General features: G+C 43.8%; 3 protein-coding genes across 8 annotated transcripts in view; 2 read left to right on the top strand and 1 right to left on the bottom strand.

Annotated features, from left to right (window-relative positions):
- Window positions 1–4,443, bottom strand: part of LOC127056622 (ras-like protein family member 11A-like) — a 17,173-nt gene extending 12,730 nt beyond the window's left edge. The window contains exons 1-2 of one of the 2 annotated variants that reach the window (XM_050964706.1): window positions 3,985–4,443; window positions 2,518–2,574 (exon numbers count right to left, since the gene is read on the bottom strand). In XM_050964706.1, coding sequence (XP_050820663.1) covers window positions 2,518–2,574; window positions 3,985–4,129 — 202 coding nt within the window. In that variant the 5' untranslated portion in view covers window positions 4,130–4,443. The remainder of the gene's footprint in view (window positions 1–2,517; window positions 2,575–3,984) is intronic. The other variant, XM_050964707.1, reaches the window with a different exon arrangement.
- A 5,544-nt stretch (window positions 4,444–9,987) lies between these two features.
- On the top strand, window positions 9,988–64,538 carry LOC127056610 (ubiquitin carboxyl-terminal hydrolase 12-like). Of its 3 annotated transcripts, XM_050964685.1 has the most exons (10): window positions 9,988–10,116; window positions 40,052–40,132; window positions 46,379–46,592; window positions 47,717–47,943; window positions 49,297–49,373; window positions 50,311–50,394; window positions 52,670–52,867; window positions 55,698–55,776; window positions 59,076–59,140; window positions 62,137–62,234. In XM_050964685.1, exons 1-9 carry the CDS (start codon window positions 10,069–10,071, stop codon window positions 59,091–59,093), a joined length of 1,026 nt encoding a protein of 341 aa, XP_050820642.1. In that variant the 5' UTR covers window positions 9,988–10,068; the 3' UTR covers window positions 59,094–59,140; window positions 62,137–62,234. The 3 variants fall into 3 exon arrangements, with proteins under 3 accessions (XP_050820642.1, XP_050820640.1, XP_050820641.1); XM_050964683.1 differs by lacking the exon at window positions 59,076–59,140 and having other exon boundaries at window positions 62,137–64,538; XM_050964684.1 differs by lacking the exons at window positions 40,052–40,132; window positions 59,076–59,140 and having other exon boundaries at window positions 62,137–64,538.
- Window positions 64,539–80,596: 16,058 nt separating this feature from the next.
- LOC127056613 (G-protein coupled receptor 12-like) lies at window positions 80,597–143,515 on the top strand. 3 transcript variants are annotated; one of them, XM_050964688.1, is made up of 6 exons: window positions 80,597–80,767; window positions 83,864–83,955; window positions 95,004–95,289; window positions 97,219–97,346; window positions 135,648–135,861; window positions 137,109–143,515. In XM_050964688.1, the coding sequence occupies exon 6, from the start codon at window positions 137,111–137,113 to the stop codon at window positions 138,191–138,193; it is 1,083 nt and encodes a 360-aa protein (XP_050820645.1). In that variant the 5' UTR covers window positions 80,597–80,767; window positions 83,864–83,955; window positions 95,004–95,289; window positions 97,219–97,346; window positions 135,648–135,861; window positions 137,109–137,110; the 3' UTR covers window positions 138,194–143,515. The 3 variants fall into 3 exon arrangements, 2 of the variants coding, with proteins under 2 accessions (XP_050820645.1, XP_050820646.1); XR_007775857.1 differs by lacking the exons at window positions 80,597–80,767; window positions 135,648–135,861; window positions 137,109–143,515 and adding an exon at window positions 99,000–99,801 and having other exon boundaries at window positions 83,869–83,955; XM_050964689.1 differs by lacking the exons at window positions 80,597–80,767; window positions 83,864–83,955; window positions 95,004–95,289; window positions 97,219–97,346 and having other exon boundaries at window positions 135,616–135,861.
- The last annotated feature ends 664 nt before the right edge of the window (window positions 143,516–144,179 follow it).

Raw genomic sequence — 144,179 nt, 5'->3', positions numbered from 1 at the left:
CTCTCTTTCAAGATCCTGGGCAGTTTTACCAGTGACCCGAAAAGGGGAGCATCTTATAGGGGGGTGTGACCCCGTCTCCACCCGGTGGACAGTCAAATTAGTGCGTCCAGGCTGGTTGGAAAACAGCTGTCGGTACAGATGCAGCACCCCTCTGATCTCAGCGTGCTGGCCCGGGGTCAGTTGCTCAGAGAGGGGAATCGCCTCCAGGGGGGAACCAGCTTTTGTCCCAGGGAATAGATCCACTAAGGGGTCATCTCCCTGCCCCTCCCAATGTCCACACACGGCCAACACCACATTCCCCCTGTCATAGTATGGTTTCATCATGTTCACATGGTACACCCGACGGTGATGTGCCCGGTTTGACAGCTCCACCACATAGTTTACCTCATTCAGTTGCTTGATAACCTTGAAGGGCCCTTCCCAGGCGGCCTGGAGTTTGTTTCTCCTCACGGGGATAAGAACCATCACCTGATCCCCGGTGGCGAAGGCACGGGCTCGTGCTGTGCGGTCATACCAGACCTTCTGCCTCCTCTGGGCTCGGGCCAGATTCTCCCTGGCCAGGCCCATGAGCTCGGCCAGTCTTTCCCGGAAGGTCAGGACATACTCCACCACTGACTCTCCCTCGGGAGAGGCCTTCCCCTCCCATTCGTCCCTCATCAGGTCTAGGGGCCCCCTCACCCGCCTTCCATACAACAGTTCGAAAGGTGAAAACCCGGTAGATTCCTGGGGTACCTCCCTGTACGCAAACAGCAGGTGAGGTAAGTACTTGTCCCAATCTTGCGGATGCTGGTTCATAAATGTTTTTAGCATCATCTTCAGCGTCCCGTTGAACCTTTCTACCAGCCCGTTGGACTGGGGGTGATACGCTGAGGCCCAATTGTGCTGGACCCCACATTTCTGCCATAAGGACCGGAGCAGGGCCGACATGAAGTTGGACCCCTGGTCCGTTAAGACCTCCTTGGGGAACCCCACCCGGCTGAAAATTGTCAGCAGCGCATCTGCCACTGTGTCTGCTTCGATAGAGGACAAGGCCACCGCCTCGGGGTAGCGAAAGCTCATGCTCCAAAACGTCTGTTAGTCTATAAGGTGCCACAGGATTCTTTGCTGCTTATGCAGTTCTTAGCCATCTATCTGGCAGCAATCCATTGTGAAACTTAGAAGTCTAGCTTGATTGACAGTGTCTTGCAGGAAAGGTGGAGGAAGAAAGAGAAGCAGTACGGAGACCGAACTGTCAAAGTTTACTTAGGGTCAGTACAAGCTTCCAGACCATCACTCACCAGACAGGCAGAGTAGATCAAAGGCTTCTGGTTCTACTATCCCTATTTCTGACTCTTCCTTCTCAACTCAATATGTATCTCCCAAAGCAAAACAGTTACAAAATCATTGATTTTAATCCAGCCAAGCTTGATCGTTGACCCATAGCTGTTAAGTGGCCTACATGTGAGATGAGTTAGCTGGTCTCAGTACGGTTCCTAGTACACAGGTATCCACTTTACAGACCCTGCCAATACAATGGGTGTCCTGGTTGGCAGAGAGGGTGTGGAGTAAATGAGTCACAGCATCATACCCTCTGAGACAGGGGTGGCCAACCTGAGCCTGACAAGGAGCCAGAATTTACCAATGTATATTTCCAAAGAGCCACAGTAACGTGTCAGCAGCCCCCATATCAGCACCCCTTCTCCGTTCCCAGAGCCTCCCAGCCCCGCTGATCAGCGCCTCCCCCTCCCTCCCCACACCTCCCAATCAACTGTTTCACGGCATGCAGGAGGCTCTGGGGGGGGGGGGGAGTCGAGGGCATGGCAGGCTATGGGGAGGGGGCATGACAGGGTGGAATGGGGGCTGGGCCTGTTACAGAGCCAGGGGTTCAGCAGTGAGCACCCCTCAGCACATTGGAAAGTTGACACCTGTAGCTCCAGCCCCGGAGTTGATGCCTATACAAGGAGCCACATATTAACTTCTGAAGAGCCGCATGTGCCTTCGGAGCCACAGGTTGGCCACCCCTGCTCCCAGATGTTCCCTGTGGGTCAGGATTGGACAAAATAGCAGGGCAAAGTAGGGAAAGCTTCTGTTACCATTGTACCTGTCCTGAGTACAGAGGACTTCAGTCTAGCATTCTACATCAGCACTAAAGTCACTGAAAAAAGCAAACACATAGGACAAAATTTTGGGCTGATTCTTACACTCTAGTGAAATCCCATTGACTGCACTGGGGTTGCACAGGCAGGGTAGCATTTAGTCTCTATTGTTCAGCTGATATATGAAACATTCCTTGATTCTGCATTTTACTGTAGGTATGTCCCCAAGCCAATCTTTCCCTCTGATCCTTTTCCATCAGGGTGGAAATAATACTGACTAAAAGGATGGTAAATAATGAGCCTTTGATTTATTGTTTTCATAACCTGAGGCAATTAACTGGAAATATGCACCTTATGGACATCCAACTGCTTCTCTTTCTTGTAATACACAGTGGCTGGAAATGGAATCTATCTATAATGCCGCACTAGGAAGTAGACTTACCAGTATTGGCCTCATAGTCTCCAATAAATCTTTTAGTGAGAAAGCGCACAACCAGGGCTGCAAAACAAGGAAAAAATATGGGCCTTTAATCTGAGTCAATATCAGCCTTTGCAGAATGCATGTAATGTCTTACTGGCTGAGTTGGTGTAGCATCACGCTAAACATTGTTCACATATTACTCTGGGCATATGGCTCCATTTTTTGCCCGCGTAGGAAATGATTTGGGGCCAGAGCATGATACCATCACTCTGGGTTGCCAGCACCCTGTCCCTTGAGTTGTCCCATTGATTTTAATGGGGCTACTCATGGAGTAATGTGAATGTCAATGAAGCTATGACAATCTATCCTTTGGGCTTAAAATAATTTGATGAACTAAAACAAAGCAAATTCTTACAATACTACGATGGTTCACAGTGCCAAGTTGAAGACCTGGTCTATGGATATCAGAGGTCAGGCTGGATGATCTAGTGGTCCCTTCTGGCCTCAAATCTGTGAATCTCTTCATTTTATCCACTGGACAAACTGCACATGCTGTGCAAGTGATCAGTCTGCAGCAAGTGGGGACTTTTGCTCATCTTAATTTCTGATGGTTTAAAAGATCCTAGGGCTAGAAAGCTTGGAAAACATTTTGCTGTCTCTTGATCTCTTTCTGAGAAGAACTGTGGTATTTTTTTCACAGTAACAGCAACATTTCTATAGTGCCTTTCATCCCAAATCAGCTGGCAAAATTAATCAACTGACAAACAACGAAGGATCTGATTCTGCAAGCCCTATCTGCATGCAGCATTCCCACAGACTCCATTTTAAAAGATTATTACACCCACCACTGACATGCAGCCCCATCTAGTCAGCTGTTTAACTATGCAGATATGCCACTATCTTCAATGAGCTACTTTAAATTTCTATAAATGGTGACTGCTTAAATTTTACTAAGTGGAAGTGGGACCTCAGATATAGTAAAAGTTTGTTCCTATTAAAATTTGCTTATTTGAGAAATCACAGCCCACACATACAAAAACTAAACACTCAATTTCTCTCTCTTTCTTGCCTCTCACCCCAAATCATAGAAAAATATGTGGAAAATAATACTTTTTTCATCCACAGATCTCAAAGTGCTACACACCAGGAAGGCAAATATCATTAGTCTCATTTTTCAGATGGGGAAAATGAGACACAGTGAAGTGACTTGTACCAGATCATACAGTAGGTCAGTGGTAATGCTAAGAATTGAATGCAGGGCTCTGGACACCTACCCGATGCTCTATCCACTTGACAATGCCACCTCACATTTGAACTACATATATCGGATGTTCTGATCCATCTCACAGAAAATTCCGAGCATTTTTAAAGCGGTAATTAAACAGATACAACAGCTATGGTCTGGACTATATACAGACTTGATTCAATTTGACCATAAAATGTAAATACAGTTACATTGTAAATACAATCAAAGCCCTGTGGACTTACCTGTCTTGCCAACGTTACTGCCGCCAAGTACAACAAGCTTGATGATTTTGTTGGGCACACAGTCTAAGACAGGATTCTCGGGTATGGGAAGCAAGAGAAAGTTAGTAGAAAACTGTGACATAGTATTCTGAGAGATGAGACGCATGCCAGAACTGAGATCTGATCAGCTCTACTGGGAGTAGGGGGAGAAAAAGGGGAAAATAACTTCTTTGCTTCTTTTCTAGGCTGTAAATCCTTGGATAGATAAGTCCTCTCATTTCATTTAAGTAGCTTTTTAAAGAAGTATCAGAGCAACTGGCCTCTTCTTTCCGACGATTCTGCTCAGACAGCAACTTTGCAAAGCAGAGGGAAACTTTCTGATCAACTCCAGTGAAAACTGACTCCTGCATTCCTCGGCCAATCAGAAGTCAAAACGTGACATTCCACTAGACAGGGCATAAAGTCTGTGCCTCCTATGAACCATGCTCACTCTATTGCTTTATCTTTTCTTGCTGCCTGTTCTACATGCTGTACCTTGGCTCTGAGCTGAAAACACATCCTCCTATTTTTTTAATCGTCATGGTGGTTGATTTAGCAAGATATGGCCACCCTGAACCGTCCTGGTGAAATTGTAGTTTGAATAATTCTGTTCTGCCTATCTAAATTCCCTTTGTAGTTTCAACTGGACCCAGTATTCTCTGCTGTCCATTCTGATCTGTTGTGTACAGATGATGCACTTGGCTCCCTTAAGAGAGCTTGAGCTGATGGACATTCCTCTGCATTATAATGAGGATTTAATCAAATTTAGATTGTATTTTGCAGCCTCTCAGGAAGCAAAACCTTTGGGTGTTTGTAAGTTATTAGATGACACAAATATTGTCAATACTTTTCATTATCGTTCAAGAACAGAATCATTTGTTGATAGTTGCTTTGTTTTTTTTAATTGTCAGCGGTGTAACAATGTCATGAGTCTGTACTTACACTGTGTGGGTATGCGTGTCAGCATTGTGTTAGGTCACAACTATCCTTTTGGAAATTTTAACGTGAATTTAGTGATGGTGATGGACTGTCAACCCTAGAGTCAAAAAAGGCCTACATGCATCCCTACTGTGTTGCTGTGCCGAGCCCAGGGAGTAATGGCGCACCGCGGGCTCCAGTGTATATTAGGGCAGCCTTAACGTGTTCCATTGCTACAAAGGTCTGTGGGTGGGTGATGAGCCATCCCAGATGTGGGAATACACTAGCCACTACCCTCTCCTATCCTAGCAACGCCTTTTGCATTGGAGCCTCCTGGAAGAGAAAAGAGAACAGAGCTGGCTATTCTGGGTCTGCTCCCTATATGCAGGGAATTCAGGGTCTTGCAGCATCTTTCAGTCACAGCATGGCCCTGAGTTCCCCCTAGAGTAGGTTTTAAGATCCAAGAGTATGATGGTGACAGAAAACTAATGTAGCAGAATGGAAAATCAGGCCTCGGGTCTCTAGACTCCCCACCCTATTCTGAGTGCACTACGGCCAGGTTGTCAAAAGAGCTCTGGTTCCCACTTTCAAAAGAGCTCAGCATTCTGAGTGCATATTGGAGGCTAAACTCTTGAAATCTGGTCTTGGTTCACAGTGGTCTAGGGAAATAGGCACAGGAGTCAAGTGACTTAGGAAGCTTCACTTTCTCCATTTGTAAAATGAGGGTGCTGCTAATTACTAAATAAAACTTGTATTGAATTGCTATGTGAGGGCCAAGTAGTATTGCTTCATAAACTATTATAGTCACTTCCAGAGGTGGGAATAGAACCCAGGAGAATCAGCTGATTTCCAGTCCTGTGAATAAGCACCAGACCATGTAGCTTTTGGGGTATGGGGCCTCTCGCCACAGTTTCCAGTTTCTAAGAGTGAGAATCTGAAAGCAAGTTCTCAAACATCCAAATGATGAAAAATATGGCACAAGAAATTTCATTTAAAAATTGTTCCAATTTCACAGACGTTTTCCAGGCCACATTTATTGGAGAGGGGGAGTGGAATTCTGATTTAATATATTGATCAAATAATAATTCAATTCTAAATGAGTTACTAAGCCAAAGTCTGAATATGTTAAAAAAAACTTGACTTGAGCAACTCTTGTGATCAACCGGTAAAGGTGTCTTCTTGTGTCTGTCTGTCATTGGAAGCTACTAATTAAAGGATTAAGGTGCCTTTTGTTGTCATTAGCTATTGAAAGCATATGTAGATGAGTAATATACAAATAAGGCAACGTATGCCAAACCACTAGGAGGCCAAAAGAGTGTCACCACAGGGAAACGGCCAAATAAGTTAGCAATGTAACAAGGGATGATGTATATAAGCAAAAATGCTGATAGAAGAACATATACCTATTTAGAAGTCCTAAAGGAAGGCACGACAACTGATTCCAGTACATAATAGCAGAAATATTGTGATAGAAATGCCAGCTACTCTGGCAAAAATGTTTCTTGTTCTCTTTCTCCATTTATCCTGCTCTCTCACTGAGGCAAATTTCATGGAAGGTTGTTTAAGATCAATATACAGCAAATCTGTCAAGGTATATTTATATACTTAAAACCAAATTTGTCACCTGTGTTACTATACCTCAACTATTCAGCTCAGAAACACAGAACTGTAAGAGACAGATCCTCTGTAGAGGAAAATTGGTGAAACAATCGACAATCTGGCCTGTGGTTATTTTTCATCATTAATACATCATTTCACTCAGATTGGATCCTCAAACAAGACCAGTCAATTTCTGTTTCTAATCAGTTTTGCTTTCAGATTCTTATGCACTATCACAGTACTCTCGAGTTTCTAACCATTGTAGTTTCCAAAACCATGCAGAACTCCTTCTCCAGAACTTTTTTTTGTTGAAAGTTTAAAAAGTATATCATGAAACATTTTTATTCTCAGTAAGTTTTGAAAACCAAACAACCTTCCGCAACTCATTTTTATAAAAATCTTAAATTTTAGAATCAAATTATTGAAACAGTTCTTTTAAATTATGTACTAAAAGCCTGAGGCTTCCTAATCTTCTCTTTATCCAATGTTATACATTGTCAAAATGGCATTTCACTGAGTGAAACCATATTGAAAGGAATCACACTATTTAGGATTGTATAATTCAGAATAAGAATTATTTTTCAAGAGGATCTTTATTATGTTTGTGTACAATGGGCTTACATTTTGCTAGGGTAACATGGTTTTAATTAAACTTTCCTCGCAAAAACAATGGCTTAAATTAAGGGGGGAAATGTTTGCAAAACTCTAAGTATAGTAAAATCCAAAACTTTTTTCAAAAGTTCTAGATGTTTCACAAAACACCCTTAGGGTGGTCCCATCCCAAGTTCTACATGTGTGCATGTTGTGGGGAGATTGTGTTATTTATTTCTGGACCAACTTTAATCGATATTTATTTACTAGTCTATGTTGCTTTTGGCTATGGCTTTAAATATGTGTTTTTACTTCTTTTATTTGGCACTCACACACATTCAGGCAGGGAGCATCCTAAAAAACATATTTTGCATTTCTAGCATGTCTTCTACATGAGGATGACAATGTGCTTTTAAAACTTTAATTAACCCTTGCAGATTTTACAGTGGGAGAGACAGATGAACAGAGAGATGAAGTGATCTGCTCAAGGTAACACAAATCAGTGGCCAGGCTTGGAGTCAGACTTGTCTCCTATTCTTGTATTTCAACTACAAGACTATTCTGCCTTCCCTGAAAATGTATTGATAACAACTGTTAATTTAGATAATGTATATCCTCAGTTGTAGCAAACAGTCTCTGGACTGGTACATTCAGATGAGCCATTTCTGGGAAAAGAAGCTAAATAAAAGAGAAAATATACTTGTAGCAGGCTCTAGCTGATGCTGTGACAAGACTCGCTGCTGGCAGTTTTTGTATAACTCCTCTGACTCCCAATACATTTTAAACAACAATAGATTGCTCTTTATAGCTTTGTTTGACTTTCTTTGTTCTTTGTAGCAGACCTGCAGCCCAAAGGCCAGTTCTCACACCATGCAGAGCTTCTGCACTAAACAAAAATGGCATTTGTGTGATCATTCTGCTCATTGTAGCTTAAAATTAGCATAATTGTGAAATGTACAAAAATATTCTTGCATTATATAAGAAAATGTAACAATAGAACAGTATCAAACAACTGTGTGAAACAACCCTTCCATTGTCTGGTCAGCCTTTCACTTTGACTCATGGGCAATATATTTTTTGTTTTTGATTCGGGGGAGGGGTAAAAGTAGGGTGTATGACCTAGCAGTTACATCAGGAGATGCTCTTTCAGAGGACTGTCCTTTTTATTCCGTGTTTTACATAGCATGTGGGAGTTCTGATTCTGATGGATGTCTCCAGGTGGTACCATACTAAAAATAAATATTTGTAAGGATTTTGTACTATTTTGGTGTGGGAAAGAGGGAACTAATTAAAAAAAATTTAGCTAAAGGTTCTGCTAATCTCATTATTTGTGGATTTCCGGTTCCTAGTTTAGTTGCTTCACTCTCTATGGGAATGTTTAAAATAGTACTTAGCCTTCTTTATGTCTGTTTTATTTTTTTAAATAACTGAATGCTCTCCCATGAGAGCAAGTACTAAATGACATGGAAAATGCAATCTGTTCGAGGGAAAATAGCTGCAAGCAAACAACCCAAACAGAGCTGAAGCCTGTGGGCCTCATAAAAAAGATTGTGCCTGGGAAGCTAAACTGTCCTCCTATCCGTAGAGGTGTTTCCATAAGGTCAGAGCTGAGACACAGGTAAGGAGTAGTCTGTATTATCACTGCCCATGCTGTACTTGTTCTGCAACTAGATACAGGGCTTTGGTATTATTAATCAGCACCTTTCAACCAGACTACACATGTAGCTAATAAAAAGTTATCAGATTATTTCTGAGTTTGATAAACCATTCTACATAAAACTTAACTGTCCAGATAAACTCAGGCAACCTTTCTATTAATCTGCATATTTATGTATTTTAAAACAAAAATAATAATTAGTTCCTGGTATGCAATGTGCCATCAGGCAAAGCTGTAATAGCATTCACTGATTTTTCCCATTGATGTACAATCACCATTGTGATCACTTGCAGAACTATGCACTAAAATAATCCATTTTGTGGTTCTGCTTAGATAAACATGCTGCAGAAGGGCATAAAATTACTTAATGCAAAACCACTGTCAAGCTTCTTTATCAAATCAAATCTATCGCTAAAATCCAATTTGTTGATGGTCTGGTCTCTTGTCCAGAATACAGAAAAAAAAATCCAAATAATTTCCATAAGGTCCTTGATGTCCCCTCTTAGTTTCATGATGAAATATGTCCACCCCATGAGGTGTGGATATGTAGGCCTCTCCTTACAATTATGCATAGCTGTAAACTCGCAGTCGCTTTCTACATTTGTTCAATGCACAGCTCAATAGGTTGATTCTGAAGGGGGCCTCTGGGCACTACACTAGAACAATAAATATTAACACTTCACTCTTCTTGAGTACTTTCTGCCCATGGATCTCAAAGTGCTTCACAAAGATTAATAATATCTCACATCACTTTCTTGTGAGGTAGGTATTTTTTACAGATGGGGAAACTGAGGCACAGCAGCGCTAAGTGACTCAGGCCACTAAAGAGCTGTAGCAGGGGCGCTTCCCACGTGGAAGGAAGGCGCTCTAACCGGTGGGTGCAGCCCGGACCTCAGCAGCAGGGCCAGGAGCAAAGCCGGGGTCTCCTGACTCCCGGCCCTGTGCCTTGGCCCCAGGCCGCTCCTGTGGCGGTTCCACTGCTGGCTCGGCGGGACCCCGGGGACAGGAGCACTGCAGGGAAGCGGTGGGCTGGTCCCACGCACCAAGCGAAAGGGTGACCGCCAGCGGGGGGAAGGTGGCCGGAAGAGACCTGAGGAAGGCGGAGCGGAGGGGGGCGGGCCTTCCTGGCAGGGCAGCGGGGGTACCCGGCGCCATTTCGCTGCCGCACCGGCAGCGCCCGGACTTCTTTGGCTGTTGCGCCACCTGCGGCTCTGGCTGCCGCTGTCAGTTGGGTGGCTGGGTCCCAACATGGCGTCGGCGGCCGCAGGGGCGGCTGCGGGGTCCGGGGCCGGGTCGGGCGGATGGAAATACTGATGACGGTCCGGAGACTCGCCTCCATCTGTACCATGGTGAGTGCGGGGCCGGGGCGGCGGCTGCCGGTGATGTGGGGGCCCCCGGAGTCACCGCTCCAGGGCTCCTCTCCCCAGGTGGCAGGAGACTCGTGTCTGCCAGGCCCCCCGGCCTGGGGCGGTGGGGTCCTTCCACCCATCGCCGCCACCTCCCTGGGGGGCTAAGAGATCCCTTCCCCAGGGCCCTTCCTTCTGGAGCCTCCACCTCTCAAAGGGCTGCCCTTCCCCCAGGGTCCCCGCCTGGAGGGGTGGGGCCCTTCCCCCCCGGAGCCGCCACCTCCCTGGGGCCTATGAGATCCCTTCCCTTCATCCCCAGGGCTACCGACTGGCTAATGAGGGCCCCTCCTCCTGGAGCCTCCACTTCTCTGACGTCCAGGAGATTCGCCTTCCCTCCCCTTTCCCAAAGGGTTGTCCTTTTCCCAGGGCCCCCCTTACTCTGGAGCCTCCAGTTCCCTGGGAGCCAAGAAACACCCCTCTCCCCCTTTCCCCAGTGCTCACTCCTGGAGAGTGTGCCTCGTCCTTTTCTCATGGGAGATCTGCCCTCCCACCCTCGCAGGGATCTGGACACCCCCACACATGCACTCTGCCTGGTATTAGGAACATTTCCCTTATCGCAGGAGCCAGGTGATCCCCTTTCTATCAGAGTAGATATCAAGAATTAAAACATTTTATTAAAATAATCCCCTTCTTCCCTCACCCCACAAAACTATACAGAGCGTTGTATGGTTACTATTATTTATTTAAGTTGTGAGTGCGCTCACAGTGTGCAAGGTGCTTTCTAACCACTCTAGGAGGTGCAGTTCCTGCCTTCAAGAGTGTGCATTTTAAAAAAAAAAACGTTTTATAATACAAAATACAGGGATGACGTGTTTATAAACACACCCTTACGAAACAAGGGGTGTGTAGCAGGAAATATGGAGAAGGAAAGCTTCTGTGGCATTACATGATGGCTGCAATGAAAAATACTTAGGACAGGAAAGGCTGTACAGGTCTTCTTTTTCCTGCCCAAAAAGATTTCTCCAAATATAGGCCCAGAATCATGCCGGTACAGCCCTGCTCCCATGAAGTCAGTGAAACTTGGTGCAGGAATGGAGCCAAATCTGAATAGTAGTTTGTTCCACAATTCAAGAAACATGCCTCCTTTAAATAACCAGTTTGTCATTCCTTTGAGTAGTTGCTTAGGACCTGATCCCATATGAACCTTTTAAAGTGTTTAAAAGTGAGGAGGGATGGACTAAGAGAACTGGAGAATGTCAAACTTCACACTTGCATTTGTAATCATTAGTCCCAAGAGGGAAGCTCCCATAAGCTAGTATAATTGTTTTAAATAAATTTGTAAACCTTCCCTCGGGTTCGTATGTTGAATAAGAGTAGCATGAGTTTCATATGTATTATTACTGTAGGATTCATCAGACTATATAGTAATTAAGGATTTTACATTTATGCAGCGCTTTTTACAAACTAAAACTAGCACATGAATCATGCACCAGTTAATTTACCACTAAAAACAGTTGCCTCTGCTGCAAAATATTGCACCTGTAACACAATAGCACACAATAACTGCAACATTTAAGAACTCTTCTTCATGCAGAAAAATCTTTTATCCAATTGAAATTGCAGCTGGAATTTGGATTGGCAGGATGTAGTTATATGAGTTGAAATTTGACCAGGCCATTCAAGCTCAATGATCTTGTTCTTCATATAGTTCCATGGGATCTTCATAACCACAAGTGGTCAGAGCCTCAATTTTACATTGCAGCCAAATGATAGTAAGTTTAGCTGCATAGTGATCCTGGTGTGTCAATTTAGTATTTTTTGAGGTGGTCTTCTGAAGTACTGACTAACCAATTTACTTAACTTGAGATCTGCCTGGATCATACTGTGTGGTACGGTTGCAGGTTTATAGTGCTAAGAGCCTGATTTAATGAAAAGTATAAATAAGTAATCTCTGCTACCAGGTTTTCTAGAAAAAACCTCCCAACTACAGGTTTTGAAAACTCCTCACAAGCCAATTTAAAAGTGCAATGTGCATGGATGCACTTATGTTTCCCCACTGTAAACACACCTGAAAATAAGGCCATGGGAAGTCGTTGGACAGTTGCTTTGATGCAGGGTTTGATGCAGAATTCCCTGCCCATCTTGCATGTGATTGACTCAGCCCCAGCTAGTACTCTGGACAAATTCCCCAGCTCAACAAGCTGAGCATCAGAGTAAGAGAATTAGGAGGGCAGATGTAAGGCTGAGTGTTTCCTGTGATCATGCAGCCAACTTCAAGTCATGCTTCCAATATTCAGTGGTTTGTTCGTGGTAACTACGGCCACAAGCATGCATTTTTGGATTGGTTCTATTCCTGTCCTGATTTTGCTTTTGGTTGGTGCAGTAGATGAGTGATTAGCAGATGCCCATGTTATATCAGTATTCATCTTGAAGTACAACTTTTCGTAAGAGTAGGTAATTAACCTTTGCGTCCTCAGCAAATTCCAGCTTTAGGGCGGTAGATTCTGCCTGTTTGAATGCTTGTTTTTGTTTGAGGCGAAGAAGTTATTTTTCACTTCTACAAAAAACTGTTGTGCAGTGCCATTGTTGCAGACTGCTTTTCTTCACCCCAGAGAGGACTGCTTGCTTAAAGATCCCGAATTTAAGCACAGCATAAAGTATTATGGCATTTTTCATGATAAACATTGGTACAGAAATGTAAAGTTATTTGATTTACCTTGGCTGAGTTTATTGTCTAGTTCACCAATAGTTTTATTTTCAGCTAATACAGAAACGTTAGTACAGTATGCCGGTTGCAGTGGTTTTATTTAATTCAAACCAATATACTGAAGTTTACACCTTTGATAATTAAGTTAATGTCTAGTAAATCCAAAATATTATAATCTCTTTTACCATAATGTGAAAATGACTCTGAATAAACTATTTAATTACCTAAACCAGGTATGTTTGGGAATGAATTTTTCTTTAGGATTATAATGATGTGACACATGTAAAAGTGTTTTACATCTTCAAAGTTGTGAGGTAATCCTCACAACACTTCTGTGGTGTTATCTGTGTTTTATAGAGTGGGACACTAAAGCATGAGGAAGTTATGACTTGCTCAAAGTCACACAAATGAGTCTGTGGTAGAACAGGATGCTTAGCTCCCAGATTGGAGCTCCTGACTTCCAGTCTCATTCTAATGGACAATACAACCTCTTTAAAATAAACAGATGATTAAAATTGATCATTTAAATTCTGTATCTGTACAGTTGAGTTTAAATCCTAACCAAACCACCATCCTTAAAGTGATCACAGACTTTTTGTAGTGTGGATCATATCTCAAGTGTCTCATGGACACCCTCCTTCCCCTGTGTGATCACCCTCCTTCCCATTCACAATTGCAGAACATCCTGTGGCAACTAGAGTAATTTCAAACATTAGAAACGGATGTAAGGAAAATATTTAATGTATTATAACAGCCTTTGATTGTGATTCATTAGCTGGAAACTAGAGCCAGCACCATGTGACTAGCTGTATCCCCACAAACCATTAGCAAGCTCTTGGTGGACTGTCAGTGGCCCATAGGTAAGGCTGTGTTTTAGTCTTGGGTATTTTTTAGGAAAAGTCATGGACAGGTTACAGGCAGTAAACAAAAATTCATGACTCGTGACCTGCCCATGACTTTTACTATATACTCCTAACTAAAAATTGGGCTGGGGGTGCTCTGGTGGGGGCACTGTGGGTGCTCTGGGGGGGTGGCCCAGGACCCCCACTGGTGCTGGGTGGGAGGCATGCAGTGGCATGCAGCTTGGGACCCCTGCTGGTGTGTGGAGGGGAGGGTTGACGGGGCTAGGAGGCTCCCTACCCAGCTCCGACTGGCATGTCCCTGCAGCTCCTAGCGGGAGGGGTGGACAGGGGGGCTTTGTGTGCTGCTCCCACCACAAGTGCTGGCTCCGTGGCTCCCATTGGCCAGGAACTGCAGCCATTGGGAGATGCACAGGCGGTGGTCGTGGGCAGCGCACAGAGCCCCCTGGCCCGTCCGCCTAGAAGCTGCAGTGGCATGCCAGTGGGAGCCGGGGGGGGGACGACTCCTCTCAGGTAAGTGCTGCTCTGCGCGCCAACCCCCTGCCCCAGCCCTGAGCCCCCTCCCACACACCTAAAATGCTGCTGCTCCTGCTGGCCCAGGAGCTGTCCACACCAGCCGCTGCAGAAATCCCAGACCTCCGTGACAGACACGCAGCCATACGCATAGGCCATAGCCAGAATCTATGCTGGGCCTGCTTGACTTTAACTCCGTTCCTACCAACAGATGTCTTTGTCACATATTCCATGAGGTTCATTTTTCTTTTTGTAAATGTCTGTGATGCTTATTAGGAGAATATATTGGAGAGGATATTGGTGACATTTCCTTACATCTCCTTATGCCCCTTGGACAAACACACGGATCTTGTGCTGAAGTTATTTAAAATCTCATACCTGAGCAAGTATGGTCCCAGTTGTCGCTGCATCTGACTCTAAAGTTATGTTAAATCAGATACTACAGCCTTCAAGGAAAGGAAATGAGATGATATAGGGCCTTCATTAGCCCTGGCAGAACAGCCAGTGTGTAAAGCTTCCTCCCTCTGCTAGTCATAAAACTGAGGCTTAACACAGAAACCTTTGAGTCAGAAGTCAGCTTGTTTTATTGCTTTATCTGTAGCTTTTGCACTGACAGGACTGCGACAGAACACTTGTATAGCAATGAGTGATGAAGCAGGGATCTGATCTTTTCCTATCTCAGATTCCTGTGATGTGTCTTAACAAGGAGTTAACAGCAATGTTGGTGTATAACAGTAAGTTAATTAAGGCCACTTCCCACTAGAGCTTCATCTAATTGCTCTGCAAAGCTTGCAAGACACAGCTGGATAACCCTAATTCAGCATACACATTAATGGTAGCCTTATTTTTGTCTCCCAGATCAGTACAGCATGGGCCTACTTATTGTCTTTAGTACTGGTGCAAGAGAGGACTGAATACCGAGCGTAGAAAACAACTTGCAAGAAATGAAATTAGTATTTTTACTATTCATTTTGTGCAGTTCACTTGCAAATAAACATCAGTTGCCATATGAGCCGCATGCATAATCCATATCAGTGAAACTTTTCAATTGTCTTATTGCATTTTCACGGACACATGTTTTTAAAACTTCGTTGTACTAGTAACTTTCTGGGGAAGGTAACATCTATGGATAAAATAGTAAAGAATGAGGGGAAATAGTTCAACTTTTAACTCAGACTTTTGTTTCCAATTGTGTGACTTGTCTTACTTAAAATTCAGTTAAAGGAAACGAAAAGTTACTCTCCACTCTAAGATCAGAGGTTGGCTAGTTAACTCTAACAAATATTACTCTTTTTAGAAAAAAATGTAACTGTATGTAACCCTTGGCAAATCATATAGTATGTCCTTTCTGGAAGATTTAGACAACTGCCATTAGTCCTTGAATTTAAAGCCAGGCTTGTCAATAGCCTTTTCTTTGTGGAAGTTCCTGTTCCAAGGTGTAAAAAAACACCCAAACACAAGGTGGTTTAACAAGTTATTGAGATGACTAAGGTCTTTTAATACACACCTTTCTTAGAGGAGATTCCAACCTTCTCTGTTGTCCAGGAGTGTGGTTTTACTTTGCAGTTGGTGGTGCTGTCTAGTTTGGCTCTGAACATTTGATGTCTCTCCCTCTAGTGGCTAGCCCAAAAAGATGGATAAGGAACCAACTATTGCCACCAATTGGGGAGAACTTCTTTAGCTCAAGTGAGTAGAAGTTTGCAGTTTTGGAGCTGGGGTTTTAGTCCCAGCTCCAAAGGGATGTATATAATTTATCTAGTAATAGATCTATTACAGTGGGTGAAATTTGGGGAGCCCATATAAGGGATATGCATGCGCTCTCCACATTGTGCATCCCTCCCTGCAGGCTTCTGTGCAGTGGAGATTTGGAAGTGAGGCCAGTGGATATGATTCATGGATTCACTGGTGCTGGGGCAAGGATAGAAACTTCCTTCAGTTGCCTAAGTTGGTGTGGTGAAGTCCTCTGATATGACAAGAGGCTGTCATGAAAGAAGGTTGAAATTCCATACAAGGTCAAGAGACTTCACCTTGTACCAGACCTAATGCTTTTCCTATTTCCATTAGCAAGGATTGAGCTGAACTGCTCAACAGGCCTCTGGACGATTTTGGTGGCCCATCACCAGTCATTTGAATTGGTCTGTGGCTAGTAGATATCTGGTAAATTATTCAAGGTCAGCTGAGTCTCTGTACTTGGATCATTATGTTAAATTTAACATGCTTTCACATAAAAGCATCATTTGTTCCTTTTGGATTTATAAAGTGAAGTCATAAGCTTTGCTGGGTATATGAAAAATAAAAATATGCATATCTTCTTGGCCAATGTCAAACTAAATACTTTGAGATAGAGATACTTACTCTGATTTTGTGTTTTAGTAAGTCAGATCGTTGCTTATCATGCTCCCTTTGCTGTGAAGCACAGAACTAGCAACTGTGGTTGAACTTAAGTAGGAGGGAGAGCAGCAGCTGTTACTTTCTCTCTCTTGCCTCCAGACATCTAAGAAGTCCCAGGGGAGTTATAGAGCTCAACATAGGGACAGAGAAAAACAATGGAGTTGAGTAGCTGTTCTCTCTAGCAAGCTTGCCTGACAGGGAGCGCGGTATTTCTAATTGTAGATAGTGCTGTTCCACCATCCCTTTCAGGTGGTGGGGTTTTGAAGCACTTTTCAATTAGGTCTGGCAATGTGGATCCTGAGAGAGTTTGGAAGCTATACTGTATCCCTTGGTCTCTACACGGATGGTTCTGGAATGTGTGGAATCTTGGTATACCCATTATTCTCAAGCTATCCACTGGTTTAAGGATCCAAACCCTTGGTTGTTCCATGGAGTAGAACACTGTAACCCTCACCCAATGGAACCATGGGAAACGTGGGTAAACCCACACTGGGGTAGCATATAAGTTTGTTGTTCAGAACATTCACTGAGTAGTGCATTAGAACCTTTTTGACATTGTGCTATGAGATTCTGACAGCTTAAACAGTGGATGGTAATTAGGGAGATACATAAAAATAGCAAAATGTACATGCAGTGATTCAAGTGGTGTTCTGTATTACTGCATCTTCCTTGCCTGTTCTGCTTACAAGTGTGGAAGTTAGCGTAATCACAATGTAGGAAACATAGCGTACAGGTATAGCTGTCCTCTCCTCCTTGCACACTATGTGCATCCCCTCATCTGCAAAACCAGACTGTTTTAGTCTGTAATCTTTCAAATGTCCATCTGAGAGAGCTCTGACCTTGTGGTCAGGATAATGGGCTGCACTGTAGACAATCATTTTGTGTTGTCCTTGGTGCCCCTCTTGTCTGTATGTTCAACTTCATGCCCAATGATGTATCCACTTAACTCATCATGTATCAAGATGTGAATGCCCCCATTCTGATCCCCTAATAGGTTCTGTTACTGGATTTTAATACTCCTACTTCTCTGTACCAGCATGTAAATGTTTAATTGCTGAAATTGCATCCCATTTGCAAATTCATAATGTTAGGCTTTGCCTTTCATCAGTGGCTGCTTCCATGTTTTCCTAGTGTTGATCCATCGTTATTTGGCACTGATATGTGAAGATTGGGCAAAAATTTTAATTCATTTTTAGTTTGCAAAATAGATGCTAGTAATAATGGACTGTGTGTGCCCTTGGGCCCTTTCAAACAGGCGGTTGTACTGGCAGGCTACATGCCTGCTCTTAGGGCATGGCTACACTTGCAGATGTAGAGCGTTTTGTAGAGCACAGTAGGGAAAGTGCTGCAGTCTGTCCACACTGACAGCGCCAGTGCACTGGCATGGCCACATTAGCAGCTCTTGCAGTGGCCACAGAGAGCAGTGCATTGTGGTAGCTGTCCCAGCATGCAAGTGGTTGCAACATGCTTTTCAAATGGGGGGGAGGGTGGAGTGTGACAGGGAGTGTGTTGTGTGTATGTGGTAGGGGAGAGAGTGGGTTTTTGGGGGGCTGAGAACTTGTTAGCATGCTGTCTTGTAAGTTCAGACACAGCAGCTCCCCCCCCCCCCCCCCGCCGCTGCCTTTCTCTTGTACACAGCATTCCACACTAATGTTTGCTTTGTCTCAGAGCAGATAAGCAGCTGGCTGTCAAACCGGGCTTTCAATGGGCGTATCCAGAACAATGACAAGAGTGGCCACTTGACTTAAGGGATTATGGGATGTTTCCAGAGGCTGATCAGACTGCAGTAATGCAACACCTCGTTCACACTGATGCTGGGGCGCTCCAGCGGGGGCGCATCAAACGTTATTCTATTCGCTGAGGTGGAGTACCAGGAGCCGCAGAGTCAAAGTGCTTTATGTGCCTTGCCAGTGTGGACGAGTAGTGAGCTAGTGCACCCGGTGCTCCTTTAATGTGCTGTAACTTGCAAGTGTAGCCAAGCCCTTAGTTGTATGCCTGACAGGCTGTAGCTTATATGGCTTCCTGCCTCATAGAGAGGGGTCAGATAGGAGAAACCCTGTCTCAGGGAAGGACCTGGGAGTGAACTGTCTACACCATACAAGCAGAAGGCCTGAGAGAGGGTCTGATAGTTCTCGGGGTTTGCCAGGGCTGTGTATCACCTTGTTACCTCTTGCCTTCAGCAGGAGGGTTGTTTTTCTCAGGGCAGCTGGGTTGCAGCTGCTTAACACTGCCAGCCCTTCAGCCACTCAAGCACTCTCCTCTGGGCTTATGCCAGCCCTTTCTTTTCCTTGCAGTAGGTGCATCCGAACCCCCAAACCCCTTTGAATTGTTCCCCTGTGATATCCAGCTCCTGGAACTAGCTACTCACAGAAATTCTGGATCTTCTGCACCCAAGGGTGCTGTGCACACCAGTTTTACTGTAAACCACTGCTCCTGTAAACAACACAATACTTGTGAACACTTTAATAATGAAATAAAGAGTGTTTATTTAAGAATGAATAAAGATTTAACTAGAAACAAGTGGGGAAAACAAGTTGTTACAATATAAAACCAAATATTAAATGAGAACCTTAGTCTACACTTAACAGTAGTTACCGTTCCTATTTAATAAAGTAGATTTTTCCCCAAAGTTTGGTCCATTGCAGAGCTGGCTGGTTTCTCAATCACCAAGATCCAAACATCCATGAAAGCACCTCCCTCTGCCAGGGGTTTTCCTTAGTGAATGAATTTATAGTGCATTTCCCTACACTCTGTCACTCTGAAAATGGTCTTTTGTCTCTATTCATAGCCAGGGTGATCTCCTGCTTGCTGTAATGTTCCTTTTCACTTTCAGGGGATTCTGATAGTTTTTTGTTGTCTCTGACGGTTTTCCATTGAGTGTTCTGGGATGTGGCCTGAGACTACAGAACCTTGCATTACCTCGCCAGCTGACTAGCAAGAGATGACGACTCATTTTTGTTTGAATGGGTAACTACCGAGACACACGGCCTCCTGGTAACTAATTTCTACTCTAAGTTCATAAAGCATTCCTTAAATATTACTCATACATATATCTTGCAGAGATTGAGTCTTGACAAGTTACAGGCTTTCTGTAGATACCATGTACTCTTTATGGATAAATATTGTGTAAGACCTGTCTTTGGTGTAGTGAGTTTGTCAGTTCTGAAGTTAGAGTTGTTTGCAAAGAACAGGGAACCCTTTGCCAAGGAGTTTTTGTATCACACAGGGTATCTGCAGAGAAAGCTCAGTTGTAGAGAGCTGTGGGGATAAATGCTAAGACAAGAACTTCTGGGATAGTGAGACTATTTTGAATTATTTTGTTTTATAATCTGTTAATACAGAGAGCCCCTAAGAAGAGAACTGGAACTGTGCTGTTGTTTGGGACATGAGTTCACTTTCCCTGGCTGGTTGATCATGCCGTATTTTAAATGAGCAAAGGTTTCCTGAAATTTTTGGAAGTTGAGTCTGGACAGAGGGTTCTATATTTCCTACCATTTTATCCATCAATCTCTTTCATATCTCCTTCTTAGCTGGGCTCTTTAGGACTCCAACCTTATTCTAGGACTGCATACAATTGCTGCTCCTGAGAGAATTCTGCACTGAAAAATTAAAAATTCTGCACACAATATTTTAAAATTCTGCAAGTTTTATTTGTCTGTAAATAGACAGAGGCTCCAGCATGGCAGTGGGGAGTACAGGCCGCTGGCTGCATGAAGGTGGGAGATCACAGTGCAACCCTTCTCTTTCCCCTAGGACACAAACTTAGTGGTGAGGCAGTACCTGACTCTGACACTGTACAAGTGCTGGGCCTGCCCCAGAAATACCCTGGGGCCCTGCTTCTCTGAGCCAGGGGCAAGCAGGCTCAACCAGTTAAGATCCAAGTGTGAAGGGGCTCAGTGTGGGGTGATCCAGGTGTGGGGTGAGAGATTTCTGTGTGGGACAGTCTGGGTGCAGGCAGCTAAGTGGGGGAGACTAGGTGTGGGGGGATCTGGATGCACAGAGGCTTGTTGGGGGTGAATCCAGGTGCAGGGGCAATAGGACTCTGCAGGGGTTTCCAGGTGAAGGTGGTTGGTGCTCAGTGGGGAGTCTGTATGCAGTTAGGTGGGGGTCAGTGGGAGTCTAGATGTGGGGGCTCAGGAGGGTGGTGTTGGTCAGGGTGGGAGTTTGAGTGCAGGGAGCTTGGTGGGGGGTGGTCTGGGTGCAAAGGTAGGCGTCTGGAGGTGGGGGGGCTGGTTGCAGGGGGCTTCAGATACAGGGGTTGAGGATCAGTGGGGTGGGGTTCGGGTATGGAGGGCTGGGAAGAGTTTGAATGTACAGGGTGAGGGGTGTGTCATAACATATTCCCAGATTTGGACCTTAGCGTCCAAAATATGGGTGTTAGCATGAAAACCTCCAAGCTTAGTTACCAGCTTGGACCTGGTAAAGCTGCCACCACCCAAAAAATTAGAGTGTTTTGGGGCACTCTGGTCCCCCCAAAAACCTTCCCTGGGGACCCCAAGACCCAAATCCCTTGAGTCTCACAACAAAGGGAAATAAACCATTTCCCTTCCCCCCCTCCTCCTTCCAGGTGTTCCCTCCCTGGGTTCCTGGAGAGATACACAGAAGCAAGCTCCGTGAATCTAAACAGAGGGATTCCACCCTTCCTGTCTCCAGTCCTGGAAAACAGAAGTACCGATATAGCTAATCTCTCTTCCCCCCTCACCCAGAGGGAATGCAAAGTCAGGCTAATAAATCTAACACACACAGATTTCCCCTTGACTTCTTCCTCCCACTAATTCCCTGGTGAGCACAGACTCAATTCCCTGGAGTCCCCACTAAAGAAAAACTCCAACAGGTCTTAAAAAGAAAGCTTTATGTAAAAAGAAAGAAAAATACATAAAAATGGTCTCTCTGTATTAAGTATCAGAGGGTAGCCGTGTTAGTCTGGATCTGTAAAAGCAGCAAAGAATCCTGTGGCACCTTATAGACTAACAGACGTTTTGGAGCATGAGCTTTCGTGGGTGAATACCCACTTCCTCAGATGCATGCATCTGAGGAAGTGGGTGTTCACCCACGAAAGCTCATGCTCCAAAACGTCTGTTAGTCTATAAGGTGCCACAGGATTCTTTGCTGCTCTCTGTATTAAGGTGATAAATACAGGGTCAGTTGTTTAAAAGAAATATGAATAAACAGCCTTATTCAAAAGAACACAATCAAAACACTCCAGCCACTACACACATGTAAATACAAAAAAAAAAAACAATAACCCCTATTGTTTTATGATCTTTGTACTCACAACTTGGAAACAAAAGATTAGAAAAGCAGGAGGCAGAAAAATCCTCTCATAGCCGAGAGAGTACAGGCAGAAGACCAAGAACAAAGGACTCACACCCAAAACTTCTCTCCACCCAGATTTGAAAAAGTCTTGTTTCCTGATTGGTCCTCTGGTCAGGTGTTTCAGGTTACTCCTTTCCAGGTGAAAGAGACATTAACCCTTAGCTATCTGTTTATGACACGCCCCCCAAATTGCAGACAGTGGGGAAGCTCACTGGCGGTGATTTCCTCCTAGAACTTTAAAATAAACAGATTAATACAACACATGCACCTTTACATATACCACTAAGTATATAACTAACAGACTTTTACATTTTAAGAACACTTTTTAACTACTGGATTCTGGGAAACTCTCACGGGAGAGAGCATCAGCTACTTTGTTAGAAGCTCCTGAGATGTGCTGAATTTTAAAATCAAAATTTTGGAGAGCTAAACTCCAACGAAGAAGTCCTCTGGTCAGGTGTTTCAGGTTACTCCTTTCCAGGTGAAAGAGACATTAACCCTTAGCTATCTGTTTATAACAGGGTGGGGGTCCGGGTATGGGCGGTTAGGATGCACAGGAGTTGGGCAGGTGGGAGAGCAGCTCCTCATACACTGACCCCTCCCCATGTGGCTGAGGAGCGATAGGGGCAGGAAGCAGGGGAAGATGCTGAGCTTCCTGCAGCCAGAGGAGGTTTATGGAGGTGGGTCTGATGCAGCCTCAGTCACTCCTTGCAGGGGAAGAGGAAGCCCCGTCCTCTCCTGCCTCCAGCTCAGCCAGGAACAGCAGCTGATCATGGCGCAGGGTAGGAGCCACCGGCTGGGGTGTCCCCAACCCTGTGGTGATTACCTCTCCGCTGACTGCTTCGGGTGCCTGAAACAATGTACCTGCAATGCTAGGGAGGAGTGCATGACTACTCTTCCAGCTTCCCTTTGCTTCTGTGTCAGAAAGTCATTTTTCTGTGGGGAACGTGAATTCTGCGCACACGCAGTGCGCAGAATTCCACCAGGACTAAATTGCAGAATATTGCCATGTGTGAATTACTGGCAGATCCATTCCGGAGTACAGTGGAGTCTCTTCATACATGCATTTAACTTACACGATTTCAACTATACGTGTGCAATGAGCATATGCCCCGGAGTGAGTGTGAGATGGGAGACATGAATCTGCTGTTCCCTCAGTCGGTTTCAGTTCCTGTGTGCCTCTCGTAGTGTGAGCATCGTGCCATGCTGAGTGTGATTCTAGTGTTTAAAGATACATATTTTTCGTACAACATGGCCCCTAAATGCAAGCCAACTACTTCATCTGGTGCTTAACCGAAGAAACAGTGATCTGTTCCAACGCTGGAGGAAAAACTGGGTGTGTTGGACTTATTGAGAGACGGTATGTCAGTCTCTAATGTGGCATGTAAATGTGGCCACAACGAATCTAGCATCTATGCCATCAAGATTCGAGAGAGAGAAATTCGTCAAGCCGTGGCATCAAGTGCTCCAATAACTGCTAAGGTGATGAGCCAGGTGCATGATAAGACTTTAGTGAAGACTGAAAAGACATTAAACTTATGGCTGGAAGACATGAATCGTAAACATGTACCTATCGATGGCAACACATTGCGAGAAAAGGCTCTTAGTCTCTACGAACTGTTCAAACCTCCTGCCGAAGAGAGACAGCCTTCTGTTGAGAAGGAATTCAAAGCCAGCCAAGGTTGGCTTAACAGTTTTAGGAACTGCTTCAACCTCAAAAACTTGCAGACTACTGGTGAAACTGCATCTGCCGATGAAGAGGCAGCAAAAGCCTAACCCAAACAATTAAAGAAAATCATAGAAGAATAGGGCTATCTTCTGGAACAAGTTTTTAATGCTGATGAGACTGGGCTCTTCTGGAAAATAAATGCCCAACCGCACTTACATTTTGAAATCAGAAAGACAAGCCCCTGGCTTCAAAGCAGCTGAAGACAATGTGACTGTGTTGTTTTGTGGCAATGCAGCTGGGCATTTAATAAAGCTAGGCTTGCTCTACAAGGCTGCAGATCCTGTGCCCTAAAAGGCAAGAACAAAAATCTCCTGCCCATGTTCTGGCAATCAAATAAAAACGCTTGGGTGATGGCAGTGTTATTTCTGGAATCCTTCCACAAGTGTTTCATTCCGGAGGTCAGGTGGTACCTCAAAGAGAAAGGATTTGATTTTAAAGACTTGCTGATCGTAGACAATGCTCCTGGCCACCCTGAGGCACTCTGGTTTGGGCATAACGACGTTGAAGTCGTCTTTCTCCCCCCCAATACCTCCTCCAGCCTCTCGACCAAGGCGTGATTCACCATTTCAAGGCCACATACACGAGGCTTACATTCTCATGAATATGTAGTGCTATGGATGCTAATCCCAATCTTAATGTGATGGATGTTGGAAGTCCTTCAACGTTGCCGATTGCATCACTTATATTAAACAGGCAATGGATGCAATCAAGCCTGAAACAGTCAATGCATGTTGGCCAAACCTGTAAAGAATGTGTGAATAATTTTAAGGGTTTCCCGACCATTGATAAAGAAATGAAATGCATTGTTCAGGTGGCCAGGCAAGTGGGTGGTGATGGCTTCGTCAACATCCTTGAGGAGGTGATGGCTTCGTCAACATCCTTGAGGAAGAACTTGAAGAATTAATTGAGAACCATAGAGGAACGTTGACTAACGAAGAGTTAGAGGAACTGATAAAATCATCTACAGAAGACAAAGATGACAGCGACGAACAGGAAGAGCCAGCAAGTTGGAATCTTCATAAATTTGCTGAAGTGTGTTCCAAGCAGTGAAACACTTGAATGATTTAATTTCTGAATATGATCCCTCTATGGAACGAAGCCTCAAAATCACATGTAGTATTTTGGACGATTTGAGACCATATCAAGAAATGTTTAAGCAGCTCAAGAGATAACAGCGACAGTTGCCAATCACAATGTTTTTCAAGAAAAAACAACCAGCAGCAGATGAGCCTGCCCCATCGTCTCCTGTATCAAGCCCTAACGACCCCCCAATAGAGTCATTGTCATCGTAGACTAGCAAGAATATTCAGGATGAATAGTGAGTGGTTAGGTTTGCTGTTTTCCTTTTTTATTCTTTCATTCTTCCATCTTTCTCTCTTTTATGTAATTAAAAATGCTGTACTGTAAAATATTTTTATTAAAATGTACTCTTTATTATATACTATACATTACTGTATACATTATACATTTATACATATTACTGTACAGGGTTGATACTGTACATAAAACCATGTATATTGTACTTTATTGGCGATTTAAGGGATTTTCAAGGGTAATTTTGACTAGCTGCAATTTTCGCCTCATGCGCTGACTTTAGAACCTAACCCCTGCGTAAGATGCTATTCCACTGTAATGAATATTGTACATCAGTAAATAAGGACCAGTTCCTGTGAAGTCATGAGAGCCTTTAACTCAGTGATTACATCTTGCAAGATTGGGCCCCTAAGTGAATAAACATAATTAAAGTGAATTATAAAACATATTTTACATATTTTAATTATGTTATGCATAGTTAAATTATGAATTTCAGTTTAATTATGGCATGCATAGTTACTTTGCAATATTTTGTAATTTTAGTAAAGACTGTAATATGAAACATTGCAGCACTCTGCAATTTAAATCTTTGTTGAGGAGTAGGCAGAGGCAGCCACTTTTGTTTGTGCAGGTTGTAAAGTCATTGATCAGTGAGATTGGTGAAATTAGTGAGATTCTGTTGAATTTAGAAATGCTAAATCCAAGACACTCTTGTACCCATTTTCCTTTCAAGATTATTGGTTCATTTCACCCGTCTAAGGATAGTGAGTGCTGGAATCAGAAGTTCAGTTTACCGTAATTTGCTGTGCCTAAAATTGCAGCCTTATTTGTCATACGAAAAAAGATCATTTCAAAACACAAATCACAGTGAGAGACAGACTGAGCTTCTGACAGTTCCCCTCTGCCCTCATCCCGTTTCAGCTTGATGCTGCTGGGCTCTGCAAGCACACAACCCAAGAGTTAAAAATTGGCAACAGATATTTTCTCCTTTCTGAAGGCTGATGTTGACATACAAGTCTTGCCTTTTAAAATCTGGAGAAGGAGATGTTTCATTAATCACTTCTCATATTCCTGTTGAACAACAAATATCACCCCCCAAACACACACCTTTAAAATAAAAAACAAAAGTGGTAACTTAGGCCTGGTCTTCACTAGGAAATTAGGTTAGTATAACTAGGTCGCTCTGGGGTGTGAAATATCCACATCCCTGAGCAACGCAGTTAAACCAACAACCCCTGGTGTAGACATCTTTAGGTCGACAGGAAAATTCTCCCTTGCCACCTGGCTACTGCCTCTCGAGGAGGTGGATTACCTATGTTGATAGGAGAACCTCTCTCTTTGGAGTAGGTAGCGTCTTCGGTGAAGCACTACAGAGACGCAGCTGCAGCTTTTAAAGCATAGACAAGCTCATAGTGCTCGTAAAACTGGAATGGTTGCTCTTAGCCAGCCTAGCAAAGTGAAGGCAGGTAGGCCTTATGGAAACGCCTCATCCTATTCAGATTTCTTCTCCTTTTCTTCCAGGTTCTAAACAGCTCTGCTTTTGCTGCCTGTCTTCTCATCATTCCCTTGCTTTTTTCTGATCTTAATGCCCTCTTGTGGGGTCCTGCCAGGGCCTGTCTCAAAACCCACTTTTGGTTTGCTCTCTGGTGCCGGAGCTCCTTTTCTAATTTATAAAATGTTTAGTCAAATAAAACAAAACTGATTGATTAGAAAAAGTCAGCAAGGCACATTGCGCATAAAATATATTGTCTATACTGAGATCTCCCCTTAATCCTTCTTCCTTTCTTTTTGCCTGATATTCTTCTCTAGGTGACAAATTCCTTGTGGCAGGGGCCTAATATTGTCTGTAAAGCGCTGTGCACATCTGTGTGGTACTGTAAAAATAATAAATTTTTCTCAGTCCTCATCTGTGCACTTAATCTATCCCAGTATCTTGGTTTTTGTGGGTGTAGCACCTCTAATGGAGTGTAGGAAGGGCCAAAGTTGAGGCTTCAGTACCCATAAATCTAGTCTCTAATGTGACAGATTGTTTAATTTTAATGCATTACCAATATACTAGCTATATTGTGGTTTTACCGTATTTGTTTAGTTACTGCAACATACTAAAGAGCTTCAGTAGAGCAAATCATATGGCATAAGTAAACCCAACTAGAGAGGTTCTCAAACTGTGGTCCACAAGCTCACCTCACAGATAGTTCCCTCTAAGGTGTGTCCCTGAGTGGCTGCACACGAGAGAATGAAGGGCCGTCCACCTAATTAGTGGAGCCATGCAGGTGTGGCTCCACTAATTAGGTGCCTGGACCCTGGAGAAGATGCACATGTAAGGTGAGGTGGTGGCCTTCGGCGGGATAGGTGGGAGGAGGCAGTGGGGTGAGAAGGGAGAGTGGGGGCAATTTGGGACGTGTAGGGCTGCGGTGGCCAGAGAAGGAGGTGACTTTCCCCAGCTCCAGGGCTGTGGCTGCCAAGGAGAGACCCACTTCCTTCCCAGACTAGCTCTGTGGCTGCTGTGGCAGGGAAGAGACCCCTTTCTTCCCAGCCCGAACACGGGGCTGCCGCAGCAAAGGGGCGACGGCACATCCATCACATTAGAAGGGTGAGACTACTGATATTAAAATATGAGTTGTGTGCTTTTATTTGTAGAACAAAAAAAGGTAATTTTATTATTTTTTTTTTATATAGCACTTTTATCCAAAGCGCTTTACAATATTTAGCTAACGATACAAACAACATTTGGAAAGATCATTAAGTGGCCGACCGAGACCCTCAGCAATTTTCAAGTGGTCTGCGGAAAAAAAAAAAAGTTTGAGAACCACTGCACTATTGTTTGCAAGCTGCTTGCAGTGGCTTTGTCTACAATGGTCTACTTAATTTAAGCATTCTGGGATGCATTAACTGTAATTGGATAGTGAGGATTCAGTGGTATAAAATATGTGATGATAAAATTAATATGCTGCTCTGAATTTTAAAATTATTTTAACTTTTTTACCTTAGCAGAATGACACATGATCACATTTCCACTGTGTATGTGGAATTATCCATGGAATCACTATTTTAAATTAACCAATTGGGCTTCAGTCTATTAAGAGTAATATAGGGAGGAATAATTAAAGCCTTTGAATATATTATAAATAGGGCTGAAGTAGTGAAATTTTTTGAAAATTATATATATTTAAAACATATACACACACACACACACCAACTGGTGTGGACTTTTTGTTTTTTTTGTAGCTCTGAGAACATTGGGGTATTAGGCTGAATAGTCTGTGTAGCAATTGTGTGTGGGCAAGACAAGGTTTAAAAAACTAACAAAAGAAGCCAAATAGTCCTGAGCCAATCATTGGCCACTGAATAGCAGTGTTCAGCTTCAGAAGACCTTCAGGGCACGAACATAGCAACCATCCAGCACGTGTGCAGTATCATCCGTAGCACCGAGATGCACAGTGGGCTGTCCTGGGTGCCCCGGGCATGGTTGGTCTTGGTGCACAAACCATGCCACACCTGAACCTGTTAAGCTGGCTCCAGAAGTGGTGTGGGAGCCCAAAACCAGGTAACCGTTTATATCCAACAACAAACTGTCACCCTTCACTTTCTCTCCTCCAGGCTTTACGTTCTCTTCTGGACAAATCATGCAGTGTGTAATCCATTCAGTTATGCAATACATGTTGAAGTAGTCATGAATGGTAAACAGATGTTTAGAGATGTAAATCTAATTTGGGAAGGAGTATATGTAGATATAATTTAAAACTAGACTAGGCAAAGCTTTCAGATATCCTATGAGGACCATCTTGCATTGGCTGAAGAGATGTGGGAGAACACAATTTACCTTCCATCTTTAGTTTCTTGAGCTAACAATATAATTTGACTGGGACATGGGAGCATACACTTAAATTTTTCACTTGTATTGTGTATTAAGCTGTGAATAAATTAAGACTTCTTTATTGACAGAAACATCCATAGCTTGCAAATCACCAGAGATGATGGATCTTGGTTCCAAACCTGGTGAATTTTGCAGTTAATAATCCAGTAGTTTTTGAGGTTTTGTGAGCTGGTTCTGTGGGTGACTAGCTTAGACAGCTTCTCTAAGTAGACAGTTCATGAAAATTAGTCTCCTCAACTCCCCTCGTACCTCATCCAGTTGAACAAAAGCTACTTTAAAAGGCTTTTGTTTAGTGCACTTTACATTAATATTGCATGTATTCACTCATTACCAGTTTCTCTCTCTATTTGAATCAGATATTGGCCTGTGTACCCATTTGAACCAGTTTGAGAGATGAAAGGTAATTACAGAATAACTTAGATTTTAACTGTTCCCTACACCTGAGGTCCACCACCAGAGTACCTGTTTCATAAGAATGGCCATCCTGGGTGATACAAATGGTCCATCTATCTAAGTATCCTGTCTTCCAGCAGTGGTCAGTGCTGGATGATTCACAGGGAATGAACAGGACAATTATTGGATGATCCATCCCCTGTTGTCCAGTCCCAGCTTCTGGCCCTCAGAGGTTTAGGGATACTCTGAACATGGAGTTGAATTGCTGACCATCTTGGCTAATACAGCCATTGATGAACCTATCTTCCATGGATTTACCTAATTCTTTCTTGAACCGACTTATATTTTTTGTCTTCACAATATCCCCTGACAGTGAGTTCCACAGGCTGACTGTGCATTGTGTGAAGAAGTACTTCCTTAAGTTTATTTTAAACCTGCTGCCTATTAATATCATTGGGTGAACCCTGGTCCGAGTGTTATGTGAAGGTGTAAATAACACTTCCTTATTCACTTTCTCCATACCAATACTCTTGAGGGCATTCTGCGCACAATATTTTAAAATCTGCAAATTTTAATATGTCAATAAATGTGGAGGCTCCAGCATGGCAGCACAGGCAGAGGTGGGAGATCACCTTGCAGGCTCATTCCCACCCCCCCACTCCCGAACACAGACTCGGTGGTGAGGCTGCGCCTCATCTTGACACAGTGCAAGGGCCAGTCCTGCCCAAGAAACATCCCAGGGCCCTGCCCCTGCATGCCAAGCACACTAGATGTAGGCAGGCAGGCTCAGCCCAGCAGGATCCAAGTGTGGAGGGGCTTAGTGTGGGAAGTTCCAGGTGTGGGGTGATAGGGTTCTGAGTGGAGCAATCTGGATGCAGGTGGCTTGGTGAGGGGTCTGGGTGCGGGGGGATCTGGATGAACAAGCTCATTGAGGGGGTTCTGGGTGAAGAGGCACTGGGACTCTGCATGGCGATCCAGGTGAAGGTGGTTGGGGTTCATTGGGGGAGGGTCTGCATGTGGAGGGCTCAGCAGGGGGCTCTGGGTGCTGACTTCGTGGGCTGTGGGTCTAGGTGCTGGCTTGGTGTGGCTCAGTGGAGTGGGGGTCGGTGCGGGGGGCTTGTTGGAGTGGTCTATGTGCAGGTGGGGTGGGGAGTTGGTTGTGGGGGGCGGTCTGGGTGCAGGAGTGCGGTCCAGATGCAGGGAGGTAGGGCTCAGTGGGGAGGGGTCCAGATGCAAAGGGTGAGGTTTGTCGGGGTGTGGGTTCAGGTGCAGGGGTCTCATGGGAGGGTTGGTTCTGGGGCAGAGAGTGAGGTTTGGCAGGTCAGTTTGGGTATGAGGCGGGTCCAGATGCATGGGGGGTTAGGCGGATGGGGAAGCAGCTCCCCTTACAGTAACTCTACCCCACCACAACTGAGGAGCGATGGAGGCAGGAAGTAGAGGAATGCGGAGCTTCCTGCAGCCAGAGAGGTTTCTAGGGGTGGATCTGACCTAGCCATGGTCACTCCTTGCAGGGGAAGAGGAAGTCCCTTCCTGCCCAGCGGGACTAGCAGCTGGGTAGAAGCCACTGGCTGGGGCATCTCCAGCCCTCCCCCGCAGTGATTTACCTCTCTGCTAGCTGCTCCTGGCACCTGAAACGATGCACCCACACTGCTGGGGAGCGGCTCACGATTGCTCTTGTGGCTTCCCTTTGCTTCCCCATCAGAAAGTCATTTTTCTGTGGGGAAGCAAAGAAATCTGCGGGGAACATGAATTCTGCATGCACACAGTGGTGCAGAATTCCCCCAGGAGTAATACCAATCATGGTGTTATAGACCTCTGTCATATCCTCCCACAGTCATCTCTTTTTCAAGATGAACAGTTCCAGTCTTTTTAATCTCTTCTTGAACGGAAGCTGTTCCATACCCCTAGTGAGTTTTTGTTGCCTTTCTCCTTTTCCAATTCTAATATATCATTTTTGAGATGGCTTGATCAAAATTGCATGCAGTATTCAACATGTGGATGAACCATGGATTTATATAGTAGGTTTATAATATTTTCTGTCTTATGACTCTCTTTCCTGTTGCACATTGAGTAGATATTTTCAGAGAACTAACCACGATGATGCAAAGATCTCTTTATTGAGTGGTAACAGCTAATTTAGAACCCATTGTTTTATATGTATAGTTGAGATTTTTTCCAGCATATGTTACTTTGCATTTATCAACACTAAATTTCACATGCCTTTTTGTTGCTCATTTAACCTGGTTTTGTGAGATCCCTTTGTAACTGTTTGCAGTAAGCGTTGGCCTTAACTATTTTAAGTAATTTAGTATCATCTGCAAACTTTGTCACCTCACAGTTTACACCTCTTTCCAGATCATTTATGAAGATGTTCAACAGCACAGGTCTCAGTACAGATCTTGGCGGACCTTGCTATTTTCCTCACTCCAGATACTCCATGATGGGTTTCCAGATGTCAAAGCTCCTAAATTAGTTAATAAATTATATATAGATGAACTTGCCTTGCAGTTTTCTGGGCTCTGCTCTGTCACTTCAAGAGTAATGTGCAATTTATTATAATTAATTTTGTCCCCTTTAACGGGATAAACTTTGGCTGGCAGAGAACTAAGTACAATCATTCTAAGCAGGCGTTCCCTAATGTAGATGTTAGTGATATCCATGAGCAGTACTTGTTGGGGAGTAGTTGCTGCAACTATTGTAGAATATATATTATCCCCAGATTATGTTGATTTTTGGTCACAATTTAGCAGATGGCAGTATTTCCCCTGCTTGCAAGCAAAGAAAGAAATAAATGCTTGGAACGTGTACATTAGTATTTCCTGTGCAAAATCTTGCAGGTTACAACTAAGCTTCATGATATTTCTGTGAAGTATGGTGAACTATCACTGTTAACAGATGGATAAACTGCAGCACAGAAAGGTTAGGTGACTTGTCCAATACCATGAACTAAGCAATTTGAAGGAACCCAAAATTCAAGTTTCCAGTCCCTGATCCAAAGTCAGTCTGTCAGTCGAAAGATTTCCATTGACTTCAGCGGGCATTGTATCAAACCGTAAGACAATATTTGTGCTTTCATAACAGAATAAAACAGAATGGGGGAGGTCTCAATCAGGACAGATTGTCACCATTCCTTGGAGCTCCATAGGATTTGCAATATGGTAGAAATTGCTGGGCACAAGTGAGTGTGCATTGTTTCTGACTGTCAAGTGGTGTAAATAGTATTACCACTTTAGTCAAAACTAAGAGGATGTGTTCTTAGAATCAGGCAACCCTTCAGCTGGAAGATTTATGCTGGCTGGTGAATTTATAATTGATGTTTAATTCCTGCTCAAATAGCTACAGAAAGCTATAGAAAGTTATACAGTACTTCCTCTCTGAACCAGAGTATCAGAACAATATCTTAAGAATAAGGTATTTATATTGCAAGTTTCCATGGACATACTCCAAGGCTCTTGGATGTACTTTTGGAAGCTGTATAAAAGGAATTATTTGTCCCTGGGGCTAGGGGATAATAAATCAGTTCTAATCTTGTCCACCTAACTGCTTTCTTTCTACTATAAAGGAGTTACTTTGAAATACAAGCATGCTGAGAAGTGAAAGAGGAAGAGAGGTGGGAGACAGAGTTCGTATGCAAAAAGCAAGGAGAGGCAGATTTAAATAAAAGTATTTGGTTCCATTAAATGTTACACCTCTACCCTGCTATAACGTGACCTGATACAACATGGGTTCGCATATAGCGCGGTAACCCTGGGGCTCAGGCGGCGCTTTAAAGGGTCCTGGGCTCTGGCTGCTGCGGGGAGCCCTGGGCCCTTTAAATCACTGCCGGAGCCCTGCCGCCGCTACCACAGGGTTGCAACAGCAGGGCTCAGCCAGCGACTTAAAGGGCCCGGGCTTCCCGCAGTGGCTGGAGCCTGGAGCTCTTTAAATCACCTCCAGAGCCCTGCTGCTGCTGCTACCCTGGGGCTGCAGCAGCAGGGCTCGCCGGTAATTTAAAGGGCCTTGGGCTTCGTCTGCTGCTGGAGCCCTGGGTCCTTTAAATCACCACTGGAGCTCTGCCGCTGTTACCCCGGGGCTGTGGCAGTGGGGCTCTGCCAGCGATTTAAAGGAGCTGGGGGTCCCCGCTGCCGGAGCCCTGGGCTTTTTAAATCACCGCTGCAGGCCTGCCACCGCTACCTCAATATAACGGCGTTTCACCTATAACGCGGTAGGGATTTTTGTCTCCCCATAACCGCGTTATATCGAGGTAGAAGTGTATTCTAAAAGGTAACATGATACATGTGAATTACCAGTGTTAAGATTCTGAATCTGATTTAACTAGGCTTAACTGTTAGCTTTTGAGTACTAAGGTGATTGAGTCATTCTTAATCAGAATTGTATCAGTAGCCTGGGAAGCAGACTAGTTTGCAAACAGTCAGTAAATCTCTGTTTATAATCTGTAGTTTAAAACCTAATCCCCTATACACAGCTTGAATCATGTATGTTAAGTAAACCAAAATCTTGCATTTCCGCATTATAAGTGATACAGTCACTGTTGGTTTTCCAGCAAACAGCTTGCCATCTGGTCAAGGGTAAATTCTCACCCTGTGTTTATCACCGTAGAATTCAAAACTATTGTATTGCTGTCTATATATGGAATGTATAACACTTCCCACTGTGTAGATTTCCTGCAAGCACAAATAGTTATAACTTCTCAAATTACAATTTATGGAAAGAGTTTGTAATAATTTTTGCACTTTTAACCCTTTAGTTTGATTTTGAATTGTAAAGAGCTTCCTATTTCCGGCATTTACGTTTGGAAACGGGTACTGTTCTTCATGACCAGATAATATTTGTCTGTCCCGAGGCAGCTCTCTAGTTAAAAATAAAACAGAAGTCTTGTCTCTTTATTTATTCTTTCAAAGTACAGTTCTAAACTTTTGCACAACCTAGGGTTTTTTTTTATTGGGGGAAAGAAGGGGAAGAGGACAGGGGAGATCTCTTCCCTTCCCCAGTTTGCCATTGTGAGCATGACTATGTGCTTGCTCCATAAGATTACATTTTAAAATCCAGTTTGCACAATTGCATGATGTTTGAAACTTGTAGCATTTCAATTGATCTGATAATGTTAAAGAGCATTTCTTTGAAAAATGTGTAGCAAATGCTGTGCTAATAGAGGTCAATTATGCCACAAACAATGAGTGCAGTAGCAATTTGGCTACTTTTAAGCAGTTGAATTTGTCATCTAACTGTAGAATTAATGTGCAGACTATTAGAAGTAGTGGCAACATGATCTCTGCTCTGAAATTCCAGCATTAAAGGGACAGACTGTTTCATTTCAGCTTTTCAGAAGCATCATATTTTAATAACATAATGACACAGGTTATTGTACAGTCTTCAGCGTTCTTTGTCTGGCTGTTGTAGCTCTGCACCCTAACAGTTTGAAGATTTTAGTGTAAACATTTTGGTGTCCTGTAGGCCCAGTTTTACCTAGGACTGTTGCCAATGAGTTTTTGGAATTAAATTTGGGGCTGTGACACTTCAACAGTAACCGAGTTAGTTTTCTCTGTGTGTTTCTCAGTGACAGGATCACCATCCTGCAGTAAAGACCTTAGAGATCTATCATGCATGTGTATGAAGAGGATCATTTGTAAATCTGTCAAAATCTAAGTTTCTTAACCGTGTATTCAGGGCCGGTTTTAGGAAGTGCGGGGCCCAATTCGAACATTTTCGGCGGGGCCCTGGCAGGGATGACTTAAAAAAAAAAAGTGGAAAAAAAAGGCTTTCATTTCTTTCATGTATTATTTACTTTCCATAACTATATGAATAATAAAATTATATATTATATACATTGCATCATATATGCTGTTGATTGGCTATTAATGACTGCCATTTCACATGTGTGGGTCCCCGCCACTCCCTGGGAGTGTGCACATGTGTTGGTCCCAGCTGCTCCCTGCCCCCCTCATTGAAGCAGGTGTGCAGGGTTACTGTCCTGGAAACTGCAGGGCAGCAGTGGACATGGGGCTGGCTGGAGGCAGGGCAGGGGCTGACTGGAGGTAGGGTCTGGCTGCAGGCAGGGCAAGGGGTGCAGGGCTGGTTGGAGACAGGGGGTGTGGGGCGGGCTGGCTTCAGGCAGGGCTGCACGGGGATGCAGCAGGGGTTTGCAGGTCTGGAGACAGCGGAGTGTGGAACTGGCTGGCTTCAGGCAGTGGGGTGCAGCAGGGGTTTACTGGAGACAGGGCAGAGGGTGCGGGCTGGGCAGGGTGTGCAGGGCTGGTGCGGGCAGCAGTGTGTGTGGGTCTGGCTGGCTTTGGGCAGGGCTGCAGGGGTGTGTGGCAGGGGTTGGCTGGAGATAGGACAGGGGGTTTGGCAGAGGCTGGCTGTGGGCATGGGGTGCAGAGCTGGCTGCAGGCAGGGGGGGCCAGACTGGTGTGGGCAGGTCAGGAGGTGCAGCAGAGGCAGCTGGAACCCCAGCCCTTTAGTTAGCCCCCAACTCCCCTTCTACCCTGCCCCGGACCTATTAAATAGCCGCGGGAGCGCTGGGGAATGCATGGGGGAGGCGGGGCTCCGGCGGCTATTTAAAGGACCGGGGTGGCAAAGGCAGGTGGAGCCCCGGGCCCTTTAAATAGCCCCCAGAGCCCTTCACTGCCCCAGGGCTCTGGAGGCTATTTAAAGGGCCCAGAGCGCCAGCCAGGGTCGCGGGGCTTGCCATGCTCTGGCTGGAGCTCCAGCCGGAGCCACCAGGCTTGCCGCACTCCAGCTGGAGCATGGCAAGCCCCGCGGCCTCGCTCTCCCGGCCGGAGCGCGACAAAGCCCCGCTGCCCCGCTCTCCCGGCTGGAGCCCCGGCCAGAGCGCGGCTGGAGCCCCGGCACCCTGCTCTCCCAGCTGGAGCCCCGGCCGGAGCGCGGCAAGCCCCGCCGCCTCGCACTCCTGGCTGGAGCCCCGGCCGGAGCGCGGCAAGCCCCGCCGCCTCGCACTCCTGGCTGGAGCCCCGGCCGGAGCGCGGCAAGCCCCGCCGCCTCGCACTCCTGGCTGGAGCCCCGGCCGGAGCGCGGCAAGCCCCGCCGCCTCGCACTCCTGGCTGGAGCCCCGGCCGGAGCGCGGCAAGCCCCGCCGCCTCGCACTCCTGGCTGGAGCCCCGGCCGGAGCGCGGCAAGCCCCGCCGCCTCGCACTCCTGGCTGGAGCCCCGGCCGGAGCGCGGCAAGCCCCGCCGCCTCGCACTCCTGGCTGGAGCCCCGGCCGGAGCGCGGCAAGCCCCGCCGCCTCGCACTCCTGGCTGGAGCCCCGGCCGGAGCGCGGCAAGCCCCGCCGCCTCGCACTCCTGGCTGGAGCCCCGGCCGGAGCGCGGCAAGCCCCGCCGCCTCGCACTCCTGGCTGGAGCCCCGGCCGGAGCGCGGCAAGCCCCGCCGCCTCGCACTCCTGGCTGGAGCCCCGGCCGGAGCGCGGCAAGCCCCGCCGCCTCGCACTCCTGGCTGGAGCCCCGGCCGGAGCGCGGCAAGCCCCGCCGCCTCGCACTCCTGGCTGGAGCCCCGGCCGGAGCGCGGCAAGCCCCGCCGCCTCGCACTCCTGGCTGGAGCCCCGGCCGGAGCGTGGCAAGCCCCGCCGCCTCGCACTCCTGGCTGGAGCCCCGGCCGGAGTGCGGCAAGTCCCGCTGCCCCGCACTCCCAGCTGGAGCTCTAGCTGGGAGAGTGGGGCCGCGCCGTGCTCCCTTTGGTGCTTCGCTCAAAGGAGCAGGACATGGAAGACCCTGGAGCAGACCGCGACCGGGGGTAAGTTTAAAAAAAAATAATTAGAAAGGTGCCTAAGGCGCGGGACCCGATTCCCCGGAATCGGTCGAATCGGCCTAAAGCCGGCCCTGCGTGTATTAACCAATTTTTATCACAAATCATGTTGCTTCTTATGTTTTGTGGTTCCTTTCTATTTCTTCAATCTAGGTCATTCCCTATAGATTTGAAATAAGAAATCTGACTGCAGAGTTTCCATACCTCTAGTTAAACTAGATTTTTTTATAGTAAGTTTTCTGCTTTTTATAACTAGTCATAACAACTTTACAAAGTTACTGTGAATATGTAACAGCCCAAGTTACTTGCCCATCGTTTGTCCTAGTGATTGATAATAAAAATGCTTATAGTATTTACTTGTTCATTAAAAACATTACTAATGTGGGCAAATGGGTGAATAGCACTTTGCAGGGCTGAGCAATAGTATACTTAAACTTTTTGTTTTGTTTAGTTCTCCTTCAAGGTTTCAGTGATTTAAGCCTGGTCTATACTTAAAATTTTGATTGACATAGCTTTGTTGGCTAGGGGTGTGAAAAATCCACACCCATGAGCAATGCAGCTATGCTGACCTAACTTCCAGTATAGGTGCAAATAGGTTGATGGAAGAGTGCTTCTGTTAATTTACCTACCATTGCTTGGGGAGATGGTGTTCTACCTTGACAGAAAAACCCCTTACATCAGTGTAAGCGGCATCTGTGCTACCAGATTATGCCAACATAGCTACAGTGCCTTAGCTATACCGGTATATTTCCTGTAATGTAGATATGCTTGTATAGTCCCTGCAGCGTAGATATACCCACCGTGTAAAGACTAGATCTCTAATGTCTTAATCCTACCTGTTCTTAGTAATGCTTTCCAGGAACAACAGAACAGAAAAGTTTTGAATTTCTAATCTGAAATATGAGCAGAAACTAAAACCTTGGAAGCTGGGGTGAGAATCCTTTCTGTGTTCTTTTATACATCGTAAAGATGCAAAAGAGGTACAATCCTAATTTTTTTTCTTATCTGTAGGCCACTTTTAGTTTTATTATTGTTCATCACGTATGAAAAACTTAAAGGATGTGCAAAATAGCCAAATGAATATTTCTGCTGGAACATACCTTTTGCATTTGCTAATTTTTTATGATTTTCAACTATGCAAATATCAGAGTTCATTAATACAGTTTTTTACTTAATATTTTAATTTTCACTTTCAGTTACATTTATTTAAAAAAGCTGGAACAGCATTGAAAAGATTTTATGAGATTATTAAAAGGACTCAAAGCATGTCTAAGCATCTTTAGATAAAAAAAATAGCTATAGAAAAGCACTTGTCATTAGTGATTCAGATGCCTTAAAATGCTGTTTGAGCTATAAATAGGATGCTAACAGAAGATTTGAAATTGGAACCTGGCAACTGGCAGGCACAGTTCTAGATTATTCAGCAGTCTTCACATACATTTTCATAGGTAGTGTCTTCTGGTAATCCACTTTCTCGTGTAGTTTGACTTCCTCAGTGGATGATTCAGGGAGACACATTGTTCCTTTCCTATAGCACACTCCTCCACTTAAAAATCTGTTTTCTCTCAAGGCACCCATCTTGCCTATCATTCTTCCTGCCCTTCAGTCTGTTTTCTTTAATCCATCTACATAGCGAATTTATTCTGAGTTCCTTGTTTATTTTTATAGCACATGCTCCGCTAAATTTAAATGACCTTCCTGGATGACTGACTAATCAGATCTCCTTAGTGAATGTGGAAAAACTTTTTTTTTCTCTAGCAAATTTTTGTATAGATTCAAGTGCAAAAATCCCTCAGTTTGATCAGTAGTTTGTAGTTTTGATGTTCACCCCAAGATAAAACAGTATCTTCTTTTAAATATAAACCCATAGTTGGGTATTATAAACTGGAGTTTTTAAGATGAAAGCATGATATCTTGATAATATGAAATGAATTTAAATGAAGTGTCCATACTATGTTGCTGTGTTAGGAGTTGTATATCTAACTGCAAATAATGTTTTAGGTCCTATTCCTACAAGCAGATCCATGCAGATACATTGAAGGATCGGTGGGAGGCAGGAAGAGGGAGCGATAAATTATATTTTTACACTCTCTTGAAACTCTCAAATGTTATAAAATCATTTTTTCAAAATTTAAAATTTGTTGTGAAAATATGGCAGCTGCAACTGTTGGATTTTTAAAAAAGACCAGTACTTCACTATTTTCACATACTTTTTTTCTATTTGTAATCTCTTTGGAAATATTGAAAATGAGCTACATTTCTGGTTTAAATTTTAAAGTTTCTTTGATTTTAAAATTAATGCTACAAGAGTTACATAAACCAAAAAAGATGTTGCTTTTCCATTGTCCAGCATTAATAAACTGGTTTTGTTCTTCACTGCCTTGGTCCCTAGCACCCCTGCTGGAAGCTTACTACACTAGAGCTAGTTGCACCAACATTGCTAAGGTTGTGTTCTAGTTTTCAGTTAGATTCTAGAAATAAAGTAGTATCAAACATTTAAACAAAAACGTACCATGTTACCATGATGATTCCAGCCTTGCAAGCACACATCACTGTCTTGTAGATAACATTTGAATTAGTATGCAGGAGTCCAATACATTCTCTGTAAAACTAAATTGTTGCAATTTAATTTTAGACTCACTAAAATATTGTACAGCAAAGTTCAATATCTGTCTTCCATCAAGATACATATTAACTTGCTTTACCTTCCTTCTTTAAAATCTGAAATGCACAAATAGTCTAACATTGAATTAATTTTTGATGAAAGGGGACCTATTATATTACATTATCAGCTAGGTCTGGTCCAGTGGTCTTATCCCGCAACTTCTTAAAAATCATAGAGATTTTAAAAAATTGTATTCATTGAACCCTGAAATCTAAGCTACAAGCATTATTTTAAAGCATTACTTCACATCTACATTCACTTTCCCTTATGTATAATATAAAATGTTTTAACAGTTCCATTCTCACTCTTTGTTTTACTAGAAATGGCATGAATATTAGATTTTTTTTTGAGAGAGTTTTTTCCTAGTAGTCATATGTGGGGTTTTGTTTTTGTCCCCCTCCTCCCCCCCAGGGCGCCAATGCCTCTGCTTTGGAGAAAGAGATTGGTCCTGAACAGTTTCCTGTGAATGAACATTATTTTGGCTTGGTCAATGTGAGTGAATTTTCTTTACTATTTTTAAAATGCTGTTTTCTATTTCAATCCTCCTATTCTGAAATTGACAGGATTCTCTTTTAGAACCTTATACATGGGTTGTTCTGGCACAAAGTAGAAATCTATTTAAGCACTACATCCTGTAACATGCATGCTAAATTTTGTTTTTAACTAAAAGATTAATCTTAAAAGTTAACTGTAGTGAAATAGAAAATGTTAATGATTACAAAATTCTGTGGGACGTTCATTCTTGGGCACACTTTTAAATATAGGATCAGAAAAGCCCATTAGGTCATAGGGTAGATAAAAGCAGGGTATGGTTGTCCAGCAGAGAAGATGTGTCAGATATTAAACTGTTACTTTGTTGGGTCTTAGTCCCAAAAGCTCAAACCAAAAAAAGCTGTTTGCTTTTCAAGTCCCTTGTTTTTCTAATGGGCTTAGAGGGGACAGTCCTGTTTGAGGAAAGATCAGAGAATACAGAAAAATACCAGCCAAGTCAATTCCCTTTGTATAGAAATGAACGTTTTTTCAGGCTTGAATCCGCATGAGAGCTCCTATTTAAAACAACTGTTTGCCATAACTTCAGTCAGTTTTCGTGTTTCCAGTATGATTAAGACCTCTAAGGCCATAAAAATTGCCTAATTTGCAATGTTATAACTAAATTAAGGATTGTGAAAAGAATGCAACATTATTTTATCACTTATGTTTAGGATGTCAGATTAATGCTTCTGGATAAGGAAGATTGAATGTTACATTCACCTATCACACCCTTTTATTAATAATATGATGTAAAAAAGTGAAATGTTTACAATTATCACAGGACATAGTTCATTTTTTATGTGAAAAATATAGCTCTGGTTAACTTCATTCACAGTAAATTAAACTTAGCTCTTCCTCCCTTAGTGGATCATTTAGACACACATTTCACCTCAGAACTGAAACAACCTAATGTACTGAATAGTGCTAATATAGTTACTAACGTATTGCTTGCCTACAGCTGCACATTGTGAACACATTTGATTTATTTGATTTTTGTTTTGTCCCTAGCAGATCATGTTCTCAGTCACTCAACAATCTAAACGCACTGAATTATCTTCCTTAAGTGTTGTGTTAATGGCCATTCCAATGCTTCTGAGATTTGTATCATAATGGGAGAATATGGAAGGCATGTTCTGTTGTAGCTTATATACCGAAATGATAAATAGTTTGAAGAAGAAAAAATTGCCTTCTAAAAATAAGAGAAAAATCCTTTTACCACCCACATGCAATATTCAAAAGGACAAAATGTCTAATATCTGTAGTTTTGTTTCCTTCGATAATTTTTTTGCATTTTTACTTCGCTATCAAAAATTCCTTCCCCACTACCTCATTTTTTCTCCTCCTGTTGGTCTCAGTCCTCTTGATAAAGTGTGAAATCATCTGGAGCACCTGAAAAGGTTTGCAGAACAGTTTTTTACCTCTGCAGATTATAATCCTCTATTGTGAAACTATAACATTTTCAATTTTAAGAGGTTTTTGTCCTCAAAGTGCAGTCTGATGGGAATTTTCTGTAGAGGAGTAATTTTAAAATTATTTTAAATTCAAATAAAATTAGTTAGCTTTTTTGATAAATATTTTGTTTTAAGCAGGATTTGTTAAACTGAAAATCATGTGTTTTGATTTTTTTAAAAAATTAGTTAAAAGTAATATCATGTTATGAACTGGCCTGAATCCTCTAGTCATTTTTCGTGGCTGTACAATGACATTTTCCTGTTCAGAAAACACAAACAAACAACTTTCCTGTTGCTGTGTGGGCTCCTATAGGGGAAATTGACTGTAAAGAAGAAACAGTGAAACTGACTAGACAAAGAGCTGTTACACAACATGAATAAATGGAAAAGGATTTTTATTTAAAATTGTGTAGTTAAATGCTATAATAGTAATGTTTATTTCAGAAAGTGGTCTCTGTAATACAAACGAGGGCAAGGTCAGTAGCTGGGTTCTTTAGTACCTTTGGGGTGATATCTTGGCCATCTTGAAGTCAGTAGAAGTTTTGCTATGGATTTCAATGAGGCCAGGACTTCACTGTTGGTGTTTTTACTACTTTCGTCTTGAGATTCTAATACAAGCTCTTTGATGTATGTGCTTTCTTGTGTTTGTAAAGTACCTACCACACTTTTGGATGCAACATAGTTAATCGCACCAGAGTTGTATATGCAGGACCTATTAATTCCATACATTGTGATCTCATAGACTCATAGACTTTAAGGTCAGAAGGGACCATTTTGAGCATCTAGTCTGACCTCCTGCACAAAGCAGGCCACAGAATCCTACCCATCCACTTCTATAACTAACCCCTAACCTATGTCTGAGTTATTGAAGTCTTCAAATTGTGGTTTGAAGACCTCAAGCTGCAGAGAATCCTCCAGCAAGTGACCCATGCCCAACGCTGCAGAGGAAGGCGAAGAACCTCTAGGGCCTCTGCCAATCTGCCCCGGAGGAAAATTCCTTCCTGACTCCAAATATGGTGATCAGCTAAACCCTGAGCATGTGGGCAAGACTCACCAGCCAGCACCCAGGAAAGAATTCTCTGCAGTAACTCAGATCCCATCCCATATAACATCCCATCACAGACCACTGGGCATACTTACCTGCTGATAATCAAAGATCAATTGCCAAAATTAGGCTATCCCATCATACCATCCCTTCCATAAAGTTATCAAGCTTAGTCTTAAAGCCAGATATGTCTTTTGCCCCCACTACTCCCCTTGGAAGGCTGTTCCAGAACTTCACTCCTCTAATGGTTAGAAACCTTCGTCTAATTTCAAGTCTAAACTTCCTAGTGTCCAGTTTATACCCATTTGTTCTTGTGTCTACATTGGTACTAAGCTTAAATAATTCCTCTCCCTCCCTAATATGAATCTCTCTGACATATTTATAAAGAGCAAGCATATCCCCCCTCACCTTCTTTTGGTTAGGCTAAACAAGCCAAGCACTTTGAGTCTCCTTTCATAGGACAGGTTTTCCATTCCTCAGATCATCCTAGTAGCCCGTCTCTGAACCTGTTCCAGTTTGAATTCATCCTTCTTAAACATGGGAGACCAGAACTGCACACAGTATTCCAGATGAGGTCTCACCAGTGCCTTATATAACGGTGCTAACACCTCCTTATCTTTGCTGGAAATACCTCGCCTGATGCATCCTAAAACTGCATTAGCTTTTTTAATGGCCATATCACATTGGCGGCTCATAGTCATCCTGTGATCAACCAAAACTCCAAGGTCCTTCTCCTCCTCTGGTACTTCCAACGGATGTGTCCCCAATTTATAACTAAAATTCTTATTATTAATCCCTAAATGCATGATCTGATTCCTCTGTGTGTACCATCAAAAACCACATTGACCTTTTTGCTGCCACATCACAGTTTAAACTCACTAACCCAGAAATTAGCAATGCTGAAAGAACTGGAGGTTAGTGATGGACAACAATTCCTCTATTAACCTCCTGTTCTTTCAGTATTGCTAGTTTCTAGGATTCTGCCTCCCATTAAATATGTTTTGGGGATTTCTCCCCCAAATATATGAGCTAGTATTCTTCCAAAAGATTTTCATTTTTCTTTTGTGCTAGTGTTTCCAATCTTTCCAGGTCCTCTTGCATTATTTCTCTGTCATCATTGGTGTTGTCAACACTTGCCAATTTTGTATCACCTACAGATTTCATGAATGTGCTGGTTATTCAGTCTTATAGGTTATTATTAAAGAGATGGACTAAGAATAAACATAAATTAAATGTTTGTTCAGCTTGTGTATTTATTTTGATCATGTAGCTAACAATTTTGAACCATGGTTCTTCATTTCATGTATCATGTAAAGTTATGTTAATGCAACTATAAGGATGACAAGGCTGTAACCTTTTGAGCTGCATGAATTAAATTTTAATTTTATATTTCTCTCAGCCAGAAAATTGACTATTTAACTTGCAATCGTTCTGCTACAGTAATTATACAAAATTCTGGCGTATGCTGTAGCCATATTCCCAGAGTACCACTTAATATGATTATCAGTATTCTACAGTTGATTTATTTGTATATTAATTACGGTTGTTTAAAATATTTCACCCAGAATGCTCTTCAGATGCAGAGCTCATTTACAAGAAAATTCTCAGGACAGGCAGACCCAAAATCATTGTTTATTTGGCTTTTTTGAGTAACAAAATGTTATACAATTCTGTCATTATAAAATAAATTGTGCAGATTACTATAAACAGAAGGAACCATATCACCAAAAATGAACTATTTCATGTCATTGTATAAAAGCATCTAACTTTTCAGTGTTTTAAGTATTTCTCCTTGGTAAGCAATCTGGGACACATCACCTCTAGACATTCCATATCATCAGCCCTGTCGTCTAATGACACAGCCTTCAGATATGGCAGATGTAAAACAGCTGCTCTTAGATATCACTGCATCATGTGTTTTTGCTAATATTTCTTTGTAAACAGGAAATACTTAATGTGTTACTTACTTGTTGTCTTAAAAGGCATATTGATATCTGACACAGGCAAACATAAAATTTGAATCCACCTATTGTGACCTTGTTACAATACTGTAATAGAACTGATCTGAAGGAATACAGTGATGCTACCAGTTGCCATCCTGTCATTTTGCTTCTTGTCTCCACGTTATGGTCTTGGGTCTCTCAGTAGCGCCTCTTCACATCAGTGACTGCAGCTTCAGTCCTGTGCAGGACTAATAATCATGCTGTCACTCACTAGTTTTACCTGCCTGACAAACCCTGGAATAGCCTTTTCTTAGCAGACATTCGCTGTATTATCCCCTATACACATAGCCCTCCCTTCAATAAATTAACTATGGTGGTTGCTTGTGTAAATAAAATAGAATTTTAATAGTAACTAAATTACCACAGAAAAAAACTTGCAGTTAAGATAACAACTACTTTGATCCAGATCCTTGATAAGTTTGGTAAAGGTATTATATTAACATAGTACGTAAGAAATGAGAGAAAGCAATACTACTTCAGCACCTATAATGGAGAATCTGTTCCACCCAGCTGCTCTTCTTGTCAATCATTATACCTTTAAATTGACGTGTTTTAAGGTCCAGATAAAACTCCACTACTATTAGTTCAGTCCCCTGAAATATAGGCTAATCTTTTGATATTTAGTTCTTATAATCCATGCTAAAATTTCCCATTTGATCCACAGCACGTATTGATTATTCATTAATATGTACCATTCTTGATCCTTGTTTTCTAAAAGGTGTAAGATACTTGGCCCAATTTACCCAGATACTGTAATTTAGTCTTTGATAAAGAATTGTGGTAATTGAAACTTTGTTTGAGAAAATTTATTTATACACTATCTGGGCTTCCAAGATTGAAAGCGGTTCAATCTAATGTTTACTTTTAGTTTCTCCTATCCGGTGGGAATTATGGCCAAGATTTTAAACATGGCTAGTGACTCTGTTGCCTTAGCTTTTGCATGTCCAAATTGAGCCACTTTGGAGGGGCCTCTGAAAACCAAGGGTTATCAAGTTCTGTCCCAAAAGTCACTTCTAAAAATATTTTGAGTGATGAACCTTTTGTATGTTTTTCGTTTAAAACTCTTCAGTGGTTGTAAAGAATGCAAATTCAGTAAGTGTCCTTCCAGTGTTTTCTTTTACTTTTAAGATGTTCCTAGTACTATGAATGTTCCTCACTATAGCTATTGAGGATACCTACTCTTAATAGTTAGTTTTTTTAAAGGCCATGGTAACATCTTCCATAAAAATAGGCTTCCTCTCTAGTTAACATATGGATATTTAAGTAGAAAGGTCATTAGTCTGTTGCTTTGCCAGAATTACAAATGTCAGTTCTCAATATCTTCGCAATAAGTGATTGCTCAGAACACCAAAATTTGGATGGGTCTATCGTGCTAAAAATCTTATGCAGAAAACCTTCCTTAATTATATAACTTTAGACAAAATTTTAAAAATCTCATTTTTCACTCTGTTCAGACAAAGAAATTGTCATGATCTGTCGTTCACATTTTGATTCTTGTGCTGTTGTGATTTAGGTTTCCAGCATTTCAGATGGAATGTCTCAATTAGAAAAGTAGTCATGGAGTTTTTTAATTTCATAAAAATATTTCTCTACATATTAGTTTTTGTACTTCTCTGTTGTTTGTCCTTAGCTTCCTCAGTCTCTCTTTGTTGGTTTCTTTTTAACAGATGTAATAATGGAAATATGTGTCTTGTTCTGTTTTAACCAGTTTGGCAATACCTGCTACTGCAACTCAGTTCTACAGGCACTTTATTTTTGTCGCCCATTTCGGGAAAAAGTTTTGGCATACAAGGTCCAGCCCCGGAAGAAGGAAAGCCTCCTTACGTGCCTCTCCGATCTCTTTAACAGCATTGCCACACAAAAGAAGAAGGTGGGGGTCATCCCACCTAAGAAATTTATTTCCCGATTGAGGAAAGAAAATGGTAAATGAATAACTGAAGTACCTGATCAAATTTCAATATTAGGCTATTAGGCTGCGCATTTTTAAGTAACCCAAACTCTTTTCAAGTGTATCTAGTGACTGACATTTGGCAAGGTTTACCAACTGGGTTTTAAAAGTTTCATGCCCCAATTTATGTGGTACAGATTTTCACTGCTTGTGTAGTATGAAGCGTGTGTAGATGGTTCCTGTAAAGTATCTTTATTTAAGGTGGGTTTTCATCTGGTTTAGTGATCCCATCCTGATGTCAGCCAGTCACACAGAGGGTAGGGAGCCCAGAGCTTTGGATACCCTGGCTATTCCGTGCTAGTATAATGCCAGTATAGAAGTCTGTAACAAGCCATTACAACTTAAAGCATCACTAGCAATGATTTAAATTGTACCATGGACTGGGTACATGCATAGTTAGGGCCAGATTAGGGAAGCTCATATGTGACTTACAGTCACTCTCACCCTCTCTTTCTCTCCTGTACTCAGGGCAAGAAAAAAGTAATGGGTAATCAGTTTCTTTCTTCGTATTGGGAATCCAGTGGTTATTTCCCAGGACTAGTTGTGAAGAACTTTTGTGCATGTTATCTTTTCAAGCCCAATCAGAGATTGTAAATTATCATTGATTTATAGGATTTTTTTCATTTTCCTCCTGAGGTAAGATATTGGCCTTCATGTACCAGTGGTCCCTTGTAGCACATCTAAACTTACTCATCTTACCCTTATTCCCCAAAAGAATCAACGGAAGCCAATTTAAATGTTTGCCAGGGCAGCCTTCCTTAACTTAAGGAGCGTAACTAATTTTTAGAAGGCTGCCTTCCTCCTGGGAGCCAAGAAGTAGGAGAGCGCCTAAGCTGAAGTCCATAACAACTGTTGCTAGAACTACATAATTACAGCTCTGTTTCATATAGCATCTTTGACAGTGTATACTGACATGATTTAAAGAGTTAAATACTGTTAACTAATAGCAGTGGCTAAAAGAATTTAAAAATTATAGAAGAGAGAAAAGAATGTGCAGTGCTTCACTAAAGCAGAGTGGCCTTATAAAGTTTGTGCTTTAACGATAGCGTTGTTGTTATGTTCTTTCATTCTTCCCAATCTTTTCTGTTTCCTTTCCAGAGTTATTTGATAATTATATGCAGCAAGATGCACATGAATTCCTAAACTACCTACTGAACACTATTGCTGACTTACTACAAGAAGAGAAAAAACAGGAGAGACAGAATGGCAAACTCCAGAATGGCAGCATTGAGAGTGAGGAAGGAGACAAGACTGATTTGACATGGGTCCATGAAATCTTCCAGGGAACACTAACCAACGAAACCAGATGTCTTAACTGTGAAGCTGTATGTTGAAAAACAAAACACCTCTTTATTTGATTTTTCAAAGGCACTGGACCATTTTCCCTAATTCTAAACAAAATTTTTCATTTATTAGGGTAGATGAAATTGAACATTTTCTGATTAAAAATTGAACCTAACCTATTTTATGGCTGTATCAGCTGTCCATTCAAACTAGTACTCATTAAGGTATGTTTCTTAGTAAAAGCACAGTGTCCTTTCCTTCCCCCTCCTCATTTCCACCAAAGCAGTTTGCACCTGGCTGATAGGAGCCACCTTTTTGTCCTGTTGTAATTTCTTGTGACAGTCATAGTGTATGTTGTGTTTCCACAAGAGTTACTCACCATTTACTTACAGTGCTAAATTTGCAGTGGTAGTGTAGCCATGTTTGTGTCAGAATGTTAAGGAGACAAGATAGGTGAGGTAATATCTTTTATTGGACCAACTTCAGTTGGTGAAAGAGACAAGCTTGTGAGCTACACAGACCTCTTCTTCAAGTCTGGGAAAGGTACTCCTGAATTTGTGTTTTAACCAAGTGTTTTCAAGTCAAAAGATAACGTTTCTTGTTAATCCATAATCACTGTGTTGAGAACAAAGGAGAGATCAGAAAGACTGAAACTGAAAGAACCACTTTTGGGCTGGGAATTTTTACTTAGCCATGTAATCATTGATTTAACAGTATTTCAAACAAATGAAAGCCCCGTTGTGAGGAAAAGAAAAATTACTATGATATTGGATAGCAACATTTTTTCACATAGCTCCAAATACTAGTCAGCACTTTAAATCTAAATTATTTTTATGGTTTAAAAAGGAACCTTCCAAAAATGGCACCAAATGGGGTTCTTTCTCAGGGATTTTAAGACTAAATGTGATTGGCTCACAAGTCTAAAGATGTTTTCCTAAAGGCCAGGCCTTATCACTCACCCCAGAGTCTGAAAATCCAGCTCTTTGTCTCTTATATCCTTCCCAGTACTAAAGAGTCTGAAATATAGCAGATAATTGTATTGCTGTACAAAGTAGAATAGAATCCTTTTAAAGCCTCTCTAGTCTTCTGAGCACTGTCAGTGGTAAAAACTTGGTTTTGTCAGTAAAATAGGCAGATATGACTTGCATGCACATGGGGAAGACATTGTACAAGAAGGTTCCTTTTTTACAGTCTCTTTTTGGACTAGACCTACACATCAGATTGTTTCAGTATTTCTCGAGTAGTGCAGGAAAGGCCCTCTTACTTCATTTATACATTTGTCAAACTCTAAAGCTTCCTACTTGGAATCACAACATCTGTACCATTTCAGGGACTTGAAGCAATTCTAAACCTGCCAGATTTCAAGCCGCAATGACGTATTTATTTTTTTTAAGGTTAGTAGCAAAGATGAGGACTTCCTGGACCTATCGGTTGATGTGGAACAAAATACATCCATTACGCATTGCCTAAGGTAAATGAAAAGGAATCTGGTTGGAAGAAACACATCTGCACATATTCTGAATGGAGCGGCTACTTTAGGTATTCAGTTGTGCAGCAGTTTAGGACTCAAGATTACCGTAAACTAATGAATTCTGCACAAGATCCTGTTATACAGAAAGTCTACCAAAACTGTAAGAATTATCCATTTAATTGTGTCTTCTAAGGCTGTTAATACCACATCATGTGTTCAGAGTTTTTCAAAACTTAAGTATTCATGTTTTGTTTTTTTTTCAAAACATTTTTACTTTGTCACCCTGCTGCTGCATTTTGCTGAAGTGCTCCTGCTCTTCATTAAAGAGTTCTTGAGCTTCTGAGGGCAGGCAACAGGGCATTCTTGTTGAACAGCTCTCTGCTTTAGAATTAGCTCTCTGATAGCTTGTCAAAGCCCAAGCTTATCAACCCAGCACTATGCAAGATGCATTCATTGGACCTGGCTTTTTAATAGCTGATAACAGCACTAATGATGAGTGAGTTTTGGCAGGGGTGTGTGTGATTGTGTTTTTGTGGGCAAATTATGGCGAGTGTTAATAAGTTTTAATTTTTGTACATGTCCTCACATATCACACAATAGGTGTGAACTAGATAATTGGGCAACCAAAACCATGACAGCCTATATTGCTATGTGCTCTACCCTTCGGTTTGACTGATGATCAGATACTGGCCAGTTCATGTTCTGAAGGGATCTATATCCAAATTTCCTCAGCTAGAATTTTAGATCCCACAACATGGGACTGGGACAAGTTAAAACCAGTGGTTGGGAGGTATTCTTGTTTGAGAAAAATCCTCATCTGTGGTATATTTCTTTTCTGTGATAGCAGATAGTGAAAGGATAGTAAAATGATAAGTAGAGGGTATGACTAAGGTTCCCACATGTCTGTAATTCATTTTTTTGTTCTCAACTTCCACAGGGGGTTCAGTAATACTGAGACTTTATGCAGTGAATATAAATACTACTGTGAGCAGTGTCGCAGTAAACAGGAAGCACAGAAGAGGTAAGGTTAGGATATGCTGGAAAATGTTCATGTTCTGTCTTGGCGGGGACAGATATTAGTGTAAATTATAGAGCTGTTGATTAATCACAGTTAACTCTCGTGATTAACTCAAAAAAATAATTGTGATTTTAAAAATTAATCACAATTGTACCTTTAACAATAGAATACCAATTGAAATGTATTAAATAATTTTGGATGTTTTTCTACGTTTTCAAGTATATTAATTTCTATTACCACACAGAATACAAAGTGTACAGCACTCACTTTATATTATTTTGATTACAAATATTTGCACTGTAAAAATGATAAACAAAATAGTATTTTTCAGTTCATCTCATACAAATACTGAAGCGCAATCTCTTTATCATGAAAGTGTAACTTACAAATGTAGATTTTTTTGTTACATAACTGCACTCAAAAACAAAACAGTGTGAAACTTCAGAGCTTACAAATCCACTCAAGTCCTACTACTTGTTCAGCCAATCGCTTAAAAAAAAAAGGTTTGTTTACATTTGTGGGAGATATTGCTGCCTGCTTCTGATTTACAGCATTAGCTGAAGGTGAGAACAGGCGTTTGCATGGCACTTTTGTAGCAGGTGTTGCAAGGTATTTATGTGCCAGATATGCTAAACATCTGTATGCCCCTTCATGCTTTGGCCACCATTCCAGAGGACATGCTTCCATGCTGATGATGCGTATTTAAAAAAAAATACATTAATTAAATTTGTGACTGAACTCCTTGGGGAAGAATTGTATGCCTCCTATTTTGTTTATCCGCATTCTGCCATATATTTCATGTTATAGCAGTCTCAGATGATGACCCAGTACATGTTCATTTTACCAAGAAGGTACCAATGTGAGATTTCTAAAAATAGCTACAGCACTGGACCCAAAGCTTAAGAATCTGAAGTGCTATACAAAATCTGAGAGGGATGAGTTGTGGCGCATGTTTTCAGATGTCTTAAAAGAGCAACATTCAGATGCGGAAACTACAGAACCCGAACCACCAAAGAAGAAAATCAACCTTCTGTTGGTGGCATCTGACTCAGATGATGAAAATGAACATGCATCAGTCCTCTCAGCTCTTGATTGTTATTGAGCAGAACTCATCATCAACATGGACACGTCCTCTGAAGTTTGAAGGGGCATATGAATCTTTAGCACATCTGGCATGTAAATATCTTGTGATGCTGGCTATAACAGTGCCATGCAAATGCCTGTTCTCACTTTCAAGTGACATTGTAAACAAGAAGCGGACAGCATTATCTCCTGCAAATTGTAACCAAACTTGTTTGTCTGAGCGACTGGCTGAAGTAGGACTGAGTGGACTTGTAGGCTCTAAAGTTTTACATTGTTTTATTTTTGAATGCCGTTATTTTTTTGTACATAATTCTACATTTGTAGGCTCAACTTTCACAATAAAAAGATTGCACTACAGTACTTGTATTAGATGAATTGAAAAATACTGTTTCTTTTGTTTTTTACAGTGCAAATATTTGTAATAAAAAAAAATGTAAAGCGAACACTGTACACTTTGTATTTTGTGTTGTAATTGAAATCAATATATTTAAAAATGTAGAAAATATCCACAAATATTTAAATAAATGGTATTCTATTATTGTTTAGCAATGCAATTAAACTTTTTTAATCATGTGATTGTGATTTTTTAATTGCTTGACAGCCCTAGTAAATATACAATATTAATCCAATCACTATTTTTTGAAACAACAAAATAACTGACATTCAAGGTAGGGAAATGTCAGGGAAAATATAAATTCGGAGCAACTTCTACAGTGAGAGGAGCCCCCAAAAGGTCAGTTTCACATTCCTCCCCTAAAGAACTACCAGACATCACTTCTTTTTCCCTGTTAATTGTAATCAGTTTGATGTTTCCAGAATGTTTTCCCCTTCAGCCACAGATGATGTAGAAAATCTATTTTTCTCATTTCTTAGTTAATAGAAGCCAGTCCAGAAGGACAAAGATTTATTCCATCTTTCACTTTCCCTGATATGATGAAAGATGATTGGTTCAGTGTAGGCAAGCAGCTGTCTTGCATGTGGATGTCAGTTGTGCTATAAATCTTTCCCGGTTGTACCAAAATGCTTGTATAAAAAGCAGCTCTTCACAGATCATCTTCATTAAAACCGAATTTCAGATTAAACTTTTTTTAATCATTTAAACACAAATTCTAATTATTTTCTTTTAAAAGATTTATCTAATGTAAGAGGTATTTTCTAATGTGATGTTCTATGTTTAATATATTTTATGGTCCAGAATGAGAGTGAAGAAATTGCCCATGATTCTAGCTCTGCACTTAAAAAGGTTCAAATACATGGACCAGCTGCATCGATACACCAAACTCTCCTACCGTGTAGTCTTTCCCTTGGAGCTTCGGCTCTTCAATACTTCAGGAGATGCTACAAACCCTGACAGAATGTATGACCTTGTGGCTGTAGTAGTTCACTGTGGCAGGTATGTCTCCAATGCTTTCTGAGTTTTACATGAGTATCCAAGAAAATTAACTCACTTGGTCATTCATGTATATTTCAATACCACTGCAGCAGCTGACAATATGGAACAATCTCAGCAACATCTAAGCTAATCAACTCAAAGAATAAAAAGGTTTTTACATGTTTTTACATTTAAACATTTTTTTGAAAATATTTTCAGCCTATTTTTCTATTCAGTGTGCATAGTCTCAGCCTTGCTCTTTTTATATAGCTTTAAAACACGCTAAAGCTTCCAGGAAAGCTAAATGAAATCAATTCTTGGAAAAACAAAGTTCTCAAAATAGAATCAGTTTGTGTGTTGCCACTTGCTAGATCAGGGGTAGGCAACCTATGGCATGAGTGCCGAAGGTGGCACGCAAGCTGATTTTCAGTGGCACTCACACTGCCCGGGTCCTGGCCACTGGTCTTGGGGGCTCTGCATTTTAATTTAATTTTAAATGAAGCTTCTTAAACATTTAAAAAAACTTATTTACTTTACATACAACAATAGTTTAGTTATATATTATAGACTTATAGAAAGAGACCTTCTAAAAACATTAAAATGTATTGCTGGCACGCAAAACCTTAAATTAGAGTGAATAAATGAAGACTCGGCACACCACTTCTGAAGGGTTGCCGACCCCTGTGCTAGATCATTACATTTTTTTTTAAAAGGCTGATGCCACCAAGTGGTTAAATTGCATACTGCTTTTTAAATTAGCTGCACAGTTTTAATCCAGCACAATTAAAACTTAATTAAAATAATTGAAAAACATATATTTTGTTTAAAAAACTTGATGCAAATAGAAAGGCCATTGCAAACACTGTATTATGTAAGAAAAGATCAAATGTTATTCACAGAAGTCAAAAATGGGGCATGTTTATACTATGTTGAGACTGTGCTAGCATAGCTATGCCGAGATAGCCCTGTAGAGTAGACACAGCCTACAGCAACAGAACAGGTTTTTCTGTTGGTGTAGGGACACCTCTGCGAACAAAGCTAGCTACGTTAAAAAAAGGCCATTCGGGTCAACATAGCTGTGTGTATGCTGGCGGTTAGATCAGTATAGATATGTCGGTTGAGGTATCGTTTTTTACAACCCTGAAGCTATGCTGATATTACGCTTCAGATTAGACAAGGCTTTAGGATGGGATGGTTGGGGATTATTTGTTCTTTTTTTTTTTTTTGAGCGGGGGGTAAATCTTAAAGTAGTTGGAAATCTAGCATAAGGTCTATAGAATATTTCCAAAGTATCAGTGTCGAAATTAGAGAGCCAACAAAACCAACGCATGCCGGTGTCTGTTGGATTTATTTACGCTGTCTATGCTGTAAATGTTTCTGATATTGTGATATAGTTCTGAAACACATTTTCATGCAACATACTGATATTGCAAAAGAGAGGATCCTATCCAAACTTCCTCTTGTGAGTTTGCAGGGCTGGATCCTACATTTGCTATCTGTGACGCACATTCCAATTAGTGTAAATATAGCTTTCAGTAATGACATATAGAAATGGCGGTTAGTGTGACTTTGTCTTATTGAAGGGGTCAGCAGTTGTGCTCTAGAGCTGCTGTTTTGTAAACACTGGCCCTTTTAGGAGTTCCACAGCTCTGTTGTAAACTTGTATCATGGTGGAATGTAACATATCAGGATAGACCAGGTACAAATTTATTTTCTAAATATTTTAGATCTTTTAAAACATCTGTTGAAAATATTTTGCTTTGATAACTTCACTTTAATTTACATATTCTAAACAAAAAAAGTCTTCATTCTAAGGCAGAAATTGTTAATTCCAGTAAATTTATAACACTGAATGGGGCTACAGAATCACTTTCCCCATACACAGTGAAGTCCTTTTAAAAAAGCCATATTGTTTTATGTTTGTGTTGTTCAGATCCTAAATGAAACACGCAATAAAGCCAGAAAAAATGAGAGTTAGTTTCTTGTTTTATCCTTAACTTTCTCCCTCACTGTCTGAGGTCAGCAGTTGGTGGCTTACCTAGTGCTAGTGTACATTATTACACCCCAAAAATTCCTTGTCCCAATCTACTTTCTTTGCAACCCTTACCTATCTGGTCTGGCTCTTGTCCCCTCTGCATTCGGATCTGGCAGCTTCCTCTACCACACTTCCAACAGGAGAGTACTGAGAGCACACTTGAGAGGGTCTCTCTGCACTCTGCTCTGGTGATAGTGCCACAACAACGGGGAGCAGCAATTGCACAGATATTCTAGCTGAGTGGTGCCCGCAGCCCTGGTCTGAAGCATGCTCAGTACAGATGGAATCTTCAGAGAATGTAGCTGTCAATCTCTGACATGTCCCTATTGAGCAAGCACAAACTAAGATTTTTTTTTCTCCCAAAGGTTTGTAACTTGGCTGATTTGGGCATTTTTTCACAAGAATCACAAATGGCACATTCTTATTACTAAATATCAAGTCCTTGCTCCAAAGCAGAGACCCTAAAACTTCTTACCCAAACCATTGTATGGATTTTTTAAATGCGGTCAGAACAACGTATTTATTGCCCCTAACCTCGTTCTCAAAAATGGCTGAACCATTTTTGCTGAAATTTTATTTTCTTTGTTTTTAAGTAAATCTGAGGTAGATACCCAGCGTGTTAAGGTTTGGCAAAGTGTTACAGTTGGGCAAAGTTATAGGCAATGGAAAATAAGGTCTTACACTGGAAAGTATTGGTGAACCTTAACTATAGGTGGCACTATGAGCTCCACTTATAATAGTTTGAGTTATTTACAAATTTTTTGTTTTTCATATATAGGCATCAGTGTAATAAATCTTTGACCTTTTTTCTGGCAGCGGTCCAAACCGTGGACATTATATCACCATAGTGAAGAGCCATGGCTTTTGGCTGCTGTTTGATGACGACATTGTAGAGGTAGGTATACAGATTGCTTTTATGTTGTGAAAACAGTATGGACAGTCCCATTTTCCAGCTATGTGCAGGGATCCTATTTCAGTATCTAGGAATTCATTATGCATCCATGAAAGATTTGTAACAAAATCTGTGTATGGGACATCCTCATCAAGTTCTGAGCAGATTTGTGTATATATAATTGATTTGTAGAACCATGCTCAACTGAGGGGCTGCATTAATCACTTGGCAGAAGACTGAGGATCACATCTATTTGGTACAACCACAACTGTCCTGTTAAGAATGTAAAACACCAGGGTATTTTTTCCCACATCTCAGGCTCTCTCTTGAGACCAGTTTGCTTTCTTGAGTCAGTGGCTTGATCCTAAATATTTCTGATGGCTGTAGCTCAACACTAAATTCAACACCTTTTCATCATCTTTTGTAGGTTAAGAGTAGGTAAAAGGAAGGATTCTTGATTTTTGCCACAGACAGGTAGCAAGAACTGTGGAAAGAGTTAGAATTAGAAAATAAGAGACTTGTGAGCACATGGTTATTTAGATACTGAAGATATCCATAGGATTTTTGATTTTTAGCAGAGTATTTTAGATATACTCTAGCTAAAATAAACTTATTTTTTACTCCACAAAATAGCTTGCCTATAAATGTTTTGAGTATGTATCTAAAATATATACACACATATGAACATGTGGCAGCATTTTTTGGCATATCCCATTGAGCTATATTGTATAAAACATGAAGGTTTATCTCTTGGCCTTTTTTAGATCACTCTTTAAAATAAGTCCAAACTGATTAGTAATAGCACCAAGGTAATCCCTTTAAAAACGTGTGGTTTTTAAAGAGGCCATAAAATAGCCATATTGTAATGTACAATGTCAATGTCTTCCATGTCATATTTGCTCATTTTATGGACTAAAGCAAAATTTGTGTCTGAAAACACTGATGGCAATTATACTGAACCATGAGTAAGAACAGAATACAGTTTAATCTCTTGTATGTGTGCTGGCTTGGTCTAGATCAAACTAGGGCCACCGCTTGTTCAGGGAAAGCCCCTGGCGAGCCAGGCTGGTTTGTTTACCTGCCGCGTCCGCAGGTTCAGCCGATTGCAGCTCCCACTGGCCGCGATTCACCTCTCCAGGCCAATGGGGGCTGCAGAAGCGGCGTGGGCTGAGGGATGTGCTGGCCTCCCTTTCTTCAGCCTCCATTGGTCTGGAGCAGCAAACTGCTATCGGCCGAACCTGCATACGCGGCAGGTAAACAAACCGGCCTGGCCTGCCAGAGGCTTTCCCTGAACAAGCGGCGGCCCTAGTTTGAGAATCACTGATCTAGAAGAGACAGAGTAGATTTGTCTCCTACAAAGATGCCAGATTTTCATTCACTTTTCTTACCTGAGTCATGCTTTAAAGTAATGTGAAAATTTGTTGTTTAACCTCATAATCTCACTGATCTGAAAATAGTGTTGTCTGTGTGAGTTGTTTCTCTCTTGAATCTTCACTGTGCTCCTCAGGATTGGGAATCCAGAATGTAGCTTGTAAAGCTGGAGATTCAGCAGTTGAGAAATCCCCTGGCAAATGGGAAACTTTTCCATATTAAGGGGAGGGGAGTGGCAGTTGTGGGTCAGGGGATTGTCATCAATTTCTGCAGGATGAGTGTTTTCATTTAAAACAAGTTCCTATCCCGTATGTTCTGAAAGCCACAGTTGAAAAATTAGGGGTGGAAATGTTTGGCATAAGTGAAGTCCAGGCATGAAAGTCCCTTTGAAGTCCAGCCCCACTGGGAAGAGTGTAGAAATATTCCTACCAGGAAACCCCACTCAATGACTGTCTTTTGTATCTTCTTCTAACTGGTAGGTGTCTGATAAACTTGAAGCTCCCCTCCCTCCTTTGTCAGAAAAGCAATGTCTTTCCTGTCCATTCCCCACCTATGCCCTCCACCTCCAGACACAGCACCTCTGCCCTGAATAATGTGTTTTTGGGAATCATCCTGGCTACTGCAATGATTAGCGAGATGGGGTGACCTACACTGCAGGCTGTAGCAGGAACAGGGGCTGCAACTTTGCCCATCCTATTTCCTTTTGTGAGTCCTCTGTTCCTGTAAATAGCTTTGCTCCTTGCTGCTGCTGCTCTAGCTTGTCCAAGAAACTACACAGTGAAATTGAAATGATTGTCAGTTTTATTGCTTCCCCACAAGATTTTAATTACCAGCTCTGAAACTGACCATTTTGGTTTCGTGTCATGTTGCTGCTGCTTAGCATCACAGAGGGACTGCAGGAAATTCAGTACTTCATCAGGTCAAATTCAGAAAATATATTCACAATCATGAGGCATGAAAAAGTAATTTCTAAAAGTAAAGCTTAGATTCTGCACATGCAGTAGGCATAGGCCTTATCATTTGCCAGGGGAAGTCCCTGCACACTAGGGACAGGCGGGCAAGTATACTTTTCAAGCTTTAGAGATTTAACCCGCTAAGTATGAAACACATAGAAAGTAAAGGAAGTTGTCTTCCTGAGTTTGCTAACAGATAATTCCAAAGCCTCTGTGCCTGCTTTGCCAAGTATTAAGAGAGTAGAGGATAAATCTTTTTGTCTCTATTGGTTTCGTAATGTAAGACTTCAAAAAGCTTTATAACCTTTTTGTTATAAATGCTATGATTTTTTGGATCTGAAATGTAAATTGGATGCAATTTACTCTTCTTTTAGCCTCAAGATTTGCTAAATGCAATAAAAGTGAAGGAGTTTTGTTTCATTTTTGCTTGGGTGAAAGTTGAAGTTTCAAGTAAAATATCACGTAAATGAAAGTTATTTAGGCAAAAGTGTATTATTACAGTATATGTGAAAACGTGTCACATGTCAAATACCAAAGGCAAATGACTTCAAATAGAATAATATACAAAGACAAATTACTTGAGAGCAATATGGGTAAATGCACTTTCCTATACTGTTAGCTTGGCAAGCTATCACATTGTGCTGCATCACTTTTGGTTGCTGCAGTCTCTATATAGAGTAGTGGGGAGAGTGTCTATTATCCACATTGGTTTCCCCAAATTATGGGGAAAGATATAAAAACGAATTTGTAGCTTAGCTAAATAGTTACTCAGGAGAGCAATAACTAACTATTATTTGAGGGTTGTAAATGCTGTGGAGGGAAAAGTATTGTTTCGGGTAAACCAAAAAATGATCAAAAGATTACTTAGGTTCAATAGCAAAGAAAAAAAAAATCCTTAATATCAGGTCAGTTAAGCTGTAGAACAGTCTCCCAAAGAGAATTGGTGGAAACATCAACTGATTGTTACTTTAAAACTAGGCTGGACAAAACTCTTGAGTATATTGGTGGAAAACAATCCTGCTATGGAAGGGGGAGGAGACAAGGTAATCAAATAGTTATTTTCTGTCTCTAATTTGTTAATCTGTGAATGTGAATGTGGAAATGAGTTAGGATATATAGCTATGCTACCAAAGAATTTAAAAATAAGTGAATCCATAAGAATATTTCCAGGTTATATTCAAAATGCTAGATAGTGGAAATAGACTTGATTTCATGGTAAGTTGGTTGGTATTTAAATTAAATTAAACAGCAGAGAATATTTGCAGAGCTGCCAGATAATTATATTACGTCTGTTGGTGAATATGCTTTTGTGAGTATTTTTTCTGTTAGAATGACTGATCTATCTCTTCTCAATATTCATATACAAGGCTTCCTGGGAAAAGAACTTTGGAAAAATATACACTTATTTGTCCCATATATTTTTCCCCAGAACTTCAGAGCATTTTGAAATGCATGCATTTGAGGAATTTTGGATTTTCACACAACATAATGCGTGTCGTTTCAAATCATATCCTTTGTAATTCTATTTTGTGTTTGTTGCATCTTTCTGGCAACTTATCAAGTGTATGCTGCCGCAGGCTTATACAGTGGGTCAGGAAAGTACTGGCCTAAACAGGCAGGTACTGTACATTCTCTTCAAAATTGAGTGCACCCACTGGCAGCTTTCATTTTTATGACCAGTACTTTCACAGCAGACCACCAGAACATTGCTGAAGCTGCTGGATCTGTTCATGCACATAAACATACTAAGGAACATATTGGTGGTTCTTTGAGTATCACCTGTACAAATTTACACACTTGGTTCAGCCTGTGCACTCTGCATTTTCTTAACTGGAAACTTCTAGAAAGCTTTATTGGTTGGGGCTGCAGGCAGGTTTCCTTCTGGTACTGATCATTCAGCCTGAACATGAGCAGTGCTATCCTCTAGTTCCTGATGGATGTCTAATTGGAGTCCCTTTAGATTTCTCCAGCTGCTTTTCTGTTTGCTGTATTTTAGGTTGTTACTGAACTCTCCTGCTTTTAATTATAGCTAGAATAGTGTAGTTGCTTCATTGCAGTTAATTAGTGTTAATTGTTTCTCTGTACTGGGTACCTCTTATTTTCATAGGATGGCTGGCAAGGTAACCAGCTTCAAATGATGCCAGTTGTAATGTGAAAATGTGCTTAAAAGACCTGCATACGTAATGCTGCCTATGTCCCACAGAGGTGCAAATACTGAGAAGTGCCTTTTGTGCTACCTTAACCCTGAGGGCTCAAAGGACCAGGAATCTCAGCTCTGGAAACACCCTTAAAGCAGCTCAGTATGATGTTTTGAGTTGGCATTGAGCCTTTATTCCTTGCTTGATGCCATGTGGAAGTCTGAATCCCAAGAGACCCCTGATCTGATGAGGGAAATACGCCCTTTGGCCCACGTACTGTGATGCCTCAGTCCCATTGCTCTCTCCCTCAGAACTGAGGTGTAGAGAAGGAAAAAAAGGAAAAGGCCATTGTTTTAGGCCTGAATATTTGACTCCATATGGATCTGTGAGCTCAGAACCAAGATGCTATCAATTCTGAGAGACTCCTTCATGCCAAGGACTATATACCTCCTGCCTAACAGCCATTTTGGTGTTGATGAGGTTCCTTAGACTTGTTGTAGCTTGGGGCCTTCCTCTGTGTGTTCAAGCAGAGAACACTCCCTGTTTCCTCCACCTAAAGCAGGGTTTCTTCTTTGGACCAAGAATCTTGATTTTGTGGTATCCCAAGGCCATCTTCGCTGCTGTGTGGGATAGTATTAAAGGTCACTCGGTGATTCTTTCATATGCTTAGTTTCTCTCTGGTTCCCAAATCTTCTATTTTGAGGATGGTAAAGGAGATTACAGCTTCAGTCACTCTAGACTGATTTCCTCTTGGCTCCCCACTTCAGGCCATCATCTTATCCTGGTGGATCATGTGACCTAAAGGCATTTTAAAATACTAAAGGAACCCATTGTCTGCTTAGCAACACAGGTCATGAGCATTCATTCCAGTGTTTCAGTCTCTGTACTGGTTCCACATGACTGCAGAATTAAATTCAGTCTTACAGGGGATTAGCTCTTGCTGCCTGAGACTTCTCTTCCGACACTGACCTCTCAGGACAGCTGCATTCCACTGGAGCAATGTAATTGTTGACCAATAATGAGAAACAACTCATTCTCAGAAGATGGACCGCGACCGTGGAACTCTCACCCGCAAGAGATAACGACCATAGGCCTTACCACTTTGAGACCAAAATGCAAAACTCATTTTTCTGTCTCTGTTTTCCTACAATAATTTTCTCTCAATTTTAAATTGTGTAGACAAGAAATTTATTCCTGTCTGTATTGAAAAGAAGCTATTTCCCTATCTAAATACTCATGAGGTTCTCAACATCACACTGGTCAGCCTTGTACTAGATTCCAGGTAGAGCAAGCCCTATTTGTTGTATACTCTTACAGAGTTAATGTGAAAATAGTGACTGTGTGTTACATTATTGATAGGTGATCCTGTTTAGTAACCGATAGTACAGGAGTTCTGTTCATTTTTGAGCCCCAATCACCTCTTGCGAGATAGCAGTTCAATTAGACCGCCTGTTGAATTTACTAAAAATTTTGTGCGCACTCCTTATTATCCAGTGGAGATATTTTCCCATGTTAACAGCAGACTATTTTTCATCTGCATACAGACTGCATGACTTTGATTAAGGGAAGGTGGCGACTCCAGTTGTTAGAAAGAGCTGAGGGTGAAATGTCAGCTAGAATTTTTAGAGCCGGCCTTCATAGAGCCCTCGTGTGTGCACTGTAGCTTCACAGTGAACTGTTTTTTTGATTTGATAGTCTTATAAATTTATCCTGATTTAATCTTCTCCAAATTAATCAGTTTAATCTACTGAAGAAATGTTTGGTGTATTAATATTGGGTAGCTTTCAATCAACTTCTTCATCCAGTAAATTGGAAATAGTATTTCATTGGGGGAGGGTGTGTGTGCGCTTAGTGTTGGTTATTTTGAGTGGGTCTAATCTTAATGTCTTGTTGAATTGCAGAAAATTGATGCCCAGGCCATTGAAGAATTCTATGGGTTAACATCAGACATTTCCAAAAACTCAGAATCCGGATATATCCTCTTCTACCAGTCCAGAGACTAAAACTGAAATGATAAATGTGTACAAATAAAAGAAAAAAGGGATCAAGGTTATGTCCCAAGGACATCAGTAACAGCAGAAACAATTCCTCATCATTGCTGTAGGACCATGAGAGATCCAGCAGGGAGAAGAAAGGTTTACCTCTGCCATTTCTTGGAGGATGAGTGCTGACTTCCATAACAGAGCTTTTGCTCTGATTTTCTTTCTGGGCTTTTATTTTTTTTTTTTTTTTTACATTGCTAGCTTCCAAAATCTGGGTTACCTCTACTTGAAACCTGGCTGCTTATTTGTTCAAGAACCGAAGAAAGGTTTTAAAAGTAGCATTGTGGAATTCTTTACCATTCAGTGTCAGCCTGAGGCTATACCTTGGAGTCTATCATCGTCGTTTTTCTGTATTTTAGCAGAATGATTTCAATATTCAGTGTCAGCTGAACATGTATTTTGAGATATGAAAGCAGCAGCCAGTTGCTGGATATTTTTGGTGACTCAGACATGCGAAACAGTACAGTACTAAAACATATTGAAACGTCATGTCTGTAATTTTTAAAAAGGTAGACAAAAAGCTATTTCTGCAGCATTATAAATTCCTCAGTATGTATCATCTTGGTTTTAGATAACACTAATAGCACTCTTTTTTGTATATTGTTAACTTTTACTATCCTATTCCCCCCTCCAGAAGATGTAATTTTTTTTCCACATTTAACCTAATCTGTTGTACTTTTTAATTTTTTAAGCAAAAGTTTGACTCTCAAAGCCACAGTGCTGCAAATTCAAGGGGAGCAAAGAAGAAGCTGAGCTTTTAAAAGTGCATGTCTTGCAACCAATTGTTATAGAAAGTTTAAAGTTACAGTATTTCTTGGAGCTATTGCATAAGCCAAAAGTGCCCTCTTCTGAAACAGGATCTGTTCAGTATTTCATTCAGGATATAGTAAACAGATGCAGGACCATATCTGCCTATGATAATACCCAGAAGCAGCACTAATTGTGAAGAGTTAACCAAGGGAAGTATTATTTACATAACTGATCCAGTTGTTCCTAGTCTTTGAAATAAGAAATTTCCATTAAGGAAGAAAAACGAAAAACAAAAAAACGAAGGTTAACACACACTACCTTGCAAAGAGTTCCTCTTCATCTTGTTGGTTACGTTAGTTTTGACATGTGAATCATTGCCCCTGAAAATGCTCTCTGATTTGATATGCCACTATAGGCCTTGCTTAACAGGGGGAAAATATGTTAGTCTTGTGAAGACTGAATTTAAGTAACTATCCATTACAAATGTATATAGTATAATCTCAAGGATAATTAGAAAGAAAAGATTAAAGGGATTTTATAAGGAATCTCTAAAACCCTTTATGTAATTTTCTTTTTGAAAAATCCTGTTACAGTGCCAAAGCTTGTCATAGCTGGCTCTAAACCATGAGTGGAAATTGATATTTTCCTTTCTTCATCTTGTTAAATAACACCAAAGCGGTCTTCTACCTTGTTGGTCTTAGTACAGTATTTCGTAGTACGCACTGGTGATTGGTATCTATGAGGACATTTAATTTATGCAATTCTGTGATTTGTACAGGATAAATAGAATATTTTACCAAAATATTGTCCTCATGAAGACAACCCATCATATACATGCAATCCTTTATGGTGGCTGTACTCATTATCTGTTGTTCCCTTTCACAACTGGAAACCTCCTGTTAGCAATTAATTCCTTTCTTTAAAATGGAAATGAGTAAATATTATCATATTACAATTGGGTACAAGTTCCATCCTCTCCCACCTCTCCTCCAGAAGAAAAAGTGTGGACAGTCAGTTCCTGATTTTTATTATGCAAAATACTCTCATTTTCAGAGATTTAATCAGTAACTGTAAAACCTTGTCATCTTGTTGTTCCTACTTGTGTGAACATTGCTCTTCATTAGCAATCCTCTCCACTTGTTTGCAGGAAAACCCAGAGCCCCTGGATAGTGATACTGACAGAAATCCGTCATCAGTAACTCTTGCAAAAAGAGAGCGCACTGAGTTTAAAAAACAAATCTAAACAGTAAACACAAAAAAGTGATGTAGAACACTATACATGTATTTTGTATATCTGGTGATACATTTTTACAAATAAAATACCTGATTTGAGAGAGAGAATATTGAAAGAATATATACTATAGATTAAAAGAACTGTTAAAAGTGCACTTTTGCTACAGATTTATAAGGAAACTAAATGGGATTAAATTGGAAGAGAATGGTGTGATGTTACTTCTGTATAATTAATGACCCCACCTGTCTCCAATAAAGGTCATGTATGTTCACATGCACATGGCCCAAATGTTTTTTCTTGAATGGTGTGAATATCACTCGAAGATGAAAAATAAAAGTAATTGGTTAGTTTTGACGGGAGTGAACAAGGCCCCTTTTGTTTTTTGTTCTCTCCATATTAATTTTCTGAGAATATTTATTGGTAACTAGTATCCATGAATCTCCAGCTTCCCCCAGTCCTTTAATTGTTAGACTTCATTCACATGGACTGTGGAAGGGTTGGCTGTGGGAATGGAAGGGCTATGAAAGGAATCCTTTGTCTAAGGTGAACTCTGCAGGACATTGCTACTCAATACTTCGTTTTACTAATCTGGTGGTAACCCAAGCGAAAAGATTAAAAATGTATCTGGTGCCATACATGTGCTTTGAACTTTATGGCCAAAGATTAAATCCCTACCCTGAAGAGTTTGCTATCTACATGAGTTAACCCACTTCACTCAAAGGGAAAACTTGGTGAGTAAGGACTATTCACATAAGTAACAGTTTACAGATCAAAGTATATGGGCTATATAAGTAAATTATATAAGTAAGAGAGGTTCTCTTTTAAAAAAAACATTTAAAATCAGAATAAATTCCCTTCTTTGTCATAGTAGGTCATATTGGCAATAAGTAATGGAATCAAATTTTACTTTAGCACAAGTGGGGGTAATGTCCATTGATTTCAATAGGAATTTTACCTGTTTGCATCCAAGATGAATTTGGTCCATTGTAGTCTGAAACAAATATGAGAAATTAATATCTGATCACCTCAAAATATGGCTCAGGCCTGAAAGGTCCATAATTTGATTTTCTAGCATTTGCTTCTGCTGAAATAATGGGCCAGATTCTGCCATTTTTACTCATGCTCAATAGTGGTTTACACCTCAAATAACCCAGTTCACTTCAGTGAGACTGCTCCCTACAGGAAAAAAAAGTAGTGCTCAATGAGAGAGTGGCAGATCCTGGTCCTGTAGCCTATTTATCTCTGCAAGCTGTGACAGATAGGAACCCCACGCCATGCTATTATGTTGATACTCCAGAAAATCCCACAATGTTTTCATACACACGAGTCCCTGCCCCACAGAGTTTACATCTGAGGAATGTTGTTTGTGAATTAGTATTTGTACTTGGCACATTCTTGTTAGCATTCCTAGAGTTTGAAGTGACCGGGCCAGCTCAATTTAGAGTGCCTTTAAAACAAATCCGATTTGACTTGTACAAGGAGGCAAATAGAATAATAAATGTCTGTGAGACAAGTAAAACCTTCCTGCTCCAGTCCTCCATATTCATGGAGAGGAACAACCCCCTGAAATGTAATGAATTCTCTAAATGTGGATTCCTGCTAGCATTTGCTGTGGTGCACTATTAACTTCTGAAGGCTTCCTCCCTTTTTCTGTGCTTTTTCTTTGCTTTTTCTGTGCAGTTTGTTTCCACCTACGCAGTCATTTGGCTTTGTTTTGAGCTCGGGTCACACGTGCAGTGGTGAAATGGGATTAGATTTTTCTCTGAGTTGAATAGTTATGGTTTACAGTATATATGGTATTAGTGGAGTAATTGCAGTGGTGTGCCAGACAGTAGCATGGGTTAAGAACATGAAGATTCACTCATTTTTCTCCTTATTCCTTTAGAGACTGAATATTTTGCTTAGGGAAATGACTTGATCTTTAAATGAGTATTGTGTATACTTTACGCTGATCCATTTATTTTAACTAACTACTCTTGGCATTGAAGGGGAGCACCCTAGTACCCGCTCCATACTATAACCTATTTCTGTTGCGGTAATGCCTGGGAACCCTAGTCATGGACCAGAGCCCCACTGTTCTAGGTGTGGTACAAACTCTGAACAGAGAGTATGTGGCAATTTTTGAGGCTTTCAAACACTGACAGTTTAACACAGTTGTAAACTGGTTTATATAGGTTCAGAAACCCTAGAATAAGACTAGCTTTGTGCAGTCATCTCTGGTCATTATGGTAGTATCAAGAGGTCACAATCGAGGTGGAGGCCCTGTTATGCTAGGTGTTGTACAAAAATATAGGAGAAAGTGGTCCTCAGCCCAAAGATCTTATCCTAAAACAAGGAGGGGGAAAGTGGAGGTGGGAAGACAACATAATATGGTTACATAAGCTGATAGTTATGTGCATATCTTGGTGGTTCTGAATCATTTTAAAGTTTTTAATATAAAATAACTAAGTAGCTGCCAGCAATCTCCACTGGGCACCTGTATCATTCTTTGCTAATAAAGTTAGGGAAAGAGTTTGATCCAAATCCTTTTCCAGAAACTGCTACAACTATCATAGCAAAACCATGCTGGAAAATATTGGCATGCATAACTTTGGGGTTTGAGCATAAACACCACGTGAGCATTGAAAGGGTCCCGATGATTTGGGGGCCCATCTCGAGTTGCACATAATTTGAATGTCACTTTGGAGACATATTTGACCAGTCAAGCTTATAATTTTGTTTGATTATTTGTAATCCTGTGGGATGTGTACGTCTTTTGGGTTTGTTTTTTCCCCCCTTATAGGTGGTCCTTTGCCCAATCTGCAGAGGATGAGAGGCTGTTACAGCCCCAATTAGTGTCTTGGCTCTTTAATTCAGTTTTTGCTTTTAGCTTGGGATGTCTCCAGTTCAATCCCCGGTGTGTTGGCTAAGATGGTGGCTGTCATCTATTCATGCTAGCAAAATTTCTGTGCTTGAATGTTTGTTTGCAGAGAGAACCTGGGATAAGGTTAAATCGTAACGCGCCTTTTAATTCCAAGCAGACAGTTTTGTCTATATGCATTCAGGTTTAGTTAAAATACCACAGTGCTCAAACATTGCTTAAGCATGAAGCTTTTGCAGTATTTTCCCCTCCATTCTCACCCCAAGAGCCCCTCGTTTTCCATACAATAGTGGTTTAACGAATTTCAGGAGATAGGACGGGGTGGGGGGAATAGGAGGGGGAGAAATGAGTAGTATTCTTGGCAATAGTTTCCAAATACGTGAATTTTTTTTTAAACTGTTCATTTTGAGTTTGAGTCACAATATTTCTCAAAGCAAAAGGGCATCAGCTTGGAAAAAATCCAGATCATTTCTTAAAGTTTGTTTGGAATCACTTCAGTCCAGAGCAAAAATGAAAAAGCTGAGCCACTTCGGCTGCCATTCTACATATAGATCTAAAAATTCTGGCAGTCTTTACTGAACGTTGCTCATCATCATAGTGATACGTGGTAAGGGAATGAAACATTTGTATCTTTGCCATGGGCATTTGACTGCTATGTTGTTGAATGCCCTTCCTGTCTTTTCTATGCAAGAAAAGATGAGATTTCTAGGGAACTGTCTATGTATTGAAAAGGTTATTGAAAGTACGGGGACCAATTTATTCTTGAAGCATGAAGTCATTGAAGTAAATTGCTACAGGGGCAATTTAGATTAGATATAGACAAAGTTGGTGATAAGAAAAACAGGCAATGGAATAAGCTCCCAAAAGTAGTAATGGCTGCTAGAGGGTTAATTTTTGTCACGATTGGTGGGAGTAGAGAGCTGATATAGAATCATATGACTGGAAGGGACCTCGAGAAATCATCTAGTCCCCTGCACTCCTGGCAGGACTAAGTATTATCTAGACCATCCCTGACAGGTGTTTGTCTAACCTGCTGTTAAAAGTCTCCAATGATGGAGATTCCACAACCTCCCTAGGCAATTTATTCCAGTGCTTAACTACCCTGACAGGAAATTTTTCCTAATGTCCAATCTAAACAGCCTGTGCTGCAATTTAAGCCCATTGCTTCTTGTCCTATCCTCAGAGGTTAAGATAAACAATTTTTCTCCCTCCTCCTTGTAATAACCTTTTACATACTGAAAACTGTTATCACGTCCCCTCAGTCTTCTCTTCTCCAGACTAAACAAACCCAATTTTTTCAGTCTTCCCTCACAGGTCATGTTTTCTAGACCTGTAATCATTTTTGTTGCTCTTCTCTGGACTCTCTCCAATTTGTTCACATTTTTTTTGAAATGTGGTCCCCAGAATTGGACACAATACTCCAGCTGAGGCCAAATCAGCGCAGGGTAGAGCAGAAGAATTACTGTGTGTGTCTTGCTTACAACACTCCTGCTAATACATCCCGCAATGATGTTCGCTTTTTTTTGCAACAGTGTTACACTGTTGACTTGTACTTAGCTTATGGTTCACTATGACCCCCAGATCCCTTTCCGCAGTACTCCTTCCTAGACAGTCATTTCCCATTTTGTATGTGTGCAGCTGATTGTTCCTTTCTAAATGGAGTACCTGGCATTTGTCCTTATTGAATTTCATCCTGTTAACTTCAGACATTTCTCCAGTTTGTCCAGATCCTTTTGAATTTTAATCCTATCCTCCAAAGCACTTGCAACCTCTCCCAGCTGGGTTTCATCTGCAAACTTTATAACTGTACTCTCTATGTCATTATCTAAATCATTGATGAAGATACTGAACAGAACTGGACCCAGAACAGATCTCTGCGGAACCCCACATGTTCTAACTCATGTATAAGACCTGAAACTAGGAATGAAGTACTAATAAATGGGAAACCACCTGCCATTTATAGCAATGCAATGCACAATGGCAGATGCTCAGCACCTCTTGGGATCTGGTATGAACAGTCTAAGACGATGGGTTGGAAGGGAACTGACTGGAAGTGACATTATAGAGACAAGGTGGATGAGGTAATATCTTTTATTGGACCAACTTCTGCATTCCTTGTGTGGTCTTTTATTGTCCTGTGATCAGAAATGACTGTTTTTCCACAGAGAAGTGGGTGCAAGGGTTTAAGTGCCATCTCTCTTCGAATGAGATGCAGATAAAACAATGGGATACTAAGTGAGAATGAAAATACAGAATGGATGATGGATGGCCAGCTTCAGCTAGGTTGATAATACATCTTTAGCCAAGGGCAAGGAAAGTTAGAGAAAAGCAGAAAGGGAAAAGGACCTCAGAGAGTCGCAAGGAAGAGGGCTTTAGAAACAGAATGGGAAGGTGGCAGAGGATTCACAAAGTGTGAAATATCCAGACAAAACAAAATTTAGATACACTAAGGTGACCCTAAAGTGGGTTTAAGCAAGGGGATAAACTGAGTTTTTGCCCTTATTTTGCTGCTGTATCACAGGAGGGGTGGGGAGAAGCCTGATATAAAAATATATTTGAGAGGGTTTCTTTTCCTGCTTGAGTGCTTTTGTTTTTCTTTTCAGGGGATTGCCTTAGAAATATCTGAAGTGTCACATTTTGTTTTTGCTGAAAACTGCAGAGATTGGGAGCTGTCTCAGCCCTCAGCCGAAGAGACTTTGGTTGTTGGATCTTTAACAAAGACAACTTTTCTCCCAAGCGTTTCTCCTGTTAAAGCTGAGTAGGTGTTTCAAGCAGGCTGAATAAAAAACCACTTTCCTTCTCAGTCAATCAAGTTTCCCTTCTATGGTATGTATCTTTAGTGCCACCTACTACCTCTCCAATCCTCCACAGTCTTAGAAAACAAAAAGCCAGTAAGATCAGCAAGAGCTGCAGCCTGCAATTTGAAGACCACAGTAGTGTAGGGTTTTTTTAAAAATAAGAGACTTAAAGTAAAACAAAAACCCTTCAGAAATCACCCTGAAATCTAGGGATCTGGTTCAGTGTTCTCTGGAGTCCACAGTTCAATTCTTGACTGCTGTTCTGTGGATTGAGAGTTGCAGTTAAAAGGGCAGTAATTAGAAAGCTGCTGTTCTTGTGTCTCACGAGGTGTGTCCCTACTCAAAGGAAGTGCTGGGAAAAGGAACCCGCTGCAGTAAAAGGACTCTGCTGGAAGAAGCATTTCAGGCTCCCATAGGGGCACTGCTCTGAGCATTTATCTGAAGGAGTGAAAGTGCCAAAGAAGATGGGGGAGGGGGAGGTTCCAAACAGATTGACAAGAAGGGGTCTATGGAAACTTCCCATTGAAACCTCACCAAGAGTGGAGCAAGTTTTGGCATGTCAGTGCTTTTATGTAATTACAAGAATCCGTGTGAATGGGAATGAAAGCACTGCTAGTAGGAGGATAGCACTGCGGACACGGCCCTTATACTTGGAGGCGACGAGAGCACCCCTTGTCACCCTGTTTGCAATGCTCAGCTAATAAGAGCTGTGCCAGAGCAGTTGTTTTCCACTTCTGCTCCTTTCTCAGCTTGTCTAGAGGGGCTTCTTTGCAACAGCTCAGATCTAGAATGAGTAGTTTGCTGTCACTCTCGTAATCATGCAGGGGTGTCCAGCTGTTCAGTTTCCACATAGTTTTTTAAAAGCAGTGAACTGACATCAAACATTCTGAATATTTTGGTGACTGCTTTGCTGCTTCCTCATTAATGGATATTTTCTATTTGGTTTTCTTTTGTTATCTGGAGCTTGCCTGTGAATTTTCAATGCTGCAGTCTTCTGATGTCAACCACTATTAGGAGTTTGGTGGCTTTTGGAACAATTAGGGGTGGGAAATGATTTGGGACTAATTATGCAATGTTTGAATTCCAGCAGTTCATGAAATAACATGCAGAGGGAACGCTGCCTTCACTTCAAAGTGAACGGACTGACCATTAAGAGGTCGGTGGAACTGTTTAAAAAGCAGTTGTGTTAGGTAACAAAGTATCTGCCTGTCTAAACGCGTTAAAATGAGACTGGGAGAATTTGCAAAAACCCAGTGCTGTAGTAGTTCCCAATCTGGTACCCAGGCCCTGTGCTTCGTCACTTAGGATTGTATGGGTTTGTCCCCCCACGCTCCTCTTTGCCCTCTTAGGGGCAGCCATATCCATAGGTCTTTGGAAGATTTTTCTCCTCTCCTTTCCATCCACGCTCCTCACCATTATCTCTAAGCTCTGAACACATCTGAACACTCATAATAACTCTAGCTCAGGAACCAATCCATGCAACAAACCTCGATGCCAACTCTGCCCACATATCTACACCAGCGACACCATCACAGGACCTAACCAGATCAGCCACACCATCACCGGTTCGTTCACCTGCACATCCACCAATGTAATATACGCCATCATATGCCTGCAATGCCCCTCTGCTATGTACATCGGCCAAACTGGACAGTCTCTACGGAAAAGGATAAATGGACACAAATCAGACATTAGGAATGGCAATATACAAAAACCTGTAGGAGAGCACTTCAACCTCCCTGGCCACACTATTGCAGACCTTAAGGTGGCCATCCTGCAGCAAAAAAACTTCAGGACCAGACTTCAAAGAAAAACTGCTGAGCTTCAGTTCATCTGCAAATTTGACACCATCAGCTCAGGATTGAACAAAGACTGTGAATGGCTTGCCAACTACAGAACCAGTTTCTCCTCTCTTGGTTTTCACACCTCAACTGCTAGAACAGGGCCTCATCCTCCCTGATTGAACTGACCTCGTTATCTCTAGCTTGCTTGCTAGCATATATATACCTGCCCCTGGAAATTTCCACTACATGCATCTGAGGAAGTGGGTATTCACCCACGAAAGCTCATGCTCCAAAACGTCTGTTAGTCTATAAGGTGCCACAGGATTCTTTGCTGCTTTTACAGATCCAGACTAACACGGCTACCCCTCTGATACTTGACATTCATTTGTTATTTGTTTAATCCTTTTATGGCTCCAAACACCATTCATCTCTCTGTCTTCCTATACCATTTGCACTGTGCTCATCACCATAATGGCTGGCTCTTTGGCTGATTCAGGAAAAGTGCCACCAACTTCAGGGGTGCCTTAAAGCAGGGTCTTGGGGATAGAGCCCTTCCTATCCTTGTCACTTGCCTGGAGGGGAGACAGAATCCTTTTTTGATACTGATACAGTGAGTTCGGATTGGACGGTGAGAGCGCTCATGCATGAATGAGTGTCTCCGCCCTCTTTGGGCGGACCAATTACTTTGCCTTGGATCTGTGGGGCAAGAGCAAAGCGGCTGCATTGGGACAGTGTTGTAAATCAGCCCCCTGGGGGGGTCTGTGAGCCCTTTCAGGGGGGCTGTGGGGCCCCATGGGTGAAACCCAGTGCTCCAAGCCCTAGTGCTAAAGCTTCGAATGGTGCAGGGCTGAAGCCGGTGCCCTCCCTCCACGAAGCCGGGAGCGGCACAGGTCTGAAGCTGGGAGCGGCATGGGGCTGAAGCTGTCCCCCTGCCCGAAGCCAGGAGCAGCGCAGGGCTAAAGCTACCTCCCCTACCCCAAAGCTGGGAGCAGCATGGGGCTGAAGCTGGCAAAATTTTGCCCCCGAGCCAGGAGCAGTGGGGGGCTGAAGCCGGGAGCCGCACTGGGAGCTCCCCCAGCCCATATGCAGCCCCTGGCTACCCCCTGCCTGCATGCTGAGCTACCCCCCAGCCTGCAAACAGCCCTTGGCTACCCCCTGCCAGCACGCTGAGCTACCCCCTGCCTGCAAACAGTCCCTGACTACCCCCTGCCTGCACGCTGAGCTACCCCCCTGCCTGCAAACAGTCCCTGGCTACCCCCTGCCTGCACGCTGAGCTACCCTCCTGCCTGAAAACAGCCCCTAGGCACCCTGAGCTACCCTCACTGCCTGCACACAACCGCTAGTTACCCACTCCATGCACCCTTAGCATTTTTTAAAACTTTTTGAACTGAATTCCCCCTTTGTTATATTTTTTAGTTGCACCCCTCCTCCCACAGCCCAGACAGGCTGGGTGGCTCCTGAGTGAGTCGGGGTGGAGGTGGCACTCCCTCTGTGGACCCTGCTGTTTGGAGCTGGCTCAAGCCACATCAGCCCTTGCCCCCGCAAATAGAAGTAAAACTACACCTATTCCCAAGGGCCCCCTGTGATGGGTTCGGTCACAGGGATCCTCTTGGGACTGTCACCTGATGTACTGAAATTACCTGTGAGCCCATTTTCCCTGCCAGCTTGGGACTTCAGTACCCTGCCTTGTTGAGCCAGACACACTAGCCTGCTGCGTCACAGACTCAGGGTCTGGGACACAGACCCAAACCTGCAGATTTTAACCAAAAACAGCTAAGCAGGTTACCTCTCCAGCACCCAGAGACCCAGTTCCCAATGGGATCCAAACCCCAAATAAATTCGTTTCACTCTGTGTAAAACTTATACAGAGTAAACTCATAAATTGTCTGCCCTCTATAACAATGATAGAGAGATACACAGCTGTCTACTCCCCCAGGTATTAATCACTTACTCTAGGTTTATTAATAAACAAAAATGATTTTATTAAGTATAAAAAGTAGGATTTAATGATTTCAAGTAGTAACAGACAGGACAAAGTAAGTCACAAAGCAAAATAAAACAAAACATGCAAGTCTAAGCCTAATACATTAAGAAACTGATTACAGGTAATATCTCACCCTCAGAGATGTTCCAATAAACTTCTTTCATAGACTAGACTCCCTCCTAGTCTGTGTCCAATCCTTTCCCCTGGTACAGTCCTTGTTAGTTCCAGCAGACATCTCAGGTGATTAAGCAGCAGTTTTCTCATGACTGGCCCCTTTTGTCCTGTTCCACCCCCTTTTATATCTTTGGCACAAGGCGAGAATCCTTTGCCTCTCTTGGTCCCCACTTCTTCTAAATGGAAAAGTACCAGATTTAAGATGGATTTAATTATCAGGTCACATGCCGCTGTAAGACCCCTCATCTCCATTCCCCATGGGCTGGCCCACACGTACACAGGAAGGCTTTCAAGTAACTAGGACCATGTACCACTGATTGTTTCTGGAGCACCCTTAATGGCTTCCACTTAAGTTATATCAGTAATACAAGTTTATATCTTATTCTCCTAACTCCAGACATAGAAATAATACATGCAAACAAATAGGATGAACACACTTGGTAGATTATAAGCTTTGTAATGATACCTTACAGGAGACTTTTTGCATAAAGCATATTCCAGTTACATCATATTCACATTCATAAGCATATTTTCATAAAGCATATGGAGTGCAATGTCACACACCCCCGGCCAGGAGCCCTTAGGTCTCCTCTCCCCACTGGGCCCTGGAGTTTTTATAGCATGTTGGTGAGGGAGGGGCAGGAGGTTAGCAAGAAAAAGGTTGAGAACCCCTGCTGTAGATTGTGCAGCAATTGTTCCTGTGGCCAGAGGTTGCCAGGCATAAATCATACACCAATCACGAACTGGTTCCTAAAAACTGTCAAAGTTTTACTCTTCTGTGAAATAAAAGGTGGGTCCTGAAGTTCTTTTCATGTAAATGCCCCTCCCACCAAAGCCTTTATAATCACTCCTGAGTTAGTCATATTCCTAAGAAAAGAACAACCAGCATGCTGGTGAATGACAGTTACTAAAGAACTGTAACTAATTATATCTCAGCACAGTGAAAAATAACATGAAGGGCTTGAGAAGCTTTCTGGAAGGAAGCCCAGCTCTTCCTCCTTGAGTGACTGTCTTCAGGTTCTGGGATTTCTGGTGTCATAAAGTTGCTGTAGCAGCTTCTGAGAGTCTCCTTTCAATGGTAGAATCTCACCCCCTTCCAGTCATATGGATTCTCTTTGCCCCGCATCCCATCTGTGTCCCTGATCAGAGTTTAGAAACAGCTGAAGTTCAGACAAGCCATACAAAACTCCACTCCAGATTTTCCACAGGCGCTCCAGCTGAGTTCATGCATTCAAGAATGCTGCCATCCTTTAATGTGGTGGCATTGTGAGGTGCTGTGTTGTCTCAGTAACTCCCATATCAGATTTGTTTAGCTTACAAGTAAAAAGATGTTTTTTTTTCTAACTTTCACTGCCACAAACTCATGCTGAGCTTTGAAACTGCAGCTGGGTTCTTTCCACCTAAGGCATCTTCCAATAACATCCAATTTTGGGTCCCAGTAGAAGAACTGTACTAGAGTGATGGCTGGAGAATTCTGCAAAATTGCCAGGGTAGACCAGGCCTGTGTATGTATGAAATTCTATTTGGCTATCAAGGTGACAGCCAACTGAACTATCTGAGGCTATCAAGCACCTCAACATTAAATGGGAATATTTTGAGAGAAGGGCAGTTGACAAGCAAGGATGGCAAATGTTGTTGGTAGCCCAACGTGCAGCAAAGCACGGGATGGACTAAGTTAAGTAAGTTATCAAGGTGATAGGTGCCCTGTTGGTAGCTGTGTCCTTCTAGTGAAGTCTGGTCACAAATGCCTTGTCTATATGAGGGTAAAACCGCTTGCTAAAACACTGTAAACCATTATTTAAACACAGCTTATGCTAATGTGGCCTAAAGGCTGATGACTCTGGTTCCCATGGGTAGAGACCTAGCCCCAGATCTTCAGAAGTATTTAGGTGCCTAACTACCATTGATTTCAATTTAGGCACCTAATTACTTTACAGATTTGGACCCTAGATTGGAAACCTCTTCAGTACGGGGTCAGGCCTGAGCTACGCTACTCAGAATAGCCAGGTTTAAATCCTGCATGTGGGAATTGTATTAAAAAGGGGTTCAGCTAATGGATTCATCGCTAGTGTAGTCAGATTCCTTTGCACTCTAGCTGCAGTGTCCATCGTGAATCCATTACCAGACTCTTGAGCTGAGCAGTGAGCAGTTCTCCTAATTTTCTAATCCCAACTCTCATACAGTTTTCCCATCACCACCCCGTGGTGCCCAGGCACCACGGACAAAGTAGCAGGCTGTCCGTCTCTTTACCAGTGGACTTCTCCCTGTGTCTTCGTAAGGCAAGCTGCCTGTGAAAGGAAATAACTTGCAAGATGCTCCAAAACTCATAGAAGCATGGTGCAGCATTTCACTACCATGGTGACTCTACTCCTGGAGAACTGAGTTGCATATGGAGGGCATGCCATATCGGACCCAACTAATGATCCATTGATCTGGTATCCAGCCTCCAACAGTCATCAATATGAGATGCTTCAGGGAAGACATGAAATAGGATAGTGAGCTGGGGATTGGATCAGAGGGTTTGAAGCTAGTACTGAATTTTTCCCCATATTTTATAAAACCAAGCTACACAGAAGCTAATCCTGCCCTGAGCAGCCTCCTTTTTCTAATTCTCACCATTGTCTTCAAATAATGGTAACATCAACAAAGAGGTGTCATCTGTTGGCAATTGCAATAATTCCATATGACATCTCCCATCACACTAATGCTAGGGTGTCGTTAACTAGCTTCTGCCTTACTAATAAGAATAAACATTTCCCCTAATAATACATTTATGGGGAAAAGGAGAGGCGTGAGAGAGTAGCAAAGGCAAGTCAGTGCCTGGTGTAGAGGGTCTGCAGGGACAGACAGGTTCTGCTCAGGCAGTCTGAATAGTGTGACTGATCCTCCAGTGCCCTCTTGCTGCTTCAATCTCCTTGCCCACCTGACTTTGGGAGTCGGTTCTTCTCCTTTGCACTCTGTTCTTCATAAAGCAAATTGTTCTCTCATATATAGTTTTTACTTCACAAACACCAGGCTCTTATGTGTCCAGAGATGGTAGATTCCCCCAGTGAATGGCTTGGAAAAGTGAGATCCATTGGCAGAGATGTTGCAAATGTGTAAGTGACAATGTGTCAGAAACTACTGTTGCATGAGTTAACTAGGTACATTCTGCCCTGTAGGAAATCCAGACACCTTTGATTATCTAATAAATACCTGTTACCCAGCCTACAGTACAGTTTGCACCAATATGTAAGTATCTTCTTGATGCCTCTGAGTGCAATCAATGGTTCACAGGCTGGGTTGGGTTTTTGATGAGCTGAAAATACAAGAAAGGCTCATATTTAAATTTATCTGTCATATAAATTCCAGTTTGAGTTTGGGCTCATGCCCATAATGCTAGGACAGATGTAGTAATGTTTTTACCAGTGAACTCCACTATATTACAACTAGTACACTATATTAAGCAAACAGGAGTCAGGTGAACCTGGAAGCTACTCCAAATTTGCCATTAATTTTCCCTCTGTTCTTGGATAAGTCACTTAAACTTCTCTGCACCTTAGTTTTCACCATCTGCAAAATGGTGTTGATAATATTTCCTTTTTGTAAAGTGCTTTGAGAGTTTCAGACGAAAGAGACTTCTGGGCCAAATGCTGCCTCTCTGTTATGTTGGTTCAAACTAGTTGACTTTAGTGCAGCTGTAGTGATGTAGATGAGGGCAGAATTTAATCAAATACATTCAAAGTATTATTCCTTGTGCAGAACTACAGGGGGACTCAAGATCGTAATGGGCCTTTTATTGCCTTAATCTGGCCCTAACTGCACTCCACTTTCCCAAAATCTGCGTCCTTCTTGGCATTCAAGGCACCAGTCTCAGCACAACTGACGGGTCGCTGAATGCGAGAACAAGGGAACCAATGCTGGTAAACTCGCAGCTATTGGAAAAAGATCAGTGGGGCTGATGAACTCTAAGAAGGGACCTGAACTTTGCATGTTAAAAGGGCCACTCTGAGTCTGTTGACTGCAGCGTGTAGAAATTATGGGGCCTGATTCCAAGAGCGCTTATACTAGAGATGGCTGTTGAATTTGGTGAGATTATCTGGGTTTTATATTGTCTAAATGAGATCATGCTGTGGATAGGAACATAGAAAACATAAGTACTGCTGCATTGGATTGGACCCAGGGGCCATCTAGTTCAGTACCCAGTCTCCAATGAGGGCTAGTACCAGATAACCCTCCAGTAGGCAGATGTAGAATAATCTGCCCCTCACATTAGGTCTCATCCTGATTGCACTGGGACACTGACTTATGCATGGGGGCAGGAGGTTTAGTATCCTTTCCAAAATGTTTGTTATTAAGATAGCCAGAGTTATAATTGTCACCTATATCAGCCAATCCCTTCTCGGCTCCTTTGTGAATCTGAATTGGGTAGGATGTGCCCACACTGCTAATGGTGCTGTCTGAGGAGAAGTACAGCAGTGAGCAGCTCCTCGACAGTGCTGGCAGACTACTAATAAAGCTGAGTTGACATTGTCTGGCAGTAAAAAGGAAGCGAGGGACCAATGAAAATTAATGGAGAGCTGGTTCTGAGAGACCTCTTTTTTTCAGGCTTAATTAGTGGTGGATGTGACTCGGCTCATAAACCTGTCCCCATGCGGATACGCTTTGCCAAGGTTTCTTATTTGGCTTCTGTGTTCCACTTCATTTATTTTACAATACAATTCTCACGCAAGAGTGTCTGGGAGCTCAGGAAGTGACATCCCAGTGTCCTAGACTTTGTTAGCTGACACTTTGTGTTTCTTAATGAAACGTCATTCCTCTTCCACTAGAGCAGGTTTTCGCTTCATGCTAAGCCCTAGTGAGCACACTCCCCAGCAGGACACAATAATAAGAAGAGGTCAATCCCAAAAGATATTCTACTGTGGCTCTTCAGGGTTTGGGGGGGCTTTCTGAATGGTCTATGTCATACCAAGGACGCGGAGAGAGAGCCATCAGCATCCACTCATTGAAAGATTTAAAGGATGCGTTGCTGAAGAAAGCAAAACAAAGGGAAAATACAGCTCCTGAACCAGATGTTGCTTTCTGTGACAGTGGTGTAAGTCTGGAATAAATGTATTTAAATCAGTGGAGTCACTTCAGATTTAAATTGCGTAACTGAAAATGGAATCAAGCTCTACGTTTTCTTTAAACAGAGCATCTTTGCTATTTCCTCCTCCATAACAAACACACCTGGCAACCGACCCTGTTTCTATTTCCCCCTGCCCTGCAGCCAGCAAGGATGCCATTCACTGATTGTCAATAAAGCTGAATCAGAATCCAGTTTTTTATATCGGGGACAGAGGCTGGTAATGAAGACCCATAAAAAGAAAAAGCATTGCATTATCACAAGCATAACATCTTTTCCTCTTTCTCAAAGGCCTGGGTGTTAATGACAGACCTGCAATCACGAATGAGAAGCATTACTTTGCTGCCCGTAATAAGATATTCATGATTATTTTCATGATAAACTCCTGTGAGTCAAAGCTTTCTATAAATACATACTAACAAATATAAGCTAAAGTTTGGGGAGGGGGAGGCACATGGATTTTAATTTGTTTTCATCAAATTTGAGAACCCATTAGATCATCTAGGCTGAACTCCTGTATGTCAGCTTAACTTCTGTACCCAGGAAAAATAATAGAGCAAATAATCAAACAATCAATTTTGAAACATCTAGAAGATAAGGTGATAAGTAAAAGTCAGCATGGATTTGTCAAGAACAAATCATGTCAAACCAACCTGGTAGCTTTCTTTGACAGGGTAACAAGCCTTGTGGATAGTGGGGGAAGCATGGTATATCTTGGTATAGATATACCAAGACTTGGTATATCTTGACTTTAGTAAAGCTTCTGATACTGTCTCACATGCCCTTCTCATAAACAAACTAGGGAAATACAACCTACGTGGAGCTACTATAAGGTGGGTGCAAAACTGGTTGGAAAACCATTCCCAGAGAGCAGTTATCAGTGGTTCACAGTCAGGCTGGGAGGGCATAACAAGTGGGGTCCCGCAGGAATCAGTTCTGGGTCCGGTTCTGTTCAATATCTTCTTCAATGATTTAGATAATGGCATAGAGAGTACAGTTATAAAGTTTGCAGATGATACCAAACTGGGAGGGGTTGCAAGTGCTTTGGAGGATAGGATTATAATTCAAAATGATCTGGACAAACAGGAGAAATGGTCATAAGAAAATAGGATGAAATTCAATAAGGACAAATGCAAAGTACTCCACTTAGGAAGGAACAATCAGTTGCACACATACAAAAAGGGAAATGTTTGCCTAGGAAGGAGTACTGCAGAAAGGGATCTGGGGTTTATAGTGGAGTATAAGCTATATATGAGTCAACAGTGTAACACCTGCAAAAAAAAAAAAAAAAAAAAGCAAACATCATTCTGGGATGTATTAGCAGGAGTGTTGTAAGCAAGACACAAGAAGTAATTCTTCCACTCTGATTAATCTGATAAATCAAAACAAAGCCATGATCACTCCATTTTGAAAAATCCATGCTTATTTGGAGGCCACAAAGATGTTTTGGGTTTCAGTTGAAAGTCAAATCTGAATTTTCCAAAAGAGCTAGAGCTTTGTGTCCAGCCCACCTGAGAGAGTTTAGATCTGTTCCCACATTGCTGTGGTGTTCAGCTCTTTGAGTTGAATTTAAGCCCATCAACTCTGCTGAGAAGTGCTAAACCCATTTCTCCTCTGTGTCTTTAGGTGCACCACTGGGCAGCATTTTGCAGTATCATGGAGATTTCCTGTACGCTCTTGTGGGAAAAGACTGCTTTTTTTTTTTTGTATATTACATAGTATCAAACATATTGTGGGTGCTAAATCAACAATAATCATGTCCACCTGGAATTTTTCATCCATCTAACCAGATCATTCAGCTGGTAAATATCACAGCCTCCATTGTGCCATGAAACATTCTACGGACTGTTCCATTGTCATTCTCCAGAGAGGTAGAGAGAACAATTTTGATGAGGAGGCAGGAGAAGTACACTTTATGTTATTTCTCTTTTGAATATGTAGGAAACAATGCCGACACTGGGAAAACAAGGGTGCTTTAGACAGCAGCACTAGGATGTCTGATTGTGTGCAGAATGGTCATTGTCTTGGTGCGTGTGTTTGAGACGAGAATGTTAGCAATTTTTGCCTGTCCCATGAACCGCTCCCACTACGGATGAGACTACACCTGAAAAAAAATAGATCATTTTCATCAGTTGTATTTCTATAATGCTTTTGCACTTTGGCATAAGTGTAAGTGCCTCACTTACCATTGCAGGATCCCCCAGTGATCTGCGGGGGACTCGGATTAGAACATGTTCTGAAACTGTCTCTTGTGCCAGAACGATACTGGTTTGAGATAGAAGATCAGCACAGATATTTAAGGGGCTGGAGGGAATGACTTCTAAGGAGGGAGCTAAGCGAGATAGACACCCATTATCTCATTAAATATCCACAGAAATCTTATTTGGGCGAGACCTGCGACTTCATTGTTGTGCCACATTGTCCCTTGGAGTATGGGGACTGGCTGAGGTATGGGATATGAGCAGGAGGAGAAAGGGAGAGAGTACCAAGGTGGCTTAGATGCCATAATGGTGAGGACCAGGAGTAGAAAGATGGGGGAGCAGCCTAGGGGCGTTCAGAAGGCATGCATGCAACTATACAGCCTAGGCAACATACTCCGTAGCTCTCTTAACCCTCCAAGTGGCCTCCACACTGCATTTTTGTACTGAACTGCTGCAGTTTGCTCCTGTCTGTGCCACCCAGCTGAGGTGAGCATACGCTGCCTGACAGAAGGAGCATGGCCAAGTGACAATGAAAGCTGTGCATGAGCAATGTACACAAGGGTACAAAGGATGTAAACACTGGTGAGGAAAGGGAATTCCTTGTAGTGGGTCTCGAGTGGGTGGGATATAACTAAGAGTATTGGGATGAAGCCAAGCAAAGGAAAATATAGACTAGACAGCAGGGGAGAGGGCCAAATTTGTCTCTAGTTAACCCCATTAAAGACAAATTTGGCTCAGACAGTTCTAGCAGTGAAGACTATTAGCCCCAGTCTCTCCAGTGGAATCCTCATTATTTGCATGATTTAAAAATGGACTGGACAAAGTCCTGGCACAGGCACAATAGGGAAGGTACTGACTAGGTCTTTTCCCTCTCTGATTCTTGGGGATTGTATTCAGCTGATGCATTATAAAGGAGCAGAATGGATAGCATGGTAGTAGGTGGTCCACCAGCATTCTCCAGATAGTTTACCACATGGCAAACTGAGGGAAGGGCTGGTCTCATTTTGCTTTCTTAAAGAAACAGATAATACAGTATAGAGATATACACACTAGTTCCTGCTCCCAAGATTCAGGTCCCTGACAGCCCTTGAGTTTTAGGAGCTGGTGTCACCATGCCTCAGTGGGTCACAGCTAAGAATACCAAATTCATGACAGACTGCTCAGAAATAGGGCAGGTTCACCCCAAACTGGTGGCTATTCTTCCATATGATATACCAGACTAGTAACAAAAGTAAACTTCTGTCTCACTATGCTGAGTAACAAGAAGTCCAACATGCAGTCTCCCTGTTTTGCTACCCAGACACTGGACGTCTGATGAGTGGTTCCTGAAAACCAATTTCATCACATATAGTGTCCTCTAATCCCAAGAGATCAGCCACATAGCCGAGTCAATATATAACTCAGATCTCACCCAATAATCATGCTGTTGCCAAGCCTGTAGTAACTAAAATATAAAGTTTTTTTTATAATGAAAAGAAGAGGAGAGTTAAAATGGTTTAGGAAGTCATGTACATGCAATCATTGCAAAGTTCTTGGATCAGATTTGCAGCACTGATGTTGCAGACTGCCGGCTTGTAAAGTCTCTGGTAACTTCCAGAAGATTGGAAGGTCCTCAGTCCCTAGTCAATACGCTCCTTTTAATGCAAGTGCACAGTCCAGAGATCAGAGCAGGGAAGAGGTAAAATGGAGATGCGTCCAAGGTCCTTTATACCTTCTCCCATGTGGAGGGGCTGCTCTTAAACTTCGTTTATGGAAAATTGCAGGCACAAGATGGAGTCCAGGATCACATGAGCAAGTCACATGCCCTTGCAAGCTTTTATGACTCATAGGAGCAGCCATTACAAATATTTTGGCTGAAGTGTCCGGAGGAAGGCTCACCTGGAGGGGACAAGCTTGTTCTATGTCAGATTGTGTTCTTTAATGAGCCATTGACTTGAATGGTTCATTCACAATGTGCTGGCTAGACTGAATGTAAACTACTTTGTGGGTGTTACTCCAGGAGCAAACACATGGGAAACATTGTTACATAGTCAATATTCATCACTTTAGATACAAAGATGATACATACATACAAACAGGATAATCATATTTGATAGATGGTAACTTTTCCATTGATACTTACATGACATATTTTGTACAAGATTTGTTGCAACTGTCTAACAGTGGCAATATTAATGATACAAATGGTCATATTTCCATCATACGGCATCACAGCCAGCATCATGCAATTTGGTGTGCAAAGCCCAGCCGGCACTGTGTATATGTCCTCCAGTAGCTGTAACAGCCATAGTTGCAGGTGGCATTCAGAGGGCAAAAGAGATGCACTTTTTCTTGCTTTTTGCATTGAACCCCTTCCCACTGCCGAGGGTTGAATTGACATGCAGGAGGTCACCTTGTCCCCATCAGCATGACAATTGATCAGAACATCATGGAACCTGAGGCTAGAGAGCAGGACCGCTTAGGTCATGATCTCTACCTCCTCTCTGCCAGGTCAGGGTTGTTGAGGAGATTCTGCTTTGTCTGTTTTGCTGTTTGCTGGGTTTGGAAAGCTATGAGTGCTCCCAGGAGGGGTGGATTGGTGGGGATAACTGCAGGTGAGGAAGTCACAAGGGGACAATGAATGCAATTTATCAGATGACGTTTATCATGTGAGCATAGTCATCACATTATTGTCATCACCATTGTTATTTATTACAGCTTGACACTGCGCACAAGGAAGAAGATACAACCTCTGTCCTGAGGAACATGTAGCTATTAAGATGGACACAGAAGTGGGCTGTCTAATCTAAGTAAGTATGATGTGTGCAATCTGAGACCCACCATTTCACATGTTATTAAGTATAGCCAGAGCCACAGAGTGAGTTCCCTGAAGTTCTGGTTTGTTGGGAGCCAACGTGTGGGTTTGGGTCTGTCTCTACATCCTGCCTTTCAACTTTTGCACTGCTTTAATACCTTTGGATCAGAGATTGCAGTGTAGCCATGATAACTGGTCATGTTTTGCTGTGTGCTGTCAGACTGAATTCAGAGCAATCTCATTGAAACTGCTGGGGAAAAGGCTTGAGGGGGTCTCACTCATTGTTTCGCAGAAGGTTGGGAGATGCATCATGAATTGATATGCAGCAGATTTGAAATATTTTGGGTCTCTCTTTTTGAGAGACTACATGAGGTTTTTTTTGTTGATGTTGTTGTTTTAAGAGGGCTTGGAGGCTAAAAATAGAGCAATGTTAGCCTGTCTGGAATATTACAGTGTGACTCTCCAGCAAGCTGCTATTCAGAGCTGACCTTCAAAGCTGAAAAGCCAGCTGCGTGAAGTTTGTTGCATCCTGCCTTCACTTTTGCGCATTGGCTGGTGGCTGCCCAGTGTGCTTGGCTATTTTAAAAGGATGGATTGAACAGCCCAGGGAATAAGTTTGCCTCTGCCATCTTGCAAAGAGCCACCTGACAAAACTTTTACTTTCCCATTCAAATGGCCAGGTTAGCTATGCAGGTGAGCCTGAACTGCAAGATCCAGGTCTGGAGCCAGCTGTCTTTGGAGCTCAGTGGTGCTGAGATCAGAGGGTTCTTCTTCGAGTGCTTGCTCATATCCATTCCAGTAGGTGTGCGCGCACCGCATGCACATTCGTCGGAGACTTTTACCCTAGCAACACTCGGTGGGCCGGCAGGGCGCCCCCTGGAGTGGCACCGCTATGGCGCCGGTTATATACCCCTGCCGGCCCGCCGCTCCTCAGTTCCTTCTTACCGCCCATGTCGGACGTTGGAACTGTGGAGCGCAAGGTGCTGTTCTCCACCTCCCTAGCGATTCACTCATCTTTTCTTATTGTATATAGTTCGTTTAATTGTAGTTAGTTAGTGTATTTAGTAGTTCAGTTTGTGTAGTGTAGATAGTTTGATGGGATTGGGGGTCAGCCCCTTCCCCGACCCCGGTGCCTGGCCCGTGCCCGGCTCACCGGGCTTCAAGCCGTGTGCGGTCTGTCATTGGCCGATGCCAACTGGTGACCCGCACGAAGCCTGCCTTAAGTGCTTGGGCAAGGCCCATCTGACAGACAAGTGCCGGATTTGTAAGGCCTTTAAGCCCCGAACCAAAAAAGAGTGGGACGTTCGCCTCAGGCAGCTGCTGATGGAGGCAGCGCTGACTCCCCACTCCTCGGCCCCGGCACCGGCACCGAGATCAGCCGCTTCATCGGCACCGGAGCAGACCTCAGGGAAGATTCCGAGTCACCGGCCTTCTCCGGCACCGGCTTCTACACAGCACCGCTCGAAGTCACCTACAAGCAAGAAGCGCAAGCCTCCTGCGGTGGCCGTGCCTGCACCGCAGTCAGACCGCTTAGCCAGACCAGACCGCCCAGCACTGCCATCTGCCGCGACGTCAACTTCCGCTGCACCATTGACTCCGGCCCCAGACGAGCCGTCGAGTCCGGTGCATACCAGCTCCCTGGCGCGGGCCGCGGTTGAGCTTGTAGTGCCCTCCACTCCAGAGGCGTTCTCCGCGGCATGGGACCTGATTGCACTAACGGAGCCTGAGCTGCCTCGACCCCCGGCACCGCCGGTGCGGGTCCTCCAATCCACAGGCAAGCCGGCCCTTGTCAGACCTTCTTCGCCCGGTACCATGGGACTTCGTCACTCTCGGTCCCTATTCAGGTCCCGTAGACGCTCACGGTCCCGCCATCATTCTCAATCACACGACCGCTCGCAGTCCCGGTACCGCTCCCCGTCCCCGTACCGGTCGTGCTCGCGGTACTGCTCGAGGTCCTGGTCGCCGTCTGGACACTACCGGCACTGTTCCAGGTCCCGTCATCACTCACGGCACCGGGCTTCTCGCAGCCGCTCTCGACACTACGGCTCCCGGCACTGGTCGACCTCCCGGCACCGAGCTGGTCGCAGGTCCCGGTCGCAATCTCGGCACCATAGAGGGTCGCGGCACCGTTCCCCGGCACCGTGTGGCGACGGTTCCAGCGGACACAGGCACCATCACTTCGCGGTCTCCACACTGCCATGGCCATCTCGTCCACCATCAGTCTCCTCTCATGCCGGATCGGCGTCGTATGGGGACTCGGACAACCAGCAGGACCCTCAGCAGTGGTCCTTTTGGACTCCTTGGGCTTACCATCAGAGCCAAGGTGCCCCACATCCAGCACCACGCTCGAGGCCCTCTGAACATAGGGCGCCAGAGGCCACGGTGAGCAGACCCCTTCCAGAGGATGCAGAACATCTCCCAGCGCTGGGCTCGGCCATGCAAGACCCACCCCAGGACGTCCCACAGGACCACGACTCGCTTCAGGACCCAGTGGTCCCTGGGGTCTCCTCCTCTTCATCACCAGACGAGGCAGTAGCGGGGACGTCCACATCTGGACCGCCACCAATTGATCTCCACTCACACCAGGACCTCCTTCGCCGGGTTGCTCTTAATATAAACCTGCCCGTGGATGAAGTTCCTGAGGTGGAAGACCCAGTGGTCACCATTCTGTCAGCGGAGGCCCCGACAAGGTTGCCCTCCCCTTTATTCGTACCATACAGGCTCGAGTGGATACAATCTGGCAATCCCCGGCTTCCGTTCCACCTACAGCCAAAGGGGTCGAGCGCAAATATATGGTCCTATCCAAGGGGTACGAGTACCTGTACGTACACCCTCCCCCTTGTTCGTTAGTGGTTGAATCCGTTAACGAGCGAGAGCGCCATGGCCAACAAGCCCCTGCGCCTAAATCAAGGGAAGCCAGGCGCATGGACTTGTTGGGAAGGAAGATCTACTTGTTGGGAAGGAAGATCTACTCTGCGGGGGCCTCCAGCTCAGAGTGGCGAATCAGCAAGCCCTCCTGAGTAGATACAATTATAACACATAGGAGTCGGTTGGGAAGTTTATCGAACTAGTCCCGCAGGATTCCCGCCAGGAGTTCTCGGCTCTTCTGGAGGAGAGGAAAAAAGTGGCTCGAACCTCCCTCCAGGCCTCGCTAGATGCCGCTGATTCGGCAGCTAGAACAGTCGCCTCAGGGATTGCCATGAGGCGCATATCGTGGTTGGAGGCGTCCGGTCTACCACCAGAGCTGCAATACACTATACAGGACCTACCATTTGATGGTCAGGGCCTGTTCTCCCAAAAGACAGATCCGCGCCTCCAAAGTTTGAAGGATAACCGCGTGATCATGCGGTCCCTCAGCATGCATACGCCACAGACCCAGAGGCGACCTTTCCGCCCTCAACCTCAGCGTCACTATCCCCCGCCTCGGCCAAGACAGGACTTCTCCAGAAGGAGAGGCCGTAACTCCCGCAGACGCCAATCGGGCCCGCAAGGGGGTAACAACTCCAGACCCGCAAAACCACCAGTGGGACCGAAGCCAAACTTTTGAGGGTGCGCTCGGGAGCACTGTACCAATTACCTCCCAGGATCCTTTTCAGTTCACCAACCGCCTTGCCGCATTCTTCCCTGCGTGGTCCCAGATAACATCGGACCGATGGTTTCTCAGCACGGTCGAGTGTGGTTACCGCCTTCAGTTTATTTCGTCCCCTCCTTCCCACCCTCCCTCCCCATCCCTCTTCAGTGACCCCTCTCATGAGCAACTCCTTCTGCAGGAGGTTTCGAAGCTCCTTGCGTTGGGAGCTATAGAGGAGGTTCCGGAGCACCTAAGGGGAAGAGGGTTCTATTCCAGGTACTTCCTAATTCCCAAGGCAAAAAGGGGCCTCCGGCCCATCCTGGACCTGCGAGCTCTGAACAAGTTCATCACGAAGTTCAAGTTCCGCATGGTATCCCTGGGAAACATTATACCCTCCTTGGATCCCGGAGATTGGTACGCTGCTCTCGACATGAGGGACGCATATTTTCATATTGCGATTTACCCCCCACACAGAAGGTTTCTTTGCTTCGTGATAAACCGCCACCACTACCAATTTGCGGTCCTTCCCTTTGGCCTCTCCTCGTCCCCTCGAGTATTCACAAAGTGTATGGCAGTAGTCGCCACCTACCTCCGCCGCCATCGAGTTCACGTTTTCCCATATCTCGACGACTAGCTTATTCGAGGGACCTCCGAGGCTCAGGTTGCCGCACACGTAAGCGTCATCAAGGACCTATTTTCCCATCTAGGTCTGATCCTCAACCTAGACAAGTCCATTCTGCTTCCTACGCAAAGGATAGAATTCATCGGGGCCATGCTGGACTCGAATCTGGCAACGGCCAGTCTACCTCCACAGAGGTTCCAGGCTATAGTCTCTCTCATCCAGAGGCTACAAGCCTTCCCAACAACCTCTGTCCGTAGCACCCTCACCCTACTCGGCCACATGGCAGCGTGCACTTTCGTGACAAAGCACGCAAGACTACGCATGCGCCCTCTCCAGACTTGGCTTTCCTCAGTTTATCGTCCGCGCAGGGATGCCCTGGACATGGTAGTCACAGTCCCAACAAAAACCCTGGACTCCCTCAACTGGTGGCTGACACCTTCCCTGGTGTGTGCCGGTCGCCCGTTCCACCCACCACAGCCTTCGGTGTCATTAACAACGGACGCTTCATCCCTGGGCTGGGGTGCACACTTAGGGCACCTTCACACCCAGGGCCTTTGGTCCTCGCAAGAGCTGGCGCTGCATATCAATGTTCGCGAACTGAGAGCGGTCCGCTTGGCATGCCAAGCCTTCCAACACCATCTACAGGGCCGTTGTGTTGCGATTTTCACGGACAACACAACGGCCATGTATTACATAAACAAACAGGGGGGCACACGGTCTTCTCCCCTTTGCCAAGAGGCGATGCGACTGTGGGACTTCTGTATAGCCCACTCGATAGACCTCGTAGCCTCCTTCCTTCCGGGAGTCCAGAACTCTCTCGCAGATCGCCTGAGCAGATCCTTCCTGTCCCGTGAATGGTCCATCCGTCCGGACATCCTCCTTTCTGTATTCCAAAAGTGGGGCTTTCCCCAAATAGACCTATTTGCCTTCAGGGAAAACAGAAAATGCCAGGTATTCTGCTCCCTTCAAGGCCGTTCCTGAGGCTCTCTCTCGGACGCGTTCCTGATCCCCTGGAAGGGACATCTTCTCTGTGCCTTTCCACCCTTTCCCCTAGTGCACAGAGTCCTGCTCAAGCTCCGCAGGGACAGGGACAGACTGATACTGATAGCCCCTGCATGGCCGAGGCAACACTGGTATCCCATGTTGCTCGACCTATCCCTAACGACCCCGATACCACTGCCACTCTGCCCGGATCTTATAACGCAGGACTTCGGCAGGCTTCACCATCCAGACCTGCAGTCCCTACACCTGACGGCGTGGCTACTGTCTGGCTGAACCAATCCGAGCTCCGCTGCTCTGCCCAGGTCCAACAGGTCCTTTTGGGAAGCAGGAAACCCTCCACGAGGACGACATACCTCGCCAAGTGGAAGCGGTTTTCTCTTTGGTGTGCACAACGTTCCCTAGTTCCAGAGGCCGTTTCGATCCCTCTTATCCTGGACTAGTGGTATCTCAAGGAACAAGGTTTGGCACTCTCGTCAATAAGGGTGCATTTAGCCGCCATCTCCACCTTCCATCAAAGGGAGGCGAACAGTTCCACCTTCTCTCACCCGATGGTTTCGAGATTCCTTAAGGGCTTGGAGCGCCTATACCCACCGGTTAAGCCTCCTTCCCCTACCTGGGATCTCAACCTTGTTCTGGCTCGGCTCACAGCCCCACCCTTTGAGCCCTTGGCCACTTGCTCGTTGCTGTACCTGTCCTGGAAGACGGCCTTCCTGGTGTCTATCACTTCGGCGAGGTGGGTTTCGGAGCTCCGTGCTTTGATGGCGGACCCCCCGTATACAATCTTCCACAAAGACAAGGTGCAGCTACGCCCGCATACGGCTTTCCTCCCCAAGGTGGTCTTGGCCTTCCACATTAATCAGGATATCTTCCTACCGGTCTTCTTCCCGAAGCCGCACGCATCAAGCAGGGACCAACAGCTTCACCCCCTGGATGTCCGTCGAGCCCTTGCCTTTTACATCCAGAGGACAAAGCCTTTCAGGCGCTCGCCCCAGTTATTTATAGCGGTGGCGGAGCGTATGAAAGGTATGCCTATATTGGCTCAGAGGCTCTCATCATGGGTAACGTCCTGTATCCGGACGTGCTACGACTTGGCCCACGTCCCGATTGGCCATCTTACCGCCCACTCTACTCGGGCTCAAGCCTCGTCGACCGCCTTCCTGGCGCACATCCCCATCCAGGAGATATGCCGCGTAGCTACCTGGTTGTCAGTGCATACGTTCACTGCTCACTATGCGCTCGTGGCCCAATCAAGAGACGATGCCGCCTTTGGCTCAGCGGTTCTGCACTCCGCAACGTCTCACTCCAACCCCACCGCCTAGGTAAGGCTTGGGAATCACCTACTGGAATGGATATGAGCAAGCACTCGAAGAAGAAAAGACGTTTACTCACCTTTGTAACTGTTGTTCTTCGAGATGTGTTGCTCATATCCATTCCACACTCGCCCTCCTTCCCCACTGTCGGAGTAGCCGGCAAGAAGGAACTGAAGAGCGGCGGGCTGGGTGGGGTATATAACCGGCGCCATAGCGGCGCCACTCCGGGGGGCGCCCTGCCGGCCCACCGAGTGTTGCTAGGGTAAAAGTCTCCGACGAACATGCACGCGGCACGCGCACACCTACTGGAATGGATATGAGCAACACATCTCGAAGAACAACAGTTACAAAGGTGAGTAACCGTCTTTTTTGCTTCAGTTCCATCTCTGACCATGTGGTGCATTTAAAATGCAAGATCACTATGTTCTGATTTACAGGGCAAAAAATATATTTGTATAGATACCCTGGGCTTGGCCCACCTTCACACGTTGTACCAAAGCCTGTTAGTACCTCATTCAGTGCACAGAACTGATCTGCTCTGGGGATGGATCAGAGTTGTGTACTGAAGGAGACAGTTGTCTGTAAGATCCCCTGCGTCATCTGTTGCCAAAGATGGAAGGTGTGTAGTGAATGAGGCTAGGGATTGCAGGAAGAGAAAGGATAGCTTCAAGGTTAAGAAAATTAAGTGCTGCCCTGGAGAACTGATTCTACCCCTGCCTCTGTCACAGACTTCCTCGTCTAAACCCAACTTTTCACAGGTGTAACTAATTGTGTGTTCCTCTTTTCAGGGTACCTCACCTGAGACCCAGGGATCTGATTTGCAGAAGTGCTGAGCACTGACAGCTGCAAGCTGTTATTTGAGCATATAAAGTGCTGCATAATGCTTAGTACTCTGCAAAATCAGGCATCTCATACGGGGCACCAAACATTAATGGATACTTTGGGGTTATTGAAATTACTGAATACTTAATCTCTATTTGCCATAGTTTCCCATCTGTAAAATGGGCATAATACCACTCTCTCACAGCACAGGGGTATTGTAAAAAAACATTAATTAATGTTTATCAAGGACTCAGATACAGCACTATAGTGATGCACACCATAGAAAAGGCCCTGAGGAAGTTCATAATTCTGTTTTCAGAGTAGGGTTTGAATAGTGTGCCATAAATATAGCCTGGGGCCACACATTGAACAATGAGGAGCAAACTATTGAATAGCTGCTCATTATTTGAGCATTGTCTGTCCTGTGTACTGAATGAGGCAGGGGGTCTGTGAAAAAAAAATCTGATCATGCAATTTAAGACTGTATCATGCATACTATGGTGGAGCTCCAACCTTGGCCTCGTGGGCAGGGCTGCCTAGAGGGGGCGGGGGCAAGTGAGGCAATTTTCCCCAGGCCCCACAGGGGCCCCCTCAAGAATATAGTATTCTATAGTATTGCAACTTTTTTTATGGAAGGGGCCCCTGAAATTGCTTTGCCCCAGGTTCCCTCAATCATCTGGGCAGCCCTGCCCATGGGTCCCGTGCTTCTTGGCGGTTTGTGCTAGCTTCAGTGGCTCACTGAGACCCTCCACGTAGCCCTTCTCTCTCTAGGGCCAAGGTTACAGTCTACTGAGCCCTCTTCATCATAACCCAGCAAGGAGGTTGGTGAGAGAACTCTCACAGTCTCTGTTGTCCCTAGGGCTTATTTCAGAACAGTTTAGCCTCCTGTCCTGACAGGGACTTGTCTTCCCTTTGCAGGAGGTGTTTCTGTAGTGGCAGTTTGGGGGGGAACCCAGGCCCGCCCTCTACTCTGGGTTCTGGCCCAGGGACCCTAATGGTAGCAGCTGTTGGCAGCCAAACTTTCACTGCCAGAGTTGCTACATTTCCCTGGGCCACTTCGTCACAGTTCTCCCACTTCTCCCTTCTTCACCCTTACCAGTGGCTTGAGGGTGTCTTCATTAACCAGCCCTTCAGCCACACTTCCTTTCCTCTGGCTCTCTTCAGCCTGACTGGAGTGAGCCCTTGTCATAAACAGATAGCTAAGGGTTAATGTTCTTTTACCTGGAAAGGAGTAACCTGAAACACCTGACCAGAGGACCAATCAGGAAACAGGACTTTTTCAAATCTGGGTGGAGGGAAGTTTGTGTGTAAGTCCTTTGTTCTGGTCTTCTGCCTGTACTCTCTCGGCTATGAGAGGATTTTTCTGCCTCCTGCTTTTCTAATCTTCTGTTTCCAAGTTGTAAGTACAAAGATAGGAAGACCATAGGTTTGTTTTTTTGTATTTACATGTGTGTAGTTGCTGGAATGTGTTAAATTGTATTCTTTGTGGATAAGGCTGTTTATTCATATTTCTTTTAAGCAATTGACCCTGTATTTGTCACCTTAATACAGAGAGACCATTTGTATGTACTTTTTCTTTCTTTTTATATAAAGCTTTCTTTTTAAGACCTGTTGGAGTTTTTCTTTAGTGGGGAACTCCAGGGAATTGAGTCTGTAACTCACCAGGGAATTGGTGGGAGGAAGAAGTCAGGGGGAAATCTGTGTGTGTTAGATTTACTAGCCTGACTTTGCATTCCCTCTGGGTGAGGGGGGGGGGTTGAAGAGAGATTAGCTATATCGGTACTTGTGTTTTCCAGGACTGGAAATAGAGAGGGTGGAATCCCTCTGTTTAGATTCACGGAGCTTGCTTCTGTGTATCTCTCCAGGAACGCAGGGAGGGAACACCTGGAAGGGCGAAGGGGGGGGAAAATGGTTTATTCCCCTTTGTTATAAGACTCAAGGGATTTGGGTCTTGGGGTCCCCAGGGAAGGTTTTTGGGGGGACCAGAGTGCCCCAAAACACTCTAATTTTTTGGGTGGTGGCAGCTTTACCAGGTCCAAGCTGGTAACTAAGCTTGGAGGTTTTCATGCTAACACCCATATTTTGGACGCTAAGGTCCAAATCTGGGATTATGTTATGACAGCCCTTTTATAGTATCAAAAGGGCCTTAATTAGAGTCAAGTGTTCACATTACTTTAATGGCCTTACCTGACTCTTTGCAGGTTAATTAGAGTCAGGTGTTCTCATTAGTCTGGAGCAGCCCCTGCTCTGGTCAGTCAGGGAACAGAAAACTGCCAGTCCAGTGGCCAGTATATTTGCCTTCTACTACTTTGTTGTACCCAGCTGGCCTGGGTCTATCACAATATGCACAGGGGGGCTGAATTAAGGTTACACAGACAACCGCAATTCTGGCATTGTCTGTACAGGGACCAACGAATTGTGTGAAGCTTGAACTACTTTCCTTTTCCTAGAGGTGTATCTGTCCAAGCCAGGTCTGATGGTGCAGGAAATGCTCATATTACCATTGTCCATGATGCATCCGTTCTGTGGGTAAGCAAGAGACATCAGTGTGGTGCTGTCAATATGGGAACTTTCACTGGCATAAAATTCACTTAACAAAATCAAACGAGGATCCAGGAATCTGTGCAGCAGCTACGTGAACTGGTTTTGTGACTTCCTCCTTAATACCTGCCACATTGTCCCTGCAGACATTTTCTATGATCCTAGTTTCATAAGTGCATTTATGAATCTGCCCCCAGAGATCAATTACATTGAAGCTCTGGCATTGACATCTCATAAATCAGCATGAGGACACCTATGGCTATTAATGTATTCGCCAGTTGAATTCCATTTTTTTAGAACAATAAATCAAGGTAATGAGGCTGTGCATTTCACTCCGTAGCTGAGAAATCACACGGTGGTGAAATGGCAGGTGAATGAGTGAAATGATTTCAACAGAGTAAGGCAGGTTTTCCAAAACTATAGCATAGGAGTAGACTACACTTCCTTCCTCGCCACTCTTCCCGCATTCACCGAATCAGCCAAGGAGCAAGCAGCAGTGCTGCGTCATCCCAGTCGCTCAGAACTTTCTCTAAACATTTCTTTGGGACTGAAACGTCACTTGTGGGGGGAAATGTAGCCCAGATGCAATAACTAGAAACAGGATCAAACCAAAATCCTTTATCTAGCCCCCCAGCACATCATTCCTCCCCTACGTAGCCACACATTCCTTTTGAGACCTCAAAAGTATGCTAGGTGCTTCCCATAAACAAGTGAATCTCCCAAACAGATTACAGAGTAAATTCAACATGATACAACAATTGAGGGCTGGCTGGCTATGTTATACTGCCACCCATCAGTCTCATATTTTAGGACCACATTTAGAAGATATTTAGGTGCTAACGATGTAGGTAGGCACCTTGAGGGATTTTCTGAAGTGCCTAAGCACCTAAGTCCCATTAAATCTGACAAGATCTGGCCCTTATCACCTTCCAGGTAAAATGGATGAGTAATAGGGAGGTCCTTCATGGAATCTGTTTTTTTTCCTCTCCCTTTTCTCATCAGCAACAGAAGTGCTGAGTGGAAAAGAAGGTAAAAAGGATACCAGTGAGATCATGAGTATCAGGACCCTAGGAAGGGTTATATCCAGTGTGGAGAATGTGTACATTTTTAATAATATTTTTAATGGATAATGTGTGTCTCAGTTTCCTCACTTGCTTGGTATTGTTATCCAATAGGTATGGAAGAGTTAAATTCTCCTGTGGGACCTGGAGATAACTGATACCTGCACTCGTATGAATGAACTATCAAGAACTGTCCACATATGAATGCAGTTGCCTCGGAGATGCACTGGAGGCCAAACAGCGGACACGAACTTTTAATGATGGAAGCCAAGGGAAGCAGAACATGTGCAGCATGCTGCAACTTGAGACAAAGGGCTGGGTGTGAGCAGACTGTGAGACATGATGGCTGTTGCCTAGGACAGGAGAGATGAAATCTCAGAGGTTTTGGAGAAGAAGGCAGGTAATACTGCCCACATGGGCTGTCCGTGAAGTTGTGTTTTTTCTGGACTAGCCTAGGAATCCTTGATTACTGTGTTCCAGTTGACTAATAAATGCTGGCTTGTTCTGAAAAGGCTGCTGTGCATTGCTGTACAGGCCCGCTGATGGGATTGCTCTCCAAAGGAGTAAAGTCTCTACCTGGGGTCTAAACTCATTTGAATTCATTGGAGAGCCATGGTGAGAAACAGGAGTGCAGAAGCCAGAGGGCACAGTCTCAGGGTAATGGAGTTGCAGGTCTAACCCTGGCAAAAAAAAGGGGATGCCTGGGGCCTGGCTCAATAAAGGAGATGCTCACAGAGAGACTGAATTATAGCTGGAGGCAGAGCACCCCTGACACCAGGATGCTGAGCTCAGGGGACCAATGGTGAGACCCAGTGTGGCCCTTCCCATGTTCCTCCCTGCTAACAGACAATCATACATCCCAGCTCTGACTGGCAGCTGAGCAGCTGCAGATTGTACATCTATACAAAGCAAATGTGATGTTTCCCAAAGAGGGAAAGAAAAAGACAGCAGCATAGGGCTGCAGAAACAAGGGAAAGTGAAGTGACAGACAGCTGACAGTGTAAGCAAAGTGTAAATGAAGTCTGTCTGCCAGAGCCAGTGTGAAGGTGAAAGCAATTGCACTAGCTGAATGTGTTTCTTCCCTCTGCCTGTAATTACCTCCTGTTCCCAGCAGGCATATTGGAAAGGTGGGTAATGTTGGCCCTTGTGATAGCAGGTCGGAGCACGTCTGCCATGTATCCTCAGCTGTCCACTTACACTGGAGTTGCAAGAGAGTTTGCCAGAATGACTGAGTTGATTATGGGTTGGGGAGGAGGTTTCTATCCATGGCTGTCCACTTAGCTAGTCCTGTGTCAGGAAGATGACCCTGTAAAGCCAAAGATTGTTACTGCTGTAGCACAGCTCTTCAGATAGCGCTACAGACGTCCCAGCCATGAGAGAGCTCATAGATGTGTCTGTCTGTGAGATATGCCTAGAGCACCTTCAAGAAAAGACCAGCACCTCCCTGTTTGGTTAAGGAGAGTGGCTTTCTCCCATCCGGCAGAACCACTGCTTACAGACCACGGGGCTCTTGGTTCATTTGCTGGGTATGAGAGTGTGCACAACTCATTCGTGTGGCAAGTCTAGTCACCTGGTGAACAACTCTACTACCTGCTAAGTCTGCTCCAGGATTGGACCATCAGTGAGAGGACAAACCACTATCTACATTATCTGCTATTGTTTAACTGTCTCTTGTCAGATAGATTCGTGTTTGAAAGGACCCCAGTGTGCTCCCATATTTGACTGATAAAAATTATTCTATGCACCCACTGCTGTGGTTGCAACACAATAAACTGCCCACAAATGTTAGTACCAATACCTCCCTCCCCTGTAACATCCTAGGTAATCACAGTAACTAACCTAGCAATAGTCTGTATCAGGGGTCAGCAACCTTTCAGAAGTGGTGTGCTGACTCTTCATTTATTCGCTCTAATTTAAGGTTTCGCATGCCTGTAATACATGTTAACATTTTTAGAAGATCTCTTTCTAAAAGTCTATAATATATAATTAACCTATTGTTGTATATAAAGTAAATAAGGTTTTTAAAATGTTTAAGAAGCTTCATTTAAAATGAAATTAAAATGCAGAGCCCCCCAGAGGTGGCCAGGACCTGGGCAGTGTGAGTACCACTGAAAATCAGCTCGTGTGCCATAGGTTGCCTACCCTGGTCTATATGCTCAGTGCTAGACTACCAGATATGCCTTGCATTCTGCTCTGAGAGGGAGTGGCTATCACAGCCAGGAACCTAGGGTGACCATTCCCAATATTTGGGGCTTTTTCTTCTATAGGCGCCTATTACCCCCCACCCCCTATCCCAATTTTTCACTCTTGCTGTCTGGTTACCCTACAGGAACCCCTCCTGAAAATGCCCTGCCTCCAGTCCTCAAGAGCGCACCTCTACGGACCACTAGAGAGGGTTCTTCAGTTGACTTTTGCAGTTGCGATGGTACTCAAGGGGAAAGATAGTCCTTACAAGAGGTAGGTCCCATGCCTTATACTGCTTTATAGCTGACTCATTCCACTTAAACAAGTGGGCCACTTCACTTTGCATAGCTGTAACTTCCAAGCTGTCTTTGGGATTGTCCCCAGTAGAGTTCAATGCAACAGTTCAAGCTGGAGATGCAAAAGTATCTAGACCTATGGTGAGAGCAGCTTTATCAAGAGAAGGCTCCAAACCCTCAGCAATGCAGAAAAGTAAAAAAGCAATGTGAGCCACTGCTGCTACCAAGAAAAGGGTCAGGTCCAAAAGTACCCCAAGATTCTGAACCTCTGTGGCAAGGGGTGGACATACCCTTCTACCAAATGGAGCAGTCACAATCCCTGCCAGTTCCCCTACTTACTTCCCTTGCAGAATTGAGTCTAAAGTTAAAGGCAAATCAGGGCCACAATTGATAATTACATGATAACATGCTGTTTCTAAAATAATAGAATGTAAGATCATGCAACTAATCTCTGCAAATAACTCAGTCTGCAGAAAAAAATTGGTGAATAATTTCAAACAACAAACAGACCTGATAAAATTGTCTGGTGGCTGGCAGCAATTTGCAGACAGACGCAGAAGAAATTGGTTGAATGAGTTTGCTCAGCTTGTGTCATAACCAACACTTGTTACACTGTGAAAGACGCAAGTTAAATCACCTTAGACCCTCACCACACTAAGGGTTGTTTGACACCCTTTTCAGTCAGGTTTTCAACTTAACATCAAGGCTATTCTCTAGTGTACACAGAACAAATGATTCAGGGTCTTGGTTACTCAGCACCCATTGCTACGCACAATGGAGAGAAAGGATCGAGGTTTCACTGTGGCTACATGCATCAATGCTCATTGCTCCAAGCACTGGAGACTCAGAGTTAGCACTGTCATATTACGCCATTAAAATATGACTATCCATTAAGATTCCACATCCTCTGCCTGGCAGGTCAGATAAATCGCAGAGCACTGAGTTAAAATTGTTACTCGTTATTCCATTAACTCTAGCATGCTAACAGGCACTAGTTCATGCCCTATCTTTTCCTTGTGCTTCTGTCAGAGTGTCTGTTTGACAGATGCCACTTGTCTACTAGGGTTGCAAAGGCAGATGACTGGGACTTGCTGACTTGCCTCATCAGCTGTGCCCTGAATCTACGATTCAAAGCTATTTCAGCCAGATAATATTTTCAAGGTTGTTTTTAAATCTCATGTGTGACCCAAGGATATACATTTTTTGGCTGGGGGAGACAGAGTATGGAGAGGAGTCCACTTCCATGGTTAACAGAAGAAATCAGGACATATGGTTTAGCTCATAGTGCTAAAGACTCCTGATAAATAATAATAGTAACATGAGGAATCTATTAGTGTTATAGTTTAGCCTGAGCTTCCACCCATCTATTTTTTGTACAAAGTTCCATATGCTGCCATGTCACTGTCACTGCAAATGAAAAATAACAAGCCATCATCTTAGGTATAGAACTGTGATAGAACCTTAAACCATTGCAGAACATCCCATTTTCACTAAACCAAAGCAGAAGTGCTCTGCAGCGCCCTCTGGTGAGGTTGAGAAGTGCAAATTAGAACCCCATTTCTACAGCTTTCATAGTATTCTCAGAAGAAAGCATTGCAGCTACTAACCTGTTTTGTATCATTTTCTACAGCCCATGGGAACTAGGGAAGCTGCGAATGTTGCTGCATCCCCTGGCTGGAAGTGATTTCCATCATATGCAGGGTTTACAGTTTGGTTGAGTGGCTCTCAACACCATAGAATCTCAGGGTTGGAAGGGACCTCAGAAGGTCATCTAGTCCAACCCCCTGCTCAGAACAGAACCAATCCCCAGACAGATTTTTGCCTCAGATCCCTAAATGTCCCCCCGAAGGATTGAACTCACAACCCTGGGGTTAGCAGTCCAGTGCTCACCACAACTATACAAATTGTTCCAGCACCCCTGCTACAGCCTACTTAGATTTTCCTTTATGAGCTCCCATATCAGTATTAAAGAGTTTAACATTGCTTAAGAGCTCTGATGAGATTACAGTAGCTATATATTTAAAAGCTTGATGTGCTCTTTACCTCCACCCTTCCTATATCATTTGTCATCGTAACTGTAATTTCTTCAAGGCCAGGGACCATGTCTTTATTTGAAGAGCTCCCAGTACAGTGGGGCCCTGATCTTGAGCAAGGCCTCTGGACACTACTGTAATGCAAATATTGAATAAGAATATGAATTTTGTAAAGTGCAAAGCTCATTCTACAACATTAAAAAAAATCTCAGTATCATCTTTATGCAGATGTTTACAAAACAGTACAATAATAATAATAACAAAAAGCCCCAAGCGTTCCTGAGACACTGAGCAGCATGTGTGATTCACTCTGCAATTCAACACGTTCTGGCATCATGATACAGGTGTTTGCAAACAAACAGGCTGAGATAGCACACACCTCCAAAGCAATGCTGGAATATTGCTGTACACAAAGATGCAAGGATTGCAGAAGTGAACTACAAAGCTAGCATTTCAATTACCACTCTTGTTAGTAAGGATGGTCAGAAATGTAGAGCAAAGAAGCAGTTCACTCAGGTCAGAACTGTAGCACTTTGGAGAGACAGCATGGGGGAATCTTATACCAGCCTCGTCTGAGCTGTTCCTATTCCGTGGATAAATAGAGGACCTCTAGGATTGTCAATCTGGCATCTTTCAGCAGCATCAAGTAAAACAGGCTGCACAGCAATAATAGCATGCTGACAGCATCATAACATACATCAGGTAACCATGAGACATAGAATTTCCTGGCTTAAAGAGAACAGGAAAAATCCCTGCAGAGGTTCAGTAACAGGTGACTGGAAGTGCTAAAGGAACAATTTGCTATGAGATTTCTCTCAACTCCTTGAGTCATCATAGCCTGTTACCTGGTAACGGTGCCTGCCAGTATAGGAGAGTATTCAGTCACAAATGATGGCTGTTAGAGTGTATTGTAAATGAGACACGCATTGTGTCTTATACGTGACCGAGAAGGATGTGGAATTCTGGGATGGGTTAATGCTTTGTTGGGAGACAAATAAGTGGCTACACCTCAAGATAATTTTTTTTGAACTGTTTTTAGTTCCAGTAGCTCTGATCCTGCTTCCAGGGACATCAATAACAACCTCCCCCCCCATTGTCATCACTGGCGCAGGATCCAGCCACATAAGCTACATAGTTCCCATTAATGCTTTGAACAAGGCTGGACAGAGCAACAGAATATAAAAAGCCGCAGTAGCACTTTTGGGGCTCCAGCCAGCACCAGCTCTGTCTGCTAGTTCTACACAGGCTGCTTCGAACACACAACCCAGCCCCCACCTTCTGTGGGAAACTTGTGTGTCATAGCTCCATTCCAACCATCTTACAGTCCCTTTGTCAGAACAGGTGCTTGGGCCTGTAAAAAACACTTCAGGCTCACGGACACGGAGCCAAAATCATCCTCAGTGAAACTCCATTGACAAGCAGGTTTTAACGGAGGCTTCTGGAAAGGGACCTAGCATGCCTTGTTATTGGCAACACTTGCATCTAAAGCCTGCTCAGCACCAACTCAGCTCCCTCATTGCCGACTCCTATTGTCAGCAATGGGTAATTTTTGTAGTGTAGACAAGGCTTAAGTGTCTTAAGCACCGAGTCATTCAGCTGAGCCTGTGCAGAGATGAGGTCACCTCAAATACATCTTAGTTTAATGAATGAATAAATAAATGCATTATTTCCTTACCTTTCCCCACTCTTGTTGCAATAATTTCTCCATATCTCACCATTCCTCAGGGGCTCTAGAAGGTTGCAACAGAAACGTTACAATGTAGGAAAAGTCTTTTATTTACTCGGTTAGTATACTCTGTGCATAATGGAGCTTAACTATGCTTCTCTCAAACGTCTTCCCCAGGAATATGCAGTTGTTCAGTCATAGCTAAAGTGACTACGTGGTACTCACATAGCTAAAGCTTCCTCAGATATAGAATTAAAACAGTGGGTCAGCGTAAATAGGAGGTTCCAGTTTACTGTAATTCAATGGCTATGCCTGGCTGCTTTCCAACTCCCTCTGCTTTCAAATGGAACGCTCCTTTTGACTTCAAAGAAAGTTGGCTCAGAGCCTTAGCCGAAGAAAATTTATGAATGTATAGGCATTTACAAAGCAGGCAGGATAACAACTTCATGATGTCTTCTGCAAAGCTCACTTACTCACTTCCACCAGCAATCCCAAATCCATTACCAATAATCCATCAATAAAAATACACTAATATAACACATTCCTCTGGGCCCCTCAATGTATCTGAGCTGTTCATTCAGAATGTAAACTCATGAGATCAGGGGCAACATCTTTCATGTTTTGTACGGTGGTGAGAACAACTTGTATGGCATGATACTGTCTTGCGGACTGTGAAGATTGTATCCTGATCAGTGGAACTGGAGTCCGAGCGCCAGTGTTCCTTGAAGGGACTGCCATTGACAGGACATCAGGAAAACAGAGAATGCAGGAGTTAGGCAGAAAGCAACTCAGCAGAACAGAACATGAACAGAACAGTGCACAGAGTTTAACAAAGTTCCCTGTGTTAAACTTAACCAGCACTCAGCTGCATGCTTTCCTATGAAACGTGAGGGCAACACCTGAGCTGTGAGTTAGTTATCTGAAGTGCAGCAGCTGGCAGTGTGAGCCATGGCACTCGGTCTGAAGCCTCCCAGAGCCCTGGGTTTGCAAACACCAAACGTAGCCAAGGATTGACCCAGAGGAAGGAGAAGTTCAAGCTGTACCCAGACCTGGTCATGCAGGAGGATGACAACAGCAGGAAAGTAAAACTATTAGTTCCCCTTTATTGGGGAGCCAGGCAGAGAGGTCAGCAACACTCTGAAGCTCACCACCACAGAAGTTCATCACAGCAGTCCAAGGAACGCTGGGGACCTGTTGGTCCCCAAAGCAGAATGAATCTGTGAAGCGACACAGGCTTTTCACTAGAGATTAATCCGAAGGGAAGGGACCCTAGGTTACTGCCTTACGCACAGCACCTGCTACAATTTTGGAGACCTCACAGATCCTCCAATTTGGGGCAGTTTGTCTGTGGCATTTGGGAACACCCCCTACAGCACGGGCTGCTCCAGGAAGGTGATCTCACACTGGACACATGCCTAGACATGGGGTGTGCAGCAGAAGCCTCAAGAGAAATGATGAAAGCCATAGGGGGCACAACACCCCCAGAAGTACACGCAGTGAGATGACAGCAAAGGAGAGCAGTGTTCCATGCCCATAATGAGATGCATTTACTCTCGTAGACAGTGTGAGTGAGTAAAGAGAAGAGCCCTGCACTAGGAGAGCTTTGCAGTGTGGAAAATTGGACCATTTCAGCAGTGTGTAAGAGCAGAAGAGGCTCTCAGGAAGATTCAGATTGTACAAAAGGGGGATGGCACATCAGGCAGTGGTGATAACACCATGACTCTCTCCTTGAGTCCCACAGCATATCTAGTTCAGGCTGTCAAGGCAGGAAAGCAACAAGGGGCAATACCAACCTCCATGCATGCAAACAATGTCAATAGGGAAACGTCATGCGATTTCAGCTGGATAGCAGGGCCTCCTGCAGTGTGTGTTTCCTCAAGGTGAATTGGACTCGCACACACCCATTACAAAGAGCAGTTGCAATCCAATAATGTACAATTAGACTATAATGAAACCAATAGGAAAATGAGACCTCATAGTAACTATCCCAAAAAAGAACAGATGGTACCAACTGAAGTTTGTGATGGTGGATGGTAAGCACCACAGACCCCTTTGGGGAAATATGGCCATACAAGCCATGGATCTGATCAGGATGCAGCATCAGAATTTTATAGCTTCAGTGCAAGAAGCAAAAGGGCCTGGGGTACCCCAGGGACAATGGCGACAATTTTAAAAGCATTTGGGAGTGTTTTCAAAGGCCTTAAAGGAAAGCTGCAACTGGAAGTAGACCCTACAGTGGACCCTACAGTGGACCCTGTATGCTTACAGGAAGGAAAATTCCAGTGGCATTGCATAATCCAGTACACAAGGATCTTGAAAGCCTCTGCAGAGCAGGGATATCATAGCACTCATAGAGGCCAGAACAACTTGAATCGGCAACATGGTGGTAGCAGAGAAGCCATCAGGCAATTACACATCTGTATAGTCCCAAAGCCACTAAACTGGGCATTGAAAAGATACCATTATTCACCACCCACAACTGATGCCAGAACTCTACAAAGCCATAATCTTTATGGTCTGTGATCTGAAGAACAGGTTTTAGCACATACGTGTGGATTAAGAGACCAGCATGCTGTCAACCTTTGCAGCACCATTTGGTCTCTACAGCTGGCTGTGTATGCCAGTGGGCATAAGGCCAGGACCAGAAGTGTTTCAGGGCAGATTCACTCAGATGCTGAAAGGACTGACCAGGGTGAAAATAACTGCAGACGATATGCTTCTTGTAGGTGAAGGGTGTGATGATACAGAAGCTGAATAACACCATGACAGAAAACTACAAGCTTTTCTATAGTGCTGCAGAAACATTACGTAGAGATGTCATGCAAACAAATACATGCGTTGCTCCTGGGCATTGACATTTGTCTGAGATGAGCTCAAGAGTATGTTTACTGGCTGCGATTGAATACACAACTCCACTTCTTTATAGAGGAGTCTGACACCTGCCAGTCGTGTGATATCTGCCAGCAGAAGAGACCACTTGAGTTGCCCACCTGACCATGGGAAAAGGTAAGAGCGGGTTTATTTACCTTCAAGGAAAAGCAGTCCGTGATTACAGTGGACTACTAGTCATATTTTTGGGATGTCAATACCCTGGCTGATACAAGAAGCAAATCAGTGAATGGCAAACTGAAGGCCCATTTTGTGAGATATGGCATTCCAGACACTGTATTCACCACCAGTGGACCCCAGTTTGCCTTGGAAAATTCAAGGAATTTACATGCAAATGGGAGTTTGACCACCACACTGTGACATTATACTCCATATTATTTATGAAAATATGCTTGTGGTAGGAATATGACATAACTAAGATATGCTGTATGCAAGATAACTACTGTAAGGTATCATTGGAAAGGTTATAATTTACTGAATATGATTATTCTATTTGTATGCATGTATCATTTGTGTATCTGAAATCAGGAATATTGACTATGTATCTGTATTTCAGCCATGTTACTTTGGGTGACGCCCACTGCTAACACTTCAGGTACAATAATGAAAAAGCCCGACAGTGCTGATGGCCCATCAGCAAGAGACAACAGACTGTGAAAGAGCGTAGTCCTCCTGTGACTGTGTGGGTCAGCCTGTGAAGAATGGCTACAGGAGCCCTACAGAGGCATGTGACCATGTTACCTGATACTGGAACCCATCTTGAATTCTGTACTTTTCCAGGAGAAGCTGAGGGGTGTCCAAACTAGGAAACAAATGATTCTTACCTTATGCAAATCCTATTTAAGGGCAGGGCCACTGGGGGGGCCAAGGGGGGCAATTTGCCCCAGGTCCCGAGCCCCGCAGGAGCCCCCACGAGAGTTTTTTGGGGCCCCTGGAGCAGTTTGGGGTGTAGGAGGGTGCTCTGGGCTGGGACCAAGGGGTTCTGAGAGCAGGAGGGAGGATCAGGGCTCAGGCAGGAGGTTGAGGTGCGGGTGGGTGAGGGCTCTGGGATGGGGATGAGGGGTTTGGGGTCCCAGGGGGTACTCTGGGTTGGGATTGAGGTGTTCAGAGGGTGGGAGGGGGATCAGGATGGGGGCAAGGGGTTGGGTCATGGGAAGGGGTCAGGGGTGCAGACTCTGGGTGGCACTTACCTCAAGCAGCTCCTGGAAGCAGCAGCATGTCTCCCCTCCAGCTCCTACGTGGAAGCGAGGCTAGGCAGCTCTGCATGCTGTCCCATCTGCAGGTGCCACCCCACAGCTCCCATTGGCTGTGGTTCCCGTCCAATTGGAGCTGCAGAGCCAGGGCTTGGGTAGGGGCAGTGTGCGGAGCCCTGTAGTTGCCCCTTTGCATAGGAGATGGAGGGAAGACATGCCACTGCTTCTGGGAGCTGCGCGGAGCCATGGCAGCCAGGGAGCCTGCCTTAGCCCCGCTGTGCCGCTGACTGGACTTTTAATGGCCCAGTCAGCAGTGCTGACTGGAGCTACCAGGGTCCCTTTTCGACTGAGTGTTCTGGTCAAAAATCAGACACCTGGCAACCCTATCTGCAGCATACTCACAAAGTAATGGTAAAGTGGAATCTGCTGTGAAAACAGCCAAGAGACTTTTACATACGGCTGTTTCTTCTAGTTCAGACCCTTTGCTAGCATTTTGGCACATGGGAATTACATCATCACAGGCATGCCAAACAGTCCAGTACAGGCACTGATGGGATGAGGGACCAAAACCCTGCTACCAGTGAGGGAAGACCAGTTGCAGCCAGAATGGGGGAGACTCTATCAAGAGGAGATGGTCAACAATCAGAGAAAGCAGATACTAGAGTATGACAGGTCAGCCAAGGACCAGCTGGCCCTGGAGACTGGCTCTCTTGTGAAGATACAGCCATTGGAGAGACACCAGAAGTAATGGACAAAAGGAGTCATGAGGCATGCAGTGGCACCCAGGTCATTTGAGATGACTACACAAGAGGGACAAGTGATCTGAAGGAACAGAAGACACCAGCCATCAGACAAAGCCAGAGACAGCCTACGGAGATCATCAAAGAACAAAGAGGCAGAATCATTCAGAGGCCAAGCCCACAGGAAGGGAGGAGGCTGCACAGAGATCATTTGCTAGAGTCAGAGACAGGAGATGGGGAGACAGAGCTCGGTAACTCCCCATGTGGTCACCTGTTGAGACCAAACTGTATCAAAGACCTTGTAAACCAGCTGAGTCTATGATAAAGACAAGACGCCAACTCAGCTATGTGCTAACAACCTCTAAACAAAGGACATGGAGTGGGGCATCAATTAATTCTTTATATTATGATGTTTATCAAATGGAGAGGCTGTATCATGATCAGTGGAACTAGAGCCAAAGGGCCCACATCACTGGAGGGGCTGTTATTGATGGGACATCAGGAAAACAGGGAATGTGGAGAGTAAGGTCAGAAGCAATGCAGCTGCATAGCCAGAGCAGTGCACAGGGTTAATAAAGTTCCATTTGTTCAGCTTAACCTACATTCTGCTTCACTCTTTGCAAATGAAAAAAAGTATCTAACAGGAAGGAGGCTAGAAAGAGAGACAAAGTTAAGGGGTTCTCCAAGTCCAGTTTCATCCATTATGCTGTTGATGTAATTGTTACATATGAATATTGGTTGCTGAGATTCTCTGCATCCACAAGAAGAAAAGAATAATAGTAATGAAATTGAATAATATATTGATATTGATGCCCAATTCACTGTCATGCTCCACTGTTTGTTTTTACTTTTACTACTTTAGAACTTATCAAATAAAAGGATGAGACTTTCCAGCCCCTCCTCCCCATTTTTAGTCAGTTACAATAGTTGTTAAAACTGAGCTAGTATAAGATGAGAACAAACAGAAATATCTCCTAACATCAAGACTAAAGATTACAGGATCATTCTAAACCTAAACAAAAAGCTAGCGTGGGCTTGCAGGACTGCCCCAGTAATGTCTATCCACAGTTCAGAGAGGTGGGAAGATAGCACGGTAAACAAGCTGGGGTTAAGAAAAGTCAGCCCCTACTGAGTGATAGAAGGACTGAATTCAGCTGACTAGAACGTAAAGAATGATCACATGTGTTTAGTTTCTCTGAAGCAATTAACCTGAATAAGCGCTCAAGCTAAAGTTAGAATGTCTATGCAAAACAATTGCACAATGGTTAAAAGACATCGATGAACAATGGTGATAATTACCATTTCTCTAATTAAGAACTATACAATTAAGGTCTCCCCAGAAGAGGGAAAAGGGCCTATTTGCAGAGACAGGATCTCAAAAGACTGAAACGTCTGTATGTGAGAACCTAGGAGGTATTTGGAGCCACAGAGATAGGGTCTGACCCATGTGCAACCAGAAATCTGATTAAAAAACGAAGTTCAGATCCAATCTGAAAATGAGCAGGACACTACTGCAGTATCTTAGCTAAATGAATGATTCCATACATTTGGGGAAAACAAGAGAGGCAAAACTCAGTGAACTAGGATGAAATAAAGGAGAGGAAAATGTCAACTGAACATCAGAAGATCTGAGGAGTGATGAATTCCACCTGAGATTATTAAAACTAGACTGTATAAAGCAGTGGACAACACATGGTAGAAAGCAGTCAGGCACTGGCAAGAGAATAGCCTAGATGACTCACTGAGTGTTGTGGGGAACTGTATCTTTAAGAGGCTCTGATAAGAGCCAGCTGGAACCAGGTGTAATGCCAGACTCCTGGGCTTTGAATGCCTACTGACCACCCACAAGTGTTTCCCAGCTCTAACTTCTATGACACAGTGGCCTAATTTCCAAAGGGTCTGAATATTCTCAGCTCTCATTGAAACCAATGAGGCTTCGGGAGCTCATGTCTTTTGCAAATTAGGCCACTCAGGTATTTTCTTGGGAGCTCAACTGCTGTCTCCTCAGGCAGCAAATTTTGATGCTGTGATGCTGGACAAGACTGAACCCATTCAGCAGCTCCTTCCTATTCTCCCCCTCGGATGTACCTGCGTCCCGGGGTCATCCTCTGTCTCCCCGGGATATACTGCCAAGGGTAGAGGTAGTAGCTCCTCAGCAACAGGAGTGGCAGGGGTCTCGGGAAGCTCGTGCAGGCCCTCAGGGCAGGCAGTGCGATCCTTGGCATCCTGCTCCAGCAGCAGGGAAGATGCACCTGTCTCCCTCAGCAGCTCCCTCCCAACTGAGCTGCAGGACTTGCCTTTTGTACTTCCTCTTCCTGTCCCACCCTTCTGGTTCCGGCATGTGGGGTGTGGTCCCCCTGGCTCCGACCACAAGGCGGCTTGCGGCATTCCCTCTGCATCTGCCTCTGAGGGAAGCCAAGCCTCCTCGCTACACTTGCAATCAATCCACAGCTGAGGACTAGCCCCAAGACTCTTCCCAATGATGTGGTCCAGATCCTCAAAGATATTTAGTCTCCTAACTTCCATTGAAAGGGTAGGAGCCTAAATGCCTTTGAGGATCTGGGCTTACAGCTTCATCCTCCTCAAAACTCCCTTTGAAAGGCCTTCAGTACAGATAGAAAACTCTTGCTCCCATCAGCCTCCTGTGTAAGGAACTCTCACTGAAGTCAAAGAGCATTCTGCACTCAAAGGGTTTCTTGCATGCTCCATCTCCTTAGCTGTAAGATTGAATAGAGCCCTCCTTGGCAGCTGCTACAAGTAAATAAAGTCACATCTACTAAAATTGGTTAAATGTAAAACTTCTCTTTAAAAGTTACAGCGAATTAGAGTTTCGTTCACAACTCATCGGGATTATAATTGTTAGTGGTTGTTTTCTCATGACAAAGAGCCATTACTGTAATTAAGGTATTCTCTCTCCCTCCAAGGAGAATTCACTGAAGAATTGCTATAGCAACAAGCAGTCTGTTCCTGTTAAACAAGTGAGTCATCAAACACAAGTACACGGATATCCATGAAGATGATTGTGACATGTATCTCTGACAACAGAGCTGACCTTTTTGCTAAAAAAGCAGCACAAAAGTGGCTACAGAAAATGTGATCAGATCAATAGCTATTGACAGGGGTGTCTCTCCTTCTCTGGCCAGGAGAAGGCCATATTTAGAGTCTTTTAATTAAAGGGCAAATATTCTACAGGTTCTAACATCATAAAACCCACTTAATTCTGCTCCTGTATTTCAGGATTGATAAACAGAAAGACAGACACATAAATAGATAGAGAGCAAAGTAGCTGGCTTCAGCTTTATTTGCTTGAGTTTGGAATCCCGCATTACTCATCTGTGATGAAGCCAAGAGTGAGTGATGCAGCTTATCCCCACCAAGAGCCAATACAGCCTTTGTGCCACTCCACTGAATCATGCTTTTTGTACATGATACACCTTGCATTTTAAAGGAAAATGCTTTTAAAGCTTCATTTGTAATTCAGACTCCACTTGAAAGGCCTTATGTGTGGTTATAAAACAGATAGGTAGGATTTTAAAGATATTCACTGGTGATATTTGTCCTGTCCCTATGGCTGCCTTTGTACCATAAATACAAGCCTCAGAGCTAATAACCCACAGTAATGTCATGATTCAAAGGTAAATATCTCACCATCCACCAGGGCTAGAGGCAAAAGCTTTATCCTTGGTAACCCCTGCTATAAAGCTCCTATTTCTGGCCCTGAGGAGTCACTGAGCTAGGACTGAGTTCATCCTAAGTCTGAGGCCTGTGAAATTTAGAAGACAAATTCCATAACTGGATGGGAAAGTAGGAAATGTTTCCTTGACAGGCCGATTTTAAAAATGGCCGCTGTTTGAAGCTGTTTAGAGGTCTAGAATGGTGCAGGTAGCCCAAGCTGAGATGGATTAGTGGGCAGAGTGCAGCAAAGGTGCACAATATACACACTGTGTCCCGTGCATAATGTACTGTTAAGCAAACACTCACAGGTCAGGCTTGTTAGGAGAGAAGGCACAGAACATTGTACAGCACAGCACTCTGCTCAGGCTGCATGTTCAGGCTTCTGGAAATATCCTCACTGCACTGGATAAAATCCACTCCTTGTGCAAAATATTGTGATTAGCTTGAGCCTGATTGTAGGACTCCTACCTAAAATTGCCATGGGGGACATTTGTCCACTAGAAAGTAGACTGAGATCCTCCAAATTCATTTCACAGAGGCCATCTGATAACATGAGCTTTGGTTGCAACTGACCTAAACTATATTTGAACCTGTGGCTTAGAGGTGAAAGTCTCCGTGTCCTATTACCAGTTCCCTGAAATATTAATTCCATGCATTCTATCTATCTATCTATCTGTTAAAACTGTACTTTATTTATAAGAATGCCTGTTATCTGCTGGAAGTAAAGGACCTGAATTTACAGCCCCCTACTCATGTGACTAGTCCACTTGATTTTAGTGGAGCTACTCATGTGGGTAAGTGCTACAGAATCCAGCTCAAGTGATCTGTCCTGTCCATTATTTCTCTTTCCCTGCACTATATAAGCACAAAATACTGTGTGTCCTAAGTGACAAATGTCTCTGGTTTGGTTTAGTAATGGTTTCTGTAATCTCATCACTGCAGCATGACTTCTGATCACAGCAACTTCACCCAGTAATGCTGTATCACAATGTCCAAAAGACATTAAACAGCTCCATGAGTTTACATTGCAGGACCTGGGAAAGTCAGGCATGTCCCATGAGTTTTCAGGAAGACTCTCGCTCAGGGGAGACAGGATGCTTGATATTATCAGTAATTAGGCAACAGGAAGCATACACAGTAAGTGCAGTCATCACAGTCCTGGAAAACCTGGGCTGAAGGAATGATTTGGGGTATGTTAACTTTTGTGCATGTTGCTATGAAGTGTATTCCTGCCCAAGGGATGATGGCTGTAAGATCTTAGTGTCCAGTCTTAAAATGAGTTCTTTGTGGGTGAAACTCTTATGTCTGTGCAGTATTCCATTGATTTCAGTGGGGCTTTTCATGGGTTCCAGGGTCCATCCATGGGGAACTCATTGTAGGATCAAGGCCTCAGTATTTAACACTAGTACCTTATAGGGTTGCCTGACACTTCCCATTGCAAGGTCCTGTTTTCAGTTGCTTATAACTGAAGTTTTCCATGCTGGATGTCTGCCTGAGGCTTGATGTTAAAAAAAAATCTTCCAAAATGGGTCATCTCTTTCCAAGAATGAGACAAGGGAAAAATTCTGGTCACCTTTTCTTTGGGAAGCTATAATGACCCCAGGTCTTTGAACAGGGGTTAACATTTGGCAGGGAGGTGAACTTTGAGTCAAAGATGTGCCTTTTGCTGTCCCTAAACTACCCAAATTTGACCAAGTTATAAGCCTTTGAAAAATCACAGTTGAGACTTTTTCCATGTTTGCAGCCAAAACCTCTGAAGAGTCTGTCCTCCCTGAACACGCTCAAGCCTTTCCCAATTCCTAAGCTAACCAGACTGCTATCGGAGCAACTGAGCATGCTCCAGCCTAGGACGACTGAGGCAAAGCTGGACTAATGGTTGCTCTCAGTTGCTCCAGGCTGGGCACTAGTGCCGAGAGCAGAGAGCTTGTCTCAATGACCTCCCTGGCTGGCACTCAGGCAATGTGGAGCAGGAAGCTGGCTGAGTCAGATGTAGCCGGGACAAAAGCCAGAACAGGCATAGGGTGGAGCACAGGAGTAGACTGGGACAAGGAGTCTAGTAAGACTGGGTTTGGAGGGGGGAAGAGAAACTGACTGGAAGGCAGGAAGGGGTGGGAGGGCAGGCTGGTTGAGTAAGGAGAACAGGATGGGGAGCCAGAAGAGCGGGCAGAGGGAGACTGGGACTGATTGGGCACAGAGACTGGGACTGAGACCCAGTGGGAGGGGGAGAGTGAAACTGTTTGGGGAAGGAGACTGGGACTGGGAACTGGTGAGGGAAACGGGGGACTGAGAGCCAGTTAGTTGGGGGGTGTAGGCATAGCTCTTGCTGGGCATTCGTGATCTGAGGGCAAGGTTAAACTGCAAGCAAAGGAGTGACAGGCTGGAGATGGTGTTTTGGGGCTGGCTGAGGTAAGCGGACACGCTGCGAACTGATACGCTTGAAATGTGGACAAGGTGAGGACGTAAGCAATTGGTCCTTACACAATCTGTGCGATGTCCAAGATTCAAGAAGTACGGAAGTTAGCAGCTAGAAAGAATGTCCATAAACTGTGTAGTGTGTGACGTGATTTGGAATTGTGGTGTACCTAAGTCCCCTGCATCTGGGCCTAGCCCGCGAGGGCATAGGGCTGTTACGTGCCTATCCAAGTAACCTGCGTGACGAGTTGGAGTCGAGTGAGTTTTTGGATCCCAGAGAACTGGAGAAAGTGTTCTCCCAAATCGGGACAAGGGGTTCTGGATAAGCTGAGTGGAGAAGATCTCGGAGGGGATCCCAGTGGGGAAAATGCTAAGATCAGACAAGGAGCTAGGGGGAGCTGGGGAAACAGACTGCCTGGGCAAGGAGACTGGGACTAGGAACCAGTGTAGGAGGAAATGGGCTAAGAGATGGAAAGGAGACTTACCTGACATGGAGTTGACATGTGGTGGGAGAACTGGGGCTGGCTGGGCAAAGAAACTGGGACAGTGCCCCAAGGAAAGAGAGAGGGAGGAATTGGATGAGGAGCCTGGAAAGAGACACTCGGGCTGGCTGGGGCCATGTAGAAAAATATTTACATGATCCATGTAATTAAAGACTGTATTGTAATCCACATGCACAAGCAACCTTAATTCTGGCCTTTTCTAACTTCTGAGTGCTTGACGTTGCAGACCTAATATTCTTCAGTGTAGTGTTTTGTGTTTAATTATAAACAGCAGCATGTCATGGGAATATGAGCTACATACATGTGATACAGTGATAATATGCTGGAAACCATCACTGTCAACAGGTAGTTAGCAACATCTTCGGTGCATCTGTGCAAGTGCCAGTTAACCTGCAGTGGTGCTGTTTTGACAAGGGAGTAGTTGGCCAGGGGACAGAAATGCCTCGTTTCTAAAAAGAACCTTAAAAACCAGACTGCATTTCCCATCAGAATAGCTGCATCTCCCTGCTGTGCCATTGACCGAGTACCTGATTTTAAAGCAAACAATCTTTCTGCTGTCCAGACAACCACCTGCCCTCTCAGGGAGAGTGAGAGCTGTATTCAACAGTCTGCTTGTCTTGACGTAAGAACCAAGATGATGACATTGTGAAGAAAAGTCAACAATAACTCTGCTGCAACTGCACGTGTTCCTTTGGGTGTCTAATCTCATCTCATTGGCACTCATCACCATGATATCTGGGTGCCAAGAAAATACTTAGTCTTAAGGTAAGAATCAGTATGAAGATCTATATCCCCCACTTTCCCCTTGCCTTTCCCTGGTAGGATTATCCCTAAATGAGAATATATTGATGTTATTTATGGATGAACTCATTTGTATCTTCCATTGCAGTAGTAGCCGGGAGCATTACAGGGTGTTTTAGCAATTATTCTACAATTATGCCCTCCACATAGAGCGTACAAACCCCAGTTTTCTTTGTAATTACTTCTACCTACTAGGTTTTCTTTAAGGAATACATATAACATGTATGTGCAACAGACATGCGAGGACATGCATGCAAACCTGCGCAGACATCTATGCAGACATCTGTGCAGATACTCAGATGTGCCGATGCACCTAACCCTAGAGCTGCCACAGGTCTTTTCATTCTGGTGCTAGCTTTTGTAATAACTGAATGTACAGATCCTGCAGGGCTCCTCAGAGGAAACCTCCTGGAGCCAAAAGCAACCTGCCCCCGTTTTCAACACCTGTTTAAACCACCAGAAGCATTGAACAAGATGCCAGGATATTTACAGGCCACCGGGAGCTGCCTAGGAAAGCCATCTAGGCCTGGATCCACAAAGAGACTTAGGTGCCTAGAAAAATCACTGGAACAACAGTGGGATCCACAAAGCCTGGGTTAAGCACCTAGGCTCTCTCTACAATGACTGGGGAGAGACAGATGCCTAAGGATATGGCTACACTTACATTTGTGCAGCGCTGGGAGTTACAGCTGTGTCCGTACAGCTGTGTAGGGCCAGCGCTGCAGTATGGCCACACTGACAGCTACCAGCGCTGCAGTGTGGCCACATTTGCAGCATTTGCAGTGCTGTTGGGAGTGGTGCATTGTGGGCAGCTTTCCCACAGAGCACCTCGTCCCATTTTGGCGCTGTGGCTTGTGGGAAGGGGACGGAAGGGTGCGGGTCTTTCTGCTTCCTGTTCCAACGCCCCGTGGTGCTTTGCTACACATTCCAAGCAGTTTGGCACCATTGTGAGTCTGCAGCACGATTTCTGTTACAAATGGAGCCCAAGCTGCTGAGGACCTTGCTGATGAATGTTGCCAGCACATCACGCATGGCAGTGGAGCTATTCCTTCAGCTCCAAAGTGACAGTGAGGAGTCAGATGATGATATTGATTCGCCTGACGCACAAGACACTAAATTGCTTGTGGCAGTGACAGACGTGCTCAGCACCGTGGAACGCCGCCTTTGGGCTCGGGAAACGAGCACTGAGTGGTGGGATCACATCATCCTGCAAGCCTGGGATGACGAGCAGTGGCTGCAGAACTTTTGGATGAGAAAAGCCACTTTCATGGGACTGTGTGCTGAGCTCACCCCTACCCTGCAGCGCAGGGACACGAGATTGAGAGCTGCCCTGCCAGTGGAGAAGTGGGTGGCTATTGCAATCTGGAAGCTGGCAACTCCAGACAGCTACCGATCGGTGGCGAACCAGTTTGGAGTGGGAAAGTCGACCGTTGGAATAGTGTTGATGCAAGTTTGCACGGCCATTAATCGCACCCTGCTAAGAAGAACCGTGACTCTGGGGAACGTGCAGGACATTGTGGATGGCTTTGCACAAATGGGTTTCCCTAACTGTGGAGGGGCAATAGATGGGACACATATTCCTATTCTGGTACCACCCCACCTGGCATCAGAGTACATTAATCGCAAGGGGTATTTCTCTGTGGTTCTCCAAGTGCTTGTGGATCACCGTGGGCATTTCACTGACATTTACTCAGGATGGCCTGGAAAGGTGCATGATGCACGCATCTTTCGGAACAGTGCCCTGTTCAGGAAGCTGATGGCCGGGAGTTTTTTCCCATACCGCAAGATCACAGTAGGGGACGTCGAAATGCCCATTGTGATCCTTGGAGACCCGGCTTACCCCTTAATGCCATGGCTCATGAAACCGTATACAGGGAAGCTTGACAGGAGCAAGGACCGGTTCAACTACAGGCTGAGCCGGTGCAGAATGACTGTGGAGTGTGCTTTTGGCCGTTTAAAGGCGCGCTGGAGGTGTCTCTACGGGAAGCTAGATTTGGGGGAAAGCAGCATCTCCGCTGTTATATCCGCGTGCTGTACCCTCCATAATATTTGTGAAGGGAAGGGTGAAAGATTCAGTGAGGAATGGGCCTCCGAGGTTCGACGCCTAGAGGCTGAATTTGCACAGCCAGAGAGCAGGGCTACTAGAGAGGCCCAGCAAAGGGCTTCAAGGATTAGGGATGCCTTAAGGGAGCAATTTGAGGCTGAAAGCCAACAGTAATGTTTGGTGCCTTTGCTGTGCCCGTTTTTCCCTTGGGGTACAGTATTTATCACTTTCTTCAATAATAAAAAATGTTTTAAAAGCCATGAAATCATTTATTCAAAATACAGTACATAAAAGGATGGGGGGTAGGGTGGTGGACTGTACATTCAGAGGTTTGAATATGTCCTGCTTGGATTGCTGTTCAATGCCTGCTGCACTTCAGGATTAATATGCTGCATCGTGATGGGGTTTGAGTGCATAGGGTAAGGTTTGTAGTTATCAGGGCTGGTAGGTGATCGTACAGGTGTTGGGGGCAGCTGGTGGTGGTAAGAACCAGGCTGCTGGAGAAAGGTGTTTTGTGCAAATACTGGGGAACAAGGGAGAGAGCTTTGGGAGGGCTGGGGGTTACCACGGTACTGATCTGCCTGCATGGCTACGAGAGACTGCATACAGTCAGTTTGGCGAGCCAGGAGGCTTATCAGCTGCTTTGTGCTTTTCTTGGTAGCCAATTCCTTTCTCCTGCTCTGTGTTTGTCTCCACTCATGCATTTTCTCTCTCCAGTCCTGCAGCCTCTTACTGTCTCTGGTGTACTGATTCATAACTGCTTTGATCAAATCTTCTTTTGATTTTCTAGGATTTTTCCTCAAGTTCTGTAACCTTTGGGCAGGCGGTGATAGGGCTGGATTATTCAAGGTCACTTAAAAAAACATAAATAGAAACATTTAATACAGAGGCTACATTGTTTATTATCACAGTGAAGGAGTTTGTAGACTTTTTGTAGCATCATTCCCACATACCTAACATAGCACAGAGAGGCCATGGCAGCGAAGGCATAGGCATGTCTAGCAATGGGGTGAGTGTTTCTGCCGCAACTTCACCTGGGAAGGGGAACTGCCAGAGGGCTGGGGTTTCTGTGCATTGGGGAAAGCAGAGGGCAGACAGTTGGGGAGCAGCAGTGGGGAAAGCAGATTGCAGATAGTTGGGGACCTGCACTAAACAATCATCACTACATTTTCAGCAGGATTTTCTACTGCCAGATATATCACTGCTGCGTGTTATCTGGCAAGAGGGGGAGGATCTTCTACAGCAATGTGGATTCTGCCCTGGTCCCTATGCAGCTTGCCTGTGTGCAGCAATGGTCCCCCCACCCCTCGCTGCACAGTGGCGTGGATGAGTTAGCCTGACCGGGACAAGGACCACGGTGGCTCTCCCTATAAACTTGCGCAAGCACATTGCCCACGCTCTGGCTGCAACTTTTGAAGAGATTACCGAGGCTGATTACAGAGATGTGATAGACCACATCAATGGGCTATTCCACATTTAGGCATGCATGCAGGCAGCCATAACCCCCACCCTCCTCTCACAAAACATTGCCATCCTAAAAATAAAATCTGCTTACCAGGAACACGCTCCTCTGCTTCCTCTTCACCAACAAGTTCCAGCTGCTGCGACTGGCTAGCCTCCTCCTGGCTTGAGAAGAGCTCCTGGCTGCATGCCTCCTGGGACTCCGGGGTGTCTCCCTCCACGCCAGTAGCCTCACTCTCCGCTTCCTCTACACCCTCCCCCACTTCTCCCTGCTCTGAACTCTCCATCGTGCTCCTCGGATTGGCAGTGGGGTCACACCCAAGTATGGCATCCAGCTCCTTGTAAAAACGGCAGGTCGTGGGGGCAGCTCCTGAGCAGCGATTTCCCTCATGGGCTTTGCAATAGGCACTGCGCAGCTCCTTTACTTTTACCCTGCACTGCAACGCATCCCGTTCATGGCCCCTTAGCAGCAAGGACTTTGGTATCTGGCCATAGGTATCATAATTTCTACGGCTGGAGCGCAGCTGTGATTGCGCAGCTTCCTCACCGCAAACACTGATGAGGTCCTGCAGCTCGGAAGTGTTCCATGCTGGGGCTCGTTTGGGGCGTGGAAGCATGGTCACTGATTGATTGATTGCACTCCACACCTGGCTGAGCAAACAGGAAGGGGATTTTTAAAATTCCCGGGGCATTTAAAGGGTGGGTCACCTGAGCCCAGGGCAGTGGAGTGTGAAACGATGAGCAGAGTGACTGAAAAGGTATGCTGGGATACCTCCTAATACCCTGGAGGCCAATAAAAGTGCTGTTGGTCGCTACACCCCAGGCAGACCAGGTGTACAGCCAGTGCTGCAACCAGGGAGTTGCAGCGCTGGCTGTGCTTTGCAAGTGTGGACACAGAGTGAGTTGCAGTGCTGTAACCCCATCGCCAGCGCTGCAACTCTCCAGTGTAGCCATGGCCTAAGAATGAGATCCGAAAAAGCCTGCATGCTAAGCCAGCCAATGGGAGATGCCGATGAAAGGGGTGTGTCCTAAGCCTTGCCCCTCTCATAGGGTGAGGCACCTATCGCTGCTTGTGATCCACAGCTGGGAACCGCTCTCTTGGAGCCACGTGGCATAGGTGCCTAAGCTGTTTCTTGTGAGAATGAGTTAGGCACCTGCCTCACTCCATGCAAAACACCAGAAGCAGGTGACTGTTTAACCCAGGATCTAGAGCACTCAACTGGGATGCAGGAGACCTTGTTCAAATTTTTTCTCCCCATCAGGGAGTGAGGGGAATTGAACCTAGGTATTCCACACCCTAGGTGAGTGCCCTGATCACAGGGCTAATAGTTATACAGGAGCTGCTGTTGCCTCTGGCAGCCAGATTTTGAATGGGACCCAAATCAATCAGCATGCTCTGAGACCACCTACTGGATTGGGCCCCAAACCCAAGATAAATGAGCAAACATCTGGTTTGTGGATTGCACTGGATTATCTAGATGGAGGCAGCAGTGGACATGCCTAGAGGCAGAAACTTAGGTGCCTAGGGAACTTTTACAGCCAAAATATAGGCACCTATAGTTAGGTGGCAGCTAAGCAGGGGGGTTGGAGATGGCAGCAGCAAATAAGAATGAGACTTAGGCCTTGCATCTCTTTGTGGATCTAGGTCCTACAGCAGGCTGGCAAAGTCCATATACAATTGTGACCTGGTCCTAGCCAGAATGCAGGTGTTGGGAGTGACACTCCTGAGGAGTGGCTGTGTGTGAACTCCTTTTCTCTCCAGCTTGTCTGGCTGAGGAAAAGCAGCTGAGTTTCATCTGCTCAGGGCAGGTGGCCTTGTTATCTTTCAGCAGGCCTATTAAGGTAACCTATAAAAGTGGCCTAGTTGCTAACACTGGAGGGGTTTAGTGCAAACTAGGAGGCTGGGCTTTGGGTGTGAATTTTGAGGCATAGGTGTTTGATGTGGGTTTCAGTTTAGTCTTTTGTTAACCATATGAGGGGAAACAGAGCTGGGTCAATCTATGATCATGTAGGATGGTTCTCCCATGATATTATTATTATTATTAATTGCTGGCTAATGGGCACTTCAAAAAAAAAAAAAAAGCCATACACACACTAGAAAGATACACAGAACAGAATCTGGGGCAGGGAAGGTCTTTGATTTGCTGCAGTTCCTGTCTAAATGTCAGAACTCCTGGTTTTAAGATAAATAGAAAGACCAAACTGTCCTTGGATTAGGTGAGATTCTTCTGTTATTGTCTTGTTTGACCTCAAAACAGAGAATTCACTCTGTTGTTTATTAAAGCAAGATCTCCAGTAGTGCCAGGCAGGAAATGTAGGTTTGAGGTTCTCTTGCTGCCACTTCATGTTGACTCTACACGCTGAGCAGGTCCAGCCTGAAGCTTTCCTCTGTCACAATGCAAAGCTACCCCCTGCTGTCTCTCCATCTGAGGGCTCACAGCACTAAATGTATGGAAGGTGATAGTCCTGCATAGGACTGATTCCTCTGCATCCCTCTTTGTTTTGGGAAATGTGCCTGTGCCTTAAAATATTACTGCTGTCCCCTGTGCTGAGCAGTGCCGTAAGGACAGTCTTGAAATCTCTATCGGGACTGAAATGTAAACTTGATTTGTGTTTTTCATCTACTCATCTCTGCAAAATTTCAGAATATCAGAGTGTTAGATGTGGGCAGGCTGGTGGTCCCTGCCACCGAAGTCTCAGTCCAAATTAGACATAACGCAGCAATTGCTGATACACGCAACCTGGCTGATCTAGCATGTAATGCTACTGGAATTAATTATCTCAGACAGGGCTAACTAATATCTGTAAGAGGCCTGGCAGATGAAGCCCTTCCATCCCATTCACTGCCTCAGGTGTTGCTGGAACCATGTGTTGTACTATCCCTGCTACGTGCTATGGGTACTCAGAATTTACTGAGCATCCTTTGGGTCCTGCACGGGGCATTTGTCATTCACTTCCGATATGGGAAAGGGAGTCTTTTGACTGGTGGGAACTCAGAAACCATAGTGAGTGGATGTAGCAATGCATCCTGCTACCTAAATACTCTGGGGTAATTGTAAATATAGCACATGTACTGTGTGTGCATATCATACTGGGAAGGACAGAGTTAATACTATGTCTCATGAGATGCCCCATTTGATCACATGAGAGAGAAAGAGACGTGTGGTCTGGGGTCTGAGCACTGGACTAGGAGCCCTACTCTCAAGATCTGACCCTGGCTCTGATCTTTCCCATCAAGAAGTGGAGATACTGATTCTTCCATATGTCAAGCTGGATGTTGAGGGGGTTTGATAGCTAAAGTTTACAATCATCCTGTAAAATACCATTGTTACTTTGGATCGTAAGAGCAGCATACGGAGAATGCAAATGATGGCTTTCTCCCTTCCTCCCGTTATCACTTGCCACATGGGGATGTAGTGCTTGCATTCTAAGGGACTGACACAGGGCACAATACCAGCGGCATCAGTTCTGGGAGGCTTTATAAAATAGCTCCTCACATCCTATTCTGTGCTGGCACATCTAGCAGAGGAAGCCTAGTGCCCAGTGCCCTTGGTGGTCAGCCACTCCGGGAGCAGAGAATCTTATATTGACCCAACTGCTGACAGTATGGTATCCTGGCTCTGACAGTGGCCAAATGCTTCATACAGTCCATGAAATGCACTTATATGCAATTACACCTGTGGGATAATGTTACAACACAGGCAGACATTCCTTCCTGCCTCTAGATGATAATCAGCCTATATGCAGATGACCGAGAACCTTTGTAATTTTGTTGTAGTGGGATCACAGTATAAGATTTGCTTATTCAAACAGATCTTCCTTTTCTTTTGTGATCTGTTCTTCATTATTTCTACATTCCTCTCTTTAGATGTCACCTGCAGAGCATAATGGAACAGTGACCCTGTCCCAGGGACTCAGTTACCCAACCTGTCCCCCTCCCTTTAACAATGTATGGCCTACATTTTTTCAAGTGCCTGGTGATTTTTCAGTGTTCCCATTTTTTCGGTGCCCAACTTGAGACACCTTTGAGAGACTGGAGCACCTACTCCTTTAAAACATCTCCAACTGGCCATTCAAACTCACTAATCACTTTTGAAAATGTAGGATACATATGAGTGTATAAATGTGCATTACCTTTACACTAATAGGGGTGGATACGTGTTATTACCCTATTTTATTTTCAAAGATAAAACTGCCCAAATTACCACAGATTATTGTTATTACATCTTCCATTTACTCTAATGTGTATTTGCACGCAATGCTTACTGAAAAGTAGTTAAGGAAAAAGAAACTCCCAGCGAGGACTCAGAGGGAAGCGGTGCTGAAAGCCTGAGTTGCACAATAGCTTTTCTGAAAAATACAACCTTCTTTTGCCTTAGTAGCTCTTCTCTCATTGAACCCGAGCCAGGCAGGTCATGCAGAGGCGGGTCTATTTTTCAAAGTAAGGTAATTAACAAACGGAAATTTCCACTCTCAGGAATGAGCTGTTGTTCTGAGAACTGTGAGAGATCATATCATATGAAACAGTGATTCTGCTGCCTTCACTGCAAACACGGTGGGTTCACTGAAAGCCTGTCACTCCAGCTTCCTTCACCTCTCAGTTCATAGGTCAGTGCTTTGATTTGATGAATCAGCAGCACATTGTAAGACTTTGCCGCTACACAGTGGATTTGATGACTCTCTCCAAGAATCAATTACTTAAAGACCTCATTCTCTCTGAGATACCTGACATCATCTCTGACCTTGTATTATAAAGCATTGTTCTCCTGGGGATGGATTGATTGTTGGTTTCACTGAACACCACACAAGCCTGTTTATTTGTGAGTGAATGTAGCACTCGTGAAAGAAGGATTATTAGGGCAGATCTGACTCAGGCACAGCATGGGCAGGAACTGCCCAAATGTCTCCCCACCTACTGTAGCTCTGCCAATACATTTCACTCCTGGCCCACAGCATTCCATGCCATTCTAGATTCAGGCTCCCATACAGCTCAGCTCATAATGCACCTCGATGCTGATCTGCAGCTTTGCTCTGCTGACCTTCCCAGCTATTCCAGTCCTTATCCATCCATAGCAAAGACTGTCAGTTACGTTGGACTGTGCCAAGCTGCAGGGTGCCAAATTGTGCCCTAGCTGAATGACAGTGAAAACTCCACTACCAAGACCAGACGGTTTCTGAAATAGTTGCTCAATATGAGTACACATTTCAGTCTTTGTGTCGGTACTCGGTAACGGGGAAATAAAACCGCCTACAGTTGTTTGCAGAAGCTTATGGTCAGCATTTATCATTCATAATTAGCTTCTGATTTTATATTCATGTTCAGATAACTTTATTACATAATAATAATTCTTTGGATTAGTATCTCATTGCACAGGGAGCAAATGGGCAAAGACCCATCTAGAAATCCCAAACTCTTCTATATAACTCAATGTAGGTAACGATTGCTTCCATGACTGCTTAGTCCAGGCCTGAACTTAAAGAAATGCTGTTTGGTAATAGGAGGGAGCCCTGCCAGAGCCCAGTAAGTCTAGCAGATAAAAAGACACGGAGAAATACAGTGTCCTGTCTGTGTTCAGGAGCCTCAATAAAGAAGCTGCTTTATATTCAGCACAACAAAGTCTTGTCTCTTCTCTACCCCACGGCATGCTAGTCACTGTATGTTATGTAGGAGCCTGAGTCCCATTTTCCAAAGTGACTTAGGCACTTAGGAGCCTGTCTTATTGATTTTCAAAGAGACTGAGGTGCCTAAAGGAGGTTCTTTACTGAGGTTCATTTTTTCTAAATTTTCTCACTACCTTGTCACCGAAAGTGAATCAAATTATTATTCCTGGTAATAACAATTTATTTACATATATTGCTTTTCATCCTGAAGGAGCCCAAAGCATTTTACAGCTATGTGCACTAAAGCACAACTAAAATGCAGCCACCTCTAGGGTGGAGGGCAGCAGCCAGCGTATGCACAGACTGCTGAACAGCAATGGGAGAGGAGGAATTTTAACCTAGGAAACTGGGACAAACCCCATCTCTTCCAAAAATTTACTTTGGGAATTTTAATATCGGTGCAGTGCAGATGGGGCTTCAGCTCTTAAAGCTTGCACCAAAAGATGATTGCAAAGTCTAAATGAACTAACTGCAGAGAAAGTGCAGGTCTACAAATCTCTGTATTCCTTTGGCTCAAAAGACCATAATAATCTGGCGCAAAACTCTTTGGACCAAAATATTTCCATCAAGTAGAGTAAAAGTAAGAACATCTTCAGCTGTTTTAGATGAGGTTTGTCTAGAAATAGGAGTGAGAAATCAGGTATTTTCAGGTGTAACTTTGAAAATACAGGGCCCGATTCTCATCTCACAGGTATGTTTTGCAGCTGTGTAATCCACAGAAGTCAATGGAGTTACTCCTGGTTTATACCAGCCCTGCATTGTCTATGTCAGGGGTAGGCTGCCTATGGCAGGAGTGCCAAAGGCAGCACGTGAGCTGATTTTCAGTGGAACTCACACTGCCCGGGTCCTGGCCACCGGTCCGGGGGGCTCTGCATTTTTATTTAATTTTAAATGAAGCTTCTTAAACATTTAAAAAACCTTATTTACTTTACATACAACAGTTTAGTTATATATTATAGACTTATAGAAAGAGACCTTCTAAAAACGTTAAAATGTATTACTGGCACGCGAAACCTTAAATTAGAGTGAATAAATGAAGACTCGGCACAGCATTTCTGAAAGGTTGCCGACCCCTGGTCTATGTGTACTAATTCCAGTGAGGCCTTCAGTACATACACATCTACCCTGCTATAATGCAACCCGATCTAACACAAATTCAGATATAATGCGGTAAAGCAGTACTCTGGGGAGGCGGGGCTGCGTGCTCCGGCGGATCAAAGTAAGTTCAATATAAGGCGGTTTCACCTATAACATGGTAAGATTTTTTGGCGCCCAAGGACAGCATTATGTCGGGGTAGAGGTGTATTTACTTTCCATAGGGTGCTCCAAAGCAGCAGCAGGACTCAGTTGAGCAGCATTACAGACACAGGAGAGCACTGGGGTGCACTTTGAAAGATGCATTAATTACTGAGCACACTCTGAAAAGTTTCACCTGGAGCTGCCACTGCCACTACCATCATATTAATGAGTTAGTTGCTCAGAAACTCACTATGGTCTTTAGGAAGCTAGATTGCAAATATCAAAGCCCAAATGGCATTGGTGGCTAGAGATGAGTGAATAATGGAACTGACTAATTTTATCTCTTTTACTGATCACAAATTGTCTGCATGCTAATTATAATTTGCTCCAGTTTGTTAGTTATTCAAAGTGATTTGCCAAATAACGTGTACATTCTCAGTGGACAATGCATGAGTAGTTCTTTCATAGAATCATAGAATATCAGGGTTGGAAGGAACCTGACCTCTCAGGAGGTCATCTAGTCCAACCCCCTGCTCAGAGGAGGACCAATCCCCAGACAGATTTTTTGCGAGCACTTGGAATTCAAGTTGTGAATGTTCACGCTTCGATTTTGTGCCTGCAAATAACTGAGAGCACAATTAAATGTGGGAGCATTTTACAGCAGTTGTGTGTCTAATTGTAATTCCCAATGTCACCTTGTGCTTTCCCACCATCTGGCTGATGTAGCCATGTGTTGTTTCTCATATATGCTTACATTGTAAGCTCTTTGGGGTAGGGCCCACCTTTCATGTGTGCCCAGTGCCCAGTACAATGAGGCCCTGATCCAGGATCCGGGCCTCTAGGCTCTACTGCCATACAAAATAAATAACCGCCAAGTGCACATTTGTCTAAGAGCTACAAAAATGTTCCTATGCTTATTCCCTGTGATGTTTTTAGTGCAAAAACAGCAACCACATCTGGAAATTGGGCCTTTAAAAACCTCACTAATTGTCCATTACACAGAATCTTGCACCTTCCTCTGAAGCATCTACTGCAGGCCACTGTCCGAGACGGGATTCGTGACTAGTTGGGATCTGGTTTGGTAATTCCTATGCTTCCCTGTTACCAGCCTGGGTGTTTGCATAAGCGTAGTCATTTGTATCCTAAAAACCCAGTAAGAAAACCTTATTTCTTCATCATCTCATTGGATTGAGCTGAGACATTTAACTCAAACGACACTGGTCGCAAAAGAGCCTCCCCAGTCCTCTTCTCTCCAGAGATTCCTGCTGCAGTAATGTGCCCTTCTTTTTAGTGCTGTCTCTGTGTAGATTATGCAAAGCCTTTAAACATAGAACTTCCCACAATCTACAGCTGAAAACAAGCACACCTGAAAGCTCCCATTTGGGAAAGACTGCAGGCACTGTACCGTTGTTTCCCACTGATTATTCAGCACTGCTAATTATAACCATGCTTAACTTCTTATAATTTCAAGCGCCATTGGAGTAATAGAAAATATCACAGCCAGTCAAAATGAGGCTGCATCTATTTGCCTCATAAAAGACACTCTCCAGTATAAAATGTAGGGTAAATACTTGGAATTTCAGCCTCATTTCAATAGCTTATATAAGAAATTTTAAAGGTCCTTTCTACTCTATGCTTAAACATGGTAGCAGCAAAATTGGCATCAAATATCGGGGCCACATCTCTCTCTCTCTCTCTCTCACTCACACTCACACACACACACACACACACACACATATATATGCTGGGAGAGGACTATGGTTGCATTTCCCATTGCAGACACGCCCTTAACCATGTTCTAATGACCTTGGACATATTTTACACGTACATATTGTACTGAAGCACCCTGCACTGGTGCGTCCCAGAGGAAGGACAATAGATTAGACAAACTGTTGATCTGTTCCTTTGTGGTCATTTTTAAGCTCCTAAATATGAAAACGCTGAATTAAAAGCATAAGATTGAAAGAACTTGTCCTGGTTGACAAATGATACTAATCGCCCCTCAACACCTAATTATGTAGTTGTGCATTCATTTGTAACATCTATTAGCTGAGACTTTTGCTACAGATTCTGTAATTGGAATTCAGATAAAGGATATTTACTACACTGTAAAATATTCATTTCAGAGAAGCCCAGTACTTATGACATATCTAAAAACATACACTCACCCGGCACAAGAGAGAGTGGCTAACAATGGTCCATCCAGAAAGGTACAGTGACATTGGAATTATTGCTGGTTATTATGGTGCTTCGTTAGCATGATTATGAGTGTATTGAAAGAGGTCAGATAATCTGATTGCTGTCATCAGAGCATTAAGAAAACACCAGACTTGAGGCCCAGTCTTCAGTGGCTCGAAGCAACCTTATAGCTGACATAACTTGCTACTTTGCAATTCCATCTGCATGGGGGAATCCCGAAATGGTGTAGCCAGGATGGGTGTGTGTGGCTGGAGGGCTGTCACAGCGTGAGACTGTTTGGGAAAACACTTCTTACACTGCACAGCATTTTAGATTGTAAGCTCTCCAGGGTCCATGCTTTCCTTTTTGCATGTACCCTAGCACAGACAGGGCCTTCTGGGTATTACCATCCTACTACTCCCAGCTCCCCTCACCATAGTACTTAAGAATTTTCTAAAATGCCAGTTGAGTCTTAAACATTCAGCTGGACAGTCCAGCACAGGCAGACAGAAGGAACTCAGGTTTAATGTCTCAGATGAAAGCTTGCCCGTGCATTAAGATACTACACTCTCTGGCCTCAAGGTGGAACCGTGCTGACAGGCCAATTGAAATGAGGGCTGAAGAACCAAAGCAAAAGTCCTTTACCATAGCAATCTGATCAGTGAGATTGGCTGAAGAGACATCTGGAATCTTACAACATGAGGACAGACTTTCTTTTACGGAGTGCTCTGACAGCTGATTACGGACAAGATAATATGATGTGGCTTTTGTGTTAGCAAGAGTATCACCTTGGATCATGGAACTGCATGGACAACTTCTGGTCTTTGACATCCCTCTAAGAAACATTTTGGAACCATGCTGGGACTGACAGCAGGGAAGAGGAAGAATGGGAGGGGAGATTTTTGCTAAGAGAAGTCACAGTTGTGTTTGGCAACCTAAAGAATCATAAATCTCCTGGATACATGCAGACTTCCTAGAAGGAAGGAAAAGTTGTGAGTTCCTGTGAGATTAATAGAATCACAAATAATAGTCCTAGGAACTTGCCAGTGGAGCAATATCATATGGAAATCATCTTTCTTGGAGGTACAAAGAGGATTGCAGACAAAGAGGATTGCAGACAAAGAAACTGTTGCACAAGTACTGTGCATGGTGCTTTTTAAGTGTGTATGTAGGGACACAAAGCAGCACTCCAGATCTGAACACTCCAAGCATTGGGGTTGAAATACAAGCCCTCAGCTGAACCAAAAACATCCACTGACCTTTTATTTCTCTGCTAATCCTGAACTTTGGGGTATTCAAAAATCCAGGTCCAAACTCTGAATCTTGAACTGTGTGTGTGTGTGTGTGTGTGTGTGTGTGTGTGTGTGTGTGTGTGTGTGTGTGTGTGTGTGTGTGTGTGTGTGTGTGTGTGTGTGTGTGTGTGTGAGAGAGAGAGAGAGAGAGAGAGAGAGAGGCTTTCTACATACCTGAAGTGTTCTGATGACACAATGGTAACATGGGAGTGAATTCATTATGACTTAACCAGATTACAACAACCTCCCCCAAGCCCGTGCTCCCAGCTGAAACCACGTGAATAATCCAATGGGAAATAATATTTATTGTGAATGTTGGCAAAACATATTATCAACTAATTACTTGTTGATGAACATTTTCATTATTCAGCCAGCTCTGATGTCTGCATGGCTGTAGAACGGCTCGGATAACAAGCTGTGATGAACATTCATGAGGGTATTTGCTGTTTTTCATTGAATATTTGCAAATAAATAATAGGTTGGAAGCTCCATGGGGCAGGGACCATCTTCTAATTTATGTCCATACAATGCATAGCTCATGGGCCCTGATCTTTGACTGAGCACTCTGGGCACTGTTGCTATACAGATAAAATCATCACATCACTGCAGTTGTTTGTTGTTCAGCTGGCTTTACTCTCAGCTTAGCTCTGGTTTTTCAATTCGCCATCTATTAAACATAAAACAAAAGGTAAACTCCTGAGAGGAAACAGCCGTGACTGAGTCTGGCTCTCCCTTCCCAGGTGACCCTGGCTCATCGGCTCACACTGGATGAACATGGTACGCTACCTCTGCTATTGCTGGTGCTGCTGCTCACTGGGGCACTGCCCACTGCAAGCTCAGCTCAGAAAGCTCTATGTGATGCTCATGTCGGCTGCCGAGTTAAGAAAGGCAGGTAAAACACAGGGCGTCGCCGACACTTCCCCTTCTCTTCCCCCCCACTAGTCGAGCTGGAATATGGCCACGGCCAGTTGTCAATATGAGAAGAATGACCAAATCTGTAAGTGTCAAAAGTGGAAGCATCAGTTCGTAGTGTCTAGGCCCAGCTAGAGACAGTCAAAACAATCCCCCACCTACTCGCAGAGGCAGGATGGCAACTGGCAAACTCGACAGCAGCTCACAAGGGTTCACTTGTCGGGTCGAGCGGAAGGGGGTGGGACAGGACCCAGTCCTGAGAAGTGTTTTTCTCAAACTGCCTCCTGTGAGGAGGAGTGTATGTCAAATGAACATTAATGTAGCAAAGAGCAAAAATAACAGAGGCTAATCCCTGCACCTAAAATTCATCTTATATGTCAACAGGGAAATTCCAGCCCCACTGACATTTTGCCATCGACTTCAGTGAGGCCAGGAGTTCACCCTGAGACTTTCGTCTGCAGCACCGAAGCTAATGGGGGACCCAGGGTAGCAATATGGTCAATTGAATTGATTCCCAGTATATAGGCTACCTTTCCTGCCTCTTCCATGGAACAGCTGCCCTCCCTTTTCTCCCGCGCTTCCCCCCTAAAAAAGTCTGGAGACTAGCTGGCTAGTTGACAAAATTAAACGCCAGATCTGCACAGCTGCAAGTCTGCCATCTGCTATGTGTGTAGTTGGCAAATGCCACACACACAGCAGCATAATGGTATTAATTTCTTGGGAACAACTTTTCTTAGGGTGGCTGACAGGGCTTCATTTGTTTATTGTTTGGTATTCAACAAGCCTTTGATTAACATACTGCTGAGATCTCTAGCTGCATCCACAGTGTTAGTGATCATACTAGGGCATACGCATCCTGCTGTTAGTCCTGGACTTACACCATGGATTACTTTGGCCTACCATCTACAATGGCAGGTCTGCATGGGGAGATTGTGAGATTACTTCGAGCAAGATAATAGTGGATGAATAGATTGGCCAACTGGCAACTCCACTGAAGTCACCAATGGGCAGAGCTCTGTGCTTAATGCAATTAGGTGACTGCATGAACTTCTAAATGATCGTCCATTTGGGGATCTCTTTCATAATCATGCTCCAGAATCCAAGTGTTCTTTTAAGGCCTTGTCTACACTGAGAAGGGGTTGCCAACATAGTTATAGTTATATCAAAGGCAAGCCCTCCTAGTGAGGATGCAGCTTGCACCAGCCAAAGAGTTCTTTGCTAGTATAGTTTCTACCAGTTCCCTAAACAAAATAAGCTATCTTGGACCTTTTGCCACTATCACTGTGTCTATGCTAGGGCTTTCGCTGGCATAGCTGTGTCAGCAAGTGAGGTAGTTTTTCTCCGCACCACACCTGACATAGCTAAGGCAGCAAAAGTGTAGAGCAGGCCTAAGAAAAAAATTAAGCCGCTAAACCTTAGGGCTGGGAAGATAGCCTTCAAAATGTTAAACCAATGCAAAGCAGGCTGGGATGCCTGCTGGACTCTGCAGTCAGAATGGTTTTGAGAGCAGACTAGATTTCCCCTGTTTATCGCAATGAGACGCTACCTTGGCAGCCTAATGAGGAAACTTAAAATGTCAGTGATTTTAACTGTTTCCTCCTGACCATTTTAGCAGAAACATTCTGGCTAATGAATCTTTTTCCATCGTTGTTGGATGCAGGAGCTGATATTGGGACAAGGGGCAGTAGGACATACTGTTGTATCCAGGTTTGCTAAGCCAGAGAGTGAGGAATTCAGCCCCTCACCCCCAAGTTTAAACTCATCTCCGCCTTTACCCTAGGGAAGGGAGAGAAGAGATGCATCTTCTCTCCAGAGCCAACCATTTTAACTACCTCCTAGTTGGCAAAGACAATTGTCACATCCTCCTGTGAGCCAGAAGTTCCAGCAGTCCCCTATGCAGCTATCAAAACATGACAACTTCTGTAGGGCAGTCGTGGGTTTCAATTCAAAAATCTGAAGCACACTGAAGATCTGCAATGAACTGAATTGGGTAACAAAATAAGTGATGATCTAGTAAACCTGGCAGCTGGGACAAACAAGGGAGAGGGCTTGGGGACAGTTGTGTTGTGCATAATACTAGGTCATCATTTAGTTTGCCTACTGCCCAGGACAGGAGGCTATGCCAATGGGTGTAATGTCAGGATTTAGCCTGATGCATTTGCATGGTATTTATACATTGACAAATTACTGATACACCAGTCACTGTCCAATATATTGACCGTTAGATTGATGGTTGTAATTTTTTCCCCCTCAGTCAAACTCTAATAATTCAATCAAGTGTTTTCAAAGGGAAGATAACCAGCTAGAGCAGTACGCAGAGTGTATGGGGGATTGGATTGTTTGAATGATCTGGTTTGGAAATTAGATCTCACTATGAACAGGTGCTTGGGCTTTGCTGATTAGCTATTTTACTTAACTCAAAAGCCAGGGCTCTGGTCTCGCTTTATATTATTACATATTCATATTTTGTCATTCCCCACATTTCCTTTCAGTGGACTGGCTGCATCCTTTCTCAGCAAAATATATATAAAAAGAAGCTGCTGCAACCAGAATCCGCAAGTTCATGTAATTGAGCACTAATTTCAAATATGGGCCGGAGATTCTCCTATGTTTCAGGGGACACTATCAGGGAATGTCACAAGTCTTATTAAAGACATAGACGACACCATTATTCAGCAGTAAATAGCTATCAGTACACAGTACACCCTCTTATTTATTGCCAATGGTTATTACTAGAACTATTCTACATTAATTGTCCTGAACCTATAGATTGCACTAGTATTACTCCTGTGATTTGGCCATTGCTGTTAAATATTGTAACGTGTGTCTTACAATGGTGGCAACTAGCTATTTATCTAGGCATTTATACTGCCTTCATCACTTTGCTATCGGATTACCTGGACACTCCTGAGTGTTAAGAACCTCAGCATATTCTGATCATGGTGATGCCCCTGATGCCACTCTTCCTCCCCATTTGCTGATATTTCAGCTGGCCATTGCATACTCTCAAGCCATGGGGCAAAGCACAGTACCTGGATCTTCAGCCTGAGATGTGAGCAAAGTGATTCCCCCTTTGGGGATAACCCTTGCCCTAAGCCAGGCTGGTTTGCAAGTGGGGAGAGAAGGTATAAGGAGCCCTATCTGCACCCCATGTCATCTACATGGCAGTCTCAGTAGAGCCACAGCTCATATACCTGTGTGGCCTACAGGTAAGGGTCATGTCTAGTCTATTACTTACCCTCCAGCTGGCTAATGCATATGCTGCACTCTACATCAGGCACTATTCAGGGCATAGTTGGCACCTACACAAAGGAGCAGCACAATGCACTTGACTAAACGTACCTTATCCCCCTAGAGGAATTCTAGGTTTCCTTTCTGCAGAGAATGTAACCAGCAGAGTCTCCGCTCCCCATTTCTTCACCAGCCAGGGCAGCAGATTTTAAAGCCCTGTGTAGGTAGAACAGGTGGATGGATAGTTTACGAAGCACTTTGGGATGAAAACTGCTAGATAAATGTTAGCTATTACAAAGAGGAAATTCACTGAATTCCCAAGAGAAGGAACTGCAACAGTATAATTACTCAGCTCCACTGAATAGGGGAAGGCAGATCCCAGAAAGAAAAAAAAATTGTGTGGGACAAGATCCTGACTTAGTCTAATAAGGAATGAGGGGCTTTGGAGAACTCAGAGATAAATGGATTAACCATGATCTTACGCCTAAAGTGGGACTCAGGAGATCTGGGTTCTCTTCCCAGCATTGTTGGAGACTTCTTCTGCAGCCTCGGGCCAGTCACATCCTGTCTCTGTAGTTCAGTTTCACTGACTATTCCATCTGTCTCTCTGTTCTAGGGTTTTCTATCAGACCCATCTAGTTTCTAAGCAGGGCTCATAATTCTTGCCTACTTTACAGGGTTCTTGTCAGGCCATTTTCATTAGTGTTTATAAAGTGCTTTCAAACCTTCAGATGGAAGTCATAGAGAAGTGCAATAGAATATTATGATTAGCATTGCTTGGTGCATAATACTATAGTTAGACAACATAGTGGTGAGGATGGTATAAATGGTAGATAAATCAAAGATCTAATTGTGCTCTCTCTTTTTATATATATATATATATATATATATAGCATTGCTTGGTGCATAATACTATAGTTAGACAACATAGTGGTGAGGATGGTATAAATGGTAGATAAATCAAAGATCTAATTGTCCCCTCTCTTTATATAAATATAAAGAGAGATAAATCAAAGATCTAATTGTCCCCTCTCTTTATATAAATATAAAGAGAGAGGACAATTAGATCTTTGATTTATCTACCATTTATATGTGTATATATTATACACACACACACCAGAGGTTATGAATGCCTAATATTGAAGGGAAAGCATGTTGGGTTTTTTGCTTCTAATTGGCCATGAGTCTGTCTGCCAAGTGCTAAGCACCTTCATCTTCCACTGTAGTCAATAGCAGATGAGCAAGTTCATCATTTCCCAGGAGCTGCTCATCTCTGGGTTCGGCTTGTATTGGAGACATTACTCAAGAATCGTTTTTCCTTATGTAAAGATTTCCTTGCAGTGCTGCCAATGTCGCTGGGAACCTGGGGGTGCATGAGCCATGTCAGACCCAATCACACTTGTTAGCACTGCCCTGGGGCAGTCTGATGGATGCACCTGGATTTGAGTGATCATTTTTAACTGTTCTTTGATTATTTTACAGAATTTGATACTCAATCTAAATATAAAAACAAAGCCATTACCTCTGAAAAGTTCATCCAAGAATGCAGGTGATGTGACTTTACAATTATAGGAATGAAGATGTTTCCCCTCAAACAAACCAACACATGTAATGGCATGTTGCTGGAGGCCAAACTCCGAGTCCTTATTCAACCCCAATCAAATCCATGTGGAGGTTTGCCTGAGTTAAGGCTTCAAGTTTTGCCCCTGTATGTTTAAAGTGGGAACTCAGCACTTTAAAACAATCCTTTCATATCTCTAGGAGCTTCTGCATGACATTTAGAAGCAGACTCCATATTGTGGTCCAGGTCTCCCCTCCCACAGACAAATCTATGGGCGGGCTGAGGGGGGAGGGGGAAGGAGGAAGTTCTCTGCAGTTCTCCTCATGGAGTTTCCTCTGAGTTCTCCCTGTGAGAGAAGGAGAGGGTTTGCCCACCAGAACTGGTAGCTCACCCACAAGATCTGCTAGAGGGAAAAAGGCCTTTGTGCACAGACCTGGGGTGCTTCCTCCATAGTGTTGGGGCGCCTGAATCCCCCTCTAGCTCCCTCGCCAAGCCCTCCCCAACTGGTGATACCCACTCCTTCCGCAAGATGGGAAGTTCTGTAGATGAAGCAGTTCCCTGCATGTGTTTATCCTGGGGGAGGGAGAATTGTACTCATGCCACTTTAAAATCATCCACTCTTTCTTCAGCCAAATGGTGCTTGCCTTACTCCCACAACGGGACATAATGACTCTAGTGGGACTGAGATTGAATAGACTGTAAATTCGTGGGGTAGGTACTGTCTTTTTGTTATGGATTTGTACAAGGCTTCGCATAATGGGGTCCTGAACACCAATCAAGGCCTCTAAATGCAATTACAGCAAAGATCAGTATAGCAGTGCAATTCGGACCATTATCTTATCATACAAGGCTGTAGTTGCAAGGTCTGTCAAATATTCTTTTACATCTTGCCCTTCCAGTTTTACAGTATAATTACTGTTAGTGTGAGTGTATTCATTCAGCTTGCTCATTTTGATTTCCCACTCTCTTTTTCATGTTCCCTCTCCCTCTGCACACATCAGCCATGTAACCACATAAGCAAAAAACTCCAGACAGGAGACTATTAAATCTATCTCAGATACTCCAGAGATAGGCCTGGCATGAGAACCTCGATGCATAAAATGATTCTCCTAGGTGAAGACAAATCCTGCCCCAATTAAATTCAGATCATAATACTGCCATGAACCTGATCAAAAAGAGCATTAAATATCTGCCCTAAATAGGAATTTACTGTAAATCCCACTTAGTATTCATTTAATTGATTATATAGAGTTAATTGGCATTATTTTGAAAACTAAGAAGTGTTAGGTAACCAGTATTTCTTACTATTGTTAATAATAGTAAGTAATATATTAGTAAGTAAGTAAATAATAGTAACTACTACTATTGTTAATAATGATTATTATTTTAGTTTATTCAGTATGGTTACATTTTAAAAATATACATAAATGAGCCCAGATTTTTATTTGTGACATTAACATATTAAGGAAATACATGTTTTATCTTATATTGTTGATTTGGCATTCCTATTTTAATAATACTACCTACTCTATGGACTATGAAACCTCTCATGTTATTGAAAATCTTTATACCTTTTGGAGTGTTCTTTCTAGGATGAATACCATCCAAATAGAATATCTAGGTAGGAAATTTGTTTATACCTTCCATTGTAGCAGTGCGGTGATATGAAGCCATATTTTGTAGGGAGGACACTGCAGTTATAGTATATCACATCCTCTCCTTCCCCATCCCCCACCCCTCCAGGTTATAAGGTTGGAATACAATGGAGCAGTAAAAGCAAATGCAACAGTAAATATTCTTCTAGTATTTCTCCGTTACAATGCATCTGTCATTGTAGCCCATCAATATCATTTGCAGGTTCCCTCGCACTAAGGGTGGCAGACTGCGGCATGTCAAATTTGACAGCATTCTTTCTTGTCCATGCACAAAAATATTAGACTTTAAATACAATCCATCTCAAAGGGGGTGGGGAGGAAATAGGCTGAGCTCTTGGCTGAAGCTTTTACTATCTATGTAATAAAACAAATCTGCATCTGTATGTATACGCTTTTTGAGCAAATGTGTTGCACATATAGATAATTGTGGCTGGTGTAGCACTGATTTTTTGGGACTGGCTTATACAAGGCATAGTAAACCCACTGTCTTACACACACACATATATACATATGCAAATGCACACACACACATATAAGCACAGGCACAGCTACATATGCTTTTAGGTTTCATATACACTGTATATTCAGAAATCAATTTTTGTCAGCCAGATGACAATCCATAATAATTTCTTTCTTCAGCAATGTCCAGAATACATTTTTGAATAGCTTGCTACTAAATTGTTTTGGGTTTGGTTTGGGTTTTTGAATTGCCTTTGAATTGCTCTCTGGGAAAAATGGTCTGAAGGGCATTGCACTTGGTCAAATTACAGAACAGATAGGTGCACAGTATAGTCACTGCCCATCAGCCAACACAAATATTTTCATCAGAATCAGCAGTAAAAATATATTTTTCCTCTTTGTTTTGTCTTTATCTTGCCCCAGATGCCTAGGCAGGCATAGCAAGCTGTAACCCAATCTACATCCGCAAGATGCAGGTGTGAAAGATTTGACCTTGGGGGAGGTGTGTCCTAGTGTCTTTGAAATCTTATGAATGAAATTCCAGAGGATTGTATGTGTGTGTGCCTCTCTCGCTGTGTATGTGTATGTGTGTATCTCCTCGTGTATGCCTGTGTATATGGAACAAGGGAGGAAGACTAGTTGTTATTCTGATCACAGCTTTCCTGATTCACAGACTTGGAGCTGATCATGAATATAAGTGAAGACTTTGACGTCAGAGTTGAGATATATCAGCAGACCCAATGGGGCAAGAATATTAAGTGCAAGTCAATGCCAGCAATCTGCCAACGTTATTAGCAATGTTAACCAAGGAATGAAGCGTAATCCCAAGGACTGGAAGGACTAGCACGAAAAAAAGGGGAAAGCTGATCAGCAAGACTCAAACAAAGGTAAAACAACAGAAATACATGTTTGCCTATGTTGTTGCATGTGTTTGACTTCTCTTCTGCGGGCTAAGGAAGGGGAAGGGTGTTTGCGTTGTATTGAGCTGAGCTTGGAAAGCAAGCTGGTTAGAAGGTGGCCCTTTCAATATTTTAATCCTAGCGCTCTGGTTAATTGCATTATGAACAGCACTAGCGACAGCAGCAGCAGCAGCAGCAGCAAAAACCTTGACGAAGAGATTCCGGACTAAACCATTTGTGACCTTTGCAACTTTTGTTTTCATAACAATGAAATGTGAGACGATATATACAAGGCGTTGGAGGTGATGTGATGGAGCGGGGGTTAAAGGGTTCCTACTTAGTGCAAGGGGTTTACTATGCAAGAAGACCATGTTTAATGCAGCTGAGATTCTGCAGTTGCTTGCAGCCAGCAGCCCCTGAGCGCACCAGTATTAAAAACAAGCAAAGTTAATGTAGGATATTTCTTTACTGGGTTCTAATTTAACCAGAAGGGTCGCTTAAGTACGAGGCTTGCCTGGCCACAAATAATATATTTTTTATTTATTACTAGCAAAATTATTTTGGTCAGAAAGATACATTTTAAACAAGGTACAAGAAGATACAACCATTACTCTGTTTAACCCACAATTTGCTCTTGCCCAAGTGTTAGCGTTGGAACCGTTCTGCCCAGGCTATGCATCTGCAGCTCTGTACGTGTGCCTGATGTAACAGGCTCCGCAACCCTCTCCCTTTTAATGGGGACGAATGCAAAGAGCATTGTGACGGGTGAATTATTTGACACTCGGTTTTGCTCACCTTCAGCTTTTTGGAAGGAACTCGGGATCAGACGAAGCTCCATCTGTTCATTCAGGGGAAGGGAAGGGGAACAGCCAAGATGGGGAGGAAAATAATTTTATTCAAAGATCGAGCCTGATTTTTAAAAATAAAATGGACCGGTTTGGGGCGGGAGGGGGGTTCCTGCAGCTGCGTTGGCGCTCAGCTCCCAGAGGCGGGTGGGGTGTGTGACACCGGGGAGTGGCCCAGGCAGGGTATTGGGGTTTTAATCCTGGCTGGGTCAGATCAGTCCCCAGTGCAACTGGCATTGGGGACACTGGGGCCTGCCTGGGGGCTAGGCTGGGACAGCGGGTCTGGTCGTGTCTTTTGCGGCCCCGCGCTCGGGGGTGGACAGTCCAGGCTCTTTCCATGCTGCTTTCACCCTTGTCTCCTCTCTTGTGTCCCTTGTGCCTCCTCTCTAGCGATGCTCCACAACCCCGCAGCAGCTGCAGCCGCCATGGAGGAGCAGCTGCGGCAGCAGCAGCTACGGGTCCTCCTCAATGCCTCCTCCAGGCCCTTGCCCAGCAGCAGCAGCATCTGGCCGTCCAACTCCTCTGCCTCGGAGCCAGTCACGGCGGCGGCTGCGGCGGGCGGCGGCGAGGCGGCGGGCGGAGGAGGCGGAGCGGTCAGCCCCTGGGACATCGCCCTGTGCGCCACGGGCACGGCGGTGGCCTGCGAGAACGCGCTGGTGCTGGCCGTGCTCTTCTACACGCCCAGCCTGCGCGCCCCCATGTTCCTGCTCATCGGCAGCCTGGCGCTGGCCGACCTGCTGGCCGGCCTGGGGCTCGTCGTCAACTTCACCGTGCAGTACCTGCTGCAGCCGCCCAACGCGGCCGTGGCGCTCAGCGCCGCCGGGCTGCTGCTCACCGCCTTCTCCGCCTCGGTCTGCAGCCTGCTGGCCATCACCATCGACCGCTACCTGTCGCTGTACAACGCGCTCACCTACCACACGGAGCGCACGCTGAGCTTCACCTGCGCCATGCTGCTGCTCATGTGGCTGCTGTGCCTGGGCGTGGGGCTGCTGCCCCTGCTGGGCTGGAACTGCCTGCGGGACCAGGCCACCTGCAGCGTGCTGCGGCCGGTGACCAAGGACAACGCGGCGGTGCTGGCGGTCACGTTCCTGCTGCTCTTCGCCCTGATGCTGCAGCTGTACTTGCAGATCTGCCGGATCGCCTTCCGGCACGCGCAGCAGATCGCCGTGCAGCACCAGTTCATCGCCACGGCGCAGGCCACCTCCACCCGCAAGGGGCTCTCCACCCTCTCCTTCATCCTGGGCACCTTCGCCCTCTGCTGGATCCCGTTCGCCATCTACTCCCTAGTGGCGGATTCCAGCTACCCCGCCGTCTACACCTACTCCCTGGCCCTGCCCGCCACTTGTAACTCACTCATCAACCCGGTCATTTATGCCTTCAGAAACCCGGACATCCAGAAGTCCCTGTGGCTGGCCTGCTGCGGGTGCATCCCCTCCACCTTCTCCTCCAGACCCAGGACATCCAGTGATGTATAAGGGGGGTTGGCCGCCCGGATTGTCAAATGGTTTCATGCTCATACTCCGCGTTGTTATGATGTATTACCACCAGCAGGAGGAATCGCAGACCCACGCATCTCCTTTCCTGGAAAAAGATGTCAACAAGAAACAAAAAAAAAACCAACCACCAAGAGTGGTCTCCTTTAAAAAATGCTTATTTTCCTACACATTTTATTTATTTTTAATTTAAAAACAAAACAAAAGACCAAAAAAATGATCAGCGCCTGACGCTTTTTCTCATCTCGGTGTAATTGAAAGGGAGAGCAGCACGGCAACTCTTTACTTATTTCTGAAGCCTCCTAGCGAGGGGCAGGCCGTTGGGAAGGTCCCGGTTAGGAACGGGGAAAGACCTGGGGCCAGCGCTCCCTCAGCCCCACACCACTGAAGTCACTGGGGGTCACCCCAAGTCAAACTCCTATCAAGTGCGGGGGAAAGTCAGGCCTGGGACGTGTTTAGAGCCCAGCACAGCTCTGATGCTGAGGGCTCAGGGCAAGCTCGAGAAAAACGTGTACGATATTGCTTGCTGGTAGTCTGGGTTTGTTTGGAATGGTTAAAAAAATGACCATATCCAGGGGGCTTCACTGCCTGAAAGGTGGGTTAGGGGTTTTTGGTGGTGGTGGTGGTGATTTTTTTAAAACTATAATCAGGTTTTGCTCTGCTATGCAATAATAAAAGGGACATTGTGAGATGTGGTAACCTGCCAATATTTTTCATGCTAGACCGGTTCAGCATCACGAGGTTTGGACAGCTCCGTGGGCAGTGGTAGGAGCACAAGTGGTCTGTCTTACGATTTTATGTTTATTTTTGTAAAAAAGCACATGGAAGTCAAAGATTTACATTGGCCCCTTTAAGCTGGGGAAAGGAAATACGATCCCGAGTCAGGAACAAATGAAGGCCATTCCCCTTCACTTGCTGTCGTAAACAATTGTATAGTGTTGCTATGTGCTGTTCAGCTGCTGCATTGCACCTCAGAGGAGGCTGCATTTCAGTGGTGGGTGAAGTGATGTCTGTATATTTATATCTCGTTTGTCTGTGAAGCACTTTGAGAACCTGCAAGATGAAAGGCACTTTAAGGTATGATTATTGTTTATTATTATAATGTGAGAGTAAAGAGAACTCTTTGCTGAAAGATATGTTTACGGTGCATCATCAAATCTAAAGGTGGGAGGAAAGGACCTTTTAGTTTATCTAGTTAATCCCCCTGCCAGGTCAATGAAAGCAGGCAAAGAAAGAGATGAGGTTTTTTTGACATCAAAACCTAGGTTAATCTTTCACTTATTCCAGTGCAGGTATAACACATTGTCTTTAGCAGTATTGGTAATATAGTATGCTGATCTCTTATAGTGGGGGTGGGGTGGGGGTATATGATCCAAAGACTGATATTCTGCACGTGGTTGGTTCTTCTAAAGGGAAGCCTACATCATCACACGTCTTGCTTCCGAAACTACTAGATTAATTTGCTTCAATAGAGAAGCTACACTAGCCTCACGCTCCTCTACTCTATCACATGCTTTGTGGTATTAGTGAGAAAATGATGAAGTGTCCTTCATCTTGTGCTTTATTTGGGCCAAGAAGTGGACTAGTGCATTCCTTTAAAAACAAAATAGCCTTCAGAGATAGACAGGGAGTCTGTTCTATAGGGGAAATGTCCAGGGTTGCTTCTTAGGTGGGGGTGGAGGGTTGTCTTACCACCTATTCTCGCAAAGCCCTGCGAGGAAATTGCTTTGCTGTGAGATCGATGCTCCAAATATGTTGCTTTCCCTTAGAAAGAAATCTGTGCTACAACGCCAGACATATCCCTCTTTCAAACAATAGCCCATTCCGGCAGTATCAGTCGCAAAACCTGGCCTAGGTTTATATTATATAAAAAACAACAACGAAAGAGAGAACATCACCTGTAAATATAGTTCCATGAAGGACAAAGTGTTCGCATTTATGTCTGAATACAGGTGAACCAATCATTTCTCTATGGAGCTGTGCGATGAAGATCTCTTTCTAGCTCAGCAAAGCTCAGTGCACATGACAAACTGTGACTCTCAAATGCATGCTTTGGGCCTGGACTTCTTTTCTAGCTCCTAACGGTGTTCCAGCTTTTCAGTTTTTTTACAAGGAGCAACGTACAACATGCACAAATTCTAGTCAATATTTTTACAATTTTATTTCAAGTTTTTGCTGTTCATTTATTTATTATTCTGTTTCCATGGTTGCAGACAACCTCCTGCAGTTCCTAAATGTGCAGGCTCAATGCAGAGTTAATTAAAAACATTTTGAAATAATGTTTTTATACGACTTGATCTAGAGGGCAAGTTTTTTGTTTCTCTGGGCAGCTCATTTTGTATTTTTAAATCAAATGTAGCATTTAAACGTTTGCTCTAGGCATACAGCTAAAATGAACATCTTGCATTTTCTTGGATTTCCGAATGATTCCCTTTTATACAGGATTTTGATTTCAGAATTTTCCTCATAAGGCGTTTAATGGTGTGAATGAAATTTCCTCACTTTCCAGGGATCTGTAGATTAAATATGACATAGGTGCATAGCAATCAAAGCAAAGTAATGTTCTTTTATGGCCCTCAGTGTCAGACACTCAGAGGAGGAGTGTTACTTTGGGATGTGATTAGCTAAAATGAGGAAGTTACTGATTATAAACTGCCATGTAAAAGTCAGAGATTATATGACCATGTCTTCTAAAATACTGTTACCTGGCCAAATCTATTTCGGGTGTAACTCCACTGAAATCACTTGGCTAAATTCAGATGCTCACATTAAATAGTATCTTACCCTGCTTCAGTGGTGCTAATTATGGAATAGGTGAATGGAATTCACTGTGCAATTCCTTGAGAATAAGGGTTTCAGGATCTGGCCCAATGAAACTACACCCAAGGTAAATTTGGACCCAGGTCTTTTGGATAAACATTTCAATCTAGTTCTTTCCTTGTGGTTGTCTCAGAGAAGCAACAAGAGATGTTCAAAAGGGCTAAGTATGTTTCATGAAGAATTTCTAAAACTCTTCATTTGAAAATTCACAGAAAAATTCAAGTTTTCAAATTCATAGTTTTCAATTTTTGAATTAAAAAAATCAGGTTTGGGTTTTGTTTTGTTTTTGCCTTTTCACTCCTTTTTTTCTTTCTCCCTCCCTGACCCCACCTTTATCCGTGGAAAAAATGAAAAAACGAGGGAAGGACAGGAAAAAGGAGGATAGAAAAGGAAAAAAACCTGAAGTCCCCCCTCCAAGTTTGTTTTTCATTGAGTTGTGGAAATATCAGAACATTTCTTCAAAAATTTGCAGTATGAAAACAGTCCATTTTTGTTGGAAAAAGTTTTAAACTAAATATTCTGACTAGCTCTACATTGCAGCACTCTTTGTCAATATTTATTAAGGAGAGCTAGGTTCATTATTGGAAATATTTACCAAGTTAGTAAAGCTGTATGCAAGATGATGATACACTGATGTTCTATTGTCTTTCAAAGCTGAGTCCATGGAATGCGTTGCTACAGAACACTGGGCGTGATTCTGTTCACTCTCACACCAATTAAATCAGGAAGAAGTCCACTGAAGTCAGTAGAGATACACCAATATAGAATATCTGGTGGAAGAGGAATATGAGATAAGATAGGGACTGATTTATCAGTGGATGCTTTGCAGCACTCTAATGATGCCAAGCAGCTGTAAACACAGTTTAACTAGTCAGCTGAGCCAAATTTACAGCTGCTTTGCATTATGGGAGTTGCACAAAGCAATTGGAGTGCACTGGGGAATGTGGGCCATTGTTTATTGGCAAGAATCCTCCTGTTGGATTTGGTCCGATAAAGAAACCAAAACTGACATAAGCTGTTTGAAATGCTGAGGTATTGAGAAGTGAGTCTGCTGTAATTATTGTCATATTAATAAAAATACAAGTCGGTAACAGCAGCTTTACAGAGCATAAAGGGCAGATCCTTAGTTGGTGCAAATTGGCATAAATCCTTTGACTTCAGCAAATCTAAACTGATTCACACCATCTGAAGATTTGACTTACTTTGGAGGGACAACTCAGTATGTAGTCAAGGTTATTTATCCACTAAACATATAATAACAGTGATCTTCAGCATCTTTGCATATCAGAAAGAACATTCTGCAGAGCTGTGTGCATTAAAGTCGAATGCTTATTATCAGGAAGGTTTTGATTTCTCCTTAGGACCAAATCCTTGCTTCCTCCTTCCCACTTATTGAGTAGCACATGGATTTTGTTTGACTGTTGTTTAGGTTGCCACCTTGTTCAGAGTGAACTAATTCAGCTTTAGACAGATGGACCGTGTCTCATTGAAACAGTAGGTGAAAACGACCCCCCGTCATTCCCTCCTGGGGTGGGGTGACTGACTTACCTACCAAAGATCACTGATGAGCAGGAGCCCCCATGCCCATCTCTGGAGCAGAGCTGGCTGCTTTTTGGAATAGGAAAAAGAACAATGCCAGCAAACCCAAGTGCAGGTAGGAAATCATGGGCAACATACATAATCAGGGACATGCCAGAGCCAGGTTCTACGCCCTGCCCGCCCCTGCTGCTGCATATTGCTGTCCTCTACATGAATGAAATCTTTCAGTGTGGGGAGTCAACACTACTCAGATCAGCACTAACCTGTGTAGCATTTTACCACGGAGTTTTGCTCCATGTTTATGGGTGGCATGCCACACCCAGCAGCCACTTCCCCAGCGCCAGCCTCTCCCAAGCTGTGAAGCCCCATGTGGAGCTATTGCTCCTCCCTTCACTTACCATCATCACTATGGCAAATCCCAAAGGGACATAGTCTCCTTGCGAATCAAGTGCCATCTGTATTGATCTTCCCTTTGTCGCCCCAGCCCAGTTCCAGCCAGCTTCCTCTCCTTTCACCGCTGTAAGTGGCAGAGTGGATTGGCCCCAGTGTCTTTAGCTGAGACACCCTTGATCCTCAGTCATTGCTCCCCCTTGGAAAAGCAAGGTTCTCACATGCAAGCAAAAGGCTTTTTACTGACAATGAAGAGCCAGATCCTGATCTTAGTTACACCAGTAAAACTCCCAGTGACTTCAATGGAGTTAGTCCAGATTTACACCAGTGCAAGCAAGTGAAGAATTTGGCCTCAAGCAATTGCACAAAATATTTAGCACCACCAAAACCCACCCCAGTGTTCTTTCAAAGTGACCAGAGAAACATGAATCTGCTTTTAAGTTTTTTCACATCTGGGTGTCTTGTTTCCCCTTTTCTTTCCAACTACATGTTTGATAGCCAGCAGCATAGTTGTAGGAAGCACTTATTAAGTTGCTCTTTGTTGGGTTTTTTGAGAGGCAGGTGGGTGGGTGGCAGGGGAGGTGGAAGTGAAGGAGAGGGGAAGGGAAAATTTTCCTTAGATACACACAGTATTTGAAAAGCTTGGGAGCACAGCTAAATGGGACACTGTCACAAGCCAAATGGGGGCACCTGCACTGAACTTAATGGATCTAGTCTCATATGTTTAAAAATATGCCTTTATCAGTGTTACTAACCATACCTTAAATTTTTGACATTTTTAATTTTTTTATATATATATTTATGTATTGTCTATTTCCCCTGGCCCCTAGCTTAGTTCATGGAACTATATTTGTCATTTTCACTTTCTGTGTCAAACCAATTTCACTTCACTAGCAGGAATGTTACAACCTTTGGGGTCTCAATTAAAACACTGCAGTGACAATTTTTATATCTCAAACAAATAGTTTTCATTGAATTTAGAATAAAAACCATGAAAACATTATTGTTCACATTGTTAGAAAGTTCCTCTTTTTTTTTTACAAACACCTAATTTTGGGGTCTAACTCTACTTGACAATAAGCCTTTGATGTTCATAATTACTTAAATTGTATCAATGTATAGTAATAATTAATGGTATACAAAATACATTTTTAACTGTCAGGAATAAGTGTATGATGCATACGGTATTTGCCTCTAATTCTTCTCATTAAAGCCAGTC

Source organism: Gopherus flavomarginatus, chromosome 8 (assembly GCF_025201925.1).
Source record: "Gopherus flavomarginatus isolate rGopFla2 chromosome 8, rGopFla2.mat.asm, whole genome shotgun sequence".
NCBI classification, from domain to species: domain Eukaryota; kingdom Metazoa; phylum Chordata; order Testudines; family Testudinidae; genus Gopherus; species Gopherus flavomarginatus.
Note: the sequence above shows the minus strand (reverse complement) of the source record. Positions and strands in the feature narration are given on the sequence as shown.

Excerpts from the sequence above, each read along its gene's own strand:
- LOC127056610 (XM_050964683.1), top strand. The coding sequence starts at position 10,069 with ATGGAAATACTGATGACGGTCCGGAGACTCGCCTCCATCTGTACCATG. Across the intron at positions 10,117-40,051 it reads TCGCCTCCATCTGTACCATG|GGCGCCAATGCCTCTGCTTT; the intron begins GTGAGTGCGGGG and ends CCTCCCCCCCAG. Across the intron at positions 55,777-62,136 it reads TTGATGACGACATTGTAGAG|AAAATTGATGCCCAGGCCAT; the intron begins GTAGGTATACAG and ends GTTGAATTGCAG.
- LOC127056613 (XM_050964688.1), top strand. The coding sequence starts at position 137,111 with ATGCTCCACAACCCCGCAGCAGCTGCAGCCGCCATGGAGGAGCAGCTG.